Genomic DNA, 135,306 nt, shown 5'->3' with positions numbered 1-135,306 from the left:
AATTAAAGTACCTTAAAGAGTGCCATAAATAATTTTATTCAATGGGAATACCTTTTATGTTCACTGTATCCATTTGACTGAGCCCTCTCACTATACTGGGTAACTCAGGGTGCTCCCATACTTATTAATGAGTGATATATTAATAGATTTACCATATAACCACAGATAAAGTAGGATAGGAAAACTCTAACCAGGAAACACATGATAGTGAGTCTTAAAATACTCTGGGTTTGAACTACTTGCTGGCTAGGAAACTGCTGAATCATGCCCTTAACCTCGTACCAAAAATAGCATTTCATTTGGCAAAACACATACAAGGTGCTAATGTTCCCTATTGTTGAAAGCCTGCTGAAACAGCTGCTGATCACAAAGGAACAAGCATTCTCCTAACTTCTGTTCCTCCTTGAGAGGAAGAGAATAGCAAGTATGTTTTCTCCTACAGTAGTTCCCCCTATCACAACATTAGCTTTGAATAGAAAAAGAAAGTGCCCCAAACATTTTCAAAGCTTTCTATGAGCTTTCTAAGTTTGAGACACCTTAGAAGAAACTTTAGTTCCCTTTTTATACACACACACGTCAATCACGAGTAGTACATATCTCATCTCTCAGCTGTAGTCCTCTCTGGTGAGACTGTGGTAACTTGCATGGCCTGTAAGTTACTTTTTAGACCCAAGAGGAGAAAAGAGCCTTTCTTGATCATTTAAATAAGGTTGAATTAATAAGAGGAAAGTGGTTCTCTCTGAGGCTTTAGAAAAGGTACAGGCTAAATGCCTGTAACAAGGAAGAAGACATTTTAAGAAGTTGAGTTCAAAAGCTCTAGCTAGAGTTAATTATATTCTCTAATAGGCTTTGTAATGACTGTGTTTCCTGGCCTTTGGCATCCCATAGGTGGAAGGAGAGACAAGAGCTGCTCTCTGATTTTCTCTGGGTGCCTTGTTACCTTCTCCCTTATTCCTTCTGCCCTGGTGTGACAGAGCCCTAGACTGAAGTCCTGGGTTTATCAGCAGAAAAGGGTGCCTTGCAGGCTGCTGGTATGAACTTGGCAAAGTCTAAGGTGGCCAAGCACTTGGCACAGCACAAGTTTCATTCTCTTTCTGGCCTGTTCTTGTTAAAAGCCTGCTGAAACAGCTGCTGATCACAAAGGATGAACAAGCATTCTCCTAATCTCTCTGCCTGCTTGAGAGGCAGAGAGCATGTTTTTTCGTACAGTAGCTCTCCCTTTCACAGCATTAGCTTGCCAGTGTGCTGGGTCTCTTGTGTTGGCTCAGACATACCACAGCTGCTGCTGGCCTCACCCAGTGAGTGTCACCTCTGCTGGAGGGATGTCATGCCGAGAAGCCCCTTCATCCGAGCTGCCAGAGAAAAGGCACTGAGAAATTGTTACGAGAAGACTAAGAAGGGAAGAAAGATCATTGCAGTTTTCTCTGCTCAGTCTGGGAGTGTTTCTTCCCACCCCTCTGCTTGACTTGACATCTCCACAAGTGGCTGACTTCCACCCATGTAATATCTGACCATTTAAAAGAACAAAAAGTATATTACCCTTTAACCATCTACTCTGTAACCTTTATACAAGAGTTTGGGTGTCACAGAATGAAACATTCTCAAGCACTTTTTATTACAGGAGTGGTAAGAAAAAAGCCTGTGGTGACGCAGCCACTTGAAGTTGCAGCTCTTGCATTTTGTCTGTAACTTACATATAATCATGTAATTTTTCTTGCAAATAAAACCTGTCTTTGAAAAGACAAATAATCTCTAGGCAGGAAGCGTGGGCAGCGTGGCTCTCCAGTCTCCATGGAGGGCAGTTTACTCAGAAAGCAGAGGATGGTATTTCCAGTTTCCTTTATGGAACTTTAAGCTGCGGTAGGTTGGACACATGAGGTCTGTTGAAGGGATGTGCTGAGTTTATTTGCTGTTTTAGCAAGGCTGCCTGGCACAGGCCATCTGCCATATCCACACTATAGAGAGGGTTATAAGTACTTTGTGCTATATATTTCTGCTATACAGGATGAACCCTTAACACATGGTGATTACAGTTACCTTTGTGTTATGTATTTCTCACAAGTTCATGAGTAATTCACTGAACTCTTTAGCACAGCTGTAATTGGGTAATTCCTCTTGGTCTCTGTCCAATAGTTTACTCATTTTTTTCCTGAAATCCACAAACACATTTTGCTTCTTGTCCTACTTCTTTAAGATTTCAACAGCAGATGACTGAGACTATCAGAGTCCAGAAACCTGGATGCATTCATTAAGCCCAAGACACAAAGAACCTGTATTAACGAACCTTCAGTCAGTATCCTTAGGACGGCACAAAACTGTCTCACTCCAGATAGCTTCAGATGCAGGAGTAAGCTCTAGATACGGTTTACTGCAGTGTGACAAGTGATGCTTCAGGGTATGAGAGCAGGGAAAGATGGGAGCATTCGCTAAATAAATGAAGCATCTGAAGTTTGCAGGAATTTAAACAATGACTAGGAGAGAGGTTATCACATGGAAACCAATGAATCTCATTCTGCAGTATCTGTGTCCTCTGTCACATGCTCCTGGTGGGCTGCCATACCTCCCACTTCATTAACATTTTATACACTTTTATCATGCCAGTCTGAGCTCTCCAATACTCTCTTCTACAAGCACTGGACATATATTCCTTTACAGAAACTGCTTTCTCCCAATCCTCTCTTGCTATCAGCCAGATTTTGCTGCTCTGTAAAACCCAGTCAGAACTGCCTTTTCCATTTCTAACCAATGTTTGTACTTAAGACTCCCAAGAATTGGTTTACTATTGTTTTGTGAGCATAGCCAAACTCTTTATATAATTTATTTAGCATGATGCAACATAAGAACTGCTGACTTATCCTCAAGCACATCTAATAATGCCTTGTATCACTTCCTCAGGATGGTCTTGCGAAACTGGTCTTTCCCTTTTGTTGAACTGTGTTATTTGTAGCTGTAAGCAAAGTTAACTGAATAAAAATGCACTCTAGAAATTGCAGCCAATACTACTGAGGTGAGCTATTCCTATTTTATTGTTTAAATTTTACTCAGTGACAGTTTTCACAAGCAGCAATATATAATAACTACATTGTTTTTATGTGTTTGATACCCTTCTATTCTGAAGCGTTAACAAGGAGTATTAGAACTGTACTTTTCCATTCAGGATTTTGCCTTTTAATGAAGAGAATTAGAAGACCAAAATGGTAATAGAGAAATCATTCCCTAAATATATATTTTTATTAATTCAGTACAACATTGTCTTGATGTCCTTTCCAAAGGTGAAGGTTCTTGGAATTTACAATAGCAGTACATGGATGTTTGCACAGAATGACCTCAAGTAACACTGAAGTGTGAACCCAATGCTGCACACATTCAGTAAACTCCAGCAACGAAAGTTGTTGCTGCCTTGGTCATCCTGTTTGGGTCCAGGCTACAAGTAAGGCCTGCACCTTGAAGCTTAGTCCATGAAAACTGCTAATAACTTGCTGAAGTGCCACTGATTGCGTAGCTCCTCTACATATTCTTTTTCTGATGTCAAATTTGTCAATGAACACAAAATTATCTTCAGCAAATAGGTAATGCCTGGGAAATGTACGAACCCAGAAATCAGCACCTATCCGGAATACATCAGTGCAACTTCCATGGTTTGGAGCTCTGTGTATGTGGCTAGAGTGAGGAGAATGCTGATGTGTATTTCAATTCCTTTATCACATTTAAGAGGACCTGTTATTGCCACAAAGCACTGAAGTTGTTAATATGGTCTTCTGTTTCCATGCTCTGACACTCATCTAACCTATGTCCTCTGTGACCAAGTGGGGAATGCCAACCAGACAGCAGATGCAACATGGGAAAGAAGTACAAAATCAGTCTTAAGCTACAGCTTTCTGCTCAACATCCAGCTATCATCAGCCTTGTTCTCTTCTGTTTTCTCTGTCCTATTTAGATAAGCCAACATTTAGAGTTTAACAGAGCTTAGCAGATCAAATGAAACTGTATGTTTCTCCATAGCCCTGAACTTGAACTGGTTCCTATGTTCAGAACTCAAGTCAAGTTACCATTTTGTTACTGAAAATATAGTCTTAGTTAGCAAGGCAGCACCAGATAAGAATTAATTTCTTAGTTAGCAAGGCAGCACTGGATAAGAATTCATTATCTATCTGTGGAGGGAGGACATACCTAAGCCTACATCTGAAGAAAAACATATCTCTGCTATTGTCTAATCAGGATGTCTTTGCTGTAAAGCCAAAGATCAGACACACTCAGGTCTGATTCCTCAATTTGCTGCATTCCCCTGTTCAGCAAATCTGTTCCTCCTTGTATCCAGTCATACAAAATTAAAGAAACAGAGGAAACAGTGGTAGAACAGTTTCTTTTCCCTCTTTTGGCTAAGCATTAGGCAAATGACACAGATTCAGGGGAAGGAATTAGAGGGGAATTAAAGGTATTTTATTTTTTTCTAGACATTGTGGATTTTGCACTGAGATGATGTCTGCCAGATTCAGGCACTAAATAGGGCAAGCAAGACAGTAGAAAACAAAAGAACCAAAGCATGACTCTACTTCTTTGACAACTGAAAATCCCTGGAAAGGCTGTCCTGGGATACTAAAGGCAGCAAAAAGAATGTAAAGGTCCTTGAAGTGTGCATGACAAAAATGGCTGTCGCTTTATAATAAGACATATAATAAGGAAAACACTCTGCCTTAAAAATAATTAAATAAAGGCTTCCTGACACATATAAAATGTCTTGGTATTTCAGAGGGCAAAGAAACTTTTCAAAGGCATTCAAGAGACTTTCATGTAGAAAACAGTTCTCCTGGGAGAAATATTTAACTGGTTTTATGTGCCTTCCATGGACATATATTACTCCTAGTGATATTTTGTGTGTTTCTCTCCAGGAATTGGTTGTATTCCAACTGCCCTACCATGTGCAGCGGTTGTGGTAGAGTTTGTTCCTGATTCCATCCACTTGGTCCACTGATACCTAGAGATTATGCTACCGAAATCTGCAGGGGGTTACTGCAAAGCAGCTCTGGCTGTGCTCAGATATCCACCAAGGAAGCTCTGCAGCCCAGATGGGCTGTTTAGTGTTCTTTGGTCCCCAGCTGTGTCAGTTTGCCCTTCTGGGCATGGCTGAACAATGCCAAGGTCAGTGCAGGATGACAGAGAACAGTGTATCTGTCTCAGCAAGTCATAAATAAGAAAAAAGCTCCTAACATACATTTCAAGTAAGTAATTTTTATTCCTCTGAAACTTTTGTCAAAACTGTCCCAAAAGAACGGATCCTTTATCTTGTTTTGTTATCTTTAGCAGATAAATGGACTGCAGCACACTTCATACTGTAAACAGTAACTGGCCTTACTCCAGTAGCAGCTGAACAAACATTTCTAACACGGACATTCCTCCTCCCTCTTTCTCAGCTGGACAGACCACGTATTTTTATAACTCCCTGTCAGTTCTTATGTTGGCCAAGGGAAAGAAGCTCCAAGAAATAAAGGAATTCAAACATTGTGCTTACCTTTTCAGCAGTCTTAGAACCAAAATGTGCCTTTCTAGGAGCAGCCCCAGGAAACACACTGTCCAGGTTAAGGCCTGCAGCTCTTAAATGAGCAGGCTTTAGATAGCTAAAAGAGCTCAAAGCAGCAGACTGTGTAGGACATGTATACATACAGTGCAGGCAGGCTCTGCATAGGAGTATCACATATGAGTGTTTTGGAAAATAGCTTTGGCAAGTCTGCTGAATGAAAAGGGGAACATTTGTACTGTTGTACCCAAACCCTAATATTCCTCATTGTCATGCTAAATAATTCAGAAGACCATGTTTAATTATGGAAGATTCCCTGCTGAAATTATATGAATGTTAATCAAGAGGCATCAGTTTCAGTCCTTTAGGTCAAGACAAAATATCTGAAACGGTTTGAACTGTATTGAAAATGGTAATGTGAAGAATGTGTGTTTTCTTCACTTTAGGTGTCCTACTCACAAAGGTGCTTCATGATGAAAAGGTGCTTCATGAAGCTGTTTACATTTATGTTCTAAGCAACACTGTTTTGCTCTTTCAACCACGTATTTCAGCTCTGCCTTCAGCAGCACCCCTTTTGAAGATCTGCTGTATCACTGCTCTATGAAATCTGACTGTGGTAATTGTGGAGTTTTGACAGTACTCAGGAAGAAAAGCTTTCATTCTTACAAAAGATGCCTGAAGGCTTTAATAATCCTGCATAACAGCTTGTAATAGTGAATTCAGAGATATTGCTTATAAACGGAAAGCAAACATTAAGACATGAAATTAAAAGTTGTATTTATTGATGGACAAGCTATCCATTTGACAGATCTCTGGAGGGCAATTAACTGGTCATAAACTAGTGTGAAAAGTCAGTGTGAAATAGGCTTCTCAGTTCTAGAGGAAATACTGAACTGGAAGAACTGTAGGAACATATTACATAAAACTGGATGAAAAGAGAGCTGGAAAAATGGTAACTGCCCTCCAAGATATTCAGGATTAGAAATTTCCCAACTTCCAGAGTTTCAAGCATGCTGTAATCTGAACAGCCAGCTTGTCCTGCCTAAATGCAGTGCCTTGCACTTGTCTACACTGGATTTCATCTTACTTTTTTTTCTGGACCACTTTATCAGTTTGTTAAGATATTAGTGCTGGCAACAGACATACAGCCATAACACACCTCACTCTCCAGGCACAACACAGTTTTACCCATTTTTTCTAAGGACACAGGATTTAGGCAATTACACTGCTCTCTGTCACCTCCCTTACTTCCTGACAAACAGCTTTTGAACCGCTTGGTTAATTCCATCTAAACATGATGGTATTGGAGCAAGTCCAGAGAAGGGCAATGATCACAGGGCTGGAGCACCTCTGCTATGAAGACAGAGGTTTGTTCAGCCTGGAGAAGGCTCTGGAGAGACCTTAAAGCAGCTTCTGGTGCCTAAAGGGGCTGCAAGAAATATGGAAAGGGACTTTTTCCAAGAGCATGCAGTGACAGGACAAGGGGGAATGACTTTAAACTGACAGAGGGTAGAATCAGATTAGACATTAGAAGAGAATTCTTCCTTATGCGGGCGGTGAGTCACTGGCACAGGGTACGCAGAGAAGCTGTGGCTGCCCCATTGCTGGCAGTGCTCAAGGCCAGGTTGGACAGGGCTTGGAGCAACCTGCTCTAGTGGAAGGTGTCCCTGCCCATGGCAGGGGGTTGGAACCAGGTGGGGTTGTTTAGTCCGGAGAAGAAAAGGCTCAGGGGAAACGTTATTGCTCTGTACTAATACCTGAAAGGAGGATGTAGCAGGTCTCTTTTCTCTAGTAATCAGTGACAAGAGGAAACAGCCTCAAACTGTGCCAGGGGAGGTTTAGGCTGGGTATTTGGAAAAGAGTTTTCACCAAGAGGGTGGTCAGGCATTGGAACATGCTGCCCAGGGCAGTGGTGGAATCACCATCCATGTAAGTGTTCACAAACTGTGTAGATGAGGTCCTTATTGACATGATTTAGTGGTGGTCTTGGCAGTCCTGGGGCTATAGTTGGACTTAAGATTTTTTGATTAAGGTTGGATTAAGGACTTGATTAAGGTCTTTTTCACCTAGTTGATTCTATGGTTCTATGATCTTTAAGGTCCCTTCCAACCCCAACCATTCTGTTATACGGTTCTGTGACATGATGAAAGTCTCAAAGATTGATTTTAACAACTTAATTAGACTCAGCAGCTGAGTAGAAGTCTGAAATTGTTTCCTTTCTCTGAGGGAAAAGCCAAGAGCACAAGACCCCTATGTGCTGTTTGTCCTGTGAGCTGGCTAATCAGTCCCTGAGCACTCATGGGCCTGTTGCAAACACATCGATCCTGAGGATTAGTCAGAGCACATGCTCTACTTTGCTCTGCTGATAAAACAGGGGAGAGGGGAGCACTGTGAGGAGACCTCATGGAAGAGTTAGGATTACACAAGACAGGGGAAGGAGCCACAGTTATTGCAGCTGTGGGCGTGTAGGGACTGACGACACAGATAGAGGAACACGTGCTTCGTTAGCTCTGCTGCTCAAGGTAAAACTTACTTTCAGACTCTGGTATGCTGTCATTGGGATGCAGAAATCTTCTATACTGTCTTTCCCCTGACTAAAGTGGACAATGGGTTACTATGAACAAAGTGGGTGTGTTTTCTGAGCCAATCTGTACAGCTTTAACAAGTGTTTTGCTGACTTGCAGGTTTGCTTTTGGTCTGACTGAGTTATACTTTGACACCCACTGAAGTTTTAACAGCAGTGTCTACTGTACATCCTTTTTCCCTTCTCTGCCAAAGGAGGAGAATCAGATTTTTCCAAACATAAGTCAAGTAACTTCCCATGCATTTACAAAGGATTAAGAACTCTTAACTCTGCATGTGTGAAAACAGATTGCTCCATCACTCTGTGCCTAGAATAAGAGTGGAAAGCACATGTTTGCATGCTTCTCTTGTGACCAAATGCAATAAAGTTTAACTAGAAAGAAATATTGACCCACACAAGGACAGGCTGAAGTATTTCAAAAAGCCTTATTGAACAGCGTGCACTTTGTCCATGCACTTTGCAAGCATTTAAGCAAACATCCTCCTTCAGGTTTTTCTGCCCTCCAAAGTTGCAAAATATAGTCTGTTACTTAAACCAGAAGTTAGAGACATAGTCTAACTCCAGGAATAAAATTACAATGATTTTTACTCCATGCAGTTAACAGTACTCACAAGCAGGAAAAAGGATGTGTAAGTGGGCAAAACATTAAGGACAATTACTCTAATACTTACTACTAGCTTCTCCAGTACTAAGTACTTGAGAAAGACATGAATGCAGAGTACAGAACAAAATACTCCTTGAGGACCTGAAAACAGGTCAATCTTGAGGCAGATAAAAAATATTTATCACCTTCACAGTGCTACATTTAGAAAAGCTGGATCTACTAGTTGCACTCATCTCTAGCAGAAACAATCCATACTCTGAATTACTTCAGGTTTGCCTGTAATCTTGTATAGTTTGAAAGTTACAAAGAGCTTATGACTTGTCATTGATGCAGACTTATCTGCTAGTTTTTAATACTAAAAAGCAATAGAAATTGTTATTTTAAATTACTCCAGATTTGCCTGTTCATTTCTATCATAGAATGTTTGATTTCTTTTCTTTGGTGTCCCTGCCCATAGCATGGGGGGTGCAACTACATGATCTTTAATGCCCCTTCTAAACCAAACCATTCTGTGATTTATGAAGCTTTACCTGCAAATTGTGATCTTTTGTAGCCTAGGAGTTCAAATAAATGCTTTGCTAAATTAGTTGTGTAGGAGGCTGTGAAAGAAGCCTCTGTCCAGTTGGGAAAGAAGCATAACACTGTGACATGAAAAGATGTGATCTGTATCAGTGATCAGTGAGGGAACACAGCCAACTTAGGCAATGAGCTAGCTCTGCTAGTGTGGGACATACACACCATTATACTCTGTAGAAGCAAAGACAACACTAATTGTAGCATTTTTTAACTATTAGACACGAATTACTTACCCTTTCGGAATATCTAAGAGATATGTCTAAGAGACAGTTTTCTCATTAAAGAAACAGAAGATGGTTCAAATTGAAGGCACTGATTTCACTCTATCCTTTTTTCTTTAACAAGATTCAATTTTCAGTCCCCATATCATCAGTGCTCAGTTTAAGAAACTCCATTTGAAAATAGAAGCAGTGACATATTCCAGAACAAAGTAATACAATATGTAATATGCAATACACATTGCCTTCCACAGGAAGGGCTGGTATCTCAACTACCCAGTAAGTGATCTAGTGCAACAAGCAATTAATCAGATCAATAGGTATCTTCACTCATTCTACCTTTGGTTGCTGAGCCGTGAATTCCACAGGGTGTTAGAAAATTGAGAACTTCCCATAATGTGAACACCTGAGTACAGGAAAACAGTGAAACCACTGAATAGTAAATGGCAAAGGGCCTTCTTCAGTCAGAAAAAGTGTTCTTTATCCATTAAGCATATTACACGATACTATTGACAAATCTTTGTACCTACAGGGGTGAATCCGTGCAACTACATTTTCAAGTCACTACTCTAATACTGCTCTTATTTTGTACGTGACAGTGAAGGAAATTACTGATTTCAAATTTTCGGAATGTTTATCTGTCTTTAACACTAACATTTTGGTAGCTCCTATTAAAGAGGTACACCACTTACCCTAATGCTACTAGGTCTGATACATGCAACAAAGCCCATAGTTTCAACTCACCACGTTCCAATTTCCACATGGGAATAAGTAATTATTACCAATTCTAATTCCCATAGGGGAATATCATGGTAATAATGTAACTGGGCACAATCGATAGAGGTATTTTTCTAGGAAAACCTCTAGTTCAAAGAGGAATCAAGGAAATCCTTGTGAATGAGCACAGCATCCTTCCAAAGACGGATTTATCACACAAGCACATCCTAAATACGTGTAACAAGAAGCAATGTTGTATAAAACACTCAACTGATGTACTTTTCAAGACTAAAACCAGATTATTGTGCCTAATGTTTTCACCTAAAGGTTGCTGCTACAGAAGGCAGTCATCTCAAATTCAGTATGGCAAAAGATGACTGGGAAGGTAAATCATTTGCTTTCCATTGCTTAGCAAGTCAATACACAAAACTGCTGCATCACCAGTGGTAGTCCTGGGTTGTAAGAGCACAACTTCACTTTCAGTTGTTGTGTCTTAAGTTATATCTGTGAGTGGTAAATTAAAAATCAGTTCAATAAAGACAGAGCTATATGGTCACAGAAAGGATTTACTATACTTGTTGCTTGATTTCTCCATATTATTTATGCTTCATGACTGTTTCCATCCCATCACTATGGAAAACCTTCATCTACCAGATCCATGCTAAATATTGCATAGCAAGATACCCACAAACTCAGTAAACAGAACAAATAATTTTTTATGTAAATTTATTCATCAGCTTTAACAATAGTAATACAAAATCAATGCTATGTCCAGCATAAGGTTGTATAATAAAATATGCTATTTTGTAAGATTGATTTCTAGTGGGTACTTTTTAAGGGCAGTTTTCATCCAAATTGGATACATTTTTTTTCTTAAATAAATAAATACAAGGCCAGAAATGCTTCCTTAATGGAAGTCCTGCTAAGTAAGACTTCAGGCTCCACATTGCTTCAAAGTACTGATCAGTACAGGTGTCTGCATACATCAGACTTACACAAATGGGGTGGGCTCAAGCAGCATACATTTTTTGACATCTGATCCAGACCAATAGATTCAAGATTTCAATTTAGACCTTATTATTCCTCTAAAAGCTAGCATCCACCTTTCTTCTTTCTCTTTTAGGATTGTCTTGCCTTCCAGGTGTGTATCTGCTCATATGAATCCTAGCAACATGTGCACAAAATACAGATGTCCAGTCCCCTCCCAATACTACTCTTCTTGGCTTGAGATCCAGACTGCACTACCTAGTAGAACTATTCATGAAACAAACTGCTATGCAACTCAAATAAGACTACATTGCTCTTGGTGGGAAAAAAAAAAAGGACAAACTTTGGAAACAGATGGGAATATAGTATGCTCCCAGCTCTATTTGTTATGTTTTTGGAGCTCTACAGACTTCAGGAATACATCCTCTCTGGGATGTCTGGTGCTCAGTGATTGCTACAGCATAAAACTTCAGGCACACTGGGCTCTGTAGGCTATAAACAGCCCACAAGAAGCTGCATTTTCAGCTTTGTTTCCCTGATGGCCAGTGAGTCTAACAAGTACAATGGCATTCAGACATTCAAAGTGCAGTATGGAGGCTTTCACTGACATTTGGGCTACCTTTATTTATATTCAGCAATACTAAAATCTGGTCCCAGTTCAAATTAGATACATGTGAGAAAACATATTTGGCAAATCAGAGGTATTTTATTTACTTGTGACTTGTGTACTTATCACATACTGTACAGGCTATTCTTTGGGCATATTTATTCTGTAAATCTAGAAAAGTTTGTTTTATTTGTTTTCTGACTTTTAAATCCTGCTGATGGAGAAATTCCCTTTTCCTTAAGAACTTACACTCAGGACTGAGTCACAAATTTTTAAAACTACTCTAATTTACATATTTTACTTTATTAAAAACCTAAAGCTTGGTCAAAGTAAAAAACTCATAAAGCTAGTGAAAACATCCCTGAGACACTTTCAGTAACATAGCAGTAATGGGTAGTTTTGGTCCATTAGAGGAGAAGAACTGTTACATCCAGTTACTGAATACTGAGGGCTACAAGTACATTGGCTGTACATTCAGTTCCACTCCTCTTACAAAATATTGTATCCAAGAGAAAAGCCACATTCTATTTAGTTTGATACATAATGTAATCATTAAAAATTTTATGATGAATGGCTAGACTCAGCCCTGGTGTAACGCCTTTAATGTCAATGGAGCTCACACACTTACATTCTAGGGTTGAAGTCTGGCAACACAGATGACTGTGAAGGACAGTACCTAAAATACAAAATGGCTTAAAAGTTGCAGAGCACACCCTTCACAAGTTTATGGCGTATGTTTTTGCATACCAATTATTTTGCAAACAAACATTTTTACAAAGATTTAAGTTTAGGAGTCGTAGTCATGCCATAGGAAAATTCAGATCACCACCAGGTTCAACTCTACTGTGAGAGCAAAGTGTGTAGTTTCCACAAAAGTGCACATACAGTTACTGACTATGGAAGTACTGTGTTAGTAGACATGCAGGGTAAAAAAAAAAATAAATGCAAGAACTTCCTGAAAATCAGAGGGATATTATCACTCTTCATTGCTCCGAAGTTGCTTTAGAGGGCCACACAGTCCAACATCTCACTGTCTTAGCAGTATTTGAGAACAAAACAAGTCAAAATTCACATACATGTAAAACAGATACACGCAAGTAAACCACTTTGACTTCTTTTGCCTGCAATACTAATAATATATCAATACATCAGGCTTTAGTAGGGTTTCTGAAAATAACAAAAATAACTAAAGCTGCTTGCAAAAACTAAGTTAGCCCTAGACTTTATCTTCCTGTACCAGTACTCCTGACCTTAGCACTTCCTGCTACATTAAACCTGAGCAGACCCGTCATTTGCAATTAAAAAAAGCCATGCTTTCTAATGTTACATCAACAGCTTCTGCTAAGATGAGGCTATGTTTTACTTTATCAAGTGCAACAGAAGTGTAATACAACATCTTTTACCTAGCACTCATCTAATTTGTAAGAAAACATGCAAAAAACCCTACAAAGGTGTTTCTGTAAAGTTAAACCAAAACAGCATACTAAAACGTATTTTGGGAAAACCTCAGAACTCAAGAGTCCACTTCAGGAATTCAAGAATGATGCTTATACCATTGTTCATGGTAAGGGGGAAAACAGGAAAAACTCCACAAAAAAATCAAATAATATATATCAAGTTATTCTGAAGCAACTAAAAAAACCACCTTGTTTCGCTCAATAGACACAAGAATTGTTCAGAATTCATGAACAAATTGAGCTAGTATAACCACTAAAGTATCACTGTAGGGGTCAGGAACAGGAAGTCAACATAACTTTTGAGATCAAGTACTAGATGTAGGGATCCTTTGAAACACCAGCTGTCAAGATCCAATTAGGTTGTCCTCTACCAAACATGTAACACTTTCACAGGGTCACTATGACTTTTAGCTCTCTTCGAACAGCTTCCTCAAACAGCTAAGTTATGCATTCAACTCTAGAGAAACACCTTAGGGTCACAAAAAGCAGTATATGTGTTTAACCACTATATTTGTGTAGCAAGTTAGTAAGAGAAGTGGATCCTCTCAGACAGTAGATGTATTACCAGTTGGTGAACTGTCAGACACTTTGGGATCAGGAGTGCGGCATGAAAAAAGTTGTTTTCCTAAGGTTTTCTGCGCAAATCTGAAGTACATTATGTGGCCCATGGCAACAAAAGACACAGAAATAAGCACCAATAAGCCAAAAGCTTCAGGATTTGGGGCCAAGATGACCATGATGAAGTGCAGCAAATCAAGAAGATAATTCATGGAGTTTTGGACACCGTTTATGATGCCTCTTTCAGATTCTACCACATTTTCTTGGAGCAACTGTGTGACAGTCAAATCAAAGGACCAAAGGCCTGTGGACAGAAAACACAGTTATCAGTACAACTGGACTTCTTATGATGAACTTTCATTGCTGGCAAAACTCAATTCATGCTTTCAAATTTTCCACTTTTGCCAAAAAAAGCACAGGACAAGGATAGTTTCCTGTCAGCCTGGAATGGATTTCACACTGACAGTCAAGGAATTTACTTACCCTTTACTAATATAACCTGAAATAATACATACAGCTTGACATATGAACTTGCCTGTAATATCTTGCTTCAACATATCTACCAAGTTAACAATGTTTTGTTCATCTGTTCCCTATTTAAACAGCTGGTTTACAGCTATTTACAGTGTATTCATGCTAGCTACAATTGCTAAGTTTTGCATTAAATGTTTGTAATGAAAAAAATAATCAAGCACATTTTAAACTATGCAGAATACGTAATTTACACCTAGTCTCTGTTAACACTATCTTCTATACTATTTTAGTCCATTAATGGTTCTGTTTTAAAAGTTTATCTTGCAAACAAACTTAATACATGTGAATAAATTATTTTATTCCTCAGAATTCTACAGATGAGAATTGCTGTTCATTACATTTATGCATTTGATTGCCTCTTCTTTTGGCAGATACTAATACAACACTAACCAGCAATGCCTCAATAAATTAAGTATCAGCCAAATAAAAGTTTGTTCTAAAACCCCTTTGCTGGTCAAAAGTTTAAAGGTTAGACAATTCATTTAATGAATGGATTAATTTCTTGAACTCCTAAGTTCGAAGGTTTTCTTAGCAGATGTGTTTTGTATTGTTTCCAATTAATGAATTGTTTTATATGGTAGTGAAGATATCTAGAAATGAGCAAAGAAACAAGTTACATTCACCTCCAACTGTTGCAACTTCTCTGCTATTAGTGATATATGATATGCAAGAAATTAGTACTGCAGTCTCTGCACTGGCAATACTATTGCAAGATCATTACATTTTTATGCAAAGTGTAATGAATTAGCCTTAGAAATATGATACAATGCTTCAAATGTAGCCCACAGGTATAAACTCAAACCTGTATTTAGTTAATAGGCATTGTGCTTTTATAACTAAAAACAGTCAATAGACCACATTTTAATAGAAATATAATACTTACCAACTCTAGCAGCAATGACTCCTGCAAACAGGAGACTAACAGAGAGCAAAGGCACAGGCTCAGGACTCATCTCTGGGTCGCTGTTAGCCGGAGTAGTAGACCCGTTGAACAAGTTGGGCATTTCAGTTGCAAAAAACACTTCAGGCTTATCTTCTGGAGATGCTATAGCAGGTAATGGTTCACTTTCAAACAGCCTAGCACTGATGTCAGCAAATGGGGAGACAGTCAAATCCATAGGACTTCCAGGCATAAACACAGAGACAGCACATAAGACCAGGCAAGCAAATTGAGCAACTCCAGAAATGAGGCCTGTGCGAACAAGGCCACATTTGCGACGAAGCCAAGTGAAAGCTACTGTTCCCATGATTCCAGTGACTGCTGAGGCACCCATCAAGAGACTTAGCACTGAGCCACTCAAACCCTGAGTGTAGGCATAGCCTGTAGTAATACAATCAAAGCCCAGAACAGTCATGTACAGAAAGGCAAGACCCATGCCTGCAAGAAACACTGGCTGGTTGTAGTACGCAACCCATCCATCACGGAAAGTGATGAAAGGCTCAGCAATCCGGGCACCGCAGCTCATCTCCTTCTCCTGTTGGGGCTCAAAGCCAGTTACATCTTTTTCAACAATTAACTGCACTCCTTCGGCAGGTTTCATGTCACTCTCTGTAAACAGAAATGTAACTGTTAGATATATTCTTGCCTGGAAAGTGCAGAGTGCAAACTAAGACAATTGTTTGTAGTTAGGAAGTTCACTGCTGCAGAAGTGCATCAGTTAAATTTTGCAATCAACCTCTGATTATTTAAATGTTTTAAAGTGTCCTTAAATCCCATCTGTCTAGTAAGATCAAGTAAAGTTTATCCCCATCAACTTAAACTCCTACTTATTTAATTAAACTGTGGTAGGAGAAAGCATGGCTTGCGTCTTCTCAACAGACTTGACACTGTACGCTCTATTTCCATAAAGAAATTATTTGCTTAATGAATGCTAATGTTAGTTGGCATTTAGCATAGCTTTCTAATTAGATGCACTAACCACAGAGAGAAGGAAATACTTAAACATGTCAATATCTCATGTTATATTAGAAGAACCAAGACAAAAAACCTTGCTGAAGTCTACCAAAGCCAAAAGCTTTCAAAATTTAAAAAAAAAAAAAAGTAAATCTCAGGTCATGCTTTTCCACAATTCCATTTTCACTCCAATACAGAAGAATGGCACTTACACTGATGACAAACAATAATCAAAAAATCCCACAGCAGTTTTTAGATTAGCAGAGTAGATAAAAACGATACAAATGTTTGGATGCCTGAGCAGGGTTTTTACACTGTCAAGTTTGAAACAAACTCCACATACAGCAAGCGAGACGTGAAGCTTTTCGGCAGCTTTTAAAAATGCAAGTCCTCTGCTGAAATCAGAATACTGCAATGGCAGACTTTTTGTTACATGCTGACATTAGCTAAATGCTTCATTTCTCAGGAACATTCAAGAGCCAGCTTCAAATCTATAGAGCCTTCTATGCTCTTTATTTTGCTTTCCTATCCCAGGCTGAGATCAGCCTAGTCCAATAGCTCACTGGACCAGCTATTACCACAATGGATCTGCTGGTTATACTGGGCAAAGAACAGATTGCTTACTAGCTCTTAAAGAAAAAAAAAAAGCCAGCAATTCTTCATAATATTTGTTTTAAAAATATAAAACCCACAGCATGCTGTAGTTGGGAGCCCATAGCATGAGCTTTCAGCAGTATTCATGTACTGCTACCTTAAAAATGGGAAAAGGCTTGTTTTGTATTCCAGTACCTGATGTTTCCAATACTTCATAATAAACAGTCTGCTTCTAAAGCAATTTTAATTTCTGACATGAAAACTATCTTAAGAAATGTTAATACCAATTTTAAGGTTGCTTATAGTCATAGCCATATAAATTGCAAATCAAAGTTGCTCATGTTGACCAAGGAAGCACAGTGAAAGGCTCAAAGTAGATTATTTTTTTCTCCACCATTTCCTGCAGCATGTGGAACTCACTGAAGCATGCCAGACTAGAAATATTACTACCTACTCTACAACCTCCTGAATGCCTGTTAGTACTGAGTTAGCAAGAAAGAGCACTACCTACACAGGCTGTTTTGCTTACAGACACTGCAGAGCAAAGGGTCCAGTTTATTAGTTATGGTATAGATGGATAAAAGCATTTCTTACAATCAGCCCTAAGTAACAGGGCAGACTTACTCTAAAAAATTAATTTAAAAAGGACAAAATTCATTCTTTGGCTGCATTTTAAGGGATTCCTCAAATGGTTGTAAATGTACTGTTACTTAAGAGCCTCTGTATCCACAACCTGAAACCTCCAAGCTATGAGTAAAAAGCTATACAGGCCTCAAAGCACTGTCTGCAGAAGACAAGAGTCAACACTTTAAGATCGATTGATTCAGTGAGTATACTGTGAATTTGAACAGTTACTTTTGTGTTTTCAGTACCTTTCTTTATATTCAGCTGTTTCAGTTCTGATTCTTCAACTTTTGCAGATTTGAGAGCCAGAGTAGGGGTTTTCTGATAAACCTTCCAGAGCAGCAGATATTCCACACACATCGACATCAGGTTCCAACCAGAAATGAATCCACAGCCAATCATTGGGGAGCCAAATGTCATTATCTGACCAACTGCCACTGGGGCCAAGATATTGGTCAACTGATCAATTCTTCTTATTGTGGCATTCATATCTGTCAAAAATCAGTTGACGATATGAAGCAATTGCTGAACACTTACAATGAAATACTGACAAATGTAATTGAGAATTGCACATGTATACACATCACACTAAGAAGTCTTACTCCAACTGCAAGTGGTTCCAGCAGGAGTTAGACTGCTGACCAGAGATACCTTTAAAGTATGTTAATGTTTAAGTTTATTGTGACCAACCAATATGTTTGTAAGCCAAAACCCTACTCCCACCAGTTTTGCCTGCCTGAGGTCTACCCGGTTTAGCATGCTGGATTCACAGTGGAAGTATACTACTGCTGGTAAAACTGTTAGTGATGGGATAAGATTACTCTTACGTCCTAGCGACATTATGGACACTTAAGCCTATTTCTGTAACATTCAAACCCTGCATGTACAACTCCAGACATTAAAAGGTACCTCATACGGCAGAATTCTTTCCTATAAAGATTATTCTAGCAACTACTATCTCCCAATATTGGGCCATATATTTCTTAATCTCCTCCATTCAATTCTAATAAATGGTGACCACAGTTCCCACCACGATAGCAGCAGACCTTTGAAATGCCTTTAAATTTCCTTATCGAGTCACAATGGTTGATGGCAGTTGTAGGCACTTTCAGAACTTAGTGAGCAAAGTCCTCACTCCTTTCTGTTCCACACTTTGATGTTTACAGTCAAAACAAGCAGTCTATTCTTAGCATGAATGCATCTTCCATTTGCTGGTAGGGGATGTCTCGCCCTCCCCAGTCTTATCCACTGGAGTGGCATTACACCCTCTGGGCTCCTGTAAGCTTCCAATTAGTGGTGCCATCATTCTATGCCTAGAAGTTGCCAGAGGCTCAATGGTTCTGCACATCAGGGCTTCAGGCTGCTTAAAAGTACATCTCAAACCCATTTTAGAATCCTATTATGAAATTGGAGATCTTGAAACGCAAGTGAAATTGTGTGTAACTATGAAGCTGCTTTTCTGAGTCTACAGAAAATTACTCCTTGCCATTCAAATAAATGTTTAGATTATTCTATTTAGAATTCAAAGTCAATTCAATGTTAATTATTTGACCGATGGTTAACTAAGATGAGTAAGCTAGATACTTGCATAGCATTTGGCTTTAGAAATTCCAAGAACTAAGCTTTGGGGTTCCAAGTTATTTCAGGAAAGCTAATATTTCCACAAAGGAAAGAAAGTAAGAGTCAATGGAAAAATTAAATCAAGGACAATGAAAAAGGGCAACTTTTTATTTCCCTAGTCCACTAAGCTACCTTTCCTCAAAGAGGAGCCTTAGTTAACAGTGCAAAGAGGTACAACAGTATTTTCAAACATGTCAATACTGGTGTTTGGTTTTTTTTTATGTTAAGAAATTTCAACAGTCTCCAAATTACATTATGATTAAACACATAACAACCCTATTCAGCCTGGAAAAGATCCTTTAGATATGTTTGTTAAACTAAGGTGCTTGGTTCAAGGGATTTTCTTGTTTTTAAATTAAGTTGCATGAGCATTCAGAGTAACCTCTTGCCTGATTTTTCAGTACAGAGTGTAAGTGGTCATACAATTCTGTCTGACATGAAGTAGCACAGAGGCAGGACTGCCTCCCATGTAGGTGTGGTCTGTACTTTATCTCATGTGTAGTAAGTAGTACAGGGACTGGGGAGAGAATTTGCTGAGTAAGAACTGACACAAGAAAGGTTAATGAGAACCACTAGGATTTTAAGGCTTTTATGGAAAGATAACTTTTCTACTCATGATTCACATGCATAAAGAAGTTAACCTGCACTGCTGTTCTACAAAAGGCATAACCTAGAAAGGCACTGCAAGGTCAAAAATAAACGGCCATGGCCGAATATGTGTATACCGGGAAACAAAAGCAAGACACTGCATGCATCTAATTAAAAACTAGCCTCTCCTGGATGAGATGGGCAAGTAAGGTTTCTTCACTGGAGATAAACATCAGGAATAAATCTACAATATAGGATTCAAATCCCTGAAAGGACTCTGGCATATAAACCAAACTCTGGGCAATTTAGGCAACTTCAAACAAACTTAAGAGTCCAGAAAGTGAAATGCTGTCTAGTCCTGGAGGTATCTAAACTCTGCTTAAAGTTTTAAGTCAGGCTTAAAACTTTAGTCACAGAATTAGTTTAGTGAGCTATTAATGACTTGCCAATGTTAGGCTGTTCTGTGCCTTGTTTGCACTTCAGTATCAGTTCCTCTTCCTCGGGAGGTTTAAGTTCCCTTATAGGAATGATTCAGAGCCCGCACAACCTGCCCAAGTTCATTGCAAAAAAAAAAAAATGCTGCTTCTCTGCTTCTCATACACTGTTACAATCAAAGCAGCAGCACAGCTAAGATCAATCATACATCCTTGGTTTGAATGGCCTTGGGACCAGCAAAAGTGAGTCAGGTTTAACACATCCTTGGAGAGGACCCCAAACAGTCTCTCACATTCAAATAGTGTCATAATGCCAAGCTGCAGTAAAATTTGAATGGAAGCTCACTCTCTCTCCCAAAAAGAGAAAAGAAAGGTGGGAAAGGAGGAAAAATATTTGCGAGGCAAAAAATAAGATGAAGTCTGTAGTCTAATACCAAAGGTATCAGATGTCAGAGGAACACAGAGCTTTCAGCTCCAACTGAAGAGTGTTCACAGCTCTGAGTTAAGACATCTAATGCTACAGAAGTGCAAGATTTTAAACAGATTTGCATGAACAGCATTTCCTACTGGAAGTTTCCTGATCTGCCTCCTTTACTGTTCTGGACTTCATTCTCATGTACCTCTTTCTTTGATCCCTATGTGATGAGCCCAGTTATGCAAGAGTTTTCTGTTTCATTCCACAGACCTAAAAATAAAGTGTTGCAACACTTGGCTTTAAATGCCTGAAGTTAAATAGCTTTTCTATTAAACACTGGTTATTTGATTTAAGTATCTGGCAAGAATAAAGTTCTGACAAAGCTGCAGTAGGACTAAAAGGAGGACAAATCAAGTTTAGGGATGCCTAACTGAATTATGGTCACAACAGTAATTTCTAATTTCAGCAAGTGTAATCCAAAGCAGGAAAGAGGAAAATAAATGCTGCCCTTTTTACCTGCTGTTTTCTCATAATATATGGAACTCAAAGATGCGCTGACCTCTGTAAAACTCTAGTCTAAAAAACAAACTTGGAAAGTAATACATTGAAGGCATTAAAAAGGCAACATATTTCACCTGCCAGTTTGCTTCTGTCTTCCCCTGCAATCACAACAATCCAGTCCCTCTGAATTGTGATTGCTGTAGCAGTGCTGGCCAAATTGGCAATATTTGCTATTGTGATAACCAGGATATAGCACATCGTCTAGAGAAATGGGGGGGGAAAATTACAATGTGAGAAAACTGATGAAGGGAGATCTCCACTCGTACCCTGTAAAACCAGAAAAGACACTTTTGCATTTGAATTTATACATTTCAATGTTATTCTTCAGACAAAATAAGACCAAGTCTACTTTACAATTCCTGAAAGAAAACAACCACCTCTGTTTACCCAACCAGCTCAAAGTTCCCTTTTCCAGCTTTAGCTCCCAGGAATGTCTAAACAGACTAGAGAAAAAAAAAAAGAAAAAATTCATGTCTCCCATGCTTCCCAAAATTTCTTTGCAAGTTAATTCCTTATTAACAAGTTCAAGCACTCACAAGAAGCCATCCATGGTATAAGGTTAAAAGCTGTGTCTTAAACAAGAAGATAATCATCAGGATAACACCACACAGGATGACTGATGCATTCTGTACAACCAGGGATGTCTGGGCCACTGTTTTAAATCAAAGCAGAGAGAAAGAGTTATGATCAGAAGAATGAGCTAACTATAAGCTTAAGGAGGTTACAAGTAAGGCACACGCACAGATTCTTTAAAACTTTTTATTTTCCCATTTCCCCCCCTAAAATATAAGTGATAAAACTATACTTTGTTTCAGATGTTGAATCTTCCATTGTCTTAGAGAAACAAATATCTGTCATAACTTCACAGCTCTGAACAATTCACTGCTCTTAATTTCCAGTCCAAGTAGTTCTTTTCTCAATCAAAATCCAAACTGCACCTGTTTAAATGCTGACACTATTTTTAAGCGATGCTCTAAAATTCTTCTTCAGCATATCATGGAATGATATTGTAAGCTTTTGGAAAATAAGTATGTGTAAGAACCTGATGCCATGTTATTAATAAATGACTACAGACTACAGCAACAAGTAATTTGAGTGTATGTTAGTATTAGACGGTAAAGAATTTGGTCTGTAGCCCTTGAAGTTCTGTGCTTTTTACCTTTTGCATTTGTGTGCATCTCTATATATCATACAGGTTTAGCCTGAGTAGCAGACATAGCATGATGTAAACTGTTTTGCTCCTGTCCTTAACACTACCTCTGTAACCATTACCACTCTGAAAAACTACCCTTCTGAAAAAAAAAAACAAAACATCTGCAAGCCCCATTCTCGTATTTGACTTGAAGAGTTAACTCTATTAGCCTTATCTTTTGCCATTAATTTGATCCATCCTTAAGTAAATAACCTGCTCTGGGCATCTAACCTTTGAGCCTGGAGTTCTTGTCCACCCAGTCTCCAATAATGGCTCCCAGGAGAAGAACTGATCCCGCCACAACCAGTCCATAGACAGCCGTCAGGAGTAAGCTGTTTCCATAAAGTTCAACCAGGAATACAGACACAGCAAAATGCCACATACGATCTCCCTTTAAGAGTAACAGAGAATACATACACAGCATTACAATTTGTACTTTCCAAGCACATGGGTCGACTATCTTATTAATGCCCTGATGAAAATATGTAAGAAAATAAAGGTTTGTTACACATCCAGTGGTGTGCGGGGGGGGGGGAATTTGTTTACTGGGGGAGATGGGTTTTGTTGGTTTTTTTTTTTGATGACTGCATCCCACCACCATTGTTTTTATCCCACTATCATCTGTTCTAATCAAGTGCAACATAACCGCTTGCAACACCACATTAAAAACCCCAGCTGTTTTCCATTATAACATTAAAGGACAAAGTCTGTTAGCAGCCACATGCAACAAATCCCAGAAAGCTTACATAGATTCTTCAGCACAGATCAAGTATTACCAACAGATTTATTGATTACTGTTATTATTTATATAACTTTTCAAGATTGCAGTTTGATCTCAGATGATCAAAACTTAAATGCTGCTTTAAAACATCAGAGCAACACAAGCCAAAGCTTGCTGTAATTCAGGATAGCCATGGTAAAATCAAGAAAGGTGTTGTCCTAAATATTAGCTAAAGTTTCTAAAGTCAATGGCTTAAGCTCTTTTTAATAATTTTAATAGGATACTATTAAGACAGAATATCAGAGCTCATTTAATATACGCAAACTCATTGCTAGTTCAACCTACTTAGCCTATTGCTGTTTACCTAGTGCTTAGAATACAAGCTTTTCATGTTGTGAGAGCACTTACTACAGATAAAAAAGAAGCCCAAAATCCTGAACATAGTCAAGCAGTTTTCATACTATACACAATATTTTTTGTTTTGCTACCAAAAGTCCTATATCTTGCTAATGTAGACATCAAGGTTTTTCTGCTGTCACATGATGGGAGTCACATCTCATTTTGCTTTTAAACATATTGCAAGAAACGCCCTACAGAAAATGCTTTATCTAATAAATAACAAAAGCAGATTAACAGAAGCAACTCATACTATTCTAGGGCACACAGTATGTTTACTAAGGGTCCCTAATATTAGTCTTTTATAAACCAGTCATTCTGCTGCCTTAAATAAGCAATTGCTATGTGATACAGCAACAGTAAAGGACCTCCAATATTCTACAGGACTGGGGGAGGTGTAACATAAAAGCACTTCTAAAAGGCAAAGTCTGACAAATCTAACATACCACGCAACACAGCAATCAAGATACATAAAAAGCATGCTATTTGGGGGGTCAAAGTTATTGTGAAGTTTGATTAACATCTTCAGCGTAGCTTAGACAAAGAGAATTTGCCTTTTAATGTTACTGAAGTTGTCTAAACAAGGTTTCTTCAAACACTGTAATGTGTAAGCATTCATATTTGCTTCCTTAACCACTGGCAGAAAAAAATTTACAACCCTATCATGAGGGAAAAATAAATTTACCTGTTCAAGAAAAAACTCTGGGGGATTTCTGTAATTTTATTTTTTATTTAAACTGATAAAAAAAAAAAGGCAAACATAAGCATACCCAGAATATTTTGAACGGGCCAATCCACACAGATAATTCTGAGGTAACTGAAGCTGTACCAATGTGGAAGAATGAGCTTCTTTGAAGAATTCAAAATAAAAGCAAACAAACTCCACAAAACCAAAACATAAAGAGTGAACAGAGATAAATTAGTGTTACAGAAGAATAATATTAGTGAATTGCAGGGGTTTGAAGCAGTATGGAATTTCAAGCTAGGATCTATTGAAATTTAGATAGTAAATACTGCCTTAAGAAATCAGCAAACCATTGATTATATATCCTTAATCCCACTTTAAGATGTCTCAAATGTGGATATTTCAACACTTCAAAATAAATAACTACAGCTGTTTAGCCTCACCAGCCTTTTAAAGATGGTTCCTTCTCTTCTGTCATTATAATTATCCTTATAATCATCTCAGACTGAACTAAGACCAACATGTGAAGCAGCACAGGCTACTACCTACTGACAGGCCTCCCAAGGCCCGAGTAGCACAGACAAGGCTGGGAAGTTGCAGCTCACTTCCTGGAAATTATTAGGCCTGGTACCAACAAGGCAAAACCAGTTTTATTCTGTGCTTTCTTTATGATGAGTGATAGACAGCAGTGAACTAAAAACATATACGCAACAGCGTCAGGTCTGAGACTGCAGTTCAGCAGCACAGTCCAGCCTATTAAGATCAAGACCAAGGACATATTCAAATGCTTTACTGAACAAGAGCCTAAGACATAGTCCAGACTTTGTTGAAGTCTGAACACATGTGGAGATGTGACATGTATAATGATTTACAGCTCCTGGTATTTGGGAATGGCTTAGTAACACAGAAACCAAATTATCTCTCAATTCCAGCAAAACCACATTTCTAGCAGGTTTTGTATTGCAGATATGGCCATTTTAGAACAAGATGATCCATTTCTTAGAGTTCTGAAGATTAAGGTGCTTGTTTATTACTCCTGTTAGCAAAACCACTCAAACTACAGGCCCACGACAGCTTAGGAAATACAAAAGTTGCAGTCCTGTGCCCAGTTTTGTGGAAGTTAAGTTGTATTTCTGTTGCTTCAGCACAGAAGTTGATTTGAGTCAAGATATTCAGCACAAAAGAAAGCACACTGGAACAAGGAGTACACCATTAATACAGCTAAGCAGCTGAATTGACACCTTGCAGCCTAATGTTCGTTATGGTGTGTGACACTGTTTTCAAACTCTGCTTTGTCACCTTTACTCATGAGCTCAGAGAGCAGCTCTGCTCCAGAGCTCTGAAGTGCTCATCAGAGAGGAGTAAGCAGGGCTGGCCAAATTGCCAGGTACAGGCAATGGCTGACAAACTGCTGCAGGGAACAACCTGGCCTCCAAACAGCAGCGAGACAAACATCACCTCTCAGCTACCATTAATAATAGGTAAAATATTGCACTTGTTTAAACAAGTTTGATACCACCCTGAGCCTTCTTCCATTAACAGAAACATCAATATGACCTTTCAGGTTAGTGAAAGTGAGGAGCTGCCAGAGTTCGCAATGCAATGTTGTAACAACTGTACCAGCCATTTGTTCAGTGCTATACAAAGCACACATTAAACCAATCCAAATCCAGGACTACACACAAAATAGGGAGTATCAGGGAGAAAACTTTCCACTTCTTTTGAATCAAGCCATTGGATGGAGACTTGAGATTGTACTATAAGATACCAATATTCTTCATTGTATTATACGGAATAGAAGCATGTAATCTATTTTTAGTGCACATTTTTAAGATTGTTAGTATCTTTCAAGTGAGTAAAAACTGGTGTAGCAAGTTACTTTAGTACAGAAAGCAAGCATTTCAGAAGACAGGCATTTTGACAGAAAAAGGGATGACATCTGGCACTCAACAGATTTGCTAGCGACTAGCTAATGGGTCCATCCAAAACACTGTATTTCCAACTAGTTAAGTGCACTTAAGCATACAGGTCCTTCAGATACATGCTGCAATGGACCATCTTTCATTCTGCTATAGACTACGCTTAATCTCTTTCACTTAGAACTTACTTTATAAAGAATCTCACGGGTTCTGTAGTTACATAAAACCATAAAAAGGTACAGAACTACAGAACCAGGCCTTCAGGAAACCTGATTACTGCACCACTGAAAACTGGATCTAGTGCAGCATCATACCATGTAAAGATGATGAAGGTCTTTAACAGCTAGGTGTTGTACCACGAACTCTGTCTCCGTGGTGGCGTCCTATTTTATGAGTATTTTTTTTTTTAAAGTACCAATAATGTTCATTGGTAGATTAATAAAATCCTACTTCCACCAGGCCAGTATTTTACTTACCCAAGTGGACAGTGCATGCCCAAGGTAAAGGAGAAACTTTGCCGAGGTAAAATAGGCAACCACAGATCCTAAACGAGAAACAAGAAACAAATGCTAAAGGCGATTCGGGCACACGCACCGAACCGCTGGAGGAACCCAACGCCGCTTTCAGCGCAAAGCCACCCGCGTCGGAGCCCCCCGTGCCGGCCCCACCACCATCGCCCGGCGAGCGGCGCCGGCCGCCGCCTCCCCGGCCGCGCACTGACCGCAGCGCCGCCGCTCGCCCGCCGGCTCCGCTCCCCGCGCCATGCTGGCCCGTTCAGCCGACAGGAGGCGGGGGGACGCGCGGCTTTGCTCCGTGTTGCCTTCCCCGACTTAGCTAGCACTGTAGCTGAAGTCGGAAAGCCTTTGCCTTATGCGGCGCGGGCGGCCGGAGACGCTCCGCCGCGGAGGGGCCGAGCGCCGTGGGACGCTCGGCGTGGTGCGAAAGAGCGCAACAGCCCCCACGCGCGGTTGCTTTAGCCTCTGGAGAGCGCCGCGCACCGTCCTTTGTAGGCCGCGGAGGGACCGCCCCACACGGACCGCCCCAGGGGCGGCCCCGGCCCTCCATCAGCCCTGCCCCGGCCCGCCGCAGCAGCGGCCGGCAGGGTACGGCCACCGGGGCTAGCCGGGCAGGGTTTGCGTGCCCGGCGGCTTCCTCTAGGAGGGACTCCGAGACCAGCTCCAAAAGCGTCACAATGTGCTTTCTGAAAGCACGGGAGGGCTGCCAGTGTTCTTCGCTTAGGTCTGCTCTTTCTTGTTGGCTTTCTCTTTTCTGACATTTTAAAACCTGTGAAATTCTTGATTATTCAAATACATCTAGAAGCTGGGTTGTAAGACAGGCATCAAATATCACAAGGCTGAAGCTGAAACACATGGAAATAACAGCTCTCCCAATTCATACCTTTCAAAAAGAACCCCCAACAAACTAACAAGGTACCAAAATTTAAGCTGTTTAACTGAAATAACCTGTTCTCGAGAAGATGATGCAGAATTCACTCATTTGATTCTGGCTCAGATGAAGTACCCTGGTTCCTACCATAAACACTGGTTTTTGCGTGACTTACTTCTGGTACTGAGCACCAGCAAAACCTGCATCTCCACAGAATGTACAAAGTCAAAATGTTCAGCAGGCTAGGGTTTTTTCCAGATACTGTAACAACAACTAAGAACTATGTCCTCATGCTTCAGAAAACGTGATTGCTCCTGACTGCCAAAGCTAATTTTTTTCACTGTGTAAGACTGCGAAGATCCCTCCTATATGTGTAAACTTGCTTTTGGTTTGTTTTGTTTTCTGGTGGATTGTTTTTTTTTCACCCAAGAATATAGGCCATCCCAGAAGCAAATGTCTGATGTAACAGACCAATAAGCTGTTCCGGTTTTGCCACTCCTGTGATCTTGTTCAAAGTATTTCTTGTATTAATTAGATGACTTTCTATGCATGAATCACAGTTTACCCTTTGCATACAGAGAACTATACCTGGGGAGAAATGATACAGAAATAAAAATCCATATAAACATAGGAAGCCTGAAATTACTATTTGGTTATCCTTAGAAAATGCACAAAATCTTTTCCCAGATTGGCATCAAAAGTAGGGGAAAGTTTCTTGATGGCTCATCTTATAAAGCCTCACTGCTTAAACTGTGTTCTTCCTTCCTAACAGACTAAAAGAGAATGATTTTTCCTAAAGCTGAACATTTTTAGTATTATTAGCCCATATGAAATAAATGACCTACAGTTTAGGTTTGGATGGACAAGGAGCTGCTGAGCAAACTCGGAATGAAAAAAGATGCTTACAAAAGGTGGAAGTGAGGGCAGATGGCCTGGGGGGAATATAAGGACATTGTCTGGGAAGCTAGGGACCAGGTGAGAAAAGATAAGGCCAAGCTAGAATTGAGTCTGGCCAGAGATGTCAAGGATAACAAGAAGGGCTTCTATAGGTATGTTGCCACCAAAAGAAGCACTAGGGATAATGTGGGCCCTCTCCAAAAGGAAACAGGAAAACTGGCTACCTTGGATTTGGAAAAGGCTGAAGTTCTCAATGACTTCTTTGCCGCAGTCTTCACTGGCAGATGCTCACATGCTGCTCAAAAGACATATGCAGGGAGTGGAAGAATGAAAACCTTTTAAGCTCACTGTAGGAGAGGATCAGGTTCAAGATCATCTTAGGAACCTGAATGAGCACAAGTCCATGAAACCTAATGAAATCCATCTGTGGGTCCTGAAGGAGCTGGCAAATGAAGTTGCTAAGCTGCTGGCCATCATATTTGAAAAATCATGGCAGTCAGGTGAAGTTCCCAACAACCGGAAAAAGGGAAATATAACCCCATTTTCAAGAAGGGGAAAGTGGATGACCTGGGGAATTACAGACCAGTCAGTGTCACCTCTGTGCCTGGCAAAATCTTGGAGCAGATTCTCCTGGAAGGCATGCTAAGGCACATGAAAATCAACAAGGTGCTTGCTGACAGCCAGCATGGCTTCACTAAGGGGAAATCCTGCCTGACCAATCTGGTGGCCTTCTATGATGGGGCTACAGAACTGATGGACAGTGATAGAGCTGTTGACGTCATCTACCTGGACTTGTACAAAGCGTTTGACACTGTCCCACACGACATCCTTGTCTCTAAATTGGAGAGACATCAATTTGATGGATGGACCACTCGGTGGATAAAGAACTGGCTGGATGGCCGCACGCAAAGAGTTGTGGTCAATGGCTCAATGTCCAGCTGGAGACCAGTAACGAGTGGTGTCCCTCAGGGATCGGTGTTGGGACCGGTCTTGTTCAACATCTTTGTCACTGACACAGACAGTGGGATTGAGTGCGCCCTCAGCAAGTTTGCCGATGACACCAAGCTGTGTGGTTTGGTCTATACACTTGACGGAAGGGATGCCATCAGAGGGACCTTGACACACTTGTGAGGTGGCCAATGCCAACCTCATGAAGTGCATGGTCCTGCACCTGGGTCAGAGCAATCCCAGGCACAACTACAGGCTGGGCAGTGAAGTGATTCAGAGCACCCTTGTGGAGAAGGACTTGGGGGTGTTAGTCAATGAGAAACTGAATATGAGCCAGCTTCAGTGCACACTCGCAGCCCAGAAAGCCAAACATATCCTGGGCTGCATCAAAAGGAGCATGACCAGCAGGTCGAAGGAGGTGATCCTGCCCCTCTACTCTGCTCTTGTGAGACCTCACTTGGAGTATTGTGTGCAATTCTGGTGTCCTCAACACAAAAAGGACATGGAACTGTTGGAACAAGTCCAGAGGAGGGCCACGAGGATGATCAGGGGACTGGAGCACCTCCTGTATGAAGATAGGCTGAGAAAGTTGGGGCTGTTCAGCCTGGAGAAGAGAAGGATGTGTGGAGACCTCATTAATATCTGAAGGAGGCCTACAAGGATGCCAGAGAGCAACTTTTCATCAGCGACTGTAGTGACAGGACAAGGGGCAATTTAGGCTGGATATAAGGAAGAAGATCTTTATTGAGAGGTTGATGAGGCACTGGTATGGGTTGCCCAAAGAAGTTGTGAATGTTCCATCCCTGGCAGTGTGCAAGGCCAGGATGGACAGAGCCTTGGGTGACATGGTCTAGTGTGAGGTGTCTCTGCCCATGGCAGGGGGGTTGGAACTAGATGATCTTAAGGTCCTTTCCAACCGTGACTATTCTATGATTCTATAACACAATCACCTTATGCTTAATTGGTTGAAAATCTATTAACTATCAGTGCTTTCACCTTCACTGACAATCTTGCTGTAGTCCAAAAGTAGATGCATTAAATTAACTCAGGTTTCTTCTGAAATGAGGTCCTGATTGGTATCTGAGTTACCAGTACCTTAGGCATGAAGGCAACACACAACCTGGAGGAGCACTGTGGGGTACCTGTGGTGGGCCCTACAGACCAACATGTTTGACCTGTATCTTTTCAAACCCTGTCCCTGCTGGTACTTTGAGCAACTGGCACATTTGATTACTGTACTAGATGGGTCCAGTGCCTGATCTGGTCTGTCAGGTACCACATGCAATATAGCAGCAGCAGAATTGGATCCTAAAGAGACAGATTTTCCATACAGTAAGACTAGGTAGGAACACTTGCCACTGCTGGTTGGACTTTCTTTGTTACTAGAGAACAATTTGGATGAATTAAGAGTTTAAATAAACATTTCTGGTCGAATGCTCACTGTACTTTATATATGTTCATTGGATTATATAGGTGAAATCATAGAATCATAGAATAGTTAGGGTTGGAAAGGACCTTAAGATCATCCAGTTCCAACCCCCCCTGCCATGGGCAGGACACCTCACACTAAACCAGGTCACCCAAGGCTCTGTCCAACCTGGCCTTGAACACCGCATTCACAACTTCCTTGGACAACCCATTCCAGTGCCTCACCACCCTTACAGTAAAGAACTTCCTCCTCACATCCAATCTAAACTTCCCCTGTTTAAGTTTGAGCCCATTACCCCTTGTCTTATCATTATTATCTTCATTATATTTTCCTACTGGGTAAAGAACCTTTCCTTTTTTCCTTTTTTTCTTTTTTTTTTTTTTTTTTCTGATACTTAATGCATGAGAACAGGCCAAGAAAACACACCTACTATCCTTTTATGCCTCATCCCTAGCAGTGTTAAAAGCCAGGCTGGATGGAGCCTTGAGCAACCTGGTCTAGTGGAAGGTGTCCCAGCCCATGGCAGGGGGGTTGGAGCTAGATGAGCTTTAGGGTCTTTTCCAACCCAAACCATTCTGTGATTCTATAATCCTTTGCAATTTAAAAAGCAAAGGCTCCTATATCTCTCTGTGATTTCTCTTGCAGAAGTATGTATAGTCTGTCCGGTATGTACCCACTGAATCCACTGTGCCTATGAAATACTTACTGTACTGGATTTTGGTGAAAGTTTGTATTGTTCCTTGCAACCTAGAGTTGATCTGCACACAGTGAAGTCAGCCTGTCCACAGTGTACAATGTGTGATGTATAGATTTGCATAGTGCAAACAAATAGTGCAGTTCACATACCAGAGGTCACACGTGTCCCAGACACATCAGAGTCACTGCACATGGGACACAGGGTACCTACCGCCAATAGGTCTTGTAGGTATCATCCAGAATTTGTTGCAGCTGAAGGCAGTATCAGCACCTTTTCTAACAATTTGTCTATCCAGAGGTCCTAGACACATAATACAGCCAAAAGGCCATAGCTGCTTTATGAAGCATGTGGCTACTTTCAAAGGCAGTGGAGCTGGCAGGTAGGGGAAATCCGCTGTTTTTCTCCTGAATTTGCCACCACTTTGCTGCATGATCTTTCCCCAGATGCTTACTGAAAGAAGTCTGTGGTCAGGTTTCTTTCCCTGTCAAACAGGGAATAACAGAACATTCCTTACTAGACTGATGTTAATCCTAACACAGTAGCTTGAGCACTCTGATTTTTAAATCTAAGATGCTGCTAGGAAACTCCCAAATATTCTTCTTAATACTCCAGTAAATCCAGATTTCATGAGATTGCTTTGTGAAGCCCTTGTGAATATTTTTAAAGCTGCAGCTCTTGTTTCAGGTTGGCTGCTCACCGGAGTCTTTTCACCACAATATGTACAGATTCCTGATGTACTTAGGGAGGTGTTTAATAGCTGGAAGCTGTACGAGAGGAGTTACCAGTTTTACTTGGTATAGACCTGACCCAGCAGTCTTACAGCAATTATTTACCTAACAAGACAACATGCCAGCTGGGGATTTGAGCCCAGGTCTGACTAATTGTTACTGGCAGAGTGGAAGTGGAGAGAAAAAAAGTTGGAATTTGGAGACACAAGGTATTTCTTTTGTCTGAACACAGGTGAGAGAAGATGTCTTTAGAGATTCCTTTACAATAAGGGCAATAAGTGTGTCAGAAGCCTTGGATTATGTTAGCAAGAGTTGAGCAAAACAGTAAGACACCTTGCTATGCAGATAATCCTGGCTTTCCACCACTCTTTTCAATATACATGGTTGTGGGCAGTCCTATGGCCGCTTCTATCGCAAGGCAAGAACTGGCATCCGACTGGTGGTGCTTCCTGTTTTTACCTACATCTCTGCTGTTCCTATAGAAAGGCTTAATCATTTCTTTCATTACTACTTTTCCAGATTATTAGATAGCACAATTTATCTTTGTTTTGTTTATTTTCACATGAGGAAAACCTTTTCAGACTGTATATTTACTACTTTTTGTAGCTGTCACAAAAGCATTTTCTTCCCAATAATCTCTTAATCCTTTACAGCACATCACTGGAGATGCACAGGAATTAACAAAACATGTATTTATGTTACCATCTTCCTAGCTAAAGTTTTTCAGTGGATTAATTCCTTATGCTTTAAGAAAAATGTATGACTGATGTCATTTCTCTAGTTACTGAGTGAAGAGATGTAACTACTAGATTAAATTTTAGTACTTGTTTCAGATTAATATATAAAAGTAATTTCATTCAAAAGCCAGAAACGTTCTTCCAACTGTTTCTAATGAGACAGCAGATGAGAATGGAGAAAAGCTACAGTGTATTTAACTTGTCTGGCAACAATACAACTAAAAGATGTAAACAACTTAGAATGTTTTCGTTATTGGTAAGCACATAACTATGATGCCAAGAATATTCAAAGATACACTTTCAAGAAAGACATTTCTTGAAAAATAAGAGAGGATACATTTTGGCTTTAAACAACTGCCCACATCAGGGGCAGCTTCTTTATGCACTGTGCTTGTAATAGAACTCCTGAATCTAGAGCAGGAGCAATTTTGCAAAATAATACCCACAAATGTCATCATGGTTTCACCAAAGAGGCATGAATAATAGTGAGAGACCTCATGTATGCTCAGATCTTACACTTAGCTGAGAGGTTTCATGATGTTTAATTATCATGACCTTACCATCCTTCATTAAGCTGCCCGTCTTGGTGTGCAAAGTGGTTTTTTACTCATTTAGCTTACACAAGGCCCAGCAAAACTTGAAAATATATATACAAGCTGTGTCTTTTGAAGGTGACGTGCAGAAGCCTTTACTGAACTGACCCCTGCTGTGATTTAGGCATGGAAAGCTGTGGCTCTTTTGCTCATTACCCCACACATTCAACCTCAAAAAATTGTTTTTCACTGAGTTTGTAATGCACTTGCAGAAGGAAACACAGAAACACAGTTTTTTCAGGATTCCAGCTTCCTTTCAAAAGAGATACTTTTTACTCCAAAACTGTGAATTTCACTTACATATAAAGTAATCTGAATATCTATACTTATTAATCTTTATTAAGTAAATGTCCACTCCCTTCCACTTCCTCTGAGATCCAGAGTGTGATGCTTCTCTTGGATTTGTTTTTCTCAGACTTCAAAGTGGTAGCTCCTGTCTCTTAGGGCTAGGTGACAGACTACCTTCATTTTAACCCAAAACAATGATCATTTCCATTACCAGAGCTAGACTCCTGTGACAAACTCCTGTGGGAAAACCATCCAGAAGCTCTAGCAAATTCAGGATTTAGAAGCTGATTTGGAGAGGCTAGAACTAATCTAGCCTATAGAAAACTCCAGCTCAGAGACTTGAACCATCTCAGTGCTCACATGCTCAAACTAAGATGTTTGTGATTGAAAAGTGATAATCTAATGTGGTCAAAAGAACTTGCTTAAAATCCTACATTGTATGTAATAACTTGTTTCAGTAAGAGACTTCTTTTGCCCAATCCTTCAGTCATGAGAAAACACTCTACACAAAACACAAAAGAGGAACACAGCTTGTACCAGATGAGAAAAAAGTAATTAAAAGAAAGGAAGACACCACATCTATGAGGAATAAGTGGATGTGTCACATCTAAATGTCAGTAGCAGCAGTTTTGCAAACTCCCAATATCATACCCAACATTCACTCTCAAGGGCTGGAATTAGTGACTCGAATTGGAACACTGTGTTCAGGAAGAGACTGAAATGAGTCTGGAGGGGAAGATAACAACCTATCGGTGAGTTAAGCTCATTTTGTTTGTTTTCTTCATTAGAACTTACTGCAGTTTGTCTCCTACAGGGTGTCATTGTTCTGTTACTAGATAATACAACAACACTTCATAAACACTATTTTGTTTCCTGTTTGTGTTTTAGAATGCTATATGAAAATATTGGGATTTGTTATTTTCCCCACAGCCTTCTAATACCTATGATTTTTGCCTTTATTTATTAATTCAGTGTTCCAGAGTTTTGATACATACAATAAAATCAAATGTGAAAGCAAGTCAGACAGGATTTATATCCCTTATAAAATGAAACCCTGTTATAAGTAGAGAGCATACTTCTCTTGAACAACTCCCATTGAAGATTATGGTTGACCTCTTTAAGACAATCAGATTTTGACATCCTTGCTCACCTTTCTGCAATATTTTATTCTGATTCTATGCCAAGAACATACTTTAAGACACATTTTTAACTTCAGGCATGTTTAGTTTCCATGGATTTCAATAAAATTAAAAAAAAAAAAATCATAAATTTAAGACTTTTAGGAAAAGAAGTGAACCAGGAAACTTTCTTGTGATCTGCCATTAGTTTGAGCTGAACAATCTGTAGCATCAGTGATCTCACAGCAGGAAAAATGAGACCCCTCAGAAGAGCTTCAGTTGCATTATCAACTTCTCTTCCTGGGTGTCCCCCAGAACTGTCTTTATGAAAACATTTGTCTTTGGAAACCAGTATTACCTTATGTTCAAATTAGCCACAATTTCAAAGTAAATTTTTAGAAGGCAAAGCATGAAGTATAAGTGCTTAGAATTACCTAAGTAACCATATATCAGCAAATAAAATCATTAATTTAACTGTTCTGCAGTTATACAAATAACATCCTCCTCACATCAGTTTTGCAGGTGAGTGAACATGCATGGAGCCTTTTGCCCATATACCTTATGTGACCAGGGCTTTGCACTGGGGCATAAGACTTTGCCCGATAAATCTTTAGCAAAACCTGCACAGATCAGTCTGGCATGCATTTATAGGAATGAGAAGAACCTCATACTACCATCTGACTGTACCTGATGCTAGGCAGTAATTAACTAAGTTGCCATATCTTACTAAGAATTAACAAGACAGTCTTTTCCCCTTTTGCAACACCATTAATGTAATCCTTTGGTGTTCATGCTGTATTGATTATTCATAATAACTCATGTAGTAATTAGCCATCATTCTACAATTACTTAGCCTTCAATTCTTATAAATTCTAGCCTTAGCTTTCAAAGAGTAGCTTACCCATCAGACTTGACCTGATACCTTCTTGTCACTGGTGTATGACTTCACTAACACTAGTAAACATCAACTACTGGTTCAGTCAGGTAAAGCTGTTCCCATAGAAAGCTTTGTCCACCTTCAGGCTTTTTTCTTAAAAGGTCTTCAGCATTAATAAATGATTGAAAAAATCAAAAAAAAAACAACCCTGAAAAAATGACTTTGCTCTACAATTTCTTTTAAAGTAGCTTTAACAAGACTATTCATATCATTACTTTCATTTTCTAATATATTTGAAGTGAAAGTTAATGTAATATCAAGGGAAGGACTCCTGTCTGTTCCATTAATGATACCTGTGTCCTGACTCATACTGCAGAGGTACTGCTGGGTAGACCCCCACCCCAATATCCAATATGGTATGTCGAATCTGCTGGCATCAGTATATTTATGTAGCTGTGCTCAGGGACAATATACAAACCCCTCTCCCTCATGAGTGTTTTTGAAAGAGATAGTCTTTAGCCACAACGGTGGTCTTAGCCCTCACTTTCAGCTTTGTGCAAGCACTGCTCTATCAGAGCTGAAAATGTGGCTTACAGTATCTGCAGAGCTTTTTTTTTGTTGTTTTTTTGTTTGTTTCAATATCTTAAGCACAAATCTACTTCTTAGCTTAAATGAAGCTAACAAGAAAAAACAAATATGACTGATAGCTTGCTGTTGCCTTGCTGTAATACTTCCCCACCCCATTATTATGGCTAGCACTCCCAAGTGGATGGAACGACGTTTTATTCTCACCCAGACAACTGGCTAAAGTACAATTTTTCATGGAACATCTATGCCCAATGGCCCAAATTACGATACATTTAAATAAGGGAAATAAAATCTCTATATAAATGCCGACTGAAAATTTGAAAAACAAGTGTGGTCAACATTTCAATAGAAGGCTCATCAGAAGCAAATGCAAGGTCTTATACCTGGGATGGAATAACTCCATTCAACAGTACAGGCCAGGGAACAACTGTATAAGAAGCAGCTTAGAGTAAATGGATGGGGGAGGCCTGGTGGACAAGTGGAACATGAATTGGCTGAACATGAAGCAGTGTGTCCTTTCAGCAAAGAAAGAAGACCAACTGTATTTTGAGCTGGTTTAACAATAGTGTAGTCAGCAGGAGCAGGGAATTCATCCTTTCCCCTGTTTGGCACTTGTCAGGCTGCATCTGGAGCACTGCAACCAGTTTTTGGTTCCTCTGGACAAGAAGGACATTGACATATTGGAGTGAGTTCAGCAAGAACTGGAGCACACCACATAAGAGAAGAGGCTGAGGGAGTAGGGTCTGTCACAGTAGAGAAGACTGAAGGCACATCTATGGTCAGAAGATACAGAGAAGATGGAGCCAGACTCATCTCCAAGGTGCACAGTAATAGTACAAAAGGCAACAGATACAAGTTGGAACGTGAGGAATTCCCATAGCTACAGTAATAATTTTTTTACCACAGAAGTGGTCAGATACTGGAATGGAGTACCCAGAAAGGATAGGAAATTCACATCCCGGGGGTGTCCAGAACACAAGTGGACAAGTCTCTGAGCAATATGCTCTGGGACCTACTATGAAAAGGGTATTGGCCTAGACCTCCAGAGGTCACTTCCAACCTAAATGATTCTATGACCATGGCAACTTTAGCACTTTCAGGACTCAATTTCTCAAACTGTGGAACTCTCTTTTGGAGGAACTGTAAATAAAGCCCATTACAGATCCACCAAGTAGTCAGTGTATGTGAAGAAGAAATAATCAGAACCTGATCCTGCTTGTTTGAAAAGGCAATGTTGATTTGAATTTGGGGGTTATATATAACTACATATTACAGAAGAACTAATTATGAAAAAGAAGTCTGTATTCAATGCTCCTGAGTCAATTCAATTTAAATCAAGTTTAAATTAATATAAGAAACACAATCAGATCTTTGAGATTTTGCACATCTAACAAACATTATCAAACATTAATAAATGGAAAATCATGGGGGTACTGATCATATAAAACCTAGCATGTAAGTCAAACATGAGTTAGCAAGAATCCTTTCCTGCCATATCAGTGTCAGGAAAAAGAGCAATTATCTTCAAACAACTGTGACAGAAGAAGAAATATCTAACCAAGTATATTACTGGTACTGCGAAGAACAGCTTTATGTTAGCTACATTCTTAAACTACATTGCATGGGTTCACACATGGAAAAAGTAAAGATTTCAGATTGTCTCTCAATACAGTATATTGGTATTTTTTTCCTGACCTCAACCTGGGCTGAGGCAGGGCTCTTGCTTCACTGCAAAGGAGATTGACTTAAGTTGCTTTTCAAGGTAAGTTTCAAGTAAGTAGGCTTTTAAATCTATGAGCTGCTCACTAATTATGTCTTCAGTCCTATAAAAACACACAATTGCTCATTAAAGTATTCAGTAGAAATGGTCAGGTATTTATTATGCACGTGCTTCCGGGTGTTTTCAGGACGAGAGTCCATGCCAAAGTCAATTAAGTATAGGGTTTAAAAGTGGTTGGCAAATTATGTAGGATAAACAGGCAGAGGATATTTCTTAAGTGAAGGTGCAATTGGATGCCTGGATGTCAGACATGGTCAGATGGTCAGTGTCCTGCATTGTTGTGATGCATTTAACCTTGGAAACAAACAGAAGAATTGTTGTAACATACAATTATTAAAGAAAACACTGACATGATTAAACCTCTAACTAATGCCTATTTACACAGTATTCCATCCTGAGAAGCATGGGGTTTTCATTTGTGAATTCCTTTATTCTATAGTCTTTCTGTTTTGACCACATCCTTATTGTCAGCAATCGATTTCGTACTTCCCATTGCAAAACAGGTATTTTGTTTATGTTGTTGTGCATAACAAGTTTCAAAGTAGTCATTAATTTAGCTGAAAAACTGCACTGTGACCACATTCTACGTAGGGCTAAAATAATCTGCCTAAACATGAGCATCTTGTTTGAGAGACCCCTGTGTATAGGAAACACACAAACAGCAAATACAACACAGCTCCTGCAAGACTGCTGTACTCTCCTGGTGTATTAACTGAGTGGCAGACAGGATAGACTCTGTCATCTCAGATGATAATAGGTGTCTAAATTTAGAAAACTAGATCAAACTCTTACTCTCTAAAAACCTTACTGAGGCTGCTGGAGAAACACCGTATCTTTAGGACAGCATGTGTTTATTAATATGGCAAGTTTTAGGTTTCTATGTTATACTCGGAGTACTTTGTCAATATTTCTATGTTGAGACACAGCCAGAAGTTCTGCAGTAGGTATTACAACTACATTGCAGAAGAACTGAGGTTCAGGGAGATGAAGAGCCACATTCAGTTTTCTCAAATTCTACTTCAGTCTGTGTCCAGCATTTTCCACTGGAAAAGCCTACAGCCAACCATCTGAAACACCATCACTTAGCTGCAATTTGGATGGCATGAGTTGGGCATAACTTCGTCCGGAATGATCCCTTGGAGCCGTCAGAAACCTTGAATGGGATCTTAAGGGGGGACTTGTCCTAACTGATGTTTAGAACACAGCCTGAAAGGAGAAAATGAGGACTGTACCTGAGCTTCTGCTGTTGGGTGGAACAGTAGGTTGAGTAACTGAAGAAGGTAGTCACAAAGAATGTGGGAATCATTCCATATTGTCCAGGGAAACATGTCTGTCTTCACATTTATTATTTCTTAGATAACTAAATACCTGGACATTGTCTGTGGGCATCACTGTTCAGAATAAATTGGTTCGCTTCCTTAACATTTTGTATAGGTGTCTAGACTTGGAGATTTAAAGGAAGCTCTCAAAAGAATAACAGAATTGTAGAACAGTAAAGAAGTATTTCATTTACTAATTCAAGACATGAGATTTATTCTTATGATTCAGCTTTGTTACATACAGACATTTAATTAGTAAAAATAATTAATAATGCACTGATACATCAAATTAACAATGCAAGATACATGCAATTCAAGGTTTATTACTTTCTCTAAAACGTACAGGCCAAAGATGGGACCTAAGAGAACAAAAAGGCTGAACATTTACTTAAGCAGGAAGCAGTAGGGGAAGAAAGAAAATTCAGAAATACCTGCCAGCGTGGACACGATCTGATCTCCAATGGGGCCTGTGGGAAGTAGAAGGCAAATGGGAAGAAAGCAAGGAAATTAAAAAAAAACAGCTTTGGCACACAGGAAAAGACACAACTGAAAAAGAGATTAAATCCAGTAACTGACCAACAGGCACTTCTGGATTCTGATCTTAGATTCATTGCTGACTCACCATGTGGCCTCAAACAAATTACTCCACCTTTATGTTTCAGTTTCTCATAAACAGGGTGATATTTATCTACTAGTCTCATGGAACGTGGTAAAGATAATTAATAAATGTTTGGAAAGTACTTTGAAGATGAAAGGCCAAATTCACAGTAATGGAGTAATGGCTAGGAGGGCATAAAACTGACTTGTTCATTTCTTTTCCACAGAAACTGTCTATACGTACAGAAAGCATGCAAAATTTGTCACTGCTGTCTACTCTCTCCCCTATTTTCACCTCTGCTTGCACTCAGTATTTAGCTAATCTTTGATTCAAGCAAATCATATAGATTGTAGAGCTATTCATCAGCTCATCATGTGCCTAACTGATAGTCAGATTAGATTCCAGGATTAAATGGTGTGTAGAGGGCTGTCTTATCGTATATCTACAGAAAGAGCTGATAAACACTTTTCCGAATACAACTAATCATAGCTGGTAAGTTATAAAAGGGTGACAAATACATTTAGGATTGGTCATCAGCTCTATGAAGTCAGGACCATTTTTTGTGCACTAGCACTGAAGTGGCAGGTGTTGATTAGAATTTTATATTATTAAAATATATTTTCAAAAATCACCACACACTATAGGGTACATTTATTATTTCATGTAATGTGAAAAGCCTACTACATCTTAGGCAGCACTGTGTTTGTTTGGTCACAATCAGACCAGAAGCAGACTGGCATTGTGGACTCGTAAAATTCTGGTTACTTAATGATTCCTTGGCTCAAGGCTCAGGTCTTTCGGAGAGGCAAAACAGTCTTAGCTGTTAGGCCATTAGTGTCTTATGGGTGCCTTAAGTCAACTGTAATTTCTACCCAACTTAATATGCCTGACCTTCCTATGAATCTATTTAAGGTTTTGTGTGTCAGGCTTTATATATGCAACTATCTACGAACTCACAACGACTTGACCTACTTTGGTAATGTTGAGAAAGTTCACTAGCCAGCCCTAAGTAAAGTTTGTTTCTAAACTATTCAAATAAGTATAATTAAATATTTTTAAATGAGATATTTAGGTTTTTGCCAATTATGATTTGCTGTGCTTGGGACAGGTACTATGTCTAGCTTTAGCAAATTATCATGATCTAATATGGCAATAGAAAAGACTGCTATTCAGTGTGAATTAGTACATGAAATACCAGACATGATATAGAATCAAGTGGTTAGTCCACTTCTGCTTCTCCTGTACCTAACCGGTGAGTAAACCATTTGTTCAATCCAAGAAGAACATGAAAACCTGCTGAAAGATTGAAGTATTATTAAATGCTGAGGCAAAACTTGCTTTTATTGCCTAATGCATGTTTATTTTTGGGCAACCCAATGAAAAACAATGTATCTTGGCTGCAACATAGGGGTCTGTACTTTATTTGTCAAACAAAAATGGGTTGTTTAGCCCATTTTTAAATGTGAATACAACCAAACACAAACATAGGTTTTGTAAAAAAAGATAGCAAGCTGTAATTATTTAGCAAACAAATTAGTTTAAAAAACCCCACACACTGTATCTCCAAACCATAGCACACAATCACTAGTTTTCAAGAATACCACATAAAACGTCACTTGAGAAGTTGCAGAAAGTGACATTACACCTAAATAGTCACACCTGAATATGAAAGAAAAACAGTATTTTTGTGGCTTAAGTGACTTAACTGACAATTGGGTGGAACTCCTGATAACTCACTGCTTGCTTTTTCCCTACTGACACAAAAATGAAATTGTAGAGCAGCTTGCTAATCAGTAATCTTGGATTCATCCTGTCTTGGCCTTTGTCACTGATGCAGGGTGCAGTCTCTAATACCAATCTAGTTATGGCAGTGCTGAGCTGCCCTATCTGTCTAGGATATGGGGTATGTGCTCAGACAGTCCATGTCAAGCTTTATGCTGCATACCTATTGGTGCTGATACTGAACTAATACCACACATATAATAACTCCAGGAAAAACATATCAATAGCGTGTCACAATTTCCTTTATGCTTTATTAGCAGCTTGATGGCAGTAGAGTGACAATCTAGCCTAGATGGGGGTCAGGGTCTAGATTTGGTTCTGTCACAGCTCTTTTATCTATTCCTAAACAAGTGCATAATTTGTTTTAGTCTCCTATTCTTAAAAAGAGATATTTTCTAAAGTCTTTCTTTTAAAATTTGTGGATGAATAGTGTCCTGCAGAGTAAATTCAGAGTGCTGTCATATGCAGTCATGTCTAGTTTTATATCCTTCAATTCTCTCATCTATAGAATGAGGATTATTTTGTGTGTTATAATTACTGAGAGGTCAAATTCATGTATGTCAGTCAAGCATTGTGAAAAACTGCAAACGGAAGCAGCATTCAAAGAATATTATTAGTAGTTTCACCACATGCACCACACACATAAAGCTTTGCAGAGAGGCCAGGGAGTGGGAGACAGGGAACAGTGATGTTATTGTGCCCAGACTGATATTAGAACAATAATCACTATAAGCTGATGATACTTTATCAACCAAATAGAACAATGGCCAAGGCTTAGCACCTAGTACTCTATTAGTTGTGACATTATAAATCAGAGAGATCACAAAAATGAGGTCAGTTCTCTGGGCTAATTGTGTTTGGCTATTTGTTGAGAATTGTTTGTATAAGGAAAAATGTGTACTTAAATTTACACACCTACTGTACTAAAAAATTAGGAAATTTAAAAGAGCTAAAACTCAGCTGAGCTCCTCCCCTGGTGGTACCAGTCAGGCTCCTGTGTGGCAAAGATGCCAGTCACTTTTAAAAATCCCAGTGGAACGTGTGTAGTTTGCAGGATTCACAGGTCTTGATTTTTTCTTTGTGAGGTAAAGTCATACTGTTAACACCTAAAACATATGTTTATACACTGTCTACAGTACTGGTGTTCCTCATGGAACAAAGCAGTTGGAAAAAGCTAAGTGTTGGGGCTACCACTACATTTTTCCTCACCCAGTTGGTTACTAGATACATATATATCTAATACACTAGATGTTTGGTTAATTAAGGTTGGACCAGATGATCCTTGAGAGACAGATGATCCAACCTGTATCCTATGATTCTATGAATTTGACCACTGCTATTTGTATAAATATAGCTAACAACACTGGACTTGTTACACTGAAAACTACTGACCAACTAATACCCAGTATGTCTAACTTTATAGTTCTCCCAAGAAAATCCTTATGTAGTCACTGAAGAGGTACCGAAGTTCAGACATCACCTTCCTTGAAGGTCTTCAGAGCACTCTTACCACTGCATGCCTTCCCACTGTTTGCCATGTGCTTTCTGATATGAAACAGCTTTTTGGTGACCAGTCTGCAGAGGAACTGTGGGATAAAGTACAGCCATTACAACAGTAACTGTACAGCAGTACAGCAAGGAATGTAGCTGTGGGAGAAAAGAATGCGTATCTGTTGAACAGAGGGGTCAAGAGGGGATGTGGAATTAGTAAAAGTCAAATCTGAAATGCAAGATGGGGTTCATTTTTTTAGGTGTTACAAAAACTATGGAATTAAAGAACATGGAAAAAAAGGATGAAAGTGGGGCTTGACTTGTCAGGTCGAAACATTTATTTTACTGCAACCAGTGTGATAAAAGCATGAAAGGTAGGAAAACCAGGATAATTGTTCATATACAGTACTAGTATCGGCATGAAATCTGTAAAGAATTAACCTCAGTAATTGAGTACCCAAAAGAAAATAAGACTTCCTGCAAATATAATTAATTCAGTACATACTGTTCTTGTCCTCTCCTCTCTCCAGTACAATTTCATGGAAGTTAAACTGAAATTTTGTTGCAGGCTTGGGAACAGCTGATCAGTACAATCTTTGCACCGGAGTCTGAGACACATCAGTGGATATGGGAAATGAGGCATAGGGAGCAGCAGGAGAAGCAAACAGCCTCACTAGAAAGAAGGGGAATCAATTAAAGCAGGATGTTGCAGGTAAACATCAAGCCAGACTGTGGCAGGTTTTATGGTCCTTGTGAGATGCTGGACACCTTCAAGATTTTCTTGATCTCAAAGACTTGCATAATAAGATAGCTCAGGGTGGAAAGGACCTCAGAATGTCTCTTGTCTGATCTTTGGTTCCAAGAAAGGTCAGATACAAGATCAGGTTACTCAAACCTTTATCTAGTTTGGTCTTGAAAACCTCCAAGTTTGGAGACTGAAAAACCTCCCTGGACAACCTGTTCCACTGCTTCACTGTCCTCATCTACATCTTTTATCTCATCTGAGAAATTAATTAATGCTTCCAGTTGCCAAATATCTCCTGTATCTGTTCCTGCTTCATCCTCATTGACAATGGCACCGTGGAACTGCTCTTATTCTGCTAAGGGGGCCTAACTACCTAAATTTATGTTTTATTTTTTACAGAGTTCATATTGTATGAGCTGTGGCTATGTGATGAGAATAAAATACAAGGGAGATGGTGCTGTGCTATAAACTTAAAACCTTTGTCAGGCTATTTTAAAGCATTTACAGAGGGCACTGCCATGTTATGAACAGTCTCACAGCTGGTCTAGTTAAATTCTATAAGCTAAAATGCTCTAGTGTAGAGATTTTAGGAGCTCAGTATGAGCTGAAACATTCTCAACTGTCACGAGAACAAGCATTTCAGTGCCCACGGATGTCTTATGAAAGAAGAGAAGCAGCTGTGCAAGCATTCTGGCCAAAATTATCAACAAAACAGTACCTAACAGTAACTGGAGTAAGTGGCTGTATATTTTGCACCCCAAGAACTGCAGGGAGTAAAAATGAGAGCAACAGCTGTAGAAGTAATAGTTAGGGAAATAGAAAAGGACAGCAAGATATTCCAAAATACAGGGTTTTATTCATTCCGAGGTATGCATTTGTGCCTTCTGAGATAGGGGCCAGGGTGCTCACTACCTCAGAAAATTAAAACTCAGCTATGTCGTTTGTGTCCCAGACAAAGCAATGATAAATGTTTTTCCCACACCTATGCACAGAGGTGTGGCACTCTGGTCTTTCATCAGATCTCTGTTTGCAGGAAAGCAGCTTGCTAGATAAAGCTCCTGCATAGTAAGAGCCTTTCATAATGCACATGCTAAACATGGCTGTTTCCCCCAGGAGATTTCCTCCAATTAATAATCCTTCCTGTTTGAAGATGGCTTTTCTGGATAAATCTGTAGAGACCACAGTGTGCTCAAGGGCAGAGTGCTGGCCCAATCACACCACACCACACCGCATCGCCCCTCCCCCCCCCGACAGAATGCAGGACTTTTGAGTCAGGATGTTGCAGCTGTTTCAGCACAGAGGTGCTATGCAATGATTTCGTCCAGGAAACGGAGATTGCTTCATCCTAATGCAGAGCTGGGGATGATTTTTAAAAATACTCAGAGGTGGAAATTTTATTTCACAATAAAACAATAAGTAAATAAATAGATGAAGCAATGGCACCAAAGTCAAGCAGGAAGCCTGCTTAATAACTTTCGAATATAAAGGACTAAAAGTACACTAAAATAAAATGACAGTAACACATGGAATGAATAAAAATATCCTCAACCTCGTCACCTCAACTGCTGAGTTTACCAAAAATATTGAGCCTGCTATTGGATCATACAGAAGGAAGCTGCTCCACAGGCAGTAAGAACTATTTGGTCCAAGCACACACTACCCTGATGAGAAACAAATTATTAAGAATTAAATAATTAAATGCTGCTAAATCATTTTTCTATGCATGAGGTCATTATTACTTGAAAATACAGCCATCTATTCTGCTAATCAGAAACTGACAGAATGTGATAAACCCTTACAAAAAAACCTGCTTACTCCCTAAAGCTATATTATAGTCTTCCTTTTAAAAATGAATTAGAAAAATAATTTAAAGTTAATCATTTTAATGCCTAAGCAGATTCCCCAGAACCTCTCAGTAAAAGCCACAGAAGAAGCAGACTTAAAAGCTTAAACCAATTCCTTTCTGACACCTGCTTATATACACTGAAGCATGAGATTTGGTTCTCCTTGCTCTACCGTACACTATGACTAAAAACATCATTAATTCCAATAAAATTAATCTACTTAAAAAGCATTTTAAACTAGGAATTTCTGTGGCATTACCTTCTACTGACAAACTGTATGCAATGTATTTTCAGTTTTAAATATATTAGAACCCCACCACCCATCAGTGCTTGTCTGTTATAAAATTAAGTTAAAAAGAGGCAACAATCTCTACTATTTGGATACATAATTCAGCCATTTTTCCAGTTCTACCTAACACAATTGTAAATAAATTCTCCCACGTCAACCCTATAGTACCAGTGAAATGTCAGATCATAAAGAGAGTTAATGTCACCACTGTTAGAAATCATGCTGCCAACCATCTAGCAAGTATTTCCTGCAGGACCAGATAAGTAGGCAGAATGAATGGCACAACCTGTCTTTGGATGCTCTACTGGGAAGAAGCTGAATACTACAACACTTCTCTTTTACCACACCCCCAAATCACTTCCTCATCTACATATTAGAACAGAAAATCTTTACCATCAATATCCTCAGCTTTGACCTCAGCATCAGAATGAGACACACTCACAATTTTGCAATGGCTAGAAACTGAATTGTCTGGTAACCAGAGTCAAATCTTCAGCTTTCTTCATCAGCCCTGTGCATGATGCAGCCTTGTCAAGCAAAAATACCTTCCATTTTGAAAATCTAAAAGCAGCTTGAATAAGATTAAATATATTACCAAGATAAGGTGTTGAGGTATATATTGAAACCCAAATATGTTTATCAAGATAAATACTGAAACATTCTGTATAGTTTTGGAAGAGTGCAGTGTCTGAAAGAAAATAGTAAACTGCAGTGATCTTAGATACATATTTAGGTCTGATTCATTACATGGTTTTTATGTCTGATTCATTACATGCTCCCTTTGCTGCATTTTAATTCACCTGAGCTTAGGTTTTAATGACTTCTCTAAACTCAAGAAAAATATTAGTTGAGTTACCCATGATGATTCATGAATCCTTTTCAAAACAGCATCTGGCACTCTTCATCAGGGACTGTAGCGATAGGACAAGGGGCAATGGATTTAAACTTACACAGGGAAAGTTCAGTTTAGGTACAAGGAAGAAGTTCTTTACTGTGAGAGTAGCGAGGCACTGGAAAAGGTTACCCAGAGAAGTGGTAAACGTTCCATCCCTGGCAATGTTCAAGGCCATATGGGACAGAGCCTTGGGCAACATTGCCTAGTGCAAAGCTCCCAGCCCATGGCAGAGAGCTGGAACCAGATGGTCTTAAGGTCCTTTACAATGCAAACCATCCTATGATTCTATGATTCTCAGAGGAATTTTATTGGTAGACTGGTATTCTTGTCCTTTAGGGCAAGTTTATGCTCTAGGATAAGTCTGGCCTTGACCGCTACACAGAGCACTAATAATTCTCATATATTCCAGTACCTATAAAACATTTTCCAAATAGTTTATAGTAGTTTGGCTTTTTATACATAATGTAGCAACAGAATCTGATCAAATTCAAACTTAATTCAGAACTAGCACGGGTTTCAAAACAAGAGCTTGCTGAAACTTGTGGGAACTTTTCTACAGATTCCTTGTGATTTGTATCTGGACCTAATTGAAAATTCACAAAAGCCTAGAACTATTTAAGTAGAGAAGCTTGGTTTACAAACCAAATCATCATCTTACTGCACAATCATCTCTGCTTTGCTATCTAAAGAGTCTCATCATCTCTTCTTAGTGTACATTTTAATACAAAGTTCTCAACTTCCAAACTCTTTTAAGATGCTTCAGCCCTTGACAATTTTTCCACATTCTTATTTTCTGATTTTCACTAACACTTTCTTAAGTTTTTCTGTCTACACTTCCAAGGACACTAACTTGGAATTTTATTTTTTTTTAGAGTTTATCTATAAACTCCTTGTTTCATACCATGCATACCTATGAACCATAGATTTCTGAAATTTAAAGAAATGCTACTAGCAATAATTAAAACATATAGGAAGAATATTTAATACAGCATGCTTATGTACGTATACATAAACTTGCACACACTTAAATTTATACAAATGAGACATGAAGTTCCATTAAAGCTAATGAATACCCTCCAGCAGCATTTTCAAGACTGTGTTGCTTTACTTTCCCTACAGAAAGAATGCAGTCACCCAAATAGTTCTTTATCAGCTAAATCTTGCTCATCTTGCTTTGTAATCAGCATTCATTCAATTCAAATTACCTAAAAGAGGAAGGCAGCAGACTTTGGCTTTGCAGACTGCTATTCATTCACACAAGTAAGATGAAGATCCTATGTTCATGTTCTTATATAATGAGATAATGACTTTTACTTCAGTTAAAAATAGCAAATGTGATTGCAAACTAAAAATAAGCCAATTTTCTAATTATTACTTAGAACAAGAGATGCTTTTTATTTCCCAATATCACGTATGAACAAAATTTTCCAATTTTTCAGTCATACAAACATTTTATGAAAAAAATATGGGTACAGCACTAAAGGAGGAACATTACAGTCTGCAGGAGTCTATTTTAGTGCATGATTGAAAATAAGCATGGCAAAGTCTCCTGGCAACACTTTGTGTAAAGACACAGTAAGCAACCAAGTCTAAGTTACATGCACAGTAACTGAATGCTCAGGCTTTCATTTCCTATCCAACAATATTTCCATGGTGCTATGTACTCTTAAGGAGCTGTTGCACTCATTTCAGTAGCAGACAATCCATGTAAGACTGTAAGCAGTGAACTTATTTAATAGAAGATTAGAAGTCAAATATTTCAGATAAAAAGTAAAATGCAAAAAGAAGGACTACTAAACATTTTCCAGTCATCTTCCTCTGATCTTTCAAAAGATCATGATCTCTTAGTTAATATAATTTTTAATCAGAGATCTTAATGTCATTTCTGCAGTAGCTGTTTAACAGAGTAAATCTGATAGTTGCAAGGGCTGGCCATGAGCAGGTATTTGGCAAATCTGTCTCTATGGCTTTGATTGTGCTGAATACTTTATAAATGCTTTAACAGTTGTGACAAACTGATCACTTATTCAACACAGGATTATCACAAAGTTATCACAAACTCTGCTCACCAATAAGCCAGGCACAGCCTGTGACACTACTGTTCAGGGGCTTGGGAGTGGGTTTATTTTTCCCCACAGTGACAGATACCTCAAGAAGCCTTGCAGTCCAACTGTCAGCATCTTAACTATACTCTTTATGCCTAAGGATTGCTTTAAATTTTGAATTGCCTTTTGAGTTTTGAACACCATTCATAAGAGGATTTTGACCGCAGTTACAGACCACAAAATATGATGTCTGAACACTTCCTCAAGAAGAAGCAGCAGTCTTGTGCATTCTACATAGCAGTAAGCCAGGGACTAAATTATAATCCTGACATTGACATAAACAGCGAGAACTGAGCAGAGCAATTTACCACCATCCCCTATTTAACCTATGTATGGTTCCAACAGCCAGTTTGGGGATTAATTACTTATGATTTACTACCTTCTGCATGCTATAACCACACATTATTACTGTAATGTAACTTCTTTTGCAGATTGTTACTGAAAGAAAATGTGGCTTGCTTTTCCTTCTTACCATGCAGTTGTGCTAGAAAACTAGTTCTCCTAGTCCAGTAAGTGAAAAAGCAAAGAAACACTTATTCCACCTGTAACAACTGAGAAACAAGTTCCAAAGAGATATTATTACACACTGCACTTTCTCTACTCTGAGGGAGTACACACCCAAGTCCTTGACCAGCAAACAGTAAGAGACCAATCCACCTCATTGCGTTAAATACATAGAGCGTGATTTCATAAGAACAAAAGAAATTCTTCCACATACTCACCTTTCTTAATGTAATAATCATTTGAAACAATTTTTTTTTTCTTGTTTCTACTTCTTTGCATGTTCTTTCCTGGGCTTCATTTATCAAATACAGATGGAGATAGCGCATAGAGCTAGAGAGACCTTTGATCTGACTTCATACAGCCACTTGTGTTATCTTATATTCTAACCTATTTTTTACACACATGCACACACGCGCACACACACACACACACACACACACACAGTGCCATGTATCAGAACAGAATATTCATTGTACCAATTTGGTCCTGTAATTCAGATATAAGTATACTGACATAGTTTTGTGACTGAGATAACATTATTGACCTTTCCTGGTGCACTGCAAGGAAGAGCCATATCCATATAACATACACATAGACCACACTAGAAAAATCAACCATATTCCTCAAGTACATATTCTCAGCTTCCATATCAATGACTGAAATTCATCATCTCCCTGATAATCACTTTTCAACATTTCTTTGAGGATGGAAATCAGCTAAGAAGGCTAAGATGACACAAAAAGTGGAAAAACAGTTGCCAGAGAGAACTTTCATCCTTTTGGACTAGAACAATTCTAGATATGTATGTTCCTTCATTACAATTCATTGTCATGCCTCTTTTTTCATTCTGCGCTGGATACAATCAAATGTAGTCACATCTTGCTCACATTACTTTAAATTCTACCAAGAAAGGGTAGCTCCACAGTTTAATTTCCTGTGCTACTACTGCTAGGCCACTCTAAATTTTCCTCCTTTTTGCCCATGTAAACTGATGCCGACATCACTGTCACCTTCTACCTATTGAGACTGTAAGCAAAATTCGGCAAAGATGTATTCTAAATTCACTATTCTTATATCTGACTCCCACTGCTAACCAAGATTACTACTACTTCCATCTGCCAAGTTCCACTGATACTTTCTTATACTTTTTAAAATACTTTAAATGATACCCACAGTCATGCACAGAACACAACAACTTGCAACTAGTGAATTTTGTCTTTCTTCAGGTTTTATGTCAAAGTGACAAATGGAAGATGCTTTTGTCCTGTGATATTCCAAAATATATGTTTCAGGAGATCTATTCTGTTGCCCTATGTGAATTTGATCAGAATATTTTCCTTTCAGTTATTGAGATGAAGCGTCTTGGCTGCCAAGCAAGCATGATGGTTTAAAAGTCAACATAAAAACGGTGATAAAAATAAAATAGATAAAAATTCACCATTCAGTGCATTTCTTTTTTTTTTTTTTTTTTGGACAGACTAGTTTTCTGACTGTGACTTCATAAAGCAAAAATAGCTTTATTTTAAATACAGGAAAAGTCATTTAAACATGGAAATAGCAATGCTCATGGGTAGAACATAAGAAGAAAAACCAGGACCTCAAAGTTCTATTCATCACTCTGTCAACTCACACAATTTTGACTTAAATATTCTCTCTGTATTTACCCATCCAAGTAAGGTAGTTTGACTTCTACACACCCTTAAAGCATTCAGAGCATTCAGTATCATATTCATCATAAAATTATGGTGAACAAGTACACTTCAAGACTGAAAGCTCTAGTAAGATTTCAGTTATTTTGGTCCCAGGATGGTTTGCAGTGTGTGCAGGGCTTCAAGTAGAAAGGAAAAAAGAAGAGGAAACAAAAAAAAGCTAGAGAGGAATAAAGACAATGGATAAATGGGAAGCCCCTAGTATAGCCTAAGATAAAAAATAATAAGTATAAAAATATGTGGAGATAAACAAACTGTGTGATAACATGGCCTCTGGCACAGTACAATTTAAAATCTTTTCATATAACTCAAAACCTGGAAAACCTGTATTTTCTCTCCTCACCGTCCCAGCAGCTAAATTTGCCCACTAGTAAGCAGTAAGCCCAAATGTCTGTAACAGTGAGAAAGAAGGGACAAAAAAGCACTTGAGAGCAACACTCTTACAAAGTAATTTAGGTAAGATCCTAATCCAGCTGGGCATCTTAGGACAAACAGCCTTACCTTCACTCTTGCCTCAGAATACTCCAAAGGCTTCAGGCATTTCCCCCTTTCTCCAGCCTACTCAGACATGTTCTGGTCTGCACAAGCTCACACTTGGGCAGGTCCATTTTGTGCTGATGGGAACATGCTTTATGGGACTGTAACCTATCTCAGCTGAAATGACCAAGTCCCTGATTCTAGGAGACTTGTATTAGAGTAACACAAGCATGCTGCTACTTCCATACCTTCAGCCCATCCTGCTCAGGCCTGCCTAATCCTTCAAAGCAATCTGATCTCTGTGTTATATCTCCAAGAAAATATCAGTTGTATATAATCTTAAACACAGTACTTACTGTCAGAGGCACTCCCAACAAGAAATAGAAGCAAGCACCTAATTATCCCTCTACTCTTCTCCAGGCTTCCCAGCTCAGCTCACAAAAAGCAGCCTTGCTGGGTAGGCTGACTCTGAGTGTACTTGGTGCAGTTCTCTTCTACTTTTCTCATCAGACAGAAATATTAGCACTGATTTTGCATCAAGATGCCCTGATCCGAGGTAACACAAGTAAGGCATAGGTGCATCTGTGCTCACAAGCAGTTCTAAGCCATGCATAGTTCAGCTCCTTAGCAGCATCAATGGAAGAGCTTCCAGTATCTGGCCACCAAGCTTCCAGCTTCATACTACCAAAAAAAAAAAATTGTGGCTGTAAGGCAAAGCACTTGATTTTTAAGATCCCTGAATATTCACTGCTGAAAATGTATATCTGGAAATCTGATCCTCTATTCAAACTAGACTGTTACTATAGTAAACCTGTGTGCTGGTTATTCAAAGCATGTAAGGAACTGTTGTGCCTGGCTAGGAACTGTCTATAAAAAAGAGACTACATAAGCAAGAGACAAAACCAGGTATTTTAGTTCTAGCTTTCTAAGTCAAACTGCCACTCACATGAACTTCTCAACTCTCTTTAAACTCCAGCAAAATGCATAACAAGGTATTCTGTATGAAGAAGGAAAGATTATGAGAATTAAAGGTCAGACTGTGTAACAGCCTGGAGAAACAGACTGTCGCAACAGAACACCTGGAGAAAGGCCCTTGTATTCATCAGAGTTACTTTAGTTTTACACTAAAGAGCACAGGTTGGACATGTAAAAGTCAATTTTAGATCCTTTTTTATCTAAATCATCAGATGAAAGAGTACACTGGGTGTATTTTACAAACAAGCTACTTAGTCCAGCACTTTTAGAAGCTTTAAGGAATGCAATCAGATTGTAAAAACTAATGATAGACTGATGCGATGCACATTCTCAGCTATTTATTTTCACAACAGCCTTAAAATCTGAGAACGATGAAATTGTTTTTAATTAGAAAATTAAGATTTTTATGCATCTGACCTATGCAGAAGTTTTGTATAAAGGAGTTCCCAGATTGCTTTACCAGTGTATCAAAAGTAAATACTGAAAAAACTGACAGTCCTTCAAGCCCATAAAGGTACTCACAGACTTCTTGTTTTCTTTGTAGTAATGAGACTTTTAAAGTAGAATGATTAGAGGGCTTTCAAGGTTTCTTGTGCAACTGATAATCTAGATACTTAACCTAAGAAAACAAACCATTACTTTACCTAGATTCTGGTAGATAGATCCAGATCCCTGGTTGTGTAAACTCGCTTTACTTCTTTCAAATCCTAATGTCTCAATCAAATTAGCAGAAGAATTACCATAAAAAAACAACTAAAACCAACCAAAAAAAGCCTAACTTCAACAACTCAAATTTTCTTAGACCAGTATAAGTTACTAAAATAAAGCTTCAACTGATGAGTTAATGTAGACATCAATGTTACACCTCAGAATTTTCTAACATGGATTCTGATGTTATATCTGAATACAAAATAACTCAGAATCAGAACTGAAAATGTTCCAAAAAAGCCCCACCAAAACCAAAAAGCCTTTGACCATGTTCTCCCCTTCTAGAGACCTCATCTACCTTTCACCCCAGGCTCCTGAACTCTGGATTCACCTAACAGCACAGTTTCAGCTTGCTCTCTTGTGGCCAACATGAGAACTACAATTCTCCAGCACTGATGTTCATGGACCATCATGAGTGGTTCTTCTAAAGCATTACAAGCTTCCTCAGCTAACAGACACTTACAGCTGAACCTACTAAATGACTCAACTTTGAACTCATAATCAAGTTAAAGGGACAGAAGCACTCATCTGTTCGCCTGACATGGTCTCAAGGGAGGTGTGTTGCCTACCAGGGGCACGGATCAGGGATGTGGCAGAGAGGCTGCCTGCTCTAGTAAGTCCCACAGACTATTACCCACTTCTGGTGATACATTGGGTGCTAGGGATATAGACAGTAGTAGCCTGGGGAACATAAAGGACTACAGAGCCCTGGGGGAGGGGGTTAGGGGCTCTGGAGCTCAGATAGTCTTTTCGTCAATTCTCCAGGATACAGGGGAGGACCTAAAAAAAGCTAGGATTAGCCAGGTTAATAAATGGTTAAAAGGCTGGTGTCATAGTCAGGGGTTTGGGTGTCTTGAACATGGGACCCAAGTTTGTAGGCCAGGTCTAGTGGGGGCTGGTGGAGCTGCTCTGATAAAGAAGGGAAAGAGCAGTTTTGGTAGGAGGCTTGCCAGACTGGTCAAGGAGGCTTTAAACTAGATGTGCTGGGGGAGGGGAGCATCATTCCATCCCAACACACCCAGTCAGTTGCCAGCACCTATAATAAATGCTTGGAGCAATGTAGAGATATCCCAGCCTCTCCAGCCAATGAGCCGGCTTCAGTTGGAGCTCGGCTCAGATGCCTCTATACAAATGCCTGTAGCATGGGGAACAAACAAGAGGAATTAGAGATGTGTGCACGTCGACGGGGGTATGATATAATAGGCATAGCAGAAACATGGTGGGATGGCTCCTAGGACTGGAGTGTTGGAATGGAAGGTTACAGGCTTAGAAAAGACAGGCCTGGCAGGTGGGGAGGGGGAGTTGCCCTTTATGTTATTAGGGATAGGCTGGAGAGTATGGAACTCTGTCTGGGGACAGGTGAGCAGTCCACAGAGAGTTTGTGGGTCAGGGTTAAAGGGAAAATAGCTATGGGAGACATTACTGTGGGCATCTGTTACAGACTGCCCGATCAAGGAGAACCTGTGGATGAAGCACTCCATAGACAGACAGGAAAAGCCTCACGCTCACAGGCCCTTGTTCTCATGGGTGACTTCAACCACCCTGACATCTGTTGGAAGGACGGTACGGCCCGGCACAAGCAATCCAGGAGGTTCCTCGATTGTGTAGAAGACAACTTCCTTCTGAAAGTAATAGAGGAGCTGACAAGGAGAGGTGCCATGCTTGACCTCGTGCTCACCAACGGGGAAGGGCTGGTTGGGTAACAGGAAGGGATTTTACAGGTACATAGCAAATAAAAAACAGACTAGGGAGAACATAGGCCCCCTCAGGAAGCTCTCGGAAGAACTAGCTACACAGGATTTGGAGAAGGCTGAGGTTCTGAATGACTTCTTTGCCTCGGTCTTCACTGGAAAAGGCTCTGACCACACCACCCAAGTCTTGGAAGGCAGATGCAGGGACTGTGAAAATGAAGACCTTGCGCCCCTGTAGGAGAGGATCTGGTTTGAGACCATCTTAAAAATCTGAACATGCGCAAGTCCGTGGGTCCTGATGAAATCCATCCGCGGGTCCTGAAGGAGCTGGCAAATGAAGTTGCTAAGCCACTGGCCATCATATTTGAAAAATCATGGCAGTCAGGTGAAGTTCCCAACAACCGGAAAAAGGGAATATAACCCCCATTTTCAAGAAGGGGAAAATGGATGACCCGAGGAATTACAGACCAGTCAGTGTCACCTCTGTGCCTGGCAAAATCTTGGAGCAGATTCTCCTGGAAGGCATGCTAAGGCACATGAAAATCAACAAGGTGCTTGCTGACAGCCAGCATGGCTTCACTAAGGGGAAATCCTGCCTGACCAATTTGGTGGCCTTCTATGATGGGGCTACAGAACTGATGGACAGTGGTAGAGCTGTTGACGTCATCTGCCTGGACTTGTACAAAGCATTTGACACTGTGCCACATGACATCCTTGTCTCAAAATTGGAACGACATCAATTTGATGGATGCACCACTCGGTGGATAAGGAACTGGCTGGATAGCTGCACACAAAGATTTGTGGTCAATGGCTCAATGTCCAGCTGGAGACCAGTAACAAGTGGTGTCCCTCAGGGATCAGAGTTGGGACCGGTCTTGTTCAACAACAGACAGTGGGATTGAGTGTGCCCTCAGCAAGTTTGCCAATGACACCAAGCTGTCTGGTTTGGTTGATAATGCTGGAGGGAAGGAATGCCATCAAGAGGGACCTTGACATGCTTGTGAGGTGGGCTGATGCCAACCTCATGAAGTTTAACCATGACAAGTGCAAGGTCCTACACCTGGGTTGGAGCGATCCCAGACACAGCTACAGGCTGGGTAGAGAAGAGCTTCAGAGCAGCCCTGCAGAGAAGGACTTGGGGGTGTTGGTTGATGAGAAAATGAACATGAGCCAGCTTCAGTGTGCACCTGCAGCCCAGAAAGCCAACCGTATCCTGGGCTGCATCAAAAGGAGCGTGACCAGCAGGTCAAAGGAGGTGATCCTGCCCCTCTACTCTGCTCTTGTGAGACCTCACCTGGAGTATTGTGTGCGGCTCTGGTGTCCTCAACATAAAAAGGACATGGAACTGTTGGAACAAGTCCAGAGAAGGGCCATGAGGATGATCAGGGGACTGGAGCACCTCCCGTATGAAGACAGCCTGAGAAAATTGGGGCTGTTCAGCCTGGAGAAGGCTGCGTGGACACCTCACAGCAGCCTTCCAGTATCTGAAGGGGGGCTATAGGGATGCTGGGGAGGGACTGTAGTGACAGGACTGTAGTGACAGGACAAGGGGTAATGGGTTCAAAGTGGGGAAGTTTATACTGGATACAAGGAAGAAATTCTTTCCTGTTAGGGTGGTGAGGCGCTGGAATGGGTTGCCCAGGGAAGATGAATGCTCCATCCCTGGCAGTGTTCAAGGCCAGGTTGGGCAGAGCCTTGGGTGACATGGCTTAGTGTGAGGTGTCCCTGCCCATGGCAGGGGGGTTGGAACTTGATGATCTTAAGGTCCTTTCCAAACCTAAATATTCTACGATTCTAAAAAGAGGGATTCCGCATCAGTCTTACTCAAACTCCCCAATCATATTCACTAATAAATACCTGATATCCATGAATTCAGAGATACAGTCCATTCACCCATTAACTCAGTGATCAGAGAATGCAACTGCTTCCGTAACTAAATCAAACTCTTAATATTTTGTTCATTGGTGCTACTGGGAAACATCTTCAAAACCTTCTTATCACAGTAACTGGCTCTAGCATTCATCAGCCTAAATTTATGTATGATACCAAATGAGGGCAATGTCATTTGTCCTTGTGCTACCATCATCCTCCTGACACTTAGCCAACTTCTTCCTTATGTATTTATAAAGGCAGGTGCATTGCTGCAATTACCTATAGCAGAATGAAAGAGATGGCAATATTAAGGCCATCCTATGAAAGAGGAAAACCCGTCATCTGTAAATTTTATATAACCCGTATCTCCTCCAGATTACCACTAAGGATACTGCTTAGACCTATTTCAGAACAAGCTGACTCTAGTCCATTGTCTCCCCCACACCAAGCAGCTCCAAAGTAAAACCCTTCCTTTTTCCTTTACATTTTTCCCCATCACGCCCTACAAGGCCCAAACTCCAGCCCTCATTCCCAACAGCTTTTTCACCTTGGCCTTGCCAAGGCCCCCTCACAGGCTACGCGACAGCTTGTTGTGCGCGTTGGGCTTCCCAAGAACCCTTTGATGGGGCCAGCTCGGCAGCTACCACCACGCGGACACCAGCCCTGAGCCGACAAGAGAGCACCCCCTCACGCCTTACCGCCAAACCACCAACGGGTGCGACTACCCCGCCCCGCCAGCGCATGCGTGCTGAGTGGCGCCCACTGACTGGCTCTCCGCTTGGGACGGCCGTACGCATGCGCGCCACTGTCTGCGCATGCTCTGTGGGTGGTGGGTGGTTCCGGAGATGCTCTGTGTATGTGAGGGGTATGGCGGGCCGTGAGCTGCGGGATGAGGAGAGGGATGAGGGTGCACGGTTGCGTCGCAAGGAGGAGCTGAATCGAAAGGTGAGCCGGGACGGGTTGAGCCACGGCTAACATCGGCGCCTGTAGGCCGTGGCCCCTCGTCCTCCCCGCGGTGCTGTCGGTGTTAAGGCACGTCCAGGGCTGTGCTGCCGCGGGGGAGAGAGGAGGGAGCGGCGGTCCAGTGAAGCCTGTAACTTCAGGCGTGATCAGTGAAATGAGGGCGAGTGCTGTGAGGAATCTGGGGTCTTGTGGCACTGAGTTTTCATTGTAGGGCTCATTTGTTCTTGTCGGCGTCGCTGTTGGCTTTCTGGTGAGGTTTGGAGATTTTTTGTTTATTACCGCTCCAAGTAGAGCTTGAGATGTCAATGAGGCTTTTTTTTGCAGTTGTATCTACTCAAAAAGTGCCAAGGGTTTTCAGTTACAGAGGGTGGCACTCCTCATAAATCTGCTCTATTTCTCCCGTGATACCAATAGGTTTGTTTAGTATGAAATCTGTCAAGTCCTATGGAACTGCTTTGTTGTATAAAGTCAATGATAGTTTTGATTGCCTGGGAGGCTATAAAGCTACGGCATGTTGTCATTCCTGCTATGCTTAAGTGGCTGGTTTAGCCTGTAGCAAAAGATGACACTGTCTGTTGGCATTACAAGATACTGATATAGCTGCTGGAAAATTTGTCTTTTCTGTATGCCGTGGTCAGTTTGGCTAACCTAGCAACTTTCTGCGTTGCACCCTTTCCAGGAGACACGAAGAACAAATTAAAACATGTTGCTTGTTTATGGCGAAAAAGAAAGGCATTAAGTGCCCTCCAACAAGATCCTGTAATTTTTATGGCTTTCATGACAGTCCTCCTGATTGCTCTTTACCTTTCACAGCTGTTATTGTAAAAGAAAATGGGAATACCTGCCACCTCTGCCAGTGCAGTTGAACAGAGTGGTAAATCCTTCTAAGGGAAGTTCGTGCAAAACTCCAGAAGCAAGGGCTTCTGTTGCTATTAATAACATTTTAAGAGTTTTGACTGTTTGCTGGTTTCATTTTGAATCTGGAGGATACCTGTGATTATAGAGCGTATTGTAGATTTTATGCAAAATTTTGGGTTAAAATTATTTGATGTTTAATTAGTTGTTTGCATGTTTTCTTTACTTCTGGGGGGAAAATGTGATCTCTGATTATAAATAGCTAGAGGTACTCTGGCTTCTCAATAGTGATTGCTTTTGAGGGTAGGAGAAATATTAATCCCTGCAAGATAACCTGTTTCTACGCTTTTTGTATCTACTTCTACTTTGTCTTCAGTGGTCCATTTGGAGAACAGCAACTATATATGCATGTAGCCGTCTTAAAAGAAATCAGTAAGCGTGTTCACCAGCAGGATTATAATACAGTGATTTACTTTTAATAATTGAAGTGCATCTTTTGCCCTTCAGATTAAAGAGCAGAAGGTTGTAGTTGATGAGCTGTCAAATTTGAAGAAGAATCGGGTAAGTATTTACAAATTTGCTTCTGACTGTTTCATTTTAGCATCAGAGAAATAAATATAGAGACAAGAGGGGAAACAGAATTGGAGCACACTGTCTTTAATTTGTTTTAACACAGGTTTTAATGCAGATGTGGGCTGATGTTGTCAGAATAATTTGTCCTTCACTTGTACCATAACACAGTATGTTGTTGGATTTTTTGCCTCTCTTATCTGAGTTCTTTAATTAAGATGTTTGAGTTGATCAGAAGACTTCATGAAGTATTTTTACTTCTCATGTGCATGTGTTTTAAAATAGAATGGTAGCCCTCATGTATGAGAAAAAGCAAAATGCAGACAAGGCATGGGTTGTTCATGAAATGTTTTTGATGATATAACATTAGAACGCTGGTGTTCTCAGGGCAGAAATTGTCCTTCTGGAATAAAAATAAAGGGGTATATAAGTGGATCTGCATCAGTTTCTCTTGCAGGATGGTTGCCAGAGTTTCTTGCTCTGATCTATGCAGTGTTGGTTTTGTTTTACAGAAAGTTTATAAGCAGCAACCCAATAGCAACATATTCTTCCTCGTAGACCGAACAGAAACGCTATCTCAGTGCAAAAGTAAGTTTGCAGTCTAAACATTGTTCAAATAGTTAACTATTTAAAAGCTGTATTTATAGCTGTTAATGATTGCAAAAGTGTGTTAAAATGAAAAGGTGGCAACTGTGTATCAAATACAAAGTAGACTTAAGACAGGCTTGTTTTTCTGGATTGGATAAATGTGAAAGTGTTATGTAGGAAGAGGGAGAATGTCTGTCCCACAGAGGAGCTGCTATTGTCAGTGCCCTTTGGGAAGCTGTATACTGGCTTGTCCCTTAAATAAAAATAAAAAAGCCTAAAAATTGCATGGGATGAGTAGGAAGAAAATAACATTAGTTTAACTGGAGGTTAAGTTAGAAATCTTCAGGTATTTGAAAGAAAGGATCTGTGAAATTATGAAGATAGTAGATGGATGATAAAGAGAATTGATGGTTGAACAAATGTTAGAAATGTGTAACTTTAGATGTATGAATTTGTTTTCTGGAATGCACAATTTCTACTTTAATTTTCTTCCCCTGTCAACTCACTACTTTATGAAACTGATTATTCATGTATTTCTTACACAGATACATTAGATGAATTAAAGAAGGCACATCAGGAGATGGAAAATTCAGAAAAGACTAAAATCAAGAAATAGTTCATCTGAATTCAAAGCCATCATGTGTGGTATTTGTTGCGTTGTTACCTTGTGTAGACAGCATGCTATTCATGGTTTCTTTAACGAAGACATACTGTGCCATCTTAGAAGAAGAGGACCAGATAGTAGCCAGCAGTTGATAAAAACTCTGCCTGATCTCCCTTACGAGTGCCTGTTTTCTGGCCACGTACTTCACTTAAGAGGACTGGTGACTCCTCAGCCTCTGCAAAATGCCAATAGCAGTATTTTTCTTTGGAATGGAGAAATTTTTGATGGAGTGCATGTAGGAGATCTAGAGAATGATACTGAAGTTATGTTTCATCATCTTGCATTATGCAGTAGTGAAGAGGACATGTTATCACTATTTTCATCAGTTCGGGGCCCATGGTCTTTTATTTATTATCAAGCATCTAGACACACTTTATGGTTTGGTAGAGATTATTTTGGTCGCCGTAGTTTGCTTTGGCAATGCAGTAATGAGGTCAACAGTGCTTTCTGTCTTACATCTGTAAGTGCTTATTCTGAATCAGGTCACCAATGGCAAGAAGTCCCAGCATCTGGAATTTTCAAAATCGATCTCAAAGCTTGCACAGCAACTAAATCTTGGTCTTTAACATTGTTTCCATGGAAGTACAGCTGCACAGAGAAAGCAGTAGAAGAAATACTCATTAATGTTCTGGACCAAGTTTCAAAAGACTTACCAAACCACATGCGTGTTGTGATGAATGAATCAAAACTGTGTCTCAGAGCACCAGTTATCCCCTTAAATAAAACAATTTCTGAAGCTTCAGGTCAATGTCCAGGCACTAATGCTAGCAACATTACTCATACGGTTTCTGTAGAAACCCTTCAAGGATTTCTTGCAGAGGAGCACAAGAAAAAGTTAATTTGTCAGTTTATTGATGTTTTAAATGAAGCAGTAAAGAGACGGGTTTTATCTCTCGTTAGAGCTGAAGATCAGGAAACAAGAGAAGTTCCAAGCATGTCTAACAGAAAAGCACATATTGCAGTGCTCTTTTCTGGTGGCATTGATTCCATGGTTATTGCAGCCCTTGCTGATAAACATGTACCTTTGGAGGAACCAATAGATCTTCTCAATGTAGCTTTCATGCTGAAAGAACAAGCTAAGCAAAGGGGTACCTCTAAAAACCATACCAACGGGGAGGTACAGCTTGATCTGCCGTGTCCTCAAGAGAGTCGTCAAGACCTTGATGCTAAAACTTGTGCTTGTTTCTCTTGTTTTGATGTTCCTGACAGAATCACTGGTAGGGCAGGACTGAAAGAATTAGAGGCCATTAACCCTTCAAGAACCTGGAACTTTGTGGAGATCAATGTTACACCAGAAGAGCTGAAAAAAATGCGACAACAACGCATTAATCACTTAATTTATCCACTGAATACAGTCTTGGATGACAGCATTGGCTGTGCAATTTGGTTTGCTTCCAGAGGGGAGGGTTTTATTAGTAACCAAGGAGAGCTGAAACCATATAGAAGTCCTGCAAAGGTACTGATTTTTTTGTTGTTATTTTCTGCCTTGTGCTTGACCTGTGAATGTAAAACTAGTTCTGTTGTTTCAGAAATCAGCAAGGGTCTTTAATATTCATAAGGCTTCTGAAATTCAGTGGCATAATGTACAATAGTTCAATAATGACAATCTTTGTGTAATTCTGGAGTTAAAAACTACATTCAGTTATTTTATGATGTAATATGAATGGCTTTTAATTGAGCTTGAATAAGCAGCAGTGTGATTAGGAAAAAATAATAACCATCATCTGTCATCTTTGGTGTTTCAGCCCCAGTAGTGAGTAAGAGTTGTTCAGTCCAAATTGAGCAGCTTAACAAATTCAGTTATATGTTAATGAATTATTAAATAATTGTGTTTTGTGCCAGCATTCCAGCCCTTGTAAAATCATTACCTTCTTTAGGCATGCTATTTATGTGACAAAATAGCAAAGAGTAGTGGCAGAAAAGATGACTGTTTGGAAGTGTTTGTAATTAGTGTCTGATCGAATGGCAGAACTACAAAAAAGTAGCTCTTTCCCTTTTGTAACTTGTTTTCATGTGTTTAGTATTAAGTAAAATCTCTTTAGCTACTAAATGATTTTATTTGGAATTTGACTCCTGTTTCTCACCTCCTAATTTCCTGATGCTTGCATAGGGATGAAGAATAAAGTGATTAATTTCAGGAATTTGCAGTCCACTGCTGAGACTCCTGTTACTTTCCTACTAATTGCTAGATTCTAAAACCACAAAAAAACCCCAACCAACAGCAGTAAGTCCCCCAAGAAATGCAGTAGTTAGCTTAAAAACTGCTACAGAACACAGCTGATTTAGTTCACGGATCTACTTCAGGATGTGTTCATCTCAGGTTTGCAAAACATACAAATTCATCTTAGGTTCAGGATGTGTTGAAATAGGTCATGAGTTAATAAAACATGAAGTGAAGATGTCATTTTCCCCATCGGGTACCTACTGCTACGTACAGGTAAAAAAGCAGTTGACCACTGGCTGGTGTCAGATGAGTAAAACACACTTGACATTCACTGTTATAGTTAAGTGCTGTTGAAAGCATAGCAGTGGATCAGCTATAGTAGTGTTTTTTCCCTTCATAACATTTTATGTACTTGCTGAGTAGACAACGATTATAAGACATTTTTACATTGTGTGATGCAGTTACTAACCCAGTATTGTAAATTAGTAATCTGGGTGTAACTATTTAGAACATATGATATACTACATAATCTTCAGCACCATTTTTTTTATAAAGGCTGGTGTTTAGCAAATGCTCTTCATTGTAATAGAAACTAACGAAGACGTTCTTCAAAGATAACTGGTGAATTTGTGATGGATAGAACATTATTTTGTGGGTTTTTCCTTGTATCAGTAGAAATATGTTTGTGTACTTCTAGGCCTGATTGTAAACCTATTTCAAGTTCCAGTGACTTTGGAACTTTTTCAGGCTCTGTAAATGTGTAAGGCACATCCCATCAGGATAGGTGATATTTAGATGATGTATATTGAAGTGACTCTCCTTAAGATGCAGTTAAACATTTAAGATGTTACATATTATTTACTTGCATAGCTACTAAGAAATATTTATTTTATTCTGGTTACTTAGGTTGTGCTTACAGGCATTGGAGCAGATGAACAGCTTGCTGGCTATTCTCGACACCGTGTTTGCTTCAAAAAATATGGCTTCAAGGGTCTGAATGAAGAACTTGAAATGGAGTTAGATCGCATTTCTTCCAGAAATCTTGGTAGAGATGATAGAATTATTGGTGACCATGGAAAAGAAGCCAGGTATTACTGTTGTAACTTAAAGCAAAACTGGTTTTGCTGGTTAGATTCTGCTTTAACACTAGCAACAGAGAGCTTAATTGAAAATTCTCTACATTTTGTTGTCTCAAATTTTGTTGCAGTTTTGTTGATGTGTTGTGGGTGTTTGTTGTTTAGAAGAAGTGGTCTCTAGTACTATAGAAAAGTTACCTAAGGAAATGCAGCAATGTGGGTTTCCATCTAGAGCTTTTAAAAAGCACCAACACATGCTGAAATAGGCAAAATGAAGTTGATTATTTTAGCTGGAACAGTCTTTCTGCACACCTTTGAAGTGCCCTGAAATGGTCATCTGGGGACTCTGAGACTCTGGAGACTGACAACATAATGTGGAAGCCACATATTCCTGTCCATGTAGTAAAGGCATCATCAGTATCTATTGTATTTCCTGGTTGCTAAGTCAGAATAGTTAAAGCAGCATTTTTTTTGTGGTTACTTCCGTCATGTTACCACTTGCTACTTGAAAAAAATTCCTTAGGTGTAGTCCAGTAGCATAGGCCACTCAGTGCATGAAAGGTCTTTTTGCGTGATCTTTCTGCTGGTGTTTTGCCAAATCTGTTCTTGGTTGCATGTTTTCAGTTTAGAAAAACCAAACCCCTTGGAGTGGAGAACAGGCAGTGCTGTTAATCATGCATGTGGTTAGATCTGAATGCCTGGAATTCAGGATGTTGTCAGAATTTGTTGTGTAAATATTTTTGTGTCAAAGTTACAGTCTAGCTTCCTACAATATATGGTAATACTTAGAAATGACCTTGAAGTGTTACATTTATATTTGTCTTGCTCTGCCATTGTTTTTTCTGATTTTCTCCATAGTTTTCATTTTGTATAAACCCAGTATTTCTGATGCTTGTTTTTACTCTTTTCTTTGCTTCACTTTTGAAAACTTCCAGACTTCTGAATTTAAACATGATATATATTACGTTTGCTTTCTCCAAGACAGTGTAACTGTTTCAAAGATGTGCTTCATTACTGGGACACTAACATTAATGGTACATCTATAGTTAAGAATTGACACAGATTCTGAAGTCTCTGCATGTGGTAAAGGGGAAAAAAAACTGTTATACATGGGGAAAGACCTTTTAAATATGTCTGTCTTTCCTTCAGGTTTCCTTTTCTTGATGAAGATGTTGTTTCATTCCTCAGTTCTCTGCCCATCTGGGAAAAAGCTGACTTGACTTTACCTCGAGGAATTGGTGAGAAGTTGCTTCTTCGTCTTGCAGCCAAGGAGTTTGGCCTCACAGCCTCAACCATTTTGCCAAAAAGAGCTGTACAGTTTGGATCTCGGATTGCAAAGCTAGAAAGCAACAGTGAGAAAGCATCTGACACATGCAGCAGACTGAAGTAATTTTCAGTAGATGAACTATAAAGCTACATCTTGAGATGCTGCATTTATTCTGTATACAATTTCAGTAAATCTTTTGGAGGTTTCTTAAAATGTTTGGTCTATTTTTTTATGTACTAAGGCATTATTATTAAGCATCAAAGGAATGCACATAGATGTGAACTTGTACTAGAAACTTATTATGAACGCATTCATGGAGGGGAAGAGAGGATAGCCAGAGGCTGGCTTTCCCACCCTTCCTAACTTGATGTCAGTGGTGCAAAAATCATGGATCTGTCTGGGCTGTCATGTATACTGAATTCAGTAAAGGACGTCTTCTGTTGTATAACAGGGCTGGTCCTGCAGCTGTGCTTTAGGAGAGGGTTTAGGCTGTGATTTTAGAAGGGAATGTGCAGTAAGGAGCTGGCCTGAGATGCGAGAGCCAAAAAGAGCTGAGTGTCTTAAGCCTTGTTGCCTCTTAGGAGATCTGCGCTTAAGCATCATGCTTGGCCACACACCCCCTGGGTGCTTTGGGGCATCCTGTGCAGCTTTGCAGTCCTTGGCCAGTTCTGCAGGGCTGCCTTGGTTGGTGGTCCACAGCACAGGGCTCCCTCTGCTCCTGGAGAAACTGGGAAGTTCCCTCCAAACTGTTCTTTGTCCCTCCTTGGCTCCCTAGCTTGCTACCTCTTCTTTTAACTTTAGCTTGGCTACTTTTACTTCTGAAGTTGCAAAGCATCCATTGTGTACTTCAGTCAATATATGAATGGGCTTCCTCTGAAGAAAAGCATGAGTTAGCTTGTCTTCCTAAATGTGTATGGAAGGATTGCAAAGTTCACATAAGAAAGACTGGATATGAGCTGTCCAGTGTTTTTTGTAAGTTTGGAGTTTAGTACTCAACATGCTACCTTACAGTTCTAGTTTTTGTGTTTGTCCAATCAAATAGAGAAAAGAAAAATACCAGAAAAAAAAAAGGCTGGGATCATTACTTGTAAAACATACAGATCATTGGATCTCATGCAAAATTGTAAGATGACAGGAAATGCCGTAGATGAACACATTTCCAAAAGAGCTCATTTTCCACTGTGGTATTGAAGTGATGGGTCAGATTTTTCAAAAGTCCACTGTACTTGTAAGCTCCCTCTAAAGATAACAAGAGCTGCATTATTTTAGCCAACCTCTTCCTTCAGCAAAGAAGGAACCCAACCCCATTTCTTTTTTCTTATGTTTTATGCCTATAATAAAGACCAAATGGAGGCCTCTCTTAGCACTACATTATTGATTCATATTAGATCTGATTCCATTACAGTTGTACAAATCTATCTCATTGAGTAGATTTTTCAGACAACTGTGTGATCTGTTTCCTTTGACGTAATGAGATAGGCCAGGAAATTGGTATGACAGCATTTCTAAATCCTTGATACAAGACATCTCCACTTCAATATTTAAAGAAGTCTTTGACATAATTACTTGGGGCATTGTTCCCATGTATGCATTTTGGAACAGCTTTAAGTATTTTAATTAAATAATTTTTGCTGTGTAAACTCTTAGTTGAAATACATGTAACAGTGATCCATTAACTGTATTTACAGTATCACACAAGAAAGTGTGGTGTTAGAATCAAGCTCTCTGGTTCTAACAATAGTAGTTTTGGTAGGCTTGAGACACACTGGAATCACTCCATCTCCAGAAGGCTGTGCCCTTCATGGGAAATCTGAATTGCATTTTATCTGTATTTATTGTCTCACAAAACAGCTTTCTAGGGGTTTCTTCCTCCTCATTGTTCAGAAAATTTGGAATCAGTGAGACTTCTGATCAGTGAGCCACATGTATAAACATACTGATGGACAGGGCCTATGAAATGTGGCAGTGTTCAAGGCCAGGTTGAACAGAGTCTTGGGTGACATGGTTTAGTGTGTGGTCTCCCTGCCCATGGCAGGGGATTGGAACTAGATCTTAAGGTCCTTTCCAACTCTTAACTATTCTATGAGTATGATTAAATGATATATTGCTGTGCCAAGAAGATAAACTACTTAACACTACAGCTAAAATACCAAAAGGTAAATTACTTGTAGTTGAATCCTATGAAAACACCACTCCAGAAATGCTACATAACAAAATGTAGATACTACATACACTTCCAATGCTTTTTTCTCCCAGAAATTAAGTACTGGAGAAAAAATAATGCATGTTCTTGATTTGTTACATCTTGCCCTAAAATAATAAAAAAAATAAAAATACAAAAAATCAGGTAAGTCTGGCTGTTCATAACTGTCCCACAAATCCCAGTTACTTGTTTGTATTTAAATGAAGGCAGTTTTCAACAAATGCATTATCAATTAGGAAACTCTTAATGAAGAGGTACTTAAAGTATTTATTCCAGTAAATACCACTGCCATGAATAAATCTTATGATTATCAAAAGGCAAGGTCAAATAACATTCACATCAGAACTGAGAAATTGCATCTTAACAGCTGACCTACACTGTGATCAGCTTTACTGAGCAATTTATAAAAAAAGGCACAGATCCCATACCCCAAAATGATTATTCTGTATAAACAAAAATAGGCTTTTGACATGACCAACAGAAAATGAGGTACTGCTGAAATTCAGTTGTACTGGCACAGCTAATACACACTGAGATCTTGAAAATGTGTGCTCTCTCACATAGACTTTCTGTAACTTTTCAGTTGTAGAAGGTACGATTTTTTAATATGTAGTGTAAATTACAAACCTTACATAAACTATTATATTGTTAAATTACAAACCTCACATGAATTATATATTACATTGTTAAATTAGAATATAGTAGGTATTATAAATATATAAAGCTTATTAGTAAGTTACAAAGTGTAAACAATGGAGATTTTTTCATTTGTGTAAGTTTATATTTATTAGAAAGTACACTTAATTTTTAGTTGTGTTAATCCCTAGAACTCTTAGACATCTATGGAACAGTAACTGGAATCACTTTGGTGATACCACACAGCATTTATTTCTCTGGTAGGTGATTTTCAACACTTGTAAACCAAGTGCCGTCAGTAAATGTAACATCATTGAAAAAGTTTTTAGTGAGAAATTTATAGTTGCATTTACTTTACCAAGCTACTTTTTAAGATGCCAACTGTAGTATCGTTTTTAGTCTTGGCACCTTGATGGAATCTTCTGCAACTCTTTTTGAAATATCAATTCCAAGGGGAGCTCTGGAAAACAGTAGAATTACTTGCTAAAAATAACATTATTGCTGCATCCCACAGATGTGCACAGTCACAGACTTTTATACAATGAGCATGGGAATCACAGTATTTTTGCAGATTGCCTGCACTGTAAGACTGTGTGACCATTAACATGGTCAATCTGAAGCTGCACCTAGAAACACCTTTACATTAAGGACACGTTTGCATCTGTAGTCATTCCAGACTCAGGAGAAGAGACAATTGTGATTTCAAAGCTGGTTTTGGGGGATGATATTTTTGGACTCTGATTTTAGTTGATAATTCAGTTTGCATCTCACTGTTGAATGCAAGATACACTAGACATTCAGAAGTGTCTTCTATTATAATCTTAAACAATGTATATAGCAAATAAAACTTAGTATTTTATTCTCTGAGATAGATAAAATGAGTTATTTTTCAGGAAGAGTATTTTATCAATTTTTCATTTGAAAACTATAAAACAAGGGATTTTTTTATTTTTTTTTTTTAAACAGATCCGAGGCTGCTTTCCTGGAAATGAAAGGAGGAAAAAAAAAGTCAAATTTAAGGCCAGCCGGTACTTTGAAATACTAGTGTTTTGTTTGGCCTTAAGCCTAGATCTACTTCAATCCATAGAACAAGCCTTAACTAACAAGTTATCAAAATAATTAGTAAAAAAAAAAAAAAAAAGTATGATCAGATGCTATGTTAATTTTTTTTTTTAATTGATTCCTCATTATAAATACAGAGTTTGACTTGGAGCATGTTGATTTATGTCTACAGTGACTGAAAAGCTTAACTTGCTCCAGTTTTCCCAGCCCACAATAGTAATGGGAAGAGAACATGGAACTGATACAATGGTAACTGACATTTCTGAGCCAAAACACACAAATGCCAGGCACCATCATTTGCATTTCATACATTGAAAAGGGAGTGATGGTAACTTTTAAAGCTTACCTGCACTGCAAAGACACTCCTCATCAACCTCTGCTACTCTTTCTAGTCTGCACCTCCTTCCACTTTAATTGGCCATAGTAAGCGAAGAAACAGACTGTTGAACAAATTGAGTCACTTACTTTGGTTCATAGCGGATGCCTTCAGTACTGTGTAAAACACCGAGTCCTGCACGTAACCTTTCAATGCCATTCCTAAGCAAGAAAACAATTATCTAAAAATGCGATGTCATAAATATGCATACATTGTTCAGTCACCATGAACATAAGTTCTTGCCTCTGTCAGCTTTTAAAGAGCATTAAAGAAATACATGTAAAGAGAAACAACTCTTACCATGCAATCATAACACCATTATCAGTGCACAGCCTTGGAGGAGGACACAGAAAAGCAAAACCATTTATATCTGCCAAAGTCCGCAGACCTTTTCGGATATACTCGTTACTTGCAACTCCTCCTGATATAACCTGAGAGCAGTTGCAAAAAGAAAGAAGTCATTAACTCAAAAGTACTGATTGGTCACTCTCAACATCCTATTTAAAAGAAAGGTTATCAGATGAAGTTCTGAAGGCAGCAATGAATAACGTGTTTGAAGATTAAAACATATCTTTGGAAATGAAAACATATCAGAAAAGGGTATGATAACTGAGCTTTACTATACTAATAGAATCATAGAATAGTCAGGGTTGGAAAGGACCTTAACATCATCTAGTTCCAACCCCCCCTGCCTTGGGCAGGGACACCTCACACTAGACCACATCACCCAAGGCTCTGTCCAACCTGGCCTTGAACACTGCCAGGTATGGAGCATTTATCACTTCTTTGGGCAACCTGTGCCAGTGCCTCACCACCCTCACAGTAAAGAACTTCCTCCTTATATCTAACTTGAACTTTCCCCTGTCTAAGTTTGAAGCCATTACGTCTTGTCCTATCACTACAATAATATGAATAAAATGAATAAAAGAATAAACCCATAACTAGAACAGCTATCAAGTACTGGAGAGGACTAGGTCAAATTACATAGCCTAAATTATTATGAAAGGTCAAATTAGAGATGTCTTTTACCATCTATCTCAAAACCAAACCATGAAACACTTTATTGTGAATATTTATATGACTATTACTTTAACCCTGGTATTTTGTCAATACATACTGACACCTTCCTCACTTGTCAAGGGAGAAACTACAGCAAGGCATGTCCATCTTCAAATGATGTTATAGAGCCAAATATAAAAAGGGGGAAAAAACATGTATACCCACCAAAGTTGCATTTTTTGATGACAATATGCTATTTTTCATGCAGAACAGCATGGCTCGGTACGTCCGCTGCATAATATGCACAGCCACTGTGTGCTGCACAGCAGCAGCAATATCCTTAACACAGGAAAGGATCTCACCTTCTTGAATACCTATGGAAATGCATGATCAAATGGGTTTTCCTGAGTATGCATCACCAAAAACATAGTTTACATCTGACTTTGTTTAAAAATACCTTCTTCTTTTTCTTTTTGTGTAATGGTGTTATTGACAATGTTCTGAAGTCCAGAGAAAGAAAAGTCACAGTTACGATACTGTTGCATGGGAAGTCTTAACATGATCTGCTGCCGGTTTCCAGTCTGAGCCAAGTGCTCTATTGCCTTCCCCCCAGCCATGCTGTGGCACTCAGGGTGCTTTCTTAAGGATAGTCTTCTAGCTACCTAGGGAGATAATAACAGACTTGGAACAGAGCACTACATCAACTCCTCCTGTAACTGCATTCACTGCATTGTAGTCTGTGGAGTAAAATTCAAAACCACAAAACCCAATCAACATGCAATTACAAACCAAGTGCGATAAGGATGAGGCATACACCAGCTGGATTTTAAATTAGAAATGCAATTTTAGAACAATTTGGGCAGACATGAGGTCAACAACCTTTGCAGGAAACATTAATTACCTAATTTTTATGCTATAGAAAACACACCCAGACTGTCATATTGTGTTACCAGATAAACAGGAACAAAGCTGGTTTCAACCTTCAACAACCCCCTCTCTGATCTACTCTCTTTTTCAATACAGACAACTACTGTTTAACAACTCTGCTTCTGTTGGGTCACTTGCAGTTTTGTTCTCAGTTTTACAGATCGTACCCAAGACCCAGTAACCTTTGATTCTGAAAGCCAAAACAGGCTTTTCAAACTGTACAAGAAACCCGGTAAGAATTGTTTAATATGTATTGCTTTCCACCTGACAGCATCCTTTAAAACACCCCTATCCATCTTCTCAAATTCATAATAATCCTTTGTATAATGAGTGTCCATGAAGCTTCCAATACCAGTTTTGGTGATGTTGTCTATTTGCTAAAAATCAATTTGCATATGTTACAACTGATGTTGTATGTAGATTTTTAAGAGCTTGTTGTGTATTAAATGTATGGCATTTCAAAATAGGAAAAAAAAACAAAACAAAAAAGGGTTAAGTAAACCTTATACTGCACTGTATTCCTCTGCATGCACTGATGAAAGTATTACTATATTCTAGTGTAAAGGCAATAAAAAAAAGCTAGATTTGCTTACGTAAAGAAGTACTACCTTATCCAGCATGTCCCCTGGTGCTATATCTATGGACTGTCCAAGCAGAAGGAAATCTGAAACTCCCTGTGCTACTGCCAAGAGACAGTGGCCTCCGGAGAGCAAAAGCACCAGGAAGGGAAACTCCAGGTGACAGGTCAGCCTGACGGTCAGGGCGTGAGCCTCCATGTGATGGATGGGTATGAATGGCTTCTGGTACTTGTTCACTAAGTCCAGGCTGTACTGCAGCCCCACACCAAGGCTCAGTGCAAGTCCTGGCTTGACTGTGGTGGCGACAGCGGTGAGGTCAGGTATGGAAACGCCACTGGTACCAAGCGCCTCTTTTACCACTCGCTCAATGTTTTCTCTGTGAAGCTGCTGTGCTACCACAGGAATTATTCCACCTGTTCTGGTAAAAACAAAGAACTACCATATATTTGTATTTTTTAACAGACAGGATGGCAAAAAAACAGATTTCAAACACCTCTAAACCTTGACAAACCTTGCCTGTCTCCTCAGTACATTCTCAACTGCCTTGTTTAGTATCAAGGGCATCTCTGCACTGAAGAGAGCGTAGTTATCTCTGGGAGATCAAAAAGTCTGTAACTTGCCCTTTTGGGGCACACATAAATCTTAAGCGGATCTCAATACTGTTCCAAAACAATGTCTGCTCAATATTCACAACCCCTCACTTGTCAGTCCAAGTACTTAGCCACCAATGCCTACATTGGATACATTTTCCCTTTAGAAAATTGAGACATTTGGAGGTTTTACCAGTAATAATGATTTCGCCTTTGATTCAAGCTATATCAGTCTCTTTTTGAAAGAAAATACTGGAGCAAACTTGAAAATGCACTGCTTTTCTTTCCTTACCCACAGCAGTATCTCTGCCAGGATGTGTTTTGGCCCAAGGTAGTCTTTACACCTACTCATTTACTGGGTTATCTGGGGAAGACTTTTATACGGAAGATACTACAAGGAAGAATGACAACAAAATCATTAGTAAGGTGAAAGCCCCAAGAGAAGTATGCTCTTACTGTAAATGGACTTCCTTCTGGCAGTGCAGCGCCTCCCCCAGAACGCAGCCGGCATCGTCCACCACGGCAGCGCCGGTGTCATCGCAGCTCGTCTCGATTCCCAGAACCAGCTTCCGAGGATGCCGTTTTCCAGAGGGATCAGATCTGCTTCTCAACCACGCGGCTCGGCTGTGTTTAGCTGACTTCAGAAGGCTTTTGGCAATGCTGTTCATTGGTGGTGGTTATGTCTAAAAGAGAACTGAATAGTTTATTATCGCTGGAGGGTTTTCAAGCATGTGCTCTATTTTCCTGAAGAGGTGGTACTGCTTTTCACGTCGTGAATGATCGTACATGATATTTAAGACCCCACAAAAAGTTATGCGCTACCGTCTTTATCTCAACCATGCTTCAGGAGGAGCTCTTCGCCCACATCTCCAGTGCACGGTGCTTCTGCAGCCCTGAGGCAGGGCACCAACCACAGCGTTAACCCCAGCCCCGCGGTCCTCGATACCCAGCTCTCTGCAGCTTTACCTCCAACGCCCCTCTTTCCTGCCCCACCTTCAAGCGCTCATTTCCACCCGCAGCGGGCCGACGGCACAGGTAGCGGGTACAGGCGGAAAGTGCGACCCTGCTCGGCCCGCCGTTCCGCCAGGGCAACGCAGACCTCCCGCTCCACCGCGCACCCACGCCGTACCCTTGTATCGCGATAAATCTCCACCTCGTGCCCTCCCCTCTTCCCAGCGGCACGTTTCCGGTGCACCGGCGGGTCACGGGGCGGTGCCCGTGGCGCTGCCACCTCCCCGCGGGGCCGGCCGTGTCAGCTCCGTAGGTCGAGAGCCTCCTACAGCCGCCAAACAGCAAGGCCGCGCCCCATAGCAGGGGCCCCGGAGCCGCTCAACGCCCGTCATCACCGCCCAGTGGCGGCAAACCTCCGTCAGTGCTTCAGAGCCCCGGCACTGGCACACTGAACAGGGACTGTGAAAGGGCTGGCACTGCCTCTCCAGGGTCAGTATGCACGAATTAGACAAGTAACACTGTACATACAAACACCACACAGAATTACTTCCAACTCATCACCTTTTTTTTTAACAGCATCTTTATCAAGAAAGTAAACAGCCAGCAAATTATCCTTGCAAGAACAGAAGTATGCCACTGTGGGCTTTATTTTTAACTTTTTTCCAGCTCACTGGCTGTCACTGCAACCCAAATGCAAATGAAGTCTTAAACAGAGCCCTCTGTCAAACCTGAGCTGGTTTTGATTGGCAGATCTCAATATTCATCCTTTTCCAAGACAGAGAAATTAAATGCTCAGCGCTCTACAAGTACCTCCTTTCACTCTTAATTCCAGAGTTGATTAAACACAAGATTACTCCATACCCTAACAACACAGCATCCCCCACATTTCCAAGACATGCAAATCATCTATAACTTTTTCTGCAAAATCATACAGTTAGTCCATGTGATTTGCCTATTCACCTACTTCTAGTTTGGCTTCTATTCTAACTCAGGACCTACACAGAGTTTGTCTTCTGTGTTCCAACTTGGTTGCTCTATAATGGAGCAGCCTCTCCTCCACCAGCAGCAGCAACCCCTTCCCCCACCATCACACATCTCTCAGCTACTGAAAAATAACCAGTCAGAAAACAGTCAAAAATTCACACCATGAAAGAAATTTCAGAGTCTCAGAATGTGCCACTTAAGTCAGTACCCTGGCAAGCAAATGAGATCAACGCAACAGTGGCAGCTTCTAAAAGCATACAGAAACTGAGCTATTGAGTTGATGTAGAAGTCCCCTGAGCTGACATTTAAGGACTTTTTTTGGTCACTGTGACAAAAGAATAATCACAAGAACAGGTAAGGCATGACTGATCCCATCAGCTTATGCTGGCTGTCACAGTACGTACTGCAAGACAAACCTTTACAATGCAGGAACAAGTACAACCACCTACAATCCACACAGCAGAAACAAGGTACTCTCACTCAACCTAAGACTACAGCCTCACCAGTTCGTGTGTGGAGAATCCTGGATTTACATATAAAGTTACCATTTGCATTATGGTTGACTGGGTGTTTGCAAAACACTGCTCTCTACTTCCAGCTGATACTAGCTGTTACTTCCTTACAGGTCACTTGCATCATACAGGCATACATACAGTCTCTGGGATTTCACTTTAGAGCTGGGCCTGCCCAGCTCTTCATGGAAATCTTTCTTCTAAACGTTTCCAATTCACGTGTAGGTGTTTGAAGGCATCTTCTTGCAAACTCAACTTTCATCCCAGACAAAGCTGCAGGACGTAGGAATTGTATCTCAGCTGTAAAAGCATCTTTCATTGAATACAATTAGACACTAGGCACAGCAGACTACTCGACTCCTTCCCCTGGGGAGCAGCAGCAGCCGTGTCAGGGGCAGTCAGTGTCAAACCTTCTGCTTAGTATTTATTGATGCCAAAGATTCGAACACCATGCAACTGTGGCAGCTTGGGGATGAGCACGGTCAGGAGGGAGGTCGTGTTGAGAATAAAGTGTGTTGAATCATACTTTGTGTAGAAACTCGCCAGGAAGTACCTGTGGTAGAAAGGGGAGCAAACTTAGCTGATGACACCCTTGTCTGAAAAAACAAACAAAGTTAAGTAGAAGAAAGTGCTTTAGTAATCAGTACTAATTTACTGGTTAATTGCCTTTCTATTTCTATACTCAGTATCTCACCTGGGGCTCTAGAATATCTACAGCACAATTATGGACCTCTTCTTCCCACCCTTCTCACAGCAGTGAAAAGCAACTCCCAGGCAGTGTCTTCCTCCAGCACTTCCTCCCACCCCTCAAGCTGGAATCTGACTTCTGCAGCTACAAGCCTCATTTACGATATGGGTTTTAAGCACTTACACCAAAATCATTGCAGTTCTGCTACCCTAGCAAGCTGAGCGAGGAAACATTTGACATTTTTCAGTGCAAAAATCTCCTATGCTGAGCACATCTGCGATAGGTATGACTTTAAAATGATTCTGATCTGGCGGATGTTTCCAGAACTATTTTTAAGCTAGTCCACAACCTGTTCAACTGCAAGAATAAGAAAATGTGCCTCAGAAAATCAAATTCACTACCAACCTCTTTACACTTTGAGCTAATAATTCCATCTCACTTTTTGCAAAAACTAGTCACAGAAATAAGGCTACCACATTGTTTTGGTTTTGTTTTTTCCCCAGCAAAATGGAGACATTGATTCAGCTACTTATGCATTATTAGTGCACGAAGAGAACCACACACAAGTATTACAAATACAAAACCAACTTCCTAAACATGATGCAGGATCTTCCCCCTGCCTCCCCGCCATGCAAGTGGACAACTTCCTTCAGGGAAAAACAGAAAGACTTTTTAAAGTTGGATATTAAATAGGTGGTGTTACACACTGTGCCTTTGTCAACAGAGACAGGCAGGGTAGGATTTCTCATCTATTTACACAACTAATTCAAATAGAAGGCAATCTGTACAAAGCAGAACTGACATGCAAAATCCTGGACCCCATTCAGTGAAGGCTGCCACACTCCTTAGCACTCACAAGTCACTAAAGTGCTAATAAATGCTGTCATGTGCCAAAGGAGTGAACTGGAGTGTCAAAAGCTGCAGGAAGAAAGATTGTTGATAACCTGTAAACATGTGCTCCCTACCCCTGTGATGTAGAAACACACAAACAAGTGAGGAAAAAAAAAAAATGCTTTTACAATGTAAACTGCAACCCATTTGCAGCTTTTCAAATCATATTTTTATAATTCAGTTAATCCAGAATACAGTTTTGAACTCACAGAATTATAGGAGAGATTGTGAAGAATTTTCTTGAAGATGTAAATTGTACTCCATAATCCAGTTGTTCCCAGTGTGTTAGTAGCCTAGCTTTCCCCTGATCCGGTGTTTCGAAAGGAGTTCCCTTTACTGCATGCAAAAACACATACATTCCCTGGGGAAAATGAAAAGGGAACACAGTGGCACTTTTAGATTTTTTTTTTTTAGTAATTTCTACATTGTTCAATGCATTGTAAAAACGGAGAGGAAAAGCATTCTCAGCCTGGTCTCAGCATTCTCAAAGCTGCTGGTTTGTAATGACAAATTATCACAGAGGAGGGAAGAGAGAAGATGCGATTTGCCCCAGATTGTGCAGTCAGTGGCACAGTCAGAATTAAAGTCTGTGTGACATTCAATCCACTGCCTTGTCTTCGACATGAGATGACAAAAAAAATTGCATGAAATGAAGACAATTTTAACCAGTACTGCCACAAGCTCAGGGCTGCTGCGGTGTATTACCACTTACCTAACATAGTGTTAAGTCAGTTAGGAGGTAGAGTCTGCACAAAGCAAAATCTAGCTACAAATAATGTCAACATTACAAGAACTTTAAAGCTTTCTTAGCCCCACACCAGCTTCAAACACTTGTAAGCTGACTACCAGCAAGCTGTTGAGTATCACCTGTCCATCTCTTTGCTGTTTCTTCTTTACCACATTGGACTTCACTTATGATTGTTTCTATCTGATGGGAACACACCATGCGTGCCCTGTTCCAAGAGATCAGTGTGGGCCTACTGATTTCAAACAGGGGAGTCTATCCGCTTCCAGATTTAACAAACATTTGTTTTCTATCAAACTGAGCACATCAACTCCAAGCAAGAGTCTCTATCAGAAAATATCAAAGACTTCCTTTTCTTTCTTTCAGGTCCTTTCTTATGCACATACAGAAATGAATATTATAGAAAGCTTTATATAGAAAAAATTTCTTTTGAATTCTTATAAATGAAGTGAAATCTGAGCAAGTCACTTGAAATCATTTTCCCTTTTTCTTTTTTGGACCCCCCCTGACTGTTAATCTAAGCAAATTCATTAATTTGCTTAATGATGTTTGTAGCGTCTCATTTTTAATACCTAAACCAAGAAGGCACTTTTAGAACAGATCTATATTCTTACTTCGTATTTTATTTTGCACTGGTAGTTGCAGAAAGGAGCACCAGAAATGCTTTCAACATCAGCTAAGAGTTTTCCAGTAGTGGAAACCCAAGATTTTGTTGTTTGTCAAACCATTCAAAGATTTGTTTCCCAAAAAGTACCATTTAAATGCTGAAATATGCAAAAGTCCAGTTTATACTTATCTTCTAGGGTTCCACTAGTACTTGCCAGTGCATGCTCTCATCCCTGTTGTCATTATAGCTACTTGCTATAATGAATTCGGTAAGGCATTTGGGAAATATTTAGTAATATTCATCTCTGCCAAGCATCATCTTCCCAAGACAGGCATGTCTGATGCTGACAATGATACCGTACACAATGCTCTACTGATGCTTACAATTAGTTTTAAACCTATCTACAAAAATAAAAAGCTTGAATAAAAATCACTTTATTTTTCACAGGATTCAAGAGGATATTATTCCACCTCAGCCTTTAAAGTGAATGATCATCTTCCTAAATACAGAAGAAGCTATCATTTTGTTATGGCTTCTTTGCTGTTAATCTCAGAAAGCTGTATTAGCATAAAATGCTGGATTATGGCCCTCTTTTCATACATCACTTGTCCTCCCCAAACCAGCCAGCTCATTTGTGGATAAGACAAGCAGAGATGGGATTTCATTATCCATACAACTTGGCTATTTTTCTCTTCTCCTGCCACTAAAAATAAGCATGCACGAACAACTTCTCAAACTCTGTTACAAGAGAGGGTACTTACCAGGTTGTGAATCACATTTGTTAAAGTCCAGGCGACAGGCACACTAAAGAAAGGAATGCTGAGCAAGACAATGTGCAGCAGGCCAACTCCGAGCGCATACGTCAGCCACATTCCACGACTGTTCATCACCCGTGTGTTTGGATTTACCTCGCTGTGGGCAACGCCTACGTTCATTTTTACCCTATAGAACAAATCTGTCTGAAGAGTGAGACTACTGTTATAGACAGTACTTAACATGTACAGGTTTCAGATTGGATAATGGATGTTTTAAATCAGCAGGTCTGGCAGCAAAACAGTGCATAAGCCAAGATATACCTCAAGATCTTCAAAGTATGGTTTATAGAGAAGTCATAACAAAAAGGGCTGTTAGGAACCATTTGTTTTTAAAATGCCCAAACAAATAAACCCCACAGTCTTGCAACAGAAGGGACATTTCAAAAAGAATAGCAAGCTGTGCTCTTGTTACCTAAAGTTGCAAACCTGTATGAAATCCAGCTTTGTAACTCTTGCCCTCTAAATTATTTTCTCCATCCACAATATCTGCAGTTCTTACCCTCCTCTCATATCAATTTTCCTCCTCTTTCCTGCTCATGTAATGGCTAGTGAAGAATTCTGTGTATATCAACTGCCCTGCTACCTGCCCTACTGCTATAAAGAACAAGAACTGATTGATGCTTTTCTTGCAGCAGAGTGCAGATTTCAGATTTCCTCCTCTCCCCACCTGATAGTTTTCAGACAGGCATTTCCATCTTTCAAATCTGGATGAAATTAGCCAATGGGTTTTCTAAGTGACAGCCATACACAGAGATATCAAGAACAATTTCATAACACTGATCTCACCAGGAGATAGACAACTTACAGTGAATAACATTGTATTAGAATCTGTACTGATAATTATAAAAAATAATTCCGTATTTCATACTCACATGATCTGTGAGACTATTTATATTGTTATGGGCCTGGGATGGAGACTTTTTACTTCCTTCTAAATCAATCTACAAAGCACTGGTTAACCAACAAAAATAGCCTGCTTTTGGTATGAAGTTTGTTTCTTACGCTGGCTCAGTGCCACGAGATGCTGGTATTACAGCAGTATTTTGCAATATTAACAGTGGACTATAAAAATAGATGCGATGAACCTGAAACTGAACCGTGACAGTGCTGACTTTAATCAATACTTATCGCAAAGTCTTTCAAGCCGTGCACTCACAGGGAACACATTACCTGAGACGTGTGAAGTGAGGTTGTTCCTCCCTCCCTAGGATACAGCACCGCCGCTGAGCAAGTACCTGCACACACACTTTCACGTTACCTTCCACCTTGCCCTATCTTTCCTATTTTCTAATTTAACCAGACGGACCCGCCCCCTCACCCAGCCCGCCAGACCCGTGCTTTCCCTCACAGCGGCACGGAAAAAGCAGGACCCCTCGCCTCCCCGCACAGACGGCTCCCTTCCGGCCACGCACCATGCGGACTCCCCGCAACCCATCCTCCGGCCGCCCCAGCCCACCGGGCCCCGATGCGCGCCTCAGGGCTGGGCCCGGCTGCAGCTGCCGACCACCCCGGGGCCTGCTCGTAAGCACAAGCAGCGAACCGGCCCATCTTCCCGCCCTTCGCCTCCCGAGCGCAGCCCCACCTTTCCGGGCACCCACGGGCCGCGCTGAGACCGCGGCCGCCGAGAAGCAGAGGGAGAACGCTAGCCGCGGGCCGCAGGTAGAACCGGCCGGCCGCCCCGTGGGCGGTGCTGCCGCGGAGGGGAGGGGCCCGGCTAACTGCCCGTACCGCCCACCGCGCGGCGGCGGCGGCAGTGGTTAGCCGGGAGTGGGGTGGCGCGGTGGCGGAGGAAGCGCGGCCGCGGAGCCTGCTGGGGGGCGGGCGCCTGGGAAAGGCCGAAGGGTGCGGAGCTGCTGCCTCCCCTTGGGTCCTGGCCGGGCGACGACGCTTTTTGCCTCTGGCAGCTGGCTTCACCTTGGCGGGAACTGCTGCTGCCCAGGGACGGGCTAGGGCCTAGGGTGAGGCCTGGGCCTGGCTGGGCGCGGCGTCCCGCTCCCCTCTCCGTGCGGGACCAGGCCCCGTGAGGACCGAAGTCAGCAAGCCGGGCCCTCCCCTCAACTCCCCTCATCTCGTCGCCGTGTGGTGACGCGAGCTTAGTCCCCCGTGCTTTTTGTAATGAAAAGCGGAACCGGGAGCTGGGGACTGTTGGTGCGGTTTTAGGTAAACTCGTGTGACCGCCGCGGGTTTTATCTGCAGCTTTTGTCCCTTTCGTTTCCACCGAACCGGTGGACTCCTGAGGAAGGTGGCTGTGGGAGGGGGGTTGGGGTCCTGCCCTACAAATCTGTGAGGCTGCGACTGTGAAGTTTATGGAGGTTTTGTCTGCAGTTTATCTGCTGTTGTGTAGTATTACAGCTGTCTAGAGAGCCCCTGTTGCAGGAGTGTCTGACTTTGCTTAGAGGGGTAAATGAACTGCATTCAGTGATGATGCTCAAGGACAGAAACCACTGTCTTCCCACTGAGCACAGATTATAGTATGCCTGCCTAGTGAACAGTTACAATAGTAACATGGCTTGAGCTGAAATATGTATGTTTAATATTAGATATAAGGCAGAAGTTCTTCCCTGTGAGGGTGCTGAGGTGTTGGCATAGGGTGCCCAGAGAAACTGTGGCTGCCTCATCCCTGGCAGTGTTCAAGGCCAGGCTGGACAGGGCTTGGAGCAACCTGCTCTAGTGAAAGGTGTCGCTTTGGAACTGGATGAGCTTTAAGGCCCCTTCCAACTCAAACCATTCTATGTTCTTTTAGCTGAAAGTAATCAAGGATTGGATGTATTTGCAGAGGTAGCAAGTACCAGCAGGTGCCCCCGAGATGTGGCCAGCATGGCTTTATGTCCTCCCATCCAGTGAGCAGTTGGCACAGGGCCCTGCACGGGGTGTTTTGGGTCCAGGGGAGGGGAGGGTAGTCCTGGGACTGGTTTCTTTCCCAAACCATCTGCATCAGTAACACCTCATGGACAGTTTGTCTTTGGGATCTGTAATGTTTCCATTTTAAGACCCTCCCTTTTCTTAATGTCTTTTGGTAAAGATATCCAGCTCCGATCTGGTACTTGTCATTGCTAAATCATGAAGCACTTGACACAGGAGCCCTGTATAATGTGTGACTGTGTGGGGAAACCTGCCTCACTGAATGTGTGTACATGATTAATATTGGTCTGTCTTCAACAGCCCTATTCTGTGCTCCTTTTCCTGTTTGTTTGCTGGAACACATGATTTGTCACATGTTTTTACCACATATGAAAGGCAAACTCCCTTTGGAATATAAATAAGAAGTATAAAGAGAAAATATCTTTGTAGCAGTTCTTAAAAAGCTTCAATGCTGCTTCCTCTTCAAAACACTGTACCTTTTTTTTGCCAAGTAACCATGTTTTGCTTTTGTCTTTTATGTTTAAAGAGTGGCAGCCCTTAGAAGGACATCAAGGCAGAGAGAAGTGTCCTGTAATTGTTGTTATCAGCTGCATACACCCTGCAGGATGGCAGTGCTCTGGGATGTTGTTTGCAGGCCCCCGCTGTGACCTGATTGTGTTGGGAGGAAATCTGGGTTTGTTCCATTCCTCCACACATGCTCATATCCTTGGGATGGGTGCTGAGTGTGCTGTGTCGTCCAGCAGATAGCTTGGACTGAATGAATGGGAAAGCCAGGACTGCTGGGATTTTTTCCCCCTTAACACAACCTAGTAAAGAGCTGCTGTGAAGAGAAGAAACCCAGGTCTGAACTGTTCTTGGGTGCAAAGAGCTGTCTAGCAATGCTGTTTGTCCCCCCTTCCTCACACACATGAAAAACTGTGGTTGAGTTCTTTTTGTCAGTCTAGAAAGGTTACCAGAGATTTTTCTTGTGTCTGCTTGGGTACTTAAACAGAAATGCATGCAAAAATTTGCAGATCCATTTACAGTCTTTTGATAGTAGAGTATCTGTGTAATGATGCAGGAATTTTACACACCTTTGAAAGTGTTTTCAATGGTAAAAACCAGGTATTTCCACTGGCTTTTGATACAAGGCATCTTCAAGTAAAAGATACAGAGGCACAGAAATACACTGACTTGTCTCTGTATGCAGAGTAAGTCAGATCAGAAAGGCAAGGTTATAATTCGGAAGGTTTTTTGTTCCTTTCTTCATTATTGCTAGTAGATCTCATTGCCACTGAATATGATTTCTGCATCAGTACCACTGTGCTTCCTCCCTGCTTCCTTCCCAACTCTAAACCTTCAGGTCATATTTCTTCCATGATTTTTTGTATACTGGGGATTTTATTTATCAGTGCTGAAATCAGACCTGGTTCTGAGTAAATATCCTAGCTGAAGACATTTCTGACAAGCACTTTGCATTACCATCTGGTCTGTCTACTTTTGGAATTGCAGGATCCCAGCCATGTTACAATAGTTCAGCGGAGATGAGTACATAAGTGAGAGATAATACACTGTTTTGCTCAGTATTTCTCTGAATTCTTAGAAGCTTTTCATTAGAAGTTTAATCTACTTAAAATAGTGGTTTTTAGTCTAGACATGTGTTCTGTTACTTCTACAAGTCAAACTTTTATTGACTGCTCCTACTAACTGCTGCTACTGTATATTGAAAATTGTACTCTTCAGCTGTTTATGCTTCACTCACATTTAAAAGATGCTGTGAAACAATTAATTAGAAGTGGGTATTTGTAATGTGGCTCGTATTTTCTTACCTTTCTATACAGTGTCTCTGAATCTTATTCCACAATGAAACAGCTTTCAGCAGAGACAGTTCGTCTCCTTTCAAGTTCTCAGGTGATTACATCAGTTGTCAGCGTGGTGAAGGAGCTGATAGAAAATTCTTTGGATGCTGGTGCCACAAATATTGATATTAAACTGGTAAGTCCCCTTTCTTTCTCTAACAAAGACTTGAACGTAAAATAAGAGGCAGGGGAATTTGTTCCACTGCAAATGTATTTTTTAGGCTATGAAGGTTTGGGGAAAGGTATTAATAGTAGTTATACATACATATTTTAATTTCAACTACAAATGGTCCAAAACCAGTTTTCATTAATGTTTTTGAGGCCCCACCAAAACAGTAAGGCATATTTGTACTCCTGAGTGTATCTTGGGGTAAACGCAGGAACTTCTTTAGTACTTCTTTTTCTACTTGCAAATTAACTTTCCTGACTAATAGTTTGTTCTAAAAGGTGTTGGGCTTAAGTTTTACTGCTAGATTGACATGTTCAATGCTCATTACAAAATACTGTCAGGAAGATGAAAATGGAAACAATAGAAAATGTTGATGGCCATGTTAGATATTGTTATAAATTACCACATGGTGAACTCTGGTTACTGCTAACATCTTATTTTTACAAGATGTTAAAAAAAGTTGGCATATTACTCAAGGATAATTGGGGGGGGGGGGGGGGGGAGGGGAACATGGAGGAGGAATATTGCTTGTAATAAAGAACTTGTGCTTTTTTTCCCCAGATTGGATTAAATGGCAAACATGATTAGTTTCTCTTGCTGCCATGAGTATTTCTGGTTTTGCGGTGTTTTGTCAACAGCTGCTTAGTATCAGCATTTCCTACTTTGCAAGAAAGTGTGTTGTTACAATCTGTATAAATGGATGTATCCAGAATTGCATCCAGTTTCCTTTCCTGCAAATAACAGTGAATGTATAAGCTATTCTTGAATTAAGTGTTAGGCAAATGCTCTTAATTAGGAGGGAAATCAATTTTCTGCTTGTTTTTCTGTCCATGTCACTGCTTGCTTTTCTGAATGAGTCTCAAGTGCTTTCCATCTGAGTCTCCTGCAGATGTTAAAGAGCATGCTTATTTGCCATTTGCCTTAAGTGAGTTGAAGGTACTTCTGTGATCTGTGATGACCTCTATCATCTCAATATGTAGGCTAAATAGTATCTTGTTTCATGAGTAACTCCAAAGTGAGCAGTTTGTGCACAGTTCTGGGGATAAGAGTCAGATCCTGTGAGCTGATCAGTAACTGCAGAAAGTCAACAGGTTTTAGAGCCTTCAGAAATTGTTAGAACAAACCTTGTCTCTTTTACTGGAGTGCCAATAGAGAGCCATGCAGATAGTGGGTGAAAAGCCCTCTAATTGCTGTGGGTTTCATGCTGCAATAATCAGCTGTTTCCATCATGAGAAGTCCCAAACCAATTAAAAAGAGTATTTTCAACCATTTCTAGTGCATGAGTCATCTCCACTACTCTTAGATTCTTTGTCAGTCCAGGCTAATCCAAATCACTGTATTTCTAGAGCAAACAAACCTGGCTTTACAGAGGTTGTCAGTTTTCAGAGTGTAAACAAGATTTGCTGATTGTTCTTCTGTAGGTTCTAGGGGAGAAGAAGAAACCTGTGCTTTGCACAACTATAGAACAGTAATACTGAAAAATAGTGGATTTTTTTTTTCTGGGACTTTTAGTAATAATATTTTTATATCAAAGTGCTGTTTTAATGGCATGAAATTTAAATAAGGTCAACCACATAATGACACCCACTCAATGGCCACCTAACTGGATTAGCTCAAAAGCATCAGGGAGAATGGAAACTTTGAAATTTAATTTTACAGCTTGTGGGTTGTTTTTTTTTATTTTTGCCTGAAACTTGCAGAATTTTCATTGTTTTAACCTCTTCTAGGTGGATTAGGAAGGCTAGCTGATTTGTGCAGACTGATTCCGTTTGCCTGAGCAAAGACAGGAATGGCTTTTTTGGAGACAGACAAGAGTTAGCCTGCAGGTGGAATGGTTCTCAGGTAGAAACCATGGAATGATCTGTTGTGGTGGGAAGCTTTGGCTAGTGCTTTCTTTTTGTTAACTTGTTTGACCAAACTGCAATAGGTGATGTTACTGAGCATCTTTGCACCATGTATCAGTCAGCTTTTACACAACACTGGGAAAACATCAGCTTGTGTTGTAGTTTTAAATAATGTGATATTTAATTTCAGTTAAAAGCCAATCATTTGACTACAAACTGAACTGTGGCCTTCCTGTAAGGTGTTGAGTGGCGTCTATTTATTAGTTTGAACCTCAGCTTTGTTACTTTCAGGAATATGAACATGGTGGAGCTTGCATTGTTGTTAGCAGCACAGTCAACTGCCTCTGTAGTATGACTGTGCATTAAGCATATATAGAATTACGTTTTTATTCTTGATATGATGTCCTGGCTTCAGGTTAAAGTATGCCAAAAAAACATTGATGCAAGAATGTAATTGCTTGTGTATGGATGAAGAGACTTTGTGGACATCAGGCTGTCCATTTTCCTGACTGACATCTAACAGCAGGAATTTATGAGGATAATCTGAACAGTCTGACTGAGACCTGCATATTTTAATAGAGACAATGAGGAACAGCCTGTGTTAGTAGTTGCAGCAAAGTTGGGGTTTGAGAACTGTGAATCTTAGCTACAGGTTTTCTACTGTTGTCTGCCTTTTTTACAATGGCCATTTCAGACACTTGTTTCTGCACCTTTTTTTCCAATGCATGAAGTGGGAGCTTTAAGCCTTAGAACATTCTCAGAAGAAATTTAGCTCGGGGTTAGGTACCCGTGATCGATCCCATCGCCTGAAAAACAAAGTCCTACATCCATCTGCGCAGCATTGCTAAACATTTGTGTTTCTTGTAATCCATTCATCTTGCTAATGCAAAAGAAAAGTAACCCAGCAAGCGAAGGGATTATTTGTGCCAGTTTAATAAGCTGAATTGACCTTAGAGCTGTCATGAATTACAGAACTGTAGCTGAAACAAAGATGGGACCATGTATCTGTGAACAAAAGAGAAGGGAGTTGAATCATATGGCTATCTGGTGGAGCAACTTAAACATACCATGGGATCGTGATCTCTGTAGTATTTAGGTCTTGTAACATGATGGAGGGTGTTATGAAGAATACAAAGTTTAAGCACTGTAATATTTTGCGTGAAACGTGCAAATAAAAATAGGTAATAGTAGAAAAGAAATAGACTCATTATGGTAACATTCTGATGAAAGCTGGATAGGATGAATCTTGCTTTTCCTAAGCAGTTAAGTGGTTTGGAAGTAAAAATTAGAATGGAAACAGGGATTTCTTGTAAAATGCTCAAAGCCTTCAATAGTGCACACAGCAGCAGGATAGAAGGTTTCTTGTTTGTATCTCCTGATGTGTTTTTATGTTCAGCTGAGATGTATTATGTTTAGCTGGGTTGTGACAGCTTTAGGTTCTGTTTTGCTTTCCAGTGGGAGGATTGTTTTTCACCTGGAGGTAGCTTTAGCACCATTCATTAATGCGGAAAGTGAAAAGTACACGCATTTCTATTTTGTATCAATTAAATATATATATAGTTTTATGCCTACCTTAGAGAACTGTGATGTTTCCTAATGCAGATCGTATTTGCACACAGATAATATCTGTAGATACCTTCCTTCTGGTTTTGTGTTATTTTTTTACTTCAAGAAATAACCCTGGGAGCACACTATATTTTTTCATAACTGTTTTCAGTATATGTCCAGATGGGACAACAGGGTTAGTTGTGATTAATCAGTCAGCTTTCTGTGAGCAGCCATCATGTGCTCTGCACAGCATGAGTGGTGGCAGCCACTCATTCAAGATACTCTTTCTAAGCAAAACCAGTTTTAGGGTTGCCTGGATGTATTACGCACTACAGCACATTTTTCTGTATGTTGCATCATAATCTTTCAAAGAGCCAGGCATGCTTCTGTGAAAGAAGTTTAGTGATCCTGCAGCTCCAGTTACTTTCTCTTTCTGGCCTGTGATTCTACAAATAAGCAAGCTAGAAGCTGTAACCTTAACTGCTTCAGATTTGTCTTTCTATTCATTCAGTCTTTCTAGTGCTCAGTTAATGCTTTGTTCTTTTTCTAGGAGAATTATGGGTTTAACAAAATAGAAGTAAGAGACAATGGCAATGGAATCAAGGTTGCTGATGTTCCAGTTATGGCAATTAAACACTACACCTCAAAAATAAGCTCTTCTGAGGATCTTGAAAGATTGACAACGTACGGTTTCCGTGGGGAAGCTTTGGGATCAATTTGCAGTATATCAGAGGTAAGCAGTTGCTATAAATGTGTTGAATCTCTTGTTTCATGATTATTTTTGTGTGTGATTGTTAAAATATCAGTGCAAAGACTTTAAATTTGTTCCAGCAGCCTGTCAGTGGTATGTTTTCTGAATAATTTGGCTTGTGTATGCTGCGTTTTACCTGCTCACAGAAGTCATGTCATACAGTTAAGAAGCAGTATGGATTTCTTGTTGGTGTCAGTCCTGCCTTTCTGTCATACTCCAGCACTCCATTTATTTTCCTCAGTCCGAAAAGTTTGGAGATAGGTTGCTTAGTGTTTTTCAGGGTAGAGGTAATGATTCCTTATATATACACATATAGATACATGATTCCTTAAAACACTGGTTTAACCTTCTTAGTGTTTAGTAGCAAATATAATGTCAAAGGGTATGGTGGAGTTTGCTCCTTGAATTAGGGTAAATCAAAATGAGGTGGTGGCCAGGAGAAATAATTTTAGGGAACTGATGGCCCACATAGCTACCATTCCAGTAATGATTTCTGCCTTGATGTTATCTAGGTGATTGGCAGTCATGGGATGTTGATGGGCTCCATATTGCACTTTGACATGTGCATGAGTGCAGTTGCACAAACTTTGTTGTCTGTATGAGTAAACAGGAACCTGTGCCCTGATCTGAGTCTGATCCATATGTTTGTGTTAAGAGGACTGACAGTGTACTGATATTTGGGATTTAACTTGTTGGCTGAAAGTAAGTACATTTGTTCAAAACCATCTGAAAAATGTTCAGTGTTAAGGGCACAGCATCTACCTGTTCCACTGTGCTCTGCCTTTCTGTATTCATGTTGTGCAAAGGTCAAGGTTCAAATTCTTCTGTCTGCCAAGCATTAGATCCTGTATGACAATACTGATAGCCGTGTCTGATTAGAACCACCAGCTGTCAAGGCCAGGAGAGATGTTACAGCTTGAATCCTTGCTACCTTGGGCTACATTCATTCTGCAGTAAGCAGAAGTGGGTTGTGTTTTGGATGGAGATTTCCAAAGATGCTTTCAGAAGTGTGGTGTTTTGACAGATGATGGTGGACCTCAATCATTGGCTCTTTCTAATGAGTTGTCAGAGCAGAATGCTATCTGTTCTGTCTTTATAATCAGCTCTATGGTACATTTCATAAGAGATGGGAGGTTGCCTGAGTGTATCAAGTACTTTAATAGGTATTACTTTAAACTTTGAATCAGTAATTATGTTTATTAAATGCTCCTGGCATTAATTGCATTCTGCCTGCCCAAACTGCCCCCTGAAGTTTCAGTTAAGAGGTAATTTGCTATTGGCCCTTAAGTAGGTCTGTAATACTGTCAGTTCCATGTAATCAAGTACTGTTTTTTCTCTCTCTAAGAGGCATGGCTGAACTCTGAATGATTCATAGGAGGCACTAAACTAAACCATAATATCCTGAAGCTCTGTGTGCGTGATAACCTTTACGTCTCTCAGGTGGTTAAAGTGCACTGATTCTGTTGTTCAAAATGTTGATACCTCAACTCAGGGAACTGTAGTTTTATTTAACTTCTGGTTTATGGCTGACCTGGCTAAAGCTGATCTGTTTATTACCTTAATAGCTTACAAAACATGCTACCACTGATTGCTAGGTACATGTGGGTGCAGAAAGATAATGTACTGTTTGTTTGATAGTAGTTGTGTTTGTGAAATCTCACATGATTTAAGAAGTTGTCATAGTGTGCCTTTTCTCATAAATGATGAAAAGGCAAAATTATCAATAGATTTAGTTGTTTGTTTAACCTGTTTTAGAATAGAAGATATAGGAGTGTGTGTTGTAGGTAGTATGAATTGCTATGTGTGGTAGAAATGCATGGCTTTTAGTTAAATGGATGGGAAAATGAGTAATAGTACAGGATATGACTGAGAAACACCCATAGAAAAAACTTTATAAACTAATTAAATGTAACTGGTGACTAAACTAATGCAATGATAAGTGTGGCAGTAAGGCTTATCTGAGCTCCTGCTGAACTTTGTGAATTCTTTATTAACATATTTTTCTTAAAATCGCTCTTTTCAGGTTTTGATCACAACAAAGACAGATGCTGATGATATCAGCACTCAGTATGCTTTGGATAGCAAGGGGCATGTAGCTTCTAAAAAGCCTTCTCACCTTGGACAAGGTAGGATGTTCTGATATTGCACTGTGACAGAAATATGTTTCTCTGAGGCTCTATTCGATGTTGAAATACCTGTTCTGTACTTGAAAGCTGAGTATGAAATCTTTTCATCTGCAAACGTGTCTTGCCTTATGTCTGTCAACTGAGGATGTGTTATCGTAAGAAATAATATGTCTTGTAAGTTGCTTTAGATAGTAATTATAAACTAGCCTCTCCTTCTCTGACTCACTTCTTCAAGTTGTCAGTGGAAATAAAAGCTGTAAAAATTCAATGCCCCAGGTCCAGGCAGACTTACTATATAAGTATATGAAAGATTTGCTCAGGACTAAAATAACGTTTCTGTATTTAGCAAAATCCTCGCTCTAAAGGAGGAAGAATTGCCTTGCTGCTATGTGAACGAGTTGCAGGAAGCAGCACGGCTACAGGACTAGGCAAAGTCCCAGTTCTTTCTAACCTGCAGGATGTGTATGGTGCTGGCAATCCTGCATGTTTATGTGAAAGATTAAAGGTTGCCCTGACCTTAGAGGTGGCCTTGGTGGTTCAGGCATGGTGCAGGTTTGGGGCAGCATGTCCTTGTGTTCTGCTCAGCCACTTGTTGCTCAGCAAGGACTGTTAAGGTCATGCTGTGTCCTCACATTCGCAGTGTGTATTCATAGAAGAGGTGTGCACCTTTCTTGTGACTTTCTTGGGAAGCACTTGCAGCTTTTCCTAGCTGAGCTGCAGTGGCTGCTTGTCAATATTGCGCCCACAACCTGCCCCCCAGCTGCTTGCAGTGCTCGTACCCCAACAAGGTCCTGACTACAGTCTGGCACCTCTGCTCAGCACCAACTGGCCGCAGGGGGCCATTAAGCCAGAAGAAGCTGCCGAGGTCCAGTACACGGGCAAATACTGAAGAAAATTGAGAGCTCTAATTTTAGCCAATATCAATCATTTTCAGGATTTAGACTGTAGTATTTTCCATGGCTGGAAAGCCTGTGGGTTGCATTGCCGTGTCTTTTGTCAAAATTGTTGAAGGATTAACTGAATTCTGTGACATACTTAATACTTTGAAATATCGTTGCGGGCAAGGATTTTGTGATAGTGTTGGTAGATGACTATTCCACCCCTTACTGTGTGTGTTGAACAGAGGTATCTGGCTCTTCAGGTACTACCCTAAAGCAAATGCTTGAGAAAGGCCTTAATAGAGCACAGTGCTCCTTTGTCTCCAGATAAGTCTGATTAGGTTCTAGTATGTTAACCGTTTTACTAATGAAAGTTAACTTAATATGCACTGAAAGTGTCTTCAGCTTTATTTAGTGCTGATTCTCACCACTGTCAGTGTGTATGAAAGAAAGATTAATGCTACAGTCATAACTCTGAATAAAGGAGGGGAATCACAGCACTTGAAGTGCTTTTTGGGGGAGGATGACTGCTAATTTGGTATATTTCTTCTCATGCTAATGTACTCTAATTTAGTATTACTAAGGTTTATTTTGTATGCAGCAGCATACAGATAGGTCTCTGCAATATCCAGTTAGTGGTATCCTTTCATAGTTATTTCTGCTTTTTTTTTTTTGGTCACCTGCTTGCAGGTACTACAGTTACAGTTCTAAAGTTGTTTAAGAATCTTCCTGTAAGAAAACAGTTTTATTCAACAAATAGAAAATGTAAGGAAGAACTGAAGAAAGTCCAAGATTTATTGACAGCATATGGTATCATAAAACCAGACCTGAGGATAACCTTAACACATAATAAGGTAATATTTTTCTGTCAGCTGTCTTAAGGATCAGTTCCTGATGACTTATGCAGTTCATCTAATACTTGCATAAAATCTTTCCTCCTTAGGAATTTTCTTTCATCATAGGTTTGTTTCACTTCTTTTTTCCCTTCAGAGAGGTGTATTTATGCTGGTTACAGATTTAGATGATAAACTTCTAAAACTCAGGTTCAGATGGTTTTGGTCTCCTCCAACAGATACCTGGTTATATATATATATATAAAATATTTTACATGCTAGTAGTGTAAGAATGACTTTACATGTTAGTGGTTAGTAACAGTGGTGGTAGTGGTGGTCTGCAGAACACAAAAGTGAGACCTTACTATGCCATGGGGCCTGATCAAGTGTTAACTTAAGCCAACTGAAAAAAACTCTCAAAAAGGTCAGGGTTATCTTGCTGTATGCTGAGTCATAAAAGCTCAATACATAATGATGGTTCTATTTTAAATAGTTGAAAAATTCAAAACAATTTGCTACATAGATGTAAGTGAGAGTAATGTATTTTATAACCACAGACTTTTGTTGGGATAGTTGGTCTTTGTTTAGACTTGGAACAGATTCAGAGGCTACTTGGAGGCTACTTTGTCTTCACAGCATATTGAACATAGCTGATTTTATTGGCTGTGCTCCTGCTTGTTTTCCTTTTTTTTGAGGAAACCTCTGCTAATGAATTTCCAAGTTGCCACAAAGTGGAGAGGGACATCTTGTGGCAAGATCCCTCAGCAATTCTTTTTCTGTTCCAGAATAATTTTGTTTGATCTTGCTACTGGGCCTGTTCATTGAGCAGTTTTGATCAGTTACTCTTACCAACCAAACATTCACACTTCAGTTCCTTTTCAGTGGGAATGACGAATGACACTGCTTTCTTGAAATGGCAACAGATTGACCATCCTTTTCTGGAGTTATAAAACATGCTCTGACTATATTTATGTATGTATTTCTAAAGAGCAAAGAGTAGAAACTGTGAAAAATAAAAGCCATCCTTGTTGCTATAGAATTAGTATTGCAAAGCTGAGAGTGTAGCTACTTTCAGTCTTACTTCACTGGGACTGCAGAAGGTTCAAAACCAGAGGTTTCAGGGGTGTGCACTTCTTAAGTTGTGTTAAGCTCCCTGATATACCTACCAGTGGTTCACAGTACTGGTCTTAAATGTTGGTTAATAAAACTAGTTTTGTCTTTTAGTGGTGGGTTTTTTTTGCTCTCTCTGAAAAGTTGCAATATTTTTTTTATGATGCTATTTTGATTTCATCCCCCTTGATTAAACTGTTACATATCTTGGTTTTCTTTGTTTTCTCTGCTTAGCTTAGTACAATAATGTGTAATAAGTTGATCACATCTCTTTGTCACAATAGTTACTGCAAAAATGGTGTGGAGAATGGCACAATAGCCATCACATGTTGGTTTTGACAAACTACCCTATTAGCTTCAGAGATAAATTCTTTAGTAAACAGTTTGATTAGGTAAAATAAATCAGTACAGATGCTATCTGCAGGCAGTATCATTCATTGTTATGACAGAGATGATGCTGAGTTTTTGGGCTCTTCATTTTGCACTGCCGGCCTTAGGTTTGTTTTGATCTGTTTAGGCGAAGAAGCAAGCAAGCAAGAAACTGCTCAAACGTTTTAACACAAGAGGTCGCTCGGTAGCTGTTGCTGAGAAGAGAAAATGAAATCATACAAAGTGTAGTCAGTCTCTCCCCGCATGTGTAAATTCTTTACAATAGTTTGAAAATGCTAATCTTTTAATGCAGATTCCTGTCTTTCTACTGCTGCTATTACTTGCGAAATAAAACATTACCTACTTCATCATGCCTTTTAAGACCTTTAAAATTGTTAAATTCTACTGAATAGGGTTCTGTGGTTTTTTGGTTTTTTTTTTTGCGGGGGGGGGAGGGTTGAGGGGTTGGGGGTTGGTTTTGTTCTTGGTTCGTGGAGGTTTTTGTGGTGGTGGCTGTTATTTCTGTTTGAAATGTATTCAGAGAAAGAATCAACTTACTAGAATGGCTTTATCTTTCACATAGCTCATAGATTATGTATTAGTTTAAGGAAAATGGATATGCATTTATTCAGAGGGATTCCTAGAATTCCAGATTCTTGAGGCTGAGCCAATACTTTCTGTTGCAATGGAAGAAGATACATGTCAGGAGTAAGATCAGGTTCCGAGTTTGAAAAGAGTGTGAAGGTAGCAGACATGAGGTATTACAGGAGATGAGGAAAGACAGGTTGAAAGAGAAGAGGTAGTAAGTGAAAAAAAGTGTAAATGAAAGTGTATTTCAGAGAAATCTTCAAAATAAATGGCAACACTGGGACATAAAAAACCCCAACAACCGACCAGTCTTTGAACTTATATATTTTGTAAGAAACTAAAGGGGGATGGAAGAAAGCATAGCCCTAACTTTACTAAGGAAGACTGTAATGAGGTTGAAGCTTTCATAGAGGTGTCTGAAGCTGGGCATCTGAAATGGCTGCCTAATAGATTCTAGCAGAAACTTATTTTAGCAAGTCAAGCACTTATGGAGCTGTTGAATGTATATATTATATATATATATACACACATGTTTTTAGGATCCACAATATGTTGCATGTTTTATTTCCACTATGTTTTTTTTTGTAAAGGTGTGCCTTCTGCTTCTGAAAGAGATTTCCAGAATTTTTTTCTTCTTCTTGTGCCACATTTTATCTCTGTATTGGTTAGGAAAATACCACCATTAAGTGTCTGATCTCTTTTCTGTGAAGAACCATAATGCTTTTTCTGCCTTTGGGTTTTTTTTTTAGTAAGTAAGAAAATAGGTATCCTTATATTAGTCGTCCTAAGGTTCATTTATTGTGTATTCTCTGTTAGTGGATTTTCAAGATAGAAAATACTTGATTTCTCTTTCTGCTCAGAATGTTTTGTTTGCATTAGCAATAAATAATGAATCACTTTGCAGATCAACCTTTGAAGTACTATTGCTATTTTGACAACTTGGATTAGCTAGTGCTCCTTCTTTTTCTGAAGGTTTATCCTGCCAAGACATTCTTTGAATACTGATAATGTTGATCCTCTTGCCAGTATGGTTATGTTAGAAAGAGGTATTTTTCTTCTTTCATCACCATGTTCCTTGAAAGCATATTGAATAATGAGACAGCCAAATGGAAATAATTTACATGAGTATTCGGCAAGTATATTTAAAGTTAATGTTATCTGAAGGCATGCTAAGAACATTACAAAGTCAGCTGCTGCTTAAATTGTATCAAACTCTTCAGCCCCAAATGCTATGTTCTGGCCACCTATGAGCTCTGGCTATAATTTACCCAAGGTGGTGGGGGGTTCTTCCCCTTAACTCAGTCTTGTAAGCCACTTACAAGTTCAGGAAACGCCTTTGTTTGTTGAAAGGCTGATGAGATGGAATACTTTAATTCTGGTCTAGTTGCCTATATTCCACAAATGCTGAAACAAGAGAGGACACCCAATAACTATACCTGATTTAACAATTTCAGATATGATAGGGCTGAACAAATTATGGCAACAGGTGGTTCAGATGGTGCCTATCAGCAGGTCATACCATATGCAAGTGGTCCCATGTCTTGTGCAAAGCACAGGTGGGCCATAAGGAGACTCAATAAATTTTGCAGCTCCTGTTGAGGAAAAACATGCATAAGGCAGTATTTTTTATCTGGTATTTTTCATGCATAATATTTTGAGGCCTTGCTCACGCACAGTTCTGCCTCTAACTGGGTCTCGTTTGTTTGTTAAGAGAATCATGGGTCAAAACTTCTGGATGCAAGAGGTCCATTTTAAATCTGTTATTGATTGTAACTGTGGGTTGTATTTTTCCCCAGACCTCTTTTGTGGTTGGTATTGACCTAAAGGGTACCATCCTTTTTTTTTTTTTTTTTTTTTTTTCCTTTGCAGTAACTCTCCTTGTATTTCTAAAGTTGGATAATCTCAACCTACAATCTGTATTCAATAGTTCAAAACCAGTTTCTTTTCTGTGTCTGAGTTCTCTGTAATAAGTGTGGAGGTTTTGAAACAGAGTAAGTGCATTAGGTTAAATTTATCATTTTTAATAGTGCCATCATACTTTGCATTCATTCATTGTGCTTCCAAACTCTACTGTCACTGTATGTTGAAAAGAAATCTGCATTGAGCAGAAACAGCAGCATGTAAGCTCTTTCGTGAGTTGGAAAGGCCACTCTGTTTAATGTAATAATGATAAATTAAGTCCCTCCCTAATCTGTGTGTCTTAAAATTTAAAGAGGAATTATGATTAAGAATCTGCAGTGCCATGCTTTCATGCGGACCTGGAATACAGCTCAGTCTTTACTCCCATTCATTGTTCAGTGGCTTTGCTGAGAAAGCCAAACAGAGAGTTAATTATGATGTTTTTTGTGCTGAGGACACCTGTCCACTAGGAAATGCGCTGAGACCCCCAACTCGATTTACATCAGGCAGAGAACAGCTGCCAGATGGTAACTACTTTTGGTCACCACCAACCTGGTTGAATTTGAACTGGTGACCCAGAGGTGAAATGCTTTATATCCTATTACTAATTCCTTGAGGTTTCCAGTTTCTCATCCATCACTTTTTTCAAATGACAGCACAGTATATGTCTGAAATCTCAAAACAATTACTGTTTCACATATGTGGGGGTTGTTGCAGAATCTGAGAGGTGCCCTTAGCTCTTGCAAGGCTTTCACACTCACTTTGTAACTTAAAAAAGGTTAGCAGAAAAAGGATGTTTCAAAGCTGCCTGGGAGTTTTCCATCTTCCTTACCAACATACTTTTATTTTTAACTGCTATTTTACAAAAGGCTTTTAAACCTCCTTTTATTTAATGGAATTTACTGTGATGATGTACGTCCTCTGAATGACAGTTTAGGATTAGGAACTGTGTTTTTTTGACAGTAGTTTAATTGTTTGGGAGGTTTTACTTATTTCCCTCCCCCCCCCCCCCCCTTCTGCTATGGAATTCAATTTCTGTAAACCCTCATAGATGAACATGTGTGGTTAAAGCAGCCAAAAAACTTACAGCTCTCTGTAGCCTTTGTAATTCTTGAAAGGCTCTGAAGACGTGTTACCAGATAAAGGTCTTGGTTCCTTGTAATAATGTTAACTCCTCTCCTGACTTATCTCCCAGCTCCAAATCCAAGCATTTCTCTACTGCATGATGCTCTAGAAAGCCTTTTCATTGAGCAATATCAAAAAAGGGACATCTAGGCAGGAAACACATGGGAATTTGTAGGATGAATGGTGCTCTGGAACATTATTGTCTTTCAGCAAGTCTCCTTGATAGCTGTAATGCTGATGCCCATGGGGTAATGAGGTGTGTCAGCTGCATCTGATGAGGGGAAAAATGGTGCCTTGAGTTTCTCTTGCATACCTCTACTGGTAGTTGTCCCACCATAACTTCTGAAATGGGTGGGACACCCGATTCCTCATGGCAAGTATAAAATATATGGGGAAAATAAATATGATTGTGTAAGGAGTCATGTTACTGTTCTTTAAGCTAAATTGAAATGCTGCTGTGATCTCTGTTCAAGGAAAGATCTCACAAGAGCTCTCTATTGGTCAGATAATTTACCATTGGTTTTAAAACAAGACATCAGTTATGGCATGGAGCTGATAAACAACATCAATGCTTTTCAAAGCTGGGATTTTAAAGAATGTGGTTAGGACTTTATCCTGAACCTTTCTTGATTTTAGCTGATAGGCTTTCTTCCACTGCTGAGAATGTGCCAGCCCTTGCAGCTAGATACAAGGTGATGTCTTGTTTTGGATGTTGCTGCCTGGCTTTGTTCCTGTTTATAAAAACAGATAGGCAGTGTTTTTTTCAGTTATGTTGGAGCCTAATAAACTATCAGGTTTTAGGTCAGGAAAGCTAAGGACAGGATTTTAAAGCAAGTAAAAGAATATTAGACTGTGAAATACAGTTCTCTTTTACAGAGCTAACTCATGTTACCAACCTACTGTTCATGTGCCGTGAACATAGAGGTACGTAGAGTTACTGTTCATGTACCATGAACAGTACCTCTACTAAACTTTTACACCCTTGAGCATTATTACAGAATAAATAACACAAGGATCGTCACAAAACAAATGAAGAAATTAGGAGGTTTCTGGGCAGTAAAAGTCCATTTCATTATGTTACTGTCATTATGTAGTAATAACTTTTAGCATCATGGTTGCACTGAAGTAGTCACAGCCAGCAGTAGCATCCAATCCCCAGCTCTAATTAAGGTTTTTCTTTTGTCTGTGATTGCAAATCATTGTGGCTGCTGGTAGAAGTTCTGAAATGTAAAGGATAGTTAAGGATGAGGAGTGGCCACATTTTTTCCTCTGTCCTTCCTTGGTATCTGAGGAGGCAAATATGAACAGTGCTTACCTACTGCCATATCCCAGAGACCCCAGTGGAAAGAGGTTGCATACTGTTTCTCCACTCTTCATCAAGAAATCCTTTTGGGCTATGTCTGTGTGTCCCTAAGTAAGAGATGTCTTCATGTGTGCATGTGTATTGTCATCCTCCACAAAAGTATGCATATATCCTAGGTAGGGCTGGATGGAGTGGAGAAATACATACACATACATGCACATACTTACCTTCTGTATATGTGCAATAGATTTTATATACGTTATGACATTTTGAGGACCTAGATCAGGTAATCCCTCTCAATGAAGCAAGGAGGGAGGTTGGATATATTTGGCAAGCTCTGGCAAAACCTAAGACGGGCCATATGTAATAATATATGTTTGAGTAGGCTGTTTCTGCAGTGTCATCATACTGACTAGAGTCAGATTCTTCCTTGGCTCATCCTGGACACGCGCTTTATATGACCTAGAAAAAATATATAGAGGAGAGTGTGGGGGTGTATTTTTAGCTAAACTAAAGGGTATCAGCAAGGTTAAAAAAATAGGGTATTGCAGGAACCTCATGGAAACAGGCATTTGCTAAAATAAATTAAAGGAATTGGCATTGTTTCTTTGTGGATTTGCTAATGCCTGTTGATATGCCCGGAGAGTGTAGACAAACAATTTTCTTTAAAGTATTAGCTATTTCTGTGTTACTGCTTCATAACTTGCAGTCAGGGCTAAAAATTAATATACCATCTAATTGTGCTTACAGTATAGTAGTATATAAATTTATATGTATAAAATACTACTATACATATTTATAGTAGTATAGAAATTTAGGAGTTGTCTGGCCTTTTCAGTATGTAGGCTTTAATTTAATTTGCAGCTGCAACCAGTTCCCAAAACTTTATCTGTTGTTCTGAGCATTAGTATCTGATAAATATATGAATAGTTAAAAAATACCCCATGAACTTATTAACAGTATCTACTTCTAGCAAGTTTGCATTTAATAAGTTCTTGTTCTCCAGAGCTTTCTTACAACCACCTTACTGAAGTGATCATTTTACAGTCCTAAGTATCAGCCATTCAACAGGTCCAGCAGTGTAATAACCTTGTATTAATCAGCAGCTAAGACTTATATCTGTACCTGCCACATCACACTAATATAACCTAAAATAAACAGCATGATGTTTATATTAGTCATGTAACAAGTGTCTTTCTCAATTTGGTCACATACATTTAATTTAAAGTGTATCCAGTAAAGAAAAAAAAAGGCTTGGCACTCTGTGTTTCCATTTTAAGTAATCAATTTTAAAATAGAAGCAGTACAGGATATGTTTTATAAGAGGAGCTCTAAAGAAGAGGACAGATTCTTTCATCACTCCAAAATGTCTTTGAGGAGATTTAAAGCAGGTGTTACGGAGAGAGGCTGAGAGGCAGTGTGCTGTGGGCAGCCCTGGGCTGTCCTTAGCTGCTGCCTGCTGCAGAAGCACGGCGGGGACTCCCTGACAGAGCTGTGGACACCCAGCCCATAGCTGTGCCTGCTTGCTTCAGCTTCTCCTCTGCCCTCCCTGAAGTAAATTGTCCTTTATGTTTGAGGGGTTCATGTTCCCTGTGGGGTGGCTGAGTTGTGATCCAGCATGTGACAGGCTTGTGTCTAGGAGGTTTGTTAGATTCAGGCAGACTGAAAAGCCCCACTTTGCAAATGCTGCAGAATGTAAGTAGAAATGGAAAATTAAAGATCTGGGGAATAGTTTTAGGATCAACAGTCTCAAAGCTTTACAATTCCACCTGTCCTGTAGGAAGAGAATATCATTTTACGGGAGCACCGTGTGCTTCTGTGGAATTCACCCCTGAAGGGCAGCAAATATCCCTCTGGACAGGTGGAATTTTAAGGCTGTGTATTGCATTTCTTGAGATGGGTGCATGTGTATTCTTTGCTCACTCACCATGCTTTCTCATAACATCCTATACCAGTATACTGTGAACTCATTTTGAATTTGGTGGACACCTAGCACCTAGTTAAAGCATCCATTTTAAACAGCACTAATAATTACTAAACAGTAATATCAGGCTTAAATTGCAACTTGCTGCGGTTTTTTTCTTTTGTGTTTTAATGTTGCAGATTGAAATACACTCAGTCAGCTAATAACAGACATAAGTGGATCTGAATTGAGCAGTGTCAGTTGCCTAGAAGCAGAAAGGCAACTAAGAAATTTTTCTTAATAGTTGATACACACCAATAAAAGTCAGCAGATTTGGAGTTAAATTCATGGCTATTTAGTATAGGACTTCTCATTAGTGAGAGACAAAATTTCAACCCCCAAAGTAGCTAATATTTACTCTATATGTAAGCGGACCTGACAGGTACCTTCTGGTGCAAGTTGCAGTTCATACTGCCTTACTGTATTTAGTAAATCTTTGCAATAGTGTTGCAACATGTGTAGCTAATAGAGGAGATATCCTTTTATTCTTTTAATATTTATAAAGTTTTTCTTAGACAACCACTTTCTTTATGCTTCCTTAGATACTGCCTCCCTTTCTAAATAGCAGGTTTGTCATAGACTTAGAGTATCCAGATAAGAGCTATGAATGGGCATCCAATAGCCAGATTTCTACTAAACCAGCCTGTATCTTGAGTATAGGAACCATAAACATTGCAGTCACCTTCAAACGCTGACCACTGTGCCAGAGACATGTCATAAGCCCTCAATATATATGCTTGGTGAAAACACAAAGCCTACTGCTGTACATCTAAGAGAAGTAATAGTTTTGATTTGTTCTAGTAATTGTTTCCTGTGCAGAAGACCAGATAAGCCCTGTAACATCCATAAATACAAGCTTGCTTAATTTTGCAATCGCTGTGAGTCTAAAGAAGTAATACAATATGAGAAGACATGCCAAAAAGTACCAATCGTGTGTTAACATTGAAAGCTGTGATTGTAAGAGGGTCAAAGTACAGAATGTTACATATACAGTATGTGTGCAGTTGCATATGCATGTTCATAGACATGAGTTCAACAAATATAATGTCAAAAATTTGACTCTGTGCCATTTGCTTCAGGCAGTTATTTGGCAGAAGACCAGGGTGTCAGATCACAAAATGGCCTGTATGTCAGTTCTGGGAACAGCCGTTATGGGCAGTATGGTACCTTTTCAACACTGCTGTGAAGATCCTGAGGTGAGTTAAAACTTCCTTATCCCAAATCCACTTAAAGCGTCAATAAAGACACCTCAATCAGTATTCAAAAAGAAGGAAACTTTGAAAAAGAGACTGTTACCTTCAGATTGACACATGATTAATGCATTTGCTTTTATTACCGTCCTCTCTGTAAAATTTATTGGTTTGGTGATTGAAAATCCACTCCCAAGAATTATCTAGTCAGGACTCATGTGGCACTGATCAAATGGCAGTATAAACAGTTGCGATGACAAATGCAGAATTGCTGATTGCTCAGAGATGTCTAAGTGGGTGCATTCAGCATGTTAAGTTGTATTTAATGGGATTATTCAGACTTTAATATATGTATGTATTGCAATTTAATAGTATTATTTAGACTTAAATCTTGAGTTTGTCAGAATGCTTGTAGTATACTTATACAGGGTAGTGAGGGGAAAAAAGTAAACCTGCTTCTTGTAATTTACAGTGTTTTAGTTGTTCATGTCTGAGCAGAGCATCCAGAGTCGTTCTTACCTGAATGCAGGTTGGATGTGTCCCACAGGGCAAGTGCAGGGAGTTCCAAAGGGAAGACATGGGGGTATTTAGAAGGGCTTGAAGGAGTCACTCAGGTTCTCACATTACCTCTCTGCTATATCATGAGGCATCCATATTCCTTGAATAGAAGTGGGGGAACATTCCATCTCTCCCTCTCTAAATAGTGTGTAGAATAGCATGTGCATCATTTATAGGTATATAAGTGATCCATGCATATTGCTTATGCACTAATCTACATTCAGAAACCACGGGCATTTCTAAATTAAGCTTCCAAACACTGAAATGACAGAATTAAGGTTGCCTGCGTAACTTTCTTTCTCTGCTGTGTGCAGGTATTGGGATAGGTATTTAATAACAAGGCATGTGCTGCTTTTTTCCTTCCCATGCCTCATTCAGTACACAAACCAGAGAGCAGCTTTTTTCTTTTTTTTCCTTTCCTACTTATTCATTGTATAGTTTCATACTCCTTTGCTGCAAAATTTACTCCAAAGTCAAAATTAATCTTGCTATAAACAACTTTCTGTAAGCTGTACCTTACTAACTGCACAGTTAAAACTTTTGTGATCCAGGGGTTTCAAAGACTGGCCTTCTTCAAAACATCTCCATGAAACAAGAACGCATTTCAAGCTGATTCCAAAGCATGCACATGAAAACTTGGGAGCTACTTGTAAAATAAAAAAGAAAACTAAGCAAATAAAAAATTGGCACAATTTTTTACATGTATAAAATAGCATCTGTGCTTTTCGCATCCCCAGCCTTGTAAATGGATGGATCTGTTTTGACTGAAAACTCACACAGGAAATTTTCCTTGTCGCTCCTTCTGTGGAGGTTAAGTTTAGCAGATACAAGTGAAACAAAGTATCTGGGACAAAGATAAGTACTTAAGAAAGACAGTGTATTGTCAACACAGATATATTTAATACTTGTATAAATTGATTTTTATTAAAGTTATTAATTTTGAAAAGTTAAAAGCAAAAATTCTGTAATACATTCTAGTTTGTGATTTTGTCTCTATGCTTCTTATCTTTTTAATGTGAAAATTCTAATAATTAAGCATTAGTTGTAGAAATTGTTGCTGACTTCACTGAGCACACTGATATTCTGCATGGCTGTAAATAGTAACAGCAGTCAGCCACTTCTAAATCTGTCAACTTCTTAAATGGAGTTATTTAGAGACTTTCAGTTTTGCTTTAATGTTTGTATATAAAAAATGTTGTTTGGGGTGAAACACTTTTTGCAGAAATATTTGGGAATTAGAAAAGGAGCTTGAAGCATAGAGGAGGAACATTCAGGGAGGATGTGATAAAGTTGCAGAATAAAATCTAGAAGTGCTGCATGTTGTTTTCTGATAATCATCCAACAGATATTTGACACCTCTTTAACTTGACCAGTGGTGTTTGGTTATGTGCAAGGTTGCTGACCAGAACACTCCAGCTTTAGCACAGAATGCTTATTACAAGGTCAAGAGGGAATAGGGGAGTACATGAGCAGATAGCTGGTGTGACGTAGATGAATGGGAAGAATTGGCTAAATCCCAGGGATTTTAAATTCCATTTCAAATGTATGATAATTTGGATTTTAGTAAATACAAGTGGCTCTGCCAAGAGCAAAGCTAACAAGGTCTCATTTTTGTGTTCGGTGATCCACCCTCCTACCAGAACATTCTACAGTCTTTCCCATATCTCCAAAATCTCCATCCTTAGCATGCCCCAGTGTTCCTTCACCTATTAGTTGGTGCCAGTGGCAGTGGGGTGATGCATGGGGCAGTATGTGGGTTGATTGAAACATCAGTTCTTACATGCTAATGGGTCCTGGCTTTTGAAAAGTTACATTTGCCTTTCCCTCAGTAAGGTCATTATCTTGAGGCTGTCCTCTCCAAGCAGCTGTCAGTTATCACAGAAATTGTGGAAATCTAGTATCTTTGGGATTTCTGCTTCTTCATCAGATTGAACTGAAATCGATCCAGCAGTTTCAAAGTTGCTTGGTAGGGGAGAGGGGGAGGTGATGGGTTAGGCAGCAGAAGTCATCGGCTTCATTTTGACCTGAAAAAACTAAGCTGAAGAATCTCAACAGAAAAATCTTAAAACTTGGAGTTGGTTAGGGGCTCAAACTGTGTGAGCTTTTGAGGCTCCTTGGCAGTGCTGTGTGCTCACAGGTTCTGGTGGGGTCATGGGTGTTTAGCACTCTCGAGAGTCAGCTGATTTGGATACAGGTGGCGTAGGTAAATTTAGGTGCCCTGAATAAATGCCCTGTGACAGGCTATTTAAAGTGCCCTGCATGTAGAAAGGAAAGGACTGTGTGTTTTGGGCTTTCCCCACAGGAGTAATTCACTGACTGCCTTCACCACATTGGGCAGCAGTGCATGCCTTTAGCTTGTACAGGGGTGAAGTTGGAAATCCCACAGTCAGCAAGCCTAAAGCTGGCCAGTGTTGTTCTCTGCAGTCTTCGGCTGCAGACAGCAATGTGATGCAAGTGGTAGCCCAAATGGGGAAATTTCTGAATAATTTCATCAAGAAAAATAGATACAAACCCGTCCTTCTCAACCTCTTTCTTTTTTAAATTGCTTTTACTTTTTTTTTTATCATAACTTTCAAGAAGCAATGCATGTATTTGACTTGGACTCCTGTACAATTTCATCTTAATATCTCACCTCTAAAAAAACCTCCAAAACTGTTTAAAATACTTTTTTGCTGTATTTGTTTTACCATTGCAGATAAATCTCTCTGGATTTCTCCCAAAAGCTGAGTCAGACAGTTCTTTGACAAGCCTTTCAAGTTCAGAAAGGAGTTTTGTTTTTATAAATAATCGTCCAGTTCATCAGAAGGAAATACTGAAGGTAATATCCTTTAGCATTTTATTCAAGGAACAGAAACATTACTTGTTTGAGGACAGAGACACCTATGTAATCTACAACCTTTTTCCCACATAATATCACTAGAGGCAAAGATACTAGCATTGTAGTTTCTTGTAAGAGAATTCTTCTAGAAGTAGTTCTGATTTTGTCTGCTTCTTGCTGTGGGCTTGTCAAGCAAATACATGCACTTTCCCTTTAAATTTCTGTATGCATTGGATAAAAATGAAAGTGATAGTGCAGCAGCACTGGCTGCAGCTAGTCATTGTACAGGCAGAATTTGATACTCTTGGGTTTCTCACACTACTAAACCTTACAACACCTCATTTGGAGCAGCCTTGCTGTCCTAATCCTTGCCCTCCTCAGAAAGGAAAATCATATTCATGCCAAAGTGTACATGTCAAAAAAGGTAGAGTCCATGAAGAGTTTTCAGCTGCAGGCAAAGCTTTATAGATGTAAACCATGAGCCTGTGTTGGTATGTTAAGTGCTAAATAATGCTAATCCGTCTCCATACAGTATTTGATGTGCCCGGTTCTTCTGGGAGTTTAAAGCGCAGCTTGAGTCCCACAATAGAATCAATGGTTAACCACAGCACAGAAGCCTAGTTTCAAAGTGAGGCTGTTCTTGTAGCAGTGCAGATAATAGTGTTCCACTGACTCTTTGTGTGTGTGTCAAGATTTTTAATCATTTGCTTTTTTGGAGGAGAGTGGTTGGGGTTTTATTCAGCCAGGTGAGGTTAAGTACACATCTTTAAGAACACATTTTGGTGGGTTTGGAAAACAAGCTATAGATCACTTTTATCTTCGTGAAGTGTATGGGGAAGAAGTGATGTGGACCTCTTATTACTACAGTTCAGTGCCAGCTGAGAACAGACTGTGGTAAGATTAAGGTTAGTATAACTTGAAAATATTTAAAGAATTTTTATGTAATTTAAAAAATATTTAAGAATTAATAACTCCCAAACAATTAAAAAAATTAAAATTTAATCAATTTATGATTTCTTTGTCTTGTTAATGAATTCTTTTCTCCAGGATGTACATCTGTGGAAGGATCCCTGATACTAGAAGGAAATTCAGGGGTCTTTATTTGACCCTTCTAATTAACAAGACCAAAATTCTGAAACAACTAAATAATTCTGTAGTCTTTTGGAGGAGTTTTGGGGAGCATCATAGAGAAAATAATAAGGGCAAGTAGAGCTTGAGGAAAGCTGTAAATATATCACTGGGTTAAAAAAAAAGGACAAAATCCTGTTCTGGAAAAAGGGCAGATGTGTAGTGCAAGCGGTACCTTGTCAAACAGACTTTGGTTTGGATGAAAGAGACAGCAGTGAAGTTACATGCTATATGGGTAGATTTTCTTTAAAAACCAGCCAGCCAAATAATAGTGTTTGTGTTGATGAGGAAGTAAGTAACTGGAGTTGCAGTCCAATCTGGACATACCATTTTTTCTTCAAAGTGTGATCAGTACATTCATTCAGAAAGTCAAAATAGCAACCATTAGTATCTTGAAATTGGTTCCAACCAAAACTCCAACACATCTTTTGTGCTTTTATAATGTCAAATTTTGGTTTTGTGCCTTTGTGTCTATTTTATTGCCTTTACTGACATCTCTTTATTAAATCAATCTGTAGTTAATTCGACAGTACTACAGTCTGGTGACACACAAGGACTGTACTCATTTATACCCTGTCTTCTTTTTGAATATTACTGTACCTGCCTCTACTGTGGATGTGAATTTAACACCTGATAAAACTCAAGTTTTACTGCACTATAAGGTAACTAAGATTTTAATCTGGTTTTGAGTTGTCAGCCTTTTACTTATATAAGCAGGACAAGGGCTCCTGGGATTATGGAAATGTTTGAATATAAGCAGTGCCACTTTTTTTTGTTTGTTCTATTGGTGGTTTTTTGTTTGCTTTAGTTACGTGGTAGTTTGCCTTTATCACTGGACTGTTTTGTTTGAGAAGTATTGAATAGTTTAAGTAGAGTATTATTCCAAATTCATTTCCCAGTTGTTGTCAGGGATTTTTACACTGTCAGATATATGCATGTATCACTTGGTTTTCAGATGGCTTTATAGTGAGAAAAGCTAAATGGAACTACGATGTGTCCCTACGTAAAACTCATGCTTAACTTGATACCTGCACAAAGTAATCACTTCTTAAACACCACATGCATGAAGGGAGAATGTGGGGGTGAATTGATTTCTGGTCAAAGCAATATTTTGCCATTATGTATATAAACTGTTGACATCACTGAAGTTTCAGGACATCCTTTTCATGCTATCAGGACCTGAAATTTAGACCATATGTACCTTTGTTTTAGAGGCTGTATAGTGATAAATGCCCATAAAGTTGCTTTCACTTATGAGCACTTCATATGAAAAACAGTGCCACAGAAAATAAGAAGGCAAATAGGTAAGGTCATTCAAAGTAAATACAGATAGTCACACCAGTATGTTGATCTTCTTCACTGAAAGCTTTTGTATTTGTGTTGATCTTGTAAAAGTACTACCTGTCAAATGTCACTTATATGAAAATTAACACAGCATTCTCGCATTTGATCCAGTTAAAAATCTTTCCTTTCATGTTAGAAAAATGGTTGGTTTTTTTTTGGTTTGGGGTTATTTCTTTTTCATTTCCATCATTTGGTGCAAAGCTGTCTTGGAAGCAGGCATCGTAATAAAGAGCCTACACAAACATGCTTACATGAAAAGGGTTGGTGCATCTGTCTTGACTGTAAGTTTCTAACTCCATGTTAGGTGGGAATAGCTTTATGTGATACTGGTTTAAGCAGTCAGTACCCTGTTATAAAGAAAGCAGTTAATTGTTTTTGTGATGTGCTAGGTATTCTGCTTCACTGGTTTACTCTGACAAAATATTTGAAGTATCCAGTTCAAGGTCTTTTTGAGCATATGTGAACAACTGCACTGCAATAATCTGTCCAGATTTGCTTGAAAAATATTCTGGATAAAATTACTTTGCTTATTCTTCTATATCCTTAATATCTGTCAGTTAGATTTTCAGGTGTGCTTGTGTGTGTGGCTTTTCTTTTGTGTTTTTTTTAATTTTTTTTTTTTTTTTTTTCCCCAGGAATCTGTCTTACTTGCTGTTGAAAATGTGTTGAAATCACTGTATGGGCCACTACCTGCTACAGTCCCCGGTGAAACTGATAAAACAGATGTTAACTCAGAAGACATGTTTGTTCATAGAACAGAACAAACAGATGTGGTTGTTAATGAGATGGGACCATCTGGAAACGATGATCAACATGCTCATACTTCATTCCTTTCATTCAGCAGTGATGTGCAAAACTGTCAAGCAGGAAAAAACATGGAGATCTGCTTAAATCATCAGACGCTTTGTGGTGATGATGTACATAGTTGCCTGGACAAAAAAGAGCTTTCTAAGAGTGACGCCTTTCCAGACAGTTCCTTAAATTTATTGTGTGAGGATGAACAGAATGGACAGAATATGACTGATATTCAAAGTAACAGTATCCCTGTGGACCCCAGTTCTAAAAAAGCTGATGGGTGTCTTTTGAGTTCTGGTGATATTGATGAAATAGAAAAAAATGGGGAGGCTTTAGTCTCTAAAGACTTACCTGAAATCTCTGCTGATAGTTGGAGTATGGGAAGTGGATTTAAAAACTTTCTAGGAGACAGCCTGGAACCTGTTAAGATTTTGATTCCTGAAGTTGGAGGAACAATTAATAAGCAAAATGGACATCCTAGTGAACAAAGCAGTGATCCACGAATCTCAAATCAAAGCATAGAGAAAAGAAATCTGATAAGTGATAAGTTTGGACATGTGACAGCTTATGACTTAATTAGTAGTAGAATAATAAAGAAACCAAAGTCTGCTATTGGATTTTTCACTCAAGAATGTCGTCCAAAATTGATAACTGATAACCCAAAGACCAGCATGGAGGATATTCTGCTGCAAATTGAAGAGCAGTGGGATAATTTGAATGAAGAGGAAAAAAAGAAGTAAGTTTTCAGGCTTTGACTTGCTTTTGTAGCTGGTAGTTACCGGTAAGTCACATGTAGTGAATTAACAAAAAAATAAAATAACTTCCTAGTTATTTTATGAAAAAATATCACAAAAAAATGGGATTTGACTTTCTAAGATCAGTGTCAGTATTGTGAGTTGTCACATTTTGCTCTGTGAGGATGTGCACTGCTGATATGAGTTACTTGTTTTGCCACCCTGTCATGGAGCTAGGTAGGGATGGTTTTGCTGAATTGTTATTTACAGGTAACAGGCAAGTAAATGTACTGTTTGAATCCTGCAAAATTCTGTTAAATAAGGACTGCCTGTATGTTGCCACTCCCAATGCACTGTCAGTGAAAACCAGCAGGGTGATGGATGAGCTGTGTAGTTCGTCCAGAGTTTTTCCAATGTGTAGTTCTTTTTTATTGTTACGAAGTGAGGATTCTTTTTCAGGATCTTTAGTACTTGAACATTTCATAAATTCCTTTCCTATAAATTCAGGAAGTGTCCCAACCCATGGTACCTCAGAATTATATTTGTAAAACCCAGTCGGATGACACAAGGAATTTCTTTTTTCTCTAAACAGCTATTCCAGTGCCATTCACACTATACTACAATTTGAATTTTAATCTCTTACAGTCAGAACCAAATCTCTTCTTAGATTACAGTCTAAAAGAAATTGTCACTGTTTTTTTTTAAACCCATCTGCAAGTAAGGGAAGTATTTTAGCCTAATTTGGGGTGGAGGTTAAATCAGTTAAAATATTAGGTATATTTTGTACTTCATTTAGAACTTCTAGTAAAAGATGAATTAGAATAACAGATTTTGAGACATTCTAAGGCAGGTAAAAGAAAAACGAAACACCAAACCTTTGATATCTTATTTGTAATTTTATAAAATGTAAAACACTGTAGGGCATCACACAAATGATGAAAATAGTTCTTTAGTAGTTTTACATGTGATGATTTGAATGCATATTGTGATTTGTAGCAGAAAGTTTGAGAAATGAAATTTGGGTTCTGAAAAACAAAACTCATTGGAAGTGTTATGAAAATGTGTTTTCTTAATGTGATGGAAGCTAGGAGAGGCAATTAAGAAAGGCCACTGAAGAGGAAATAATACTGGCAGTGTAATTTTAACACTAATGAAAGAGAAGATTAGCAGTGTGATAAGAGAAACTACACCTATTGAATTATTGTTAATATATGTGTTTTCCTTGACGTTTTACTTTGTTTGAAAACATCTGCCTTGTTCTGAATACCAGCTGTATCAGAGTTAAGTAAAACCTTTTTTATCTAGGCTCCGATTTACCTCATGCTAAGCAAGCAACATGCTATGATCACAAAACCATACATGAGAGAAAGTGTTTTGTCCATCTCTGCATTAGCAGAAATATTAATGTAATAGTAGAAATCTACTCCAATTATATTCACGCTTTTAATGAAATGAAACAAAAGGTTCTGCCAGCTGTTTCAGAAAATTTTAATTTGCTCTGCTTTAGCTTTTCAGATTTCATGGTTGCTTTCCTGGTACAACTGTTATGTTAAAGAGTGTGCCTTCAGATTAACTTTGTATTAGTTCAGGAAGAAGACCTCTCTGGTAGTTAAGTTTTCCTTATATGTAGGGTTGAATGCAGCATATTATATATACTATATTCATTTTTCCATATACATAGGATTGAATCAAATGGATGCTGAAATGAACCACTAGTTTTATCCATACAGCTTCGATGTACCTCTTTTCTGCTTTAAATCTTGTAAAATTGCCTCAGAAAATAACAAACATGAAGAGATGCACAGACATCTTTCCCTCCAGGGCAGCAGTGCGCAAGAACTGTGGTTCATCTGGCAAAGAACATAGTCTTGCCTATCAGATACTCTGGATAAATTGGGCCACCTAGAGGTAACAACAAATGTATATGCAACAAGGCAGCCAAAGTGCCACAGTTCTACTGAACACACTATACCCCCAGCTTCATGGCAAGCCTTGCTGGAAATACACGACTTTTCCTAGTACTCCATCCTTCTCTGATAAAGTCACATGTTTATTACAATGGGTGTGCTTGGCTTCAGCATCTTTTTTTCTCTCTCTGGTTCCATCAGCAGGTCTAAATGAGTTTAAATCCCTTTTTGGAGCAGTACAACCAACAGATGTCTCGTAGTGACATAGGATGGCCTTTTCAAAACAAGCCAGCATTTATTACTCAACCGGAATGTAAAATGTTACGGTCTTTAGGTTATAATAGAAGAGGAAAGCTTCCATGCATGTCTCTGTTGGCAGCATCACATATCCCCCTGCTTTGCAAAGCCATGATTTAATTTATTTTACTCACTCTGCTCTTACTTAATACAGCTTGCATATGTTTCTGGCCTTAACATTTCTTGCATATTAGGCTCAGGTAGGAGTGGGAGAAATCCCTCTAAGTGCCATGGCAGTGGCAGCAGTAGTTATCCTGAAGACATAGGAAAGGTTCAGAACTACGTGCTCATTATCATGGGACTAACAAATTACCTTGTCAGCACTCTAAGGTTATTCTTCATGAGTATATTTGTACCTTGGGAGAAACGTCATTTCAGGTAGTATGATGGCCTTTGTTGTCTGTTGACAGGTAAGAGCATGCATGTAGTCACTAGTGGCTGTCATGTGTGATAGTATTTTTATTGCCTGAAAACTTTCCATGCATCATATAGTGTGTGTGTGTGCATTATTTGCAACTATTTCACACTGGGGTAAATATACTTGCATAGGAATTCCAGAAAAATTATTTATTTACTGCATTTTAATCTTTTAGTTAACATGTTCTCTTTCCTTTGGATGGAGATCATTTTGTGGTACCATCTAGTCATTGGGTATTCATTGTATCTCTAGCCATCTCCATTTATATACTGCCAGGTATTAATAACAAATAATGGTATTAGTAATTGCTATCAGGCCTTCCACACTGTTGCCTGTCCCCAGCATCTGTTCAGTCATAATAGTAGGTCCATATTGTCCACTCCTAGAAAACAGTGCTAGTCCCCTGAAACCTCTGCATTTGAGAAATGAACTGAAAAGCAATTAAAAGCTTCTGTTTTATTATTCTTTTATTTGCCTCTTCACAAAGCAAGGAAGCACAGAAGCTGAATATTGTACTCATGGTGACAGCTTGAATTGTTTGGGTTATGTGAAGAGGCTGATGCTGAGATGTGTTACATTACGCGTGGGAAACCTCTTTATTCTGGGCACATACGAATCTACACAAGGGGCTCTTTCCAGTAAGAGTTTACTCCAAATAGTGAAATTCAGATTATTTGACTTACAAGGTCTTTATATTAAAAGGTTTATATTATATGCTAAATATTTCATCTGGGTTTAAGATGCAAGGGGAAAATAATAAATTGTGGATCCATTTTTCTAGTTAAACCAAAGCTACATTAGAAACTAGACTTCATTCTGGTTTTCCACTCTCTCCTTACACCCAGTTTTGAAATTTCCTTGTCTTTAGGTTTCAAAGCTTCAGGAAAGTATCCTGAATTTAGTGTCTTGATTCACCAGGCAGAGAAGAAACTGGTCTTGTAGCACTTGTTGGTTATGCTTGCCCCTGTGAAAGGACTTTTTGAAAAGGCAAAGGTTCCCTTGCAGTTTGTACACCTGCTGTTTTCTTTGATGCTGAGCAAATCACTGATCATGATGTATATGAATTTGCAAAACTCGCAGTAAAAGCTTGTAAGGCTAGAATTTTTCTGGTGGTAGTCTTAAGATGTCAGGCAAGTTGGACTTTCTTTGGAGGTGCTTTTGTTTGTGTTATCGGTGTATCACTCAAAGCTCAGTTTTCATATAGTTTTCTCCTGCATTACAATTGATTCTATACAGAATGAAGTATTTCTTGATCTGGTCAAAGCTACAAATGTATTTGGGTAGAAAAAAAACCAACCTGTTCAAGTGATTTCATCCATTCATTTTAAAGGGAGCAGATGTTTTTTATCGTAATGTTCACTCCATATTTTCTAGGGCATGATTTATTGCAAGAAACTATTTAAGCTGACTTTTTTAGTTAACTAAATATTGGTACCATATGTGAATGCTAGCACATCATAATTAATTGCAAATGGTGACCCTTTTGTTGACCTTAATTTTCCAGCATGCATACACATAATTGAATCAAACTGTTCCAGCAAGTAGCAATAAATAAATATGACCAGCTAAAATACTTATTTCTAATACTTACATCTGATAGTACTGCATTTTTTTCTTATTATTATTGAAGTTTGGACTTGTTTGAGTTACCTACTAGAATTCAGAATATCAAATAAAAGCAAAAAGAGGGAGTTCAGGAAATCATCTTTTTGGCCTTCAAAAAAGAAAGATTCATGTGCAGTAGGCAAGCATAAACCTGGCATCTATAAAAGTTTAGCTGTCTTTCTGACATTTGTAAACTCATTAAGAATCCATTCAGGTTGCAGAAATTTGGTATGTAGTAATGTTTTAACCGTTTAGATAGAATTTAGGAGTAGTTCATTCTTGAGTACTTTTTGAAAAATCTAAGTCTACTACTTACAGAATTCTGTGACAGTCGTATCTATTCTGTATTCTCAACTTTTTATTTCTCTGCGTAATCTTAGGCCATTTGAAATCAAATGTGTTTCTTTGTATTAAGTAAAGCCTTAAGCTTATGAAGTTAGGCTCCAGACTCCTACCTAACCACACGGACTCCCCTTGAAGTCTGTAGAGCTCTAGAAACTTACATGACTTTGTGACAAAACTACTTCCAAAACTGTTTGTATGGGTGTGAATTAAGGTTAAACAGAGTCTTTGGGACTGAGGTCAAAAGCAACTTGCTGCAGCTCTTTATATGAGGCAGTCTACTCCTTCCCCTTCTGTAATTCAGGTTTTGCTGGCTGTCACAATGAAGGAAAATTTCCAACTCACCATCTTCAGAAGGTAATGTAATATGGCCAAAGTCCCCGCTGTCCTTCTCTCTTCCATCATAGTGGAAAGCATTTTGATGTGCCTACTTGAATGAACCATGGACATTATTATTGTCTGTTGAAATAGTTATCTTGCCTTTTGTTTTAGTTTGTTAGGAGTTAGGGTTTGGGATTTTTAATCTGATTATGCTGCTCGTTTGTTTTCTCTTTTAAGTTATGAAGTAAAAGCTGATAAAGACCTGGAACGATACAACAGAGAGGTCAAGAAAGCTATGGGACAGAAAGTACATCGGGCAACAAAGGAGGCAGGAAAACAGAAACCCAAGCTGAAGACTTCCCTCTCTCACCAGCAGAAGCTTGACAAGATATTTCATGCTCAAATTGAAAAAAAGAGGCAAACTGAACAGTCTATGAAAATTGTGACAGTGCCGTTTTCTTTGAGTTCCTGTAGACATCAGCATCAGAGACATGAGAAAAATTATTCAGATCAACATGAGCTTTTCCTGATCCGTCACCGAAGTTTTCCTGATGTCTGGATATTTTCTGCTGAAAAAAAGCTAAGGTTACTCAATCCATACAGATTGGAAGAAGCCCTGCTATGTAAAAGATTACTTATGAATCATAAGCTTCCAGTAGAGAAACTGGAAAAGCCAATTATGTTAACAGACAGGTATAGTACAACTGAGCAAAAATTTGTATGTTATTTCGAGTATTGTTTGGTAATTATTTACAGTAAATTCTGGTAAGGTCCTTTTTGCTTATTCTGTGATTATTTGTACATTCCTTTATCTGTAAGAACAGACTTTTATGCTTTGTATAGTTTTACCTTACAGTAGTGAGCAGGCCTGGTCATACTCCAGTTGCAATAAGTTTTGACCAGTTTATCAGTAATGCAGTGAAGACAAATTTCTTCCCCCAGAGAAAAATTAAATGTTCCACATTTTAACAACTTCAGTTAGTTGTCTAGTTGTCACTAACTTTCCCTCATGAATTAGGAAATAACTGATGTAATTATTATTATATGCCTAAACTTGGTCACTCTTTAAGATACGTGAATACTTGTGATTTTATTCATTTAAACAAATTGCTTTCTCAGAATGCTTTTAAAAGTCTTGATCACTTCTCACCACTTGCTGCTTTTTTTCTGTGTTTTTCTCACAGTTTTAATTTTCATATTTTAGTTTGTAACACTTTGGGAATTTTTTTTTTTCCTAGTCTCATTGGTGGATCTCAGTATATGGCTGCTCTTTATAAAATGCAGAAGGATTATCCCAATTTCAATGGACCAGGTTATTTGACAGATCCAAGGCTTGTAGCAAATGGATTTCAGATAAAAGTGATAGAAGGTATGATGCTTTTAAAAATCTTTCAGTTATATTGGGGCTTGTTTCTTCTGATTTAAGGATTCAAATGATTGTTAAATGTATATCATGTTATTCTACATCACCTTATCATTTGAAGCACTAACATCCTGCTTTTATTACCATTGAGATTTTATTACTTGCCAAAGAATGTAATCTTCTTCATAGAACATCGAGCAATGGAAACTGGTAACTGAACAAAAACTTTCAATAGTATTTCAAAGAATGCTCCATGTATTTTAAAGAAATACATGTTTTCTTGACTTTTGTGTTTTCTTCTTTTCTCAAAATGCTGGGTGCTGATATCCTTAATTGCCGTCTCACAGAATTTAGATTAAACTGATGAGAATTCTTTAGTCTTGGCAGCTGCTTCCCAGGTGATACTCACAGAAGCTTCTGCAAGTATGTGCTTTATGTGACAACTACTCTGCTTTGAGCAGTTGAGAAGGTCTGGTAAGGAGCTGGATCTGCTTATTGACTTACTTTCATATCAGACATGAAATCCAGAGCCCAAAAGAGCTGGTAAAGACAAGATCATCACACCTTTTGTTAGGGTTCAACTTGAACTTTATTTTGAGACAGCCTTTTTCTCAGTGCCTCTACGTTCATCACAAAATAAATATTTCATTTACCTCTAGCAAGAGACAGCAAATGTGTATACATTTTCCTGAAGAATGGTTCATGGGGATGCTTTTGGAAACCCAGGGGCAACCTACCCAGTGTCAGTTCTGTAGATAAGGATTTCTCTAGCAGAATTTCAAGAAGAGCAAAAGTCTTTGGGGGTAGTACCTAGCTGACAGCTCAGAGGAAAGATTCACTATAAGAGCTGTTAGAAATGCTATAGCTTCATGTGTTACAGATCCCCACATATGTACAGTGATGACAGATGTACTGTAACATATGGGATCTTTTAAGGGTAGGTACAAAAATGGGATGTAGAGCAACTTCTTCACTTGGTGGCGGCTCTTGGGAAGAACAGCCTAAGCTGTTTTCTTTGCTAATCATGCACAGCAAAAAAAAAGACAACTTTTTTCTGACTGGCTAAATCCCTACATAAATAACAGACTTGTAGGAGAGGTGTTCATGGTAAGCTTGGATGGAATGATTAGGGGAATAAAACATGTATTATAAGAGGCAGCTCTTGAGAGTTATATTCAGCTTAGCAAATCAAAAGCTGAGGAGGTCTGTGGTACATCTCTAAGACAAACATGGGAGAAAGGAATTGTGGCTTAGCCTTTTTGCTCACATACTGGGTTTTCCCCACCTCCTGATGTTGTAAGTTTGCTCAAAATCTAATTAGTGTAAACTGGATGTGAATAAATTGAATGTGAAAATTTGAAGAGAGTTTCTAGGCAACAATGGAGGAGACTTGTTGATTGATCTTGTGGTACTGGAGATGTGTTGTGGTTTAACCCCAGCCAGCAACTAGGTTCCACACAGCAGCTCACTCTTTTCCCTTTGGGTGGGATGGAGCAGAGGATATGAAAAGTGAGAAAACTCATGGGTTGAGATAAAGACAGTTTAATATGTAAAACAAGAGCCATGCTCACAAGCAAAGCAGAACAAGGAATTCATTCCCCACTTCCCATGGTCAGGAAGGTGTTCAGCCATCCCCAGGCAAACGGAGCTCCATCATGCGTAATGGTTACTTCGGAAGGCAAATGCCATCAGTCTGAACATCACCCCCTTCCTTCTTCCCACAGCCCTATAGGCTGAGCATGACCTCATATGCTCTGGAACATCCCTTTGGTCAGTTGGGGTCAGGTGTGCTGCCTGTGTCCCCTCCCAGCACCTTGTGCCCCACATCCCTGCTTGCTGCTGGGGTGGGGCGAGGAGCAGAAAATGCCTTGACTCTGTGCAAGCTCTGCTCAACAATAACTAAAACATCTCTGTGTTATCATCACTGTTTCCAACACAAACCCAAAACACAACCCCATTCTAGCTACTACAAAGAAAATTATTTCAGCCAAAACCAGCACAAGATGGGGAAATGAGTTTTAAGACAGCTTGATTAGTTCAATAGCTGAATTATACAATGTAACAGCAAGAGACTCAATAAATAGCTGGGAATTATAATCATCTTCCAAACCTGTGTTCCTAAGTACATAAAGTTAGGGAAATGAAATCTTATGAGGAAAGTGTTCTCATCTGGTTTACAATTAGTGGAAATTAAAGTGCTTTATATGCACTATACAGGTCAACAAACCATGATCGTGGACTTGATCCATACAAATAACCCAGATGAAGAATGGGAATCTAATTCAGTTCTTTGTCCTAGTCTCATATTTTACCTACTTGAATGAAATGTTAATAACATCTGAGGCTTGTCAGTCATGTTTATAAGCTTCTGCTGATGACATTAGAGGAGTTACAGCCTCTCTTATTAAGAGAGCATACCATCACAGATGAAGCTAGAAATACCAGCAAACAAATGGAATTTCTCACAGCCTTTTTTCCAGCTGACCCAAGGATTTTTACTCAATACTTCATCAGTCCCTCTTTCTTTTTTTTTTCTCCCTTAAACTCATCCCTGAAATATACTATCTTCTACAGATATCCTACTGTGTGCCACAAATACTTATTAAAACTGAGTTTTAGAAGCACAGGTATTAATTACAAACACTTGTTATGTATTCTTCTCTGGGAATTTTACTGTGCAGTCAAGTACTTTGTAGATTCTTGTTATATAATATCTATGTAAAGTGGCCAGGAGTGATTTGTCCCACTTAGACCGAAGTATTCAATAGGATTACTCAACTTTGAGAGAACAGGTTTGTCTCATAAAACATTTTTCACTATCCTTATAGAAACATTTTGTTGTTGTTTGCTGTCTGAATTCAGTGTCTATTTTTGTGGCTTACTTGAAACTCAGGCAAAGCCAAAAAGGGAGGCATTCCAATGTTGAACTAGAGGTTGCCTCAGAAAAGTTTTGTTTCTTCAGGAATATTGTTAACTTTTGGGGATGGTGGTTGCCACTTTGCATGGCTTGCTGCCGGGAGGTTTCAAGAATACAGACATGCACTTAACCCACGGTAGCTGGAGAGTTTCACCTTGGCAGCATCCATAGGAGCATACCTGAACTCTATTCTCTGTGCATGTACCTTTATAAGTAATCCTTCCCATTTTTGGGTGTGAATTGGATCAGTCCTAGTATTTGCTGTTTCTCAATTGAACTATCAATTCTTCCTTGCTGTTAGGTTCCACTGTAGAATATTTAAAGGTCTGTACTTTCCTTTGGGACTTCAGCCTTGACGTGATCATATTAGATGTCTCTTTCTGACTGCTGGTTGATTAATAGCCACTAGTGCATGGCTTCCTCTTTCATCCTGGGTTAAGAGTTCTACTTTCTGTAGTAGTAGAACATTTCTCTTTTATGTCACAAGCAAAGGTTCCATTTCTTTAGCTTTGAATTTGAATGTGAAAGTGTTATTTTAGTAATTTCTTCTTGAAAAGCTGTTGATTCATCCATGTGGCCTTGGGTGATATGGTTTAGTGTGAGGTGTCCCTGCCCATGGTAGGAGGGTTGGCACTATATGATCTTAAGGTCCTTTCCAACCCTAACTATTCTATGATTCTGTGGTTCTATGGATAAGTCTATTATGACATTAGTGGCTCTAAGATACCTTCCAAAACAAGGACAAAAGAAATTTAGCTGCTCCAGTTTGATATTTAGCATCTTTGGCTGCAGAATAAAGGGCTTTCCTTGACCCACAGTGATCTCTGAAGAGGACTGTCAGTCTACTGGGTTGCCTTGGTTATTTGTTTGTCTCAAAACATATTCTGCCAAAAAGAAGGATCCTGAGTTTTGCTGCCCATTAACATGTATTGAGTCTCAAATACTAACTTGGAATGCAAGACCTCTTGCTTTGGTATTGAGCACCTCACTAGGGCTGTTTCCTAGATAAACCTAATGAGTATAGGACTCTAGATTCATTCCTTACTTCCTCTTGGTTTGGGGAATGTTTTACAGAACTGACTTTAATTAATAACAAGAAAATCTGAACAGCTGCCTTAATTTGGAAGGTGTCTTTGGTAATTCCTTTGTTGCATTGGGCTTGCACCTCAACTGATCTTTTTGTTAAAGATGTTTCTTCTTAAGTTAAATCCCTACCTTTTGGCAACTTATGGCACAGAGGATCCTGATTCTTATTTGTTCTCAATTAAAAAAAAAAACAAACAGCAAAACAAACCATCACATAAATTGTTTTTCCTTATTTGGATGACTTTTCTGTAAGGGACAACTTCTGTCATAGGATTAAAAAAACTAATTAATTAGTCTTGCACAAAATTTGGTGCAACTTGGGGTTAATACTTGGAAATTGAATCATACTCCCTCACAGTGCTTGGCATTTGTAGAAGTACAACTATACTCTTTAATGGCAAAGACCTTTTAGCTAGTGGAGTGGTTCTGACCTTTAGTCACTCTAATAACCTATCAGGTGCATTTCTCACAGGCACAGCACGAAACATGCCTCACTCTGAGCAGCATGGTACTATGCGACACCAGATACACTACTCCTAGTACGCTTCTGAAAGGTCTAATTAGATCTTTTCTTCCTAACAGGGACTCAATTCCAAATGGAGTTTTGTTCTTGTTCTGTCATTTAGTGGAAAAACTTTGAACTTCTGGCAGTGTTTTCCTTCTTCACAAATAACTTTGGATAGTTACTTTTACATCTTATTGTTTCACTTGAAGATAAGTCCATCCTTTGAATGCTCTCTCGTTGTAAGACAGGAGTGTCTTACACCTTTGCTCCATACTGTTCAAAGACTCTGTATGACTGCAGCCAAAGCTGTTCCAGTTCATCCTGGATCTTGGGTGTGCCCTATCTTCTTGTTTTGGTAGACTATGATCTTCTGTAATGTCTCCTTTTTTCTCCTTGTATTGATTCCTCAGCAGTCTAAGGAGTTTTCAGCTAGATATTTCTCTGGATAACTGACAGTGAAAAACATGTTGTGAAACAGCTCAGAAAATGCTTCTTACTGTAAGTATGTCTGGCAAAATCAATGGTTTCTTTGTGGAACATGCCAGTTGTGGTTTGCAAAGCTGTGACGCTGAGCTCCAATCTGTCTTTGCTGCCCTCCCACCCCCTCATGTTCTGACATTACTAAGGCTTCAAGTGATGCTACCTTTGGGAAAGCAGTCTGTTTGCTTTTACTTAACTCAGTGTTCTTCAATCTGCCAGGCATTTGTTTGCTGGGTATAGCTTGCAATGACCCCTACGTACAAGGAGCATTTCAAGATGTAAAATGGATTACTTTCTGTCCAGTTCTTCTTAAGATGTGTTTGTTATATAAACTTTCACTGCACATCTGTTTGCCTTTGTGAAAGTCCTAGAGAGAGATGTGAATTCTTGGCTGGAAAAGAACTGAGAGCAAGGAACACATCTTACCTGGTTTTGTAACAATGGTGGGCCTTGGGCCATACTCCAAGGCAGGCTTTTAGGGTAGAATTGTCTACCTGATAGAATGCATGTATCCAACATACGTATAGTCAAAGAATGTGCTTAGGCCTTAAAGAGCTGTAATAGATAAATAACCCATCTTCCTTGGTAGTGTAATCTGCTTTGGCTCTTGTAACCGACAGTGGAAAGTCATGCTGCTACTTAATTTCAGTTTGATTTCAACTGTAGACTGGAAGGTAGTCTTATAATGTCACCTAATCTAGGTGGCAGCTGGAAGAGAACAGTTTTTCCTGGCCATCAAGAAGGAATTATCGAAAGATGATTGCAAATGCTTTGTTTGGAAAGGGAAAGGGGAAATTTGTAGCAATGAGAAATCCACATTTTTAGTCAATTGAAAGATAGTTTATTTGTTCACAGAGATATTTTCCTTGGAAGTTGCAAAGCATTTCACAGACACTACCATGGAAACTGCTTGAAGACTGCTGTTTCAATACTCAAAAATCTTAAAGTATACTTTATAAAAAATTTACAAGTACACTGAGGCTTGGACATCTGCTTACTTCATCAAATGTTGCCAATATCAGAATTCCTGCAAAGACTTGCAGAGATAAATATATGTTCATCAGCATGCAGTGGGCTAATTTGCGGTCGAAGAAAATCTAAGCAGAAAAGGAGAGTTACACACAAACAGAAATACTGAAGAACAAAACTTCTTTTAGCGAGGATTTTTATGATTTGTTCTTAGCTTAGACTCTTTAAACCTCCCTTTGTCTTTCAAATTAATGGCGAAGTCAAATCTGGCTCTCAAAATTTGCAGACAGGAAAATTGCTATTGGTAAAACTGAAGAGTATCGAGCAGTAAGCATCTTGGTAGCAAGCTCTACCCAGGTATGATTGGTTTACTGAACTGGGGGGGAGGGGGAAGGGGGAAGTTTTGCAAATCCAGAACCTCACTGTCATGAAATTTTCATAGGATGCACTGGAAATACAAGTTCTTAAACTGAAAATCTTAGTACTGAAACTTAACAAAATTTTCTTTTCCACCTTTGCTAGCACAAAGAGAGGTAATTATTGAAAGTCTGTCAAATAGTTCTCATTTTAGAGAGAAGGCAGCATAATCAACTGCCTCGGAATTGTTACGCAAATCTAGTCTTTCATTAAAGCAAAACTGGGATAAGATTAAAACCAGACTTTATCTTTTGCTCCTGTCTCTTTACTGGCAGCCTTTCTCATGGGGAAATACTGGCATTGCTCATCATCTTATCTCACCTTTAATAACTGGCGAACTTTCACATAGTTTAACATTTCCCTTTAAGCTGAATCTGATCACAGGCTAACAGCAGTACATAAAAATTGTCTGGCTTTCCTGGCCACGATTAGGGAAAGACAGCTTGAAAAAAAGAACAAAGACAATGCTGGGTGAAAAGGAAATAAAGTTTCAAATCTAAAGCAGTGTTAAATACATAACTGGAAGGAGGTTATGTGATTTGGGGGTGGGGGTGTTCCCTCTATAAAATTCCTACTCTGCTCAAAGTATTTCTTGCCATGAAGCATAAAAAGGCCCAGGAGTGTTACTTACCTGGTGACACCCCCATATTTAGAAAAATTTGCAACCTGCACTATCTTTGTAACGTTTATTTAATGACTGTCAAATAAGCAGTGCCTGGTCATGGATAACAACCTCCTTGTACTGGCTAATGAAGGTACATTGTGGTGACTTACATTGCATATGTTATTTCTCTCAATTCTGAAATCTGTCACATTTTTTGGATTAGAAACCTGAATGATCCCTTATCACAGTTTCTTAGTTTAATTCACTTTGTAGCCATCTATTTGTCTCCATCTCTTTTGACTATGCCAAAACTATTCATGACTCAGACTGAATGTAATTTATCCTACCTGGAACCATTAAACAAGAGTAGATTTGTTTGCATTATGAATTGTATTCTTCCATGTTCACCTTATGAAGCTCTTTACTTCTTAGACTTGTAGTGGAAGAAAAAGGAAGTTGCCTGTGTGGGTTGGGTTGAGGTTTCTGTGCAGCCAGCATGAATGAGAGCAGCAGCTCTGAAGGACTGTACAAGAATATGTGAGCCTGACCCCTACAGAAATTGCTTCTGACTGGGAGTGGAAGGAAAACTAACTGTAGAGTAGCAACTACATTCAAATTCTTTCCAAGTAGTGTGAATAAGAACTGAAATCTTTTATACCTCAAAGATTTAACAGATACTTTGTTGAGAAGGTTATTTAAATGTTTTATTCATCATTCATATTCAGAGTGATACCTGCTGCAGCAGGTATCATATGAGTGATAATATGAACCCTGTCACAGAGCCGCTAGTTATATGGCTTGTATTCTTCCTTTGCTATGGTAGGAGAAAAAAATGCTTTTTGTTTCAGTGCAAACTGAATTTGTTATTGTAACATTTGAACTCTACAGATGTTAAAACCAATTACATAGGAAATAGTGCCAACACTTTTATTTTTTCTTTCAAATGAAATTGTATTTTATTACTAGCTTCTAAGTCCATTTCATAAGTTTCTTAATTGCATTTGATTTGTGAGAATAATTTACTAAGTGATCTTACATCGTTTAGTTTTCTCTGAATTACTCCAGAATAGAAATGAAAGCAGCGTATAAATTACTGTTTTGGTTTTGTATTTTCAGGTGTTTCAGCTATAGAAAGTCACCTGGAAATAGAAGGGATGGCAAATTGTCTGCCATATTATGGTATTTCTGATTTAAAAGAAATTCTGAATGCAATAGTTAATGGAAATGCAAAGGAAGTGTATGAATGTAGACCCCTCAAAGTGATGAATTACTTGGAGGTAAGACAGAAAGTTTGCTTCCAAATACTGACCAGCTAATAATAAATCATTAAGCAGCCTGAAAATCTTTCTGCAGCTTTCTGTTTTAATTAGTGTAGTTCTGTTCTAAACAAAAGTTACTTCTGAAAAGGAGAATATCCTATCCTCTCTGAGGTGTAGGGGTTCTGCACTGCTTACCAGAATACTTCCATAAGGCGCATCTAGAAGCAGTTGTCCAGTGTGATACAATAGGTGCTGAAAGCTCAAGTTCACAAAGTGTTTCTGCCTAGGCAGTTTTCAGACTAGAAGGACATTTCTCATGTTAGAATACAGAACTACCATAAAAATTGCTTTGCAAAGTCTAGAAGGTAGTTGAATCCAGAACAGCCATAAAGATTTAATGCCTTTGTAAGTAAATCTGTGAAGAAGTTATAGGTAATTTAAAGTAATAGTTTGAAAAGTAGGTGCAAATTGAAGCTTAATTTTCATGTAAAACTCAATGAGATGCACATAATGAAAATCACAGAACACAGTTTTCACTTAAAGAAGAAAAATTCCTGATTCCTTCAAGGAAATGGAAACTTTTTTTTTTTTTTTGCTTGAAAAGCAAGCTATCGCTTGTGTTAAAACATTGAACTAAAAATGAAGTCTCACGTAACACGAAGCCCATATGCCTCCGCAAATGCTTGTGTTAACACCAGTAACTTCTGCAGTTAAAGGAAGCAACCAGCTGACAGCCAACAGTTTTTAAGTCCGCTCTGTTTGATGCAGTAGTGACTAAGTTCTGCAGTGCACTGGCAGAGACAACGCAATGTGTTTGCTCTGCACAAGCAGCCAGCATTATTAGTTACCAAAAATATGGTGCTTGGGTAAAAGAATCTTTAATCTGTTTTCTTGCAGAAGTTACTATGCAACAGTTGGAATAGGAATGACTTTTGTTAATATTTGATATGCAAATAGATAAAATCACCCATCCAGAGACAATAGTGAACATGAAGTTTCAGAAAACTAATATATGTGGTACTGGTTAACACTGGAGTAACTAACAGTAGTAGTTTTTTATCGCTTCTTGTCTAGGTGTTTCACTAATGCTATCTTTAATCCCAGTTTTTAAGATCTCAGTTCAAAAATGTTACCAAAATACATCTTAAGTATCTTCTTACACATTTGCTGACATGCTTTCCTTCAAAATGGGGACTAGGCATTTACACAAAATATGTGTTTTATCTTTTAAATATGTATTACACAAATCTTTCCCTGTCTTTTTGGGTCAGTAAGTTTACGGCTGCCTTTGGAGCAAGTGATTCTGTTGTGTACTACTGAACCATTCTTGTGCATTCATGAAAGAAGCTTAAGGAAGTGATAAGTGTTGAGACAGGAATGGTTTGTAACTCAGTGATCAACTTACAAACTTGGTTATAAACCTGGAAAATCGCAGACAAACAAGATTCAGATTAAAATGTTACGAACACTGCTTCAGGTTTGTACCACATGAGATGAGATTGTATGTCACATCCATTTCTGTCTAGGCGACATTACTGAAGTACAGAAGAGAAGGCAATAGCAGGAAGGCCTATCTTGGAGAAGGAAACAAAAAAACCTGACAACTTCTTTTTGAAGTTGCTAGATTCTTTGAAGATGGATACTTCACTAATTGTGTTTAGCAGCCACTTCTGCTTTCTGGTATTGAGAGATAGCTGGATACAATAGGCAGTAGTCTGTTAATACAACATTAATCTACAATTTCACTATAGCGTTTTTAAAACTTTATTTAGCTGGCTGACTTCATGTTAGTTCTAAAATGTGTCTTGTGAACTGGTAAACACTTCAGCTGATACTGGTGCCAACCGGAAGTAAGATATTCAGAAACACAAAGCATCTTGCTAAAGTGGACCCTAAAAGAAAGAGTGCAGGCATGACCAGGAGACTGACTGTGTGTGACTCCGTTGTGGAACTGCCATGAAATGACCGATAGGATATGTTGGGAGTTACATTTGGGTTGCTGGGATTCAAAATATTTATCAGCAGAAAAGAGTGACAGTGAGTGCTTAATTCCTGCTTTCTGGTAGCTCCAGGTTAATGTGTTAAAAAGTAGTACTTTAAAACCATTGGGGTTTTGTTTTTGTTTTTCATTTCCACAGGGAGAAGCAGTACGCTTAGCTCGGCAGCTGCCCTTACATTTGTCAAAAGAAGATGTACAAAACACAATTTACAGGATGAAGCAACAGCTTGGAAAGGAAAATAAAGGCTGTGTTCATGGTCGTCCTTTCTTTCATCACTTAACAGATATTCCAGAAGTTGACAAGCACAGCTCCACGGAAATTATTTAGTAAATGGAACATTTTGTTTGGGATCATATTTCTCTTGCTTAATCTTCATCATTACTCTGTAATTTCAGTATGTTTTGTACAAGGCTTTTGTATAATAACTTTTCATTATCATATGTTCCTCTTCTAGAAACTTATTTAAATTCAAATGCTCCTTGAAAACTGGAAATAAATACTGTAGATAAACAACTCATCACTGTTTTTAAAAGGATTTATTAAAGTGTTCTCAAGTGGTTTGATACTTATCTTTTTGCTGCAGGTTTAGAAAATGCCAGTATGTCACAATTTTTTAGATGTGAAGTGGTTAGAAATTGCTTTTGACAGTGCCTGGCAAAGTTCATTGTACTGAGGACATGAGATGTTAATTTTCAAAGGAATGCCAGATAGCTGTAGGTAATGTGACAGGACAAGGGGGAATGGCTTTAAACTGAAAGAGAGGGTAGATTTAGTTCAGATATTGAGGAGTTGTTCTTCCCTGTGCGGGTGGTGAGGCACTGGCACAGGTTGCCCAGAGAAGCTGTGGCTGCCTCATCACTGGCAGTGTTCAAGGCCAGGTTGGACGGGGCTTGGAGCAGCCTGGTCTAGTGGAAGGTGTCCCTGCCTGTGAAAGGGGGTTGGAACTGGGTGAGCTTTGAGGTCTCTTCCAACAAATCATTCTAGGATTCTATGATTTTAAATGTAGCATTGCAATATGCAGTTATTATAGTTAAGGCTTCTGTGGTAGTGTACTTCTATTTGGAAACTGTTAGCTTATGTAAATGAGCATTGAAGTCCTAGTGTCCAATCTCTAGAAACCTTTTCTACACACGAAAGTGTTGTTCTTGAAAGTACCCTCTTAAAATTGTAGATCAACAAAAACTGGACAATGTCTTGAAAGGTGAAAGAATCGGAGCCACTGGAGCACAGGTCAACGCTGGAAGCAAATACCTGTGTGTTGGTGCACTGCTATACACAAACTGTCTGGGGGTGAAAAAGATAACCTGCTCTCACTCAAGGAGAATATGGCATAACTAGAGTAAGATCTGCTATATGGAGAGCAACTTACTCTGGTAGACCTATTCACTCTGTTTCTACCAGAATGGAATGTTTATTCCTCAAATAGTAACCTACTTCCATAAAACTACCAAATTGTGCCTTTTGTGCATAGCAGATGTAACGTCTCTGGAAGAACATGTTTTAAAAATTTCAAGAAAGATCACATGGAAGATCCTGTCCATCCCTAGCATATCTTGGCACTATGAAAATGTGGTGGTAGGACCTATATTTGTAGTGTTGCTGCAGCTGTTAGGTAAATGGTTGAAGATTGCTGGAAAACCTAAAATGCAAGCTAGTTTATGGACAGGAGTATTTGACCAGACAAGCAGATGTTCAATCTGAAAATGTAAATTACTGATCTATTGCTCTGTATCAATGCTGAGCTGGTGAACTAAGTTAAGAAACCACATCACAGCAATACATGACAACATCTACATTCTAAACAGAAAGGTTTTATGCTGTTAAAGTACATTTATCCTTTTCATAAGAAGCAGGGATGATCAGAGGACACAAACAGGATGTCTTTCCAAACTTAACCAGTGAGCAGGGCACAAGATGAGAATGTCACAGCAAAACTGGACACTTGTTGGCTGTAAATGTCACTTGGTGCAGAAGATGTGAATTTTTAGAATGGAAGTGAGAAGGTGGATGGAGGCACAGGAAGGAGACTTGGCTCTTGGCTCTGAGGGGGAAATAGGATCCCAGCCTTGTGGTGGATGCAGAAGGTTATAGTTTGTTTATTTTTATTCTCGTTTGGATACAAACTGTGAGAGTTTCGAGAGTAGCCACTGCAGTGAGAAAAAACAAATGCAAGCTGGAGAATGGAGATCTATCTCCAAACTAAGTTTGTTGGAACTTAAATGAATACGTGCACCAATTTCAGTCAGTTGGGAATATAATATGTAGTGTTTAATGAGATTAATAATTGCTAGGTTTTTTTTGAAAAGGTAAAATAGCTGTATCCCAGTTATACTGAAGCAAATATTGATATGTTTGATAAGACCAGAATCAACATCAAGTGCTTAATAGGTATTCAGGCCCTAGGTTGAGGATGAAAAGTGACAGGTAAATTGGTATTCACGGAAGCCATGGAAGCAAATCAGTGTCAGGTGTTCCTGTGGGTGCAGAATGTACCAGGTTAGGCAATTTGGAGCTGGGCCTTCCCTCCTTCCCTAGTTCCTTCTCTACTTTCTGGTTGGGTTTTCCTTTACCTCAGAGGGCTGCTTTGGATTTCTTCCTTAGGTTACATGTATGTACAGCTTGTTTTCTGTCTCTGTGGGATATTGTTGGATTGTTGAGTGGCTGGGTACTGGCAAGCAGTTTAGCACAGATTCAGAGGTGTAAGTCTGGGTGTCTCCCCACTGTGTACCCATGGTTGGGGGTGAAGATTGAATTTGCAAGTTGATCTGGTACTGCACTGATGGGAGATGGCTTCAGACAGGGTGGGTGTCCTTACTTTATCCAGTGTGAACAGAGGGAAGTGTTACTTCTAGTTTTTAGACATGCTCTTACTGATGGCTCTGTTGATACATCCATTTTATGTTCCGTATTCAAACAACAAAAATACCCCAGTTCTAGATTTACAAGTTTGAAAGAAGTAAAATGGTGTGCTTGATTTAATGGCTGTCAAAATGGGAGGCATGTCAACTTGTTGCCATTGCATTAGCACCTGGTGCTTCTCAGATGTTCCATTAAGTGATGAACACCATGATGCTCCCTGGAGTGCATGCAAAGTCTGCCTGTCCTTGCAGTCAGCCAGTCAGTCCCCAGCTGTATGGGCTGTTTGAAAAGAAGAAAACAACCTGAAATGTGTAATAATGAGTAGATCAGGTGGTTGTTGTGCTTGACCTCGAGTCAAAACCAGGGAGGCAGGACCCAGTGGGTGCATGTTGCAACAGTGAGCAGACAGGCTGCCACATTATTGTACCTTGTCACCTTATACCCATGGGAGGCTTCTGGTGTTTGCAGTGCCCTCTGCTTGCATTTATTTTTGTACAATTTTGACCACTTAAAAGGATGGGTAGGCAGTTTGGAGTTGACCATGAACCAGTATTGTTCCTTCCTTAACTTCAGGTCAAAGTGTTATTGCTTATGGTGCTTCTCATGGTGTGCATTTTTGCCTTCCCAATGTATGCCTAGTGCAGATAGCAGTGTTCTCTAAGTGATAATCAGGAGCTTTAGAGGTTAAAGCATAATCTCGTAATAAAATGTAGAAATCCTTTTGGTTTATAGCTTTCCATTTTTTGGAGGATCATTTGTAGGGTTGGTTTGGACAGTTCAGTTCTGGTGATATGTCTGTGGCTTGGGTGCCCACCTCACCCAGATTTTGAAACTTTGTGGGTTATTTTAATAGAAGACTATTGAGTATCAATTTTATGTTCAAGTACAGGAAAACCTCATTGCAAAAATAATTATTTTTCCCTGCATGTAAGTGTGGACATAAACATAAAATGGAGGTAGCACCTTTTACATGTTTCTTTTCTGAATGTATTTAGGAATCTTAATAATGAAGTTCATGTGTCTTGTCAGTTAAGAAGTGTGTGTATGTGTGAAGGGATTTGGAGGATTTCTGGGGATTTTTTCTTCCTTTAGTATGAATAGTAGAAGTTCAGGGAATAATACCAAAACAGAGGAGTGCTTCACTTATTTCAGGAGCAATTAGCAGTTACTGACAACAGTAAAATCTGGATGATGTAATTTGTGATTTCTTAAAATAGATTCTTCTTTTTCTGTATTTCCCATGTTCTAATATGGAGTGTTTAAAATATCCAGCAATAGAATCAATACTCATAAGGAACACTCTATTTAGTTGAACAAGCATCTATTCCTTGGTCTCTATTTATGCAAGATGGTTGGAGGTTTGGGGTTTATTTTTCCCTTCCTCTCCCCTACATACATATTGGTATTACCTTCATGAAACTAATAATCAGAGAGCAACTTTCCGGTCTTCAGAGCTTACCTTCTGTAAAGCAGGTCTAATTTTGGTTTGATAGGGTGTTTGGTTGGGTATTGTTTTGCAAAATGATCTTATGATTCTGAATTAATTTTGTTGGCTGCAGTAGCAATATTATTCTTGAATGTTTTGGTTCTTTTGTACTTTTAACAGTCAGGGTTAGCAGTAGCAAAAAACTTATGGTACATCCATTTAATTTTGCAAATGGAAGGCTACCAGAAATAGCTTTTATTTTTTCCCCTCACTCTCTCAAAGTATGGAGTATCATATTTGAAATTATGGAGAGTATACATATGGAAATATTAAATGTTTTGTTAATGGCTTCGAATTAAGCACACATTGTTGCAGATGATTTGGAGGACTTATTTAAAGTAAATATACAATTTCAAGCTCAATTATCATTCATAGTTTAGCTGAACATAGTGAGATATTAGGTCTGTGTATTTGATACAGTGTTACTTCATAATTACGATGCTTTTTTACAGTAAATTTGATATAGAACATTTGCTAAAGGAAAGCTGCTGAATAGTGTGACCAACCATTTTATGGGACACATCTGGTGCATTAGTTCAGGATGTGCACTGCAGAAGAACAGAGCCTTTTGCATAAAATGAGAAGGAAGCTAACTCCACATGTATACATTTTGCGGACATGCGGAGAGGTTAAACAATTAGGAGTTAATTGTGTAAGCTAATAGGAGGGGTGTTTGTAATGTCATTTCAAAATAGCTAAGGAGGAAATGGAGGGGAATTATTGTTTTAAAATCTCAAATGAATGGTTTACACCTGTTAATGTTACATTTAGAACAGCTGTTTCTTTTATTATCAGTAAACAGATGCAGAAAGTAATGGAATGTTTTAAAGCAATATGTTAATCCTGTCTTCCACTACTGAGCATTCTCACAATATCATGGTAAAATATTGACTGTAATGCTGCTATCATGTGCAGTTATAGAATTCTTCCTTATTTTGTTAATCACTTTTATATCTGAAGTTCTAAATGTTTATCCAAAGTTACTGCAGTCTTCTATCAACCCATCTTAAGACTTTTGGCACATAAGTAATTTAATAAAACAGTGATTTAATTGGGCTGAATTACTTAGCCAAAGCAACCCTCATTTTGATTGTGTTCAAGGGTATTTTCTGTATTTGTGATTTCACCCTGAAATGAAACGAGCTATATTTATAACGTGAGAAAAAACTGCTTGAGGGCCTAAGCTAACCCATTTTGTATGAACTCCATATGGAGTTGGTTGGTATTATAGGTAATGTTTTGCCAGAGGATGCTCAGTGAAGTCCAGCACTGTATATTGGGATAGTACTGATCAAGTGGTACAGGGAGAGTCTTGTTTAGAGCATGGAATTCCTTGTTGTCTCTGAAAAAAATTTTAATCCTTGTTCATTAATTTTATGTATGTCTTATAACAAATGTATTGTGCTACTGATGTTTTGAAATGAAGAATGGCTATGGTTCTGAAAGCCTGTTGGAAAAAAATACCTCAAAGCTGCAGATGAAATACCATATGTACCTAAAAAAAACCACCAAAACCCGAAGAAAAATGTAAACACAAAACCCACGCATTTAAACATATTAAAAAATGAGTGCCTAAACTGACCTGAAGTGTCCTAGTACCTGCTACTCAGATGCTCAAAGGTGGCAGTAGTAGTTCTTCAACTGAAAAACATATCAGTCTTAATTGTAGAATTATAGTATCTGTAAATGTTCCAAAAAATGTAGCATTTGAATGAAATAACGTATGATTGTGGAGCATTACTAACACAGCACTCCAAGAACGGAAGCACAGAAGATTAATACTGTGTAACTTGTTTGGCAGATTAGTTTTCAGGAAATGTAGAGACCAATGAATATGGCAGCTGCATTATGAAAATACTGTATTCAAGCCCAGGTCAAATTGTTCATTCATGCATGGAGTAACTCAGCGTTAATTGCATCATTACATTTTTTAGATGTTTTAGATCACCGATATTTTTTGCTTCAGCACTTGAAATGCCTGTTTAAATTACAATATTCACAAGGAGGAAGCGTTCTGACAGAGGGAGTGCTGTATAGAGCATTTGTATGTGAGTGTTTGCTTGTCAGGTCAGTGCAGTAATAAGGTTGTGTTGGTAGAACTAAGGTTCTGCCTTATTTCTAATATCAGAACAGCCTATTTTTGGAGGATTTTAAAGATGCTTAGGTAAAATTATCTAAGTGGATATAAAATAAACTCTTCCCTGTGCTTGTTAGCCTGGTACTATTTATGCTATATAAATTAGAGAGTGTTCCTGATGAAAGGTAGAAGTATTTATTTGCTCAGTTAAAAAGATGAAGTGGGAGGGGGGGAGAAACCTTGTAGTGTTCTTTAAGTAGCTTTTAAATAGTCCTGTCATCTCACTTGGAGAGAATGGTAATTTGGAATAATTTGAGTTTATTTCATATAAATAGTTATTGATAGGCAAATGCTCTGAGGAGCAAATCTAGGTGTTATTCATGTCAGACTTGGCCAATACTGACTAATAGTAAATAGATCCAACATCATTTCGCTTTGAATGAATTTCTGTTCTTCATCTAAGTAGCCAGAGTTTGACTATTCAACATTCATTCATTCTTGACGTTCTCTGACAGCTTAGGTACGTACAGTTAAGAACAAGATCCTGTTAATAGTTACTAACATGTGAAACTGTGTATGTGTAGTTCTAGAGAAATGTTCCCTCATCAGAGGAATTCATACAGTTGCTTCTCCCAAAAGTTAGCCTCTATTACAGAATATTTCCTTAATTGCTGCACTTACAGTTTCACATTCAGCTTCAAAACCCCCTTTTTCAAAACTGCTTGCCCAAGATCCCATTGCCATTTAGAAGAGCCATACCTTCTATGCTTTATTTCCAGTTACCTTTGAGCAACTGAAAATGCTGCCAACTCCTTTAAGAACTGTGGATCTGAAATTCAGTTTTGGTCTATGTCTGCAAATAAGTAAATGTGATTATGTGTCAACTGTAACAGCAATAAAATAGATACTGGCCTTTTAGAGTAGTTACACTATTAGTGACCTTCACTGTAGAAGCTGAAAGCACTTCATAGTGCACCAACCACTTGTAGATTATGGAAGCTGAAGAAACAGCTACATCAGTCTTGGCGGGGGGGACCCCAAACTCTGTAATTCAGCTTGCACTGTTGCATTTTACTATGATGAGCATGACCCTAATGGTTACTGGGTAGGTGCAGTTTAGTCTTGAGGACTTGTGGAGTCCTCAGGGCTGTGTAATTCCTGATTCTTTACTACTACGAGTCATCAGAAGTTACGCATTTTTTTCATTACTGCACTGTGATTCTTCTGAATTATTTGGATGCTATATAGCAACAGTGTTGTGCTGAATTCTCTAATCATGTGAAATAATGAGGGTTTCAAGCACCACTACAATTTTTTTTTCTTTAAACCCTGTGTGGATGCATACTTACTAAGACTAAAATCAAGTCAATCTAAGGAAAGGTTTAAGTGATAGAATACATTGCCGTAATGACTGTCTTGCCAGTTTTCATCTGGTTGTCAGTCTAAGTCTTAACTGTAGCTCAAAAATCTGGAGCAAGTATTCTGGCATAGCACAGTTTGTTGTAAGGAAGATTTAATAGCTTGTTATGTCCTATTTCTATAAACAGAAGTCATTTAGAGTTCAGCAGATATATTTAGAATCAGCATTTGTGCTGGTAGTTACAAGCTGAATAAAATAATCTTTGAAAAGCTCAATATACAGATGGGAATATGCAAGTTCAAATCTTCACAACCAATTTTCTTTCAAGAGACCTAGGCATATTCACAAATACCTACAAAATTGCTAATTACATTTCTTATTTTATTTACAAATCTTTTTAATAATGGGTTGAAGTGTTGTGTGCGAAGTTAGTAGTTATAAAAAAGTTTTATGATTACTGCTGTACAAGAGGTCTGCTCCTGCACTCTTTACCCTAACAAAAGTCCCCAGTCTTCATAGAGGAGGATACCTCTGTCTCAAGAAGTGCAGTGCCCAATAAAATGAACAGCTGTGAAAGCTATGGAGAGGTCCGTATTCTGGGCTGGTTTGAGTCAAAATATTGATAGGAATTTACATTGAGTGACTTGTAATCTAACCTGTGATTTGTTGACTTCAGGGTATGCATAATGCCTGAAAAACTTACATGAAGTCAGTTTAAGATGTGAATTTTATAGCAAATAGTAAATTAAAACCATAGTGACCTTTTGATCTTGCTGATCATGTTCATAAAGATGTTCATCTATTGGTCTGTGCTAATCACAGTAACCGAGCTCTTGCTCAGGGAATAGCAGGAATTGCTTAAGTAATACTCTTGTATATTTGTTTCTCTACTGTGTTTTTTATTAAGAAAATTTTGCGATTAAAATCTTTATAATCCCATCTCGATGCAATTTTTATATTAGAAAATATAAGTAGGTTTTTCTTTTGAAAATGGGTTTGCTTAGTGGTACAAATAGACATCAGTGCCCTATTTTAAGTATCAGTTGACATTTTTGTCCTGATTGCTGGCTCTGGCCACACTGGTGTAAAGTCTAATAATTTGTGTAATAATAATTTCTGGTACAGAATTTGATAAACACTCAGGAGTTTGAAGACTACTAATTAAAAGGATATTAAAGGTTGCACTTAAATATCTTCTTCTTTTTGTGTTTTAACACATTAATTTCTGTTGTCTTTTGTATTAAGTGTCCATGCTTTCAGCATCATGAAAAGTGGCACCCCATGTGATCACCTCATCATTAAAAAGTTACCTTGCAGGATTGTTTTGCAAATAATTGAAACCTTCATTTTATATTCTCATCTCTAAACAGTACATTTTTCAGTTTTTACCATGTTTGAATTTTGTTTTTTAGTGAGGATCAAAGAAATTTTCATGTAGTTGTTTTCTTTTCTCAATGTCATTACTGAAGAGAAAAAACATGAGTGCTACCTTTTTTTTTTCCTCGTGTTACTTACAGAGATTATAAAATGATACTTTAGAGTGTTCATTGTTCTTCATCCAAGTGTCAGAAACATGAAGTTGTATACACAAATGAGAGTCATGCACTCATTAAATTGGCGATTTGAAAAGAGCACCGGCCACATACTGGCTATTGGCAAACCTGGGAACAGAGCCTAACATGCTGATTGTGTTTCCTCACTTTAACTACATTGGAAACCTACTTGTTGGGGAAAATGATATGCTGGTACCAAATGATATATATGATGCGCAACACAAAAGAGTTCCTGTTTTCAGTTTATATGACATGACCTGTGGGCTAACTGAAGAAAACATCACTGAGAAAAAGCTTTATCTACAAGTGTTCCTATTGATACATTATTTTTCTAAGATTTTTGCTGAGTAAAGCTATTTCCATACATAAGCATTTTGGCCATCTGCAACTGCTTGTCAGTGAGCCTGGTTTGAGAACACTGGTTGTAATTGTAACCTCAGGAATGTGTGACCAGCTCGCGGCCAGCTGTGCCTGCCCTGACTTTTCCCAGGTGTTAAGATACATGGACACTTTTGTTCACTTTAACCAATGGGGCAAAATACAGTCCTTGTTTTTCCCCACCTTGCATTAAACCTAAAAACTGCTGGGTTTTATTATTTTTTAATGTCACTGCAAAGAACTGAAGTTGTCTGTGGTGTTTCATTATTGTGCATGTGACACAGTATGCTGTATCTGTGTGATAATATACATTTAGAGAAATACAAAGAGGGTCCTCAATGTGCCATGGTCTTGTTATAAGTTTACAGTGCTGTCCCTAAAAATCATAGAAATGCTCTTTTTTGTTTGTTTGTTCAAAAAAGATTTTACTTATTTTACAATAGAATAGATATTTCTGCAGTTTAAGCCTCTTCAACTTGAGTATCAGTTTGTTTTGGGTACATTTTCTAATCAGTTTATTTTAATGATCCATTTCATGATCATACGAAC

General features: G+C 39.2%; 6 protein-coding genes across 16 annotated transcripts; 3 read left to right on the top strand and 3 right to left on the bottom strand.

Moving 5' to 3' along the window:
- Window positions 1-10,923: 10,923 nt before the first annotated feature.
- On the bottom strand, window positions 10,924-26,952 carry SLC40A1 (solute carrier family 40 member 1). The gene is made up of 8 exons (XM_061457659.1): window positions 26,722-26,952; window positions 26,477-26,544; window positions 22,511-22,670; window positions 21,624-21,739; window positions 21,162-21,288; window positions 17,718-17,960; window positions 15,241-15,906; window positions 10,924-14,127 (listed from the first exon to the last, which is right to left on the bottom strand). The coding sequence occupies exons 1-8, from the start codon at window positions 26,762-26,764 to the stop codon at window positions 13,811-13,813; spliced, it is 1,740 nt and encodes a 579-aa protein (XP_061313643.1). The 5' UTR covers window positions 26,765-26,952; the 3' UTR covers window positions 10,924-13,810.
- Window positions 26,953-57,937: 30,985 nt separating this feature from the next.
- Window positions 57,938-60,664, top strand: ASDURF (ASNSD1 upstream open reading frame). Its single transcript, XM_061457804.1, has 4 exons — window positions 57,938-58,015; window positions 59,396-59,449; window positions 59,971-60,046; window positions 60,592-60,664. The coding sequence occupies exons 1-4, from the start codon at window positions 57,938-57,940 to the stop codon at window positions 60,660-60,662; spliced, it is 279 nt and encodes a 92-aa protein (XP_061313788.1). The 3' UTR covers window positions 60,663-60,664.
- Window positions 60,665-60,684: 20 nt separating this feature from the next.
- Window positions 60,685-65,430, top strand: ASNSD1 (asparagine synthetase domain containing 1). Its single transcript, XM_061457646.1, has 3 exons — window positions 60,685-62,166; window positions 63,781-63,962; window positions 65,100-65,430. The coding sequence occupies exons 1-3, from the start codon at window positions 60,685-60,687 to the stop codon at window positions 65,338-65,340; spliced, it is 1,905 nt and encodes a 634-aa protein (XP_061313630.1). The 3' UTR covers window positions 65,341-65,430.
- Window positions 65,177-73,656, bottom strand: OSGEPL1 (O-sialoglycoprotein endopeptidase like 1). Of its 4 annotated transcripts, XM_061457731.1 has the most exons (9): window positions 73,555-73,656; window positions 73,045-73,271; window positions 72,014-72,416; window positions 70,951-71,155; window positions 70,719-70,867; window positions 69,795-69,925; window positions 69,584-69,655; window positions 68,415-68,516; window positions 65,177-65,289 (listed from the first exon to the last, which is right to left on the bottom strand). In XM_061457731.1, exons 2-8 carry the CDS (start codon window positions 73,254-73,256, stop codon window positions 68,426-68,428), a joined length of 1,263 nt encoding a protein of 420 aa, XP_061313715.1. In that variant the 5' UTR covers window positions 73,257-73,271; window positions 73,555-73,656; the 3' UTR covers window positions 65,177-65,289; window positions 68,415-68,425. The 4 variants fall into 4 exon arrangements, with proteins under 4 accessions (XP_061313715.1, XP_061313705.1, XP_061313724.1 ...); XM_061457721.1 differs by lacking the exon at window positions 65,177-65,289 and having other exon boundaries at window positions 68,180-68,516; XM_061457740.1 differs by lacking the exon at window positions 65,177-65,289 and having other exon boundaries at window positions 68,180-68,516; window positions 72,029-72,416.
- Window positions 73,657-74,147: 491 nt separating this feature from the next.
- On the bottom strand, window positions 74,148-80,104 carry ORMDL1 (ORMDL sphingolipid biosynthesis regulator 1). 3 transcript variants are annotated; one of them, XM_061457783.1, is made up of 4 exons: window positions 79,952-80,104; window positions 78,728-78,925; window positions 76,824-76,975; window positions 74,148-75,588 (listed from the first exon to the last, which is right to left on the bottom strand). In XM_061457783.1, the coding sequence occupies exons 2-4, from the start codon at window positions 78,899-78,901 to the stop codon at window positions 75,453-75,455; spliced, it is 462 nt and encodes a 153-aa protein (XP_061313767.1). In that variant the 5' UTR covers window positions 78,902-78,925; window positions 79,952-80,104; the 3' UTR covers window positions 74,148-75,452. The 3 variants fall into 3 exon arrangements, with proteins under 3 accessions (XP_061313767.1, XP_061313777.1, XP_061313757.1); XM_061457793.1 differs by having other exon boundaries at window positions 78,728-78,921; window positions 79,952-80,075; XM_061457773.1 differs by lacking the exon at window positions 79,952-80,104 and having other exon boundaries at window positions 78,728-79,913.
- Window positions 80,105-80,137: 33 nt separating this feature from the next.
- Window positions 80,138-125,561, top strand: PMS1 (PMS1 homolog 1, mismatch repair system component). Of its 6 annotated transcripts, none has more exons than XM_061457567.1 (13): window positions 80,138-80,440; window positions 83,464-83,617; window positions 87,593-87,775; window positions 89,817-89,919; window positions 91,488-91,651; window positions 101,067-101,183; window positions 104,431-104,553; window positions 106,200-106,343; window positions 107,661-108,556; window positions 113,682-114,137; window positions 114,683-114,813; window positions 122,902-123,062; window positions 125,183-125,561. In XM_061457567.1, the coding sequence occupies exons 2-13, from the start codon at window positions 83,486-83,488 to the stop codon at window positions 125,369-125,371; spliced, it is 2,799 nt and encodes a 932-aa protein (XP_061313551.1). In that variant the 5' UTR covers window positions 80,138-80,440; window positions 83,464-83,485; the 3' UTR covers window positions 125,372-125,561. The 6 variants fall into 6 exon arrangements, 5 of the variants coding, with proteins under 5 accessions (XP_061313551.1, XP_061313560.1, XP_061313542.1 ...); XM_061457576.1 differs by lacking the exon at window positions 80,138-80,440 and adding an exon at window positions 80,898-80,941; XR_009744166.1 differs by lacking the exons at window positions 80,138-80,440; window positions 125,183-125,561 and adding exons at window positions 82,586-82,833; window positions 119,726-119,813 and having other exon boundaries at window positions 122,902-123,039.
- Window positions 125,562-135,306: the final 9,745 nt, after the last annotated feature.

The sequence above is a fragment of the Pezoporus flaviventris genome, unplaced genomic scaffold, assembly GCF_033815535.1.
Source record: "Pezoporus flaviventris isolate CSIRO_AGI_PZ_B2104156 unplaced genomic scaffold, CSIRO_AGI_Pfla_v1 ptg000001l, whole genome shotgun sequence".
Taxonomy (NCBI): domain Eukaryota; kingdom Metazoa; phylum Chordata; class Aves; order Psittaciformes; family Psittacidae; genus Pezoporus; species Pezoporus flaviventris.
Note: the sequence above shows the minus strand (reverse complement) of the source record. Positions and strands in the feature narration are given on the sequence as shown.

What these genes read in the sequence shown, in the direction of transcription:
- PMS1 (XM_061457553.1), top strand. Translation starts at nt 82,637, where the DNA reads ATGCATGCAAAAATTTGCAGATCCATTTACAGTCTTTTGATAGTAGAG. An exon ending in ATCAGAAGGAAATACTGAAG is followed by an intron (nt 104,554 to 106,199) that starts GTAATATCCTTT and finishes ATCAATCTGTAG; the next exon opens with TTAATTCGACAGTACTACAG. An exon ending in AATGAAGAGGAAAAAAAGAA is followed by an intron (nt 108,557 to 113,681) that starts GTAAGTTTTCAG and finishes TTCTCTTTTAAG; the next exon opens with TTATGAAGTAAAAGCTGATA.
- OSGEPL1 (XM_061457731.1), bottom strand. Translation starts at nt 73,256, where the DNA reads ATGAACAGCATTGCCAAAAGCCTTCTGAAGTCAGCTAAACACAGCCGA. An exon ending in CAGAAGGAAGTCCATTTACA is followed by an intron (nt 72,417 to 73,044) that starts GTAAGAGCATAC and finishes TGTTTTTACCAG; the next exon opens with AACAGGTGGAATAATTCCTG. An exon ending in GGCATCCGCTATGAACCAAA is followed by an intron (nt 68,517 to 69,583) that starts GTAAGTGACTCA and finishes ACTGTTTTCCAG; the next exon opens with AGCTCCCCTTGGAATTGATA.
- SLC40A1 (XM_061457659.1), bottom strand. Translation starts at nt 26,764, where the DNA reads ATGGCGCGGGGAGCGGAGCCGGCGGGCGAGCGGCGGCGCTGCG. An exon ending in TATACCATGGATGGCTTCTT is followed by an intron (nt 21,289 to 21,623) that starts GTGAGTGCTTGA and finishes CCATTTCTCTAG; the next exon opens with ACGATGTGCTATATCCTGGT. An exon ending in AGTCATTGCTGCTAGAGTTG is followed by an intron (nt 14,128 to 15,240) that starts GTAAGTATTATA and finishes TTCTGTCCACAG; the next exon opens with GCCTTTGGTCCTTTGATTTG.
- ASDURF (XM_061457804.1), top strand. Translation starts at nt 57,938, where the DNA reads ATGGCGGGCCGTGAGCTGCGGGATGAGGAGAGGGATGAGGGTGCACGG. An exon ending in AGGAGGAGCTGAATCGAAAG is followed by an intron (nt 58,016 to 59,395) that starts GTGAGCCGGGAC and finishes TTTGCCCTTCAG; the next exon opens with ATTAAAGAGCAGAAGGTTGT. An exon ending in AACGCTATCTCAGTGCAAAA is followed by an intron (nt 60,047 to 60,591) that starts GTAAGTTTGCAG and finishes TTTCTTACACAG; the next exon opens with ATACATTAGATGAATTAAAG.
- ORMDL1 (XM_061457773.1), bottom strand. Translation starts at nt 78,964, where the DNA reads ATGTTAAGTACTGTCTATAACAGTAGTCTCACTCTTCAGACAGATTTG. An exon ending in CAAATGTGATTCACAACCTG is followed by an intron (nt 76,976 to 78,727) that starts GTAAGTACCCTC and finishes CATTTTCCCCAG; the next exon opens with GGAATGTATGTGTTTTTGCA. An exon ending in ACAATCTCTCCTATAATTCT is followed by an intron (nt 75,589 to 76,823) that starts GTGAGTTCAAAA and finishes TTTCTACCACAG; the next exon opens with GTACTTCCTGGCGAGTTTCT.
- ASNSD1 (XM_061457646.1), top strand. Translation starts at nt 60,685, where the DNA reads ATGTGTGGTATTTGTTGCGTTGTTACCTTGTGTAGACAGCATGCTATT. An exon ending in CATATAGAAGTCCTGCAAAG is followed by an intron (nt 62,167 to 63,780) that starts GTACTGATTTTT and finishes CTGGTTACTTAG; the next exon opens with GTTGTGCTTACAGGCATTGG. An exon ending in GACCATGGAAAAGAAGCCAG is followed by an intron (nt 63,963 to 65,099) that starts GTATTACTGTTG and finishes TCTTTCCTTCAG; the next exon opens with GTTTCCTTTTCTTGATGAAG.